We start from the raw sequence: 144,179 nt of genomic DNA, 5'->3' as shown, positions 1-144,179 counted from the left end.
CACTGCTTCCTTCCAAACCACAATTGTTTAATTTGCGATTTCCGACTTGTTGTGTAATGTTTATGTTCAATGGACGATGAGCACCGAGATGTTTTATCTCTAATTTCTCTTCATATGACAAGGTTTGAAAAGGATTTGCCAGTAGATTGTCGACTTGATTCATGATGATGACTGCTAGCTTGCCACCTAATATTTTGAAAGTATTCAGAGCCCTTCACTTTTTCCACATTTTGATAAATTACAGCCTTATTCTAAAATCGATTAAATACCACATAATGACAAAGCAAAAATAGGTTTTTAGACGTTTTTGCAAATGTATTAAAAATAAAAACTGATATCACATTTACTTAAGTATTCAGACCCTTTACTTTGTTGAAGCACCTTTTCTCTTGGTCTGAGAGTTCTTTACGTGCCTTTTGGCAAATTCCAAGCGGGCTGTCATGTGCCTTTTACTGAGGAGTGGCTTCCGTCTGGCCACTCTACAATAAATGCCTGATTGCTGGAGTGCTGCAGAGATGGTTGTCCTTCTGGAAGGTCCTCCCATCTCCACAGAGGAACTCTGGAGCTCTGTCAGAGTGGCCATCGGGTTCTTGATCACCTCCCTGGCCAAGGCCCTTCTCCCCAAATTGCTCAGTTTAGCCGGGCGGCCAGATCTAGGAAGAGTCTTGGTGGTTCCAAACTTCTTCCATATAATAACGATGGGGGCCACTGTGTTCTTGGGGACCTTCAATCATGCAAAAATGTTTTGATACCCTTCCCCAGATCTGTGCCTTGACACAATCCTGTCTCAGAGCTCTACAGACAATTCCTTCGATCTCATAGCTTGGTTTTTGCTCTGACATTCATTGTCAACTGTGGGACCTTATATAGACAGGTGTGTACTTTCCAAATCATGCCCAATCAATTGAATTTACCACAGGTGGACTCCAATCAAGTTGTAGAAACATCTTAAGGATGATCAATGGAAACAAGATGCACCTGAGCTCAATTTAGAGTCTCACAGGAAAAGTCTGAATACTTATGTAAATAAGGCATTTCTGTTTTTTGTTTTTTTATAAATTTGGAAAACTGCCTAAAAACCTTTTTTCGCTTTCTGGTTATGGGGTATTGTGTTCAGATTGATGAAGGATAAAATGTATTCAATACATTTTAGAATAAGGCTGTAACATAAAAGAAATGTGGTCTGAATACTTTCCCGAATCCACTGTAGCTATAACGTGATTTGACGAAATTTTATCAGTGGCCAATGACCTTGAGCCTTCTTGGATGGGCACTTCTAATGTAACTCTATGGCAGCACCCAAGAGGCTTCAATTTTAGAGCTCTCCCCGTAGATTTTGCAGTGACATAGTTGAGTGACAGAACACTGAGCCAATCACGGCCAATCACGGCGCAACTAGAGAACATTATCAACCTCTACGTAGTAAGGATGACCAGGGATGTTCTCTTGACAATTGGAGCATTTTCCTGTCCTGCTAAGCAAGGTAACAAGTACCTTTTGGTGTCAGGGAAAACGTATGGAGTAAAAAGTACATTATTTTCATTAAGAATGTTGTGAAGTAAAAGTAAAAGTTGTGAAGAATATAAATAGTAAAGTAAAGTACAGATACCCCCAAAAAACTACTTAAGTAGTTCTTTAAAGATTTTTTATGACAAAACCATCAGTAGAGTTGAAAATGCGATGGTAACCCATTAAAATTTTATTTTTTATTAGTTACATGGGAATTTAACTGCAAAAGTTTATTTGTATATGCACTACGTCATCACACAAAGCCTTTTATCCGTAAAAGTCAATTTGATGGAAAGATTTCTGGTGGGAAAATGTGCAAATTGTTTTTATGCGGATTTTAGAATATTCGCGTGAACATCTGTCGCCAATTGGATGGAAACCTAGCTATAGACTTTGGATTTAGGAGGGTTGGTTCTGCTCTTTCCTTTCACTGGGATGTGGCAGAATAGGTCACTGGTAACTAATTGGGTAGCCACGCACTGCTGTAGAGGCCATGCATCAGGTCATTGACATGTTTCAGGAACTGTAAAGATAGAGCAAAATCATGATTAAGGTCTTCACTTAATTAGACTTATCCTAGCAAGTACATTGACTATGTTGTCCCTCAGCAATCTGGCAGTCAGGCACACAGACAGAAAGAGATAGAGAGATATACAGCAAAACATAGGCTATTTACATTTCTTAGTCAGCAGGCTGGATAACTTCTGTACTCTTTCCCTTTGTTCCTTTCTCCATCCTTCCATCAAAGCTAGATTATTCCTGCAAAAAAAGGCAATCAAGAATTGAAAAAGGCAGTTGAAAGGTGTAATGTTAGAATGAGTGTTGAATGGGAGCAGGGATAGCAAAATGTATCATGGTGTCAAATACAAACAGTGGCGACGCGTCATTCAGGGCAGGTGGGGCAGAGTTATATTTTTTTGGGGGGGGGGGGCTGTTATGCATGTTATTTTGGCATTAATACGTGTCACATATCAGTTTGCTAACAATGTAAAAAATATATATATATATTGAGTTAATAAAACCTCATACAAACATGGTCTCTTTTTTGCTTTCGTGAGTAAGGGAGCTCCAAAATGCAGGTGTTTCAGCCTAGCTCAGTGCTTTCTATGGTGGTGGGGCAGCCAGCGGAGATATACTACCTCTGATCTGGCAGACTCACTAAACAAAAATGCTTTGTTTGTTAATGATGTCTAAGTGTTGGAGTGTGCTCCTGGCTATCTGTAAATAAAGTAAAATAAAAATAAATCTGGTTTGTTTAATATAAGCAATTTGAAATGATTTATACATAAAAAAAACATTATTTAATTAGGCAAGTCAGTTATTAAGAACAAATTCTTATTTACAATAACGGCCTAGGAACAGTGGGTTAACTGCCTTGTTCAGGGACAGAAAGACAGATTTTTACCTTGTCAGCTTTCATTTTTACTTTTGATACTTACAGTATAATACGTTTCGCAAATTCGTAACATATTTTACATTTGGTAAATTCGCTTCACATAATACGAATTGTAATTCATTACATATCATACTAAATGGAATGTCTCGGATTTAGGTAAAGAATAATACGAAATGCTCTGAGACCAGGTTGGCATGGTGTAACTCTAGCTGGGTTGGGTGTAGGCCACATTGATATTCCTGTGGATAATAGCACGGAGATAGTGTTGGCTAAAGGACTATACTTCTGTATAAATTGTCTAACATCATATGCACCTGTTTCTTACAGTAGTAGAATGCCCAACCAGGATATATACCAATATCCAGATGCAAAACACTAATGACACTGGGGTTGGATCTTGTTATTTTACTGATATTTAGTTTAATTGGGGGATTTGAGGGTAGCTAACTTGTAGTCTCTATCTGACTGTGCAAAAAAGTGTTTATGGGTCAGGCACTGAAAGGACAACTAAAATTGAGCTATCCCTATATTGAAGGACCTTTCGACACCCAACTGCTTTCTCCGACAGCAATCTCGGCAATGGCGGATTACGATAACTACGATGACCGAGATCGGGCTTACGGTAGTTTTGGTGGAGGCAGAGGGTAAGAAAATACCTGGACGAATAGAATGTGTCAGTATTACCGTATGGTGATGCAAGAAAACGCACCAATGCCTCACTTTTATGCAGGGGCTTGTTCGAAATTATTCTGAAAGATAGGCCTGGGCTCAGAACACGGGCCAGACAGTGCCAGTGGCTAGCCTCTCACCGCCGCTTTGATGAATGGGAAGCCGGTATTGAGGGCGGGGAAAACTCGTGGATTGACCATAGTTAGCTACTTCCAGATGTGCGTGTGAGATTTTCCATTACAGAATGTTAGCGACTTATTAATGTCGGTTTGACAATACATATTATGACATGGTTATGAATGCAATACATTTTATAATTCTTAGACTGCCAGCATGGCACTTGGCGCCAGCATCTCGTTAAAAAGCAGCCCACATGGGCTACATGTTGTGCTACTACTAGCAAGGCAGGGACTGCGTTGAATGGCTAAATCGGGTGATAACAGCTCGAGATGTCAACATGCGCCAATCCTCGAAATCATTATCAACACATAGCATGCTTAGCTAGTTGGTTAGTAATCATTATTCAATGCACAAGTCTTTTGATGCATTGTTAGTGGTCACGTTAGCTAGCGCGCTCGCTAGATTAGCTTGTGCTAATTGCATGGCGATTTATGCGGAGAACTAGCTAGCTAACTCTGCTAGCTAGTCTAGTTTGGGCCCATTGCACCCTGCATCCATTCCTATCTAGCTTGATGCGCGCACTCGCCAGCCAGCTAGCTAGGTTTGAACGATTATCAATGCAGTTAACTAACATAACGTGGGCTAACTCGTGCATTGACGCCAGGCATTCAATACAGGAAATTGTAAACTTTACGTGCTGACGATGTTGCGGCGATACTGAAATATATTCTGGAACTCAATCCAGCTAGGTCATTTAGCTAGCCAGAAATTAAAAGTAGCCTAATCAACGAAAACACTAGACATTAGACTAGGTAGCTACCGGCATAAAGTACATCAGGTTAAAATATGATCCCTTGGATAGGATAAACGTACATATGATCATAATGAAGATCTGTGTTTTATGTCTGCCACCCCTTGTCAGTGACTCATAACCTTTAACGTTAGTTGTTGTAAGGAGTTGGAGCCCCTGATCCTGAAATACTTAAACTAGTGTTGTATCTATTGGGCTACTTGGCGTAAATTAATTTGACACCATGGTTCAAATAACTACATATTATCACCTTAACTCTTATCAAATGCTATGTAAGATCACAACAGCCAACATGGTTATTTTACAAAAAATCGCTTGCTCTCCTTGCTTTGGAAGACCCTTTTCAGTTGAATGCATTCAGTTATGCAACTGATATCCCGTTTCCCTTGTTGGGGCCTATAGCTAGGTGGCTGTACATCTTGGTTCAGCCTGGTCGCTCAGTTTGCTTTGACACCCGAGGAATGCTGCAGGCATGCAGTACCCCATCTGCATTTCTCTCAGCCCTGTCAGATTGTTGCCAGCAAGGGAACAGGTTCCTTGAAGGTTTTGCAGTGCCCCACCACTCCTCATGAGGAGCATACATATATATTTTTGTACATTTAAATCATTATAGCAGACGCTCTTATCCAGTGTATTCATAGGGGAAAAAGTTCAGTAGGGAAAAACAATTACATAGAACATTCATTGCAAGTAGACCTTTCTTCAAAATGGCTGTTATCAGTGCACAGGAACTTCTGCTGTTAATTGAGAAAAATGAAAAGCTGGTGCACACCCAGAGATGATAATTTTTTGTAGATGTGCTGACTAACGGTGAATAGGCTATAAAAATAGCTCCATATATGCCTTCTTCAGGGTAAAAAAAATGAAACGAATGAGATCTCTGTATTATTGTTTACCAGTATTTTATCACAATAGGGCCACCATCTTTATCTGTGTGTGGCTAACATGGTTGGCATTGAAATGGAACAGATTATTATTTTTCTTTGTCAATTCTTTCTCCAGTTTGCAGACAGCCTAGTCCTATTTCCTGTATTGTATGTGAAACATTATGTCTTTTCCTATGGGATCTGAGCTGTAGATCTTTGGTATTTTGATTGTTAATGGATCTGTCCAAGTGTACATCATTTATCGAAGGCTCAGAGAAAGTCAGCTGGAAAGTATCACTGCACTACCTCTGTGCCACAATTTTGCCTGTGACTCTGTTAATGTCCCAACTATCAACCATAATCTCCAGCTCAGACTCTCAGCCATTGATGCAGTAGTCCTTAGTAATTCTTGACCAGGAAAAACTCAGGGTCCTGTACGTGGGGCGTGGCTATCTGTTGTAGTCTGTTCTCTCATGGAGGTGTTCGTTTCTGGTAGACCCAGAGGTGGCAGTGGACCTGGTGGACCCCGCAAGCAGAAGGATCTACCCACAGAGCCCCCGTACACAGCCTACGTGGGCAACCTGCCCTTCAACACAGTACAAGGAGACATAGACGCCATTTTCAAAGACCTCAATGTCAGGAGTGTTCGACTAGTCCGAGACAAAGAAACAGACAAGTTTAAAGGTGAGCAAGCACCCGTTTGTATAGCATAACAAACATCACAAGCCACGGCAACAGTTTTCTTTTTTGTAACCAATTTTCTCCTTTCAGGTTTTTGTTATGTAGAGTTTGATGACTTGGAATCCCTTAAAGAAGCTTTGACGTATGATGGTGCTGTGAGTACCCACAATTAGTTTTCTCAGGTCCTCATTTGTATCTGGTTCATAAGTGTAAAAGGGATACTGTGGTTCAGTGTTGTCACAATATTCAGTATCACAGGACTGAATTTCCAGTCCAAATTATGGAAACTTAACAGCCGTGTGTTGTTTTTAAAGCTATAGCACAAACTATTTAACATTTAAACAGGTTCTTAAACTGAGACCTCAGCGTTATGACGTGGCCATGAGCAGCAATGTGAACCAAAGATATTGCAGAGTGGCACTGATGCAAGAGGCTCCGCTTGTGAGCATTCACACAGAGCATCGGCGCATGTGCATAGGAGTTCACTTCACTTTCATACAACGTGATGGCTGTGTGACAACCGCGGAGGAGATTATCCTCTGGTATTGTCCCTTTTGTTGTTTTGGAAATCATCCTGATACTTCTGTTTATTCATGCATTGCTGAGTATACCTCAAAAGGACCATGCAGACTGAACTGTTTCGTATAGAAAATCTGAGTATTGTGTTATGGGTATCGTGACAAAGGAATAATTGATGCAGTTTTTTCATAAAACAAATAAAACTGTCTCCAACACTATGATCAACTTAGTTTGATGTGCACCTTTCATAAAATAGTGCTTTAAAAATTTGTACAGTGACAAATATCATTTTATAAAAGGGACAATTTAAATACAGTGATGCGTCCAACAGTGATATATTTGTAGGACATAAACATTGTTGGAAGCATTATCAGAGAAGTGGACCATGTTGTTTTATTTTCTCCTAATGCTGACTTGTGCCTCCCCAGCTCCTTGGAGACCGGTCACTCAGGGTTGACATAGCAGAGGGCAGAAAGCAGGAGAGGGGCGCCGGAGGATTCGGCTTCCGGGGGAACGACAGAGGAGGTACCTGCTCGCGCTCACTGGAATGCTAACTTGTTTGTTCCTCCTACTGCTTACTATATTTCTTAATTATTAATATGTAGTATATTATTAATATGTAGTATATTATTACAACTACAAAGAAATGTCAATTACTTACCTCAGCTGATTTAGTGTCTCTTACATTCTCTAATGAGTCAAGATGAGTTGATTTGTGGATTGTCTTAACTGTAAATATTAATATGAAGTAGCAATAACTCTTGGCCTAGATTTGAATAATTATACATCTTTAATATTGCCCTGAGACTCATCTTTCACCATCATACTTAAATCCAAGGCTGTCTTAAAATCTGTCAATTATCAGAAGCTTTGCTGTTCTGTTTGAGTTTGCTACCTCCTAAGCATAAGGTGCATTCCACTTATAAGAATAACGGAAGAATCAAACATTTGTGGTCATAAAAACATGACAAGATGCTTGTACATCACATGTATAGATCAATGGATTATGGAATCTGCTATAATCAAATCATCAGTCCTTATAAGTGTGCATTGCACTAGTACTACTACCACTACTGTTGCCTCTGGCCTTATTCTTGTTGTATGTCACTACATACTGGGATTTGAGAATTTCTGGCACTTTTCATAATGTATCCATTCACACTTACTCACCCACCTTTGTCTCCTGCTTCCTTTTCTGTATTAAATAGTGTTTGACCTGTTTAGCTCTACAACCCTACAAATTTGAGCAGCTAAACTAAATCTTTTCTACCTTCTATACTTTCCTAACCAAAGACTTCAACTAGCTGTCTCTAGAAGCAGTACTACTAACCTAGGTCCTTGGCTAACCAGCACTAGGCCCTTGGGTTCCTCACCCCTGCCTCAGCCCTAAGCACCACTCGCCACTATTGTTAAAACTGAGCCCTGTCCCCTGCAGGCCGAGGGGGCTCTCGTGGAGGTGGTCCCAGAGGAGGTTCCAGAGACGACTATGAAGGAGGTGGGATGAGCGTTCCGCTGGTTTAGCCGGTCCCCAACCTGTCATTAGATCGGGCCCAGTTTGAATCCTGCAGTTTAAGATCCAAGCAGTGCAGTTGGTAGAGTGAGCACCAAGCTAAGGAAGCAAACCAATTGCTCCCATTTTTTGATGCTTGAATCTGCAGAGTAGTTTGATATAAGCGGTATGTAATTTCCTCCCCCTTAGGAATTCACAGGTTTTTCTTTTGCGATTTACACAGGTTTTTTGTCCCTTGGTGCATTTTGTTTGTTATCACTCATACAGGAGGTTCCTCATTCTCATTTGTCACCTTACAGGGCTGCTCCAGGTGCTGGGCAAGGACGCAGATTTAATTTAGTCAGATCTGCAATGTTTACAATGTTACTGATAGTAATGTGGTGTTTAGAGCTCACAAGATTCCTTATCTTTATTTTACGAGATAATGTCTGTTCTACACTAAACTTTATCTGAACGTTCTGTGACATTGCACTCCTGCATGAGCCCAAGACTGTCTAAAATGTATTTTTCCTCTGCATCTCCTTGTATAGGCTACAGAGGAGACGATGACTTCGGACGAGGCCGAGGAGGTGGCCGCGGTGGTGACCGAAGGGGAGGCGGTGGAGGAGCAGGCATGGGGGGGCGCTACAGGGACGGCGGACCACCACCGCGCGCTGGAGCGGATGACTTCAGAGAACCCTCTGACGGTGTCACAATCTCTCTTATCTCATATAAAATACTCTAGACCAGAGGTACTCCCAAGTGTGGAGTTTGGAGGGTTTTCTTCTCCACTGTGGTTGGTTAATTGATTGGGCAGACTCCTCAACTGGTGTCCCATGCCTGAATTCGTCCCTGATTTAGAGGAGAATAATGAAAATAAGCAGTACTTCTGGCATCAAGGTTTGAGAAAAAGCACCCTTTAGTCTTGGAAGAATGGATCAGTTTAAATGGATTTTTGATGACTTTGTGTTTTTGTTACCGTACAGCTTTTGTGACGGTGTAAATATTGACCCCCTCATTTACTCTACCGAAAAGCCCTGAACCCAGTTGCCACCTATTTGATGTGATAACATTTGACTTGACCAGTTAATCATGTTAGTCATTTTTTCCCTTTGCTTTCCACAGAGGAGAGGGCACAGAGACCGCGGCTTCAGCTGAAGCCACGTACGGTGGCTGCCCCGCTAAACCAAGTCGCCAACCCCAACTCTGCCATATTTGGCGGAGCCAAGCCGAGAGAGGAGGTAATTCCCAAAGACAAACCTTAAGAAATTGACCAGGCCTCAGAGCCCGGGAGGGAAGGGCAGGGGACGGTGTAGAAAAATGAAACGATGCCAATGGGATACGTTAACGCCTTCCGTTAGCAATCCTCTATCGGAGATGACATACTGAACAAAACTCTCTGAGTGAAATATTTATTCGAGACGGAATAAAAACAAGATGAGAACACACACATACTCTTGGACAAAATAATACAACACGCCAACACCCAGAGAGCAGCTTGTGAATGCATGTCAAACTGTTAACATGTTTCTTACGTACACCTCTGCTTCTCTGTGATTAGTGCCTGCTTTGTCTGTAGTTCTGTTGGGAAGGTCCATTCACATGTTGATTGCAGTAAAGAATGAATACAATTGAGCTGAAAAGTAACCAACTTTTCAGTTTATTTAGTAGTGTATTTCACTCCGCTATTCGACTCTCTGTGTGTTGGAAATGAAGTGTGTCTTGACCCCAACTCTGAAGTGGTTGCTATGCTTCCATGTGGGTAGGCATTGATCCCCCACAAGAATTCTGCCCCTGTTTACAAAATCAATATAACATGAATTGTTAGAATAGAATGGTTTGCGCTGATGGTTTGGTTCATGGCGGTTGTGGCTGAGCTTCTGTAGGGAGTCCAGAAGGTTTTGTTATCACTGTTGGTCTACACAACACCTTCATTGTCTGCTCCCCTCCTATACACACACACACACACACCAACAAGAAAGCTTGGTCAGAAATGTGCTGCTTTTGTTTGTTTTACCCCCTTGACTTCCAAATGTAAATTGGCGTTACGTTAAAACACATTGTTCAGCATTATGTTCAGTTTGGGAACAGTGCTGAAAGTAACACACTTTTTTATTAGTGGAGCTGTTAAGGTCATTGTATCTGCTTAACTATCCAATTGTAGTGTAGAAGTTAAAACTATTTTATTTCTCCTGTTAAATCATTTAAGATTTCCCCCGGAATTGAACCTGTCTAACCATAATGTTTTTTTGTTTGTTTTCTATTCTCAAAGCTTGAAAAAGAGGCAGAAAAGGAATAGATATATCCACGCGGCTGCATTATTCTGGAAGTCTACTCTGGATCTACTGGCTTTGTTTACCAAAAATCTTTCAAAGACTTCTCCCAAAGAGCTCGCTGGGGAGTCAGGCGCTGGGTTCCTCTTTCTGCTCGCTAACACAAAGCAGGCCTTCATCTAATTGGTAAAAAAAAGCAGTTGGACCCAAGGCTGCTGTGAGGGGCAGGGGCCAGGCCTATGTCAACCTGACCCGTACCCCACACACATCAAAAGGAACTCGGGACAGGGGCTTCAGTTTGGTTCTGTTGCCTTTGGGTAAGGACTTTGATGTGTCATTTTCTCTTACCTTTCCCAAGGCATCCTTTGTGTTCACCAAATGATTTGCAGTTTTAGACATACAGCTGTCAAAAGGCTGTTCCTTTGGTGTCTTTTATATCTTTTCCTCCTAAATTTCTGCTCTATTTGTGAAATGATTATCATTTCAGCTTCAAATTGCCACTGTCTTAAATATTAAATGATAACATTGCCAAGAGAACTGAATCCTTATTGTTGTCTCTCAATGTGTATTTCTGGAACCTGATTTTGAAAGATTTTTGATCTTAGTCTGTTAAATCCAGGCAAAATGGCTTCCTGCATAATGGAGCGATGCCGAAGGTGTTTTAGCGGAGCAGCTGAAGTGCACACTAGATTAAATCAGAAACATGGGTTATTGCAACGGTCTCGATGTTTGGCAACTTTTGACTTCCACATCTTAATAGTTATATGCATTGTATCAAAAAAATTGATCACTTAGACACTGCAAAATGTACTACTTTAACAGGAAACGGAACAAAAATCAACTGCTCTCATTTGTCCCATGGAGACCGGCTAAATCTAGTCTGCCTACCAGTAGATTGTGTAGGAGGATGCCTTTGAGAATGTGTTGCAACCATTTTTATTTACATTTTACTGGTTATGAAATTTTAGTAAGTGATACCTTGTTCTTACTGTACTATAGAAAGATCTGGGTTTTTTTTAGTTTTTTTTTTCCTACACTGTTTATGGCAATAAAATGTATCTTACATTAATTCTTAATGTGTTTGAATGGGGTGGGTGAATAAGTAAAGGCAATGAAGTAGTTCTCTGAGAACACAAAGCAATGTGAACATAGAAGAAAAAAAATGTAATTGATGGAGCAGGGCAGGTGTTTTGAAAAAGTTAACTCTGTAAGGAACACGCATACATGTCCATTTAAGTTATTATTGATTATTTCCTACAAATTCTATGTTCGCAAGTGTCTTTCTGCCCACATTAGAAACAATGTATTGCATGCAGAGAACCTAGTTCCTCATCATCAATGCTTTCCCCACAGGATTACAACATAATGCAGAGTGTATGTAGAATACCGTTTGGAGGCCTGTTATGCTTCAAGGTGCAGAGACCGGATCCTTTTCGGTGTGTGTCTGAATGCCAGACAGAATCTTTGTTTTGAATTTATGGTTAGTTGAGCTTTGAGAACAGGGGTGTATTCATTATGAACTGTTTAAGAAGCAAACTGAGTGAAACAATCGTTTCTATTGGACAAATTTCAGGTAGGTCCCGCCCTGTTTTTGTTTGCTTCCGTTTTAAGAAACGTATTGCAACAATCGGTGTAATGAATACGCCCCCGAGCAAGAGTGTTTGCTTTATTTTGAATAACCCAATATTTGTTTTAAATTGGCTGTTTTGTTTTGCAGAGTAGAAAACAGGGTTTGGTATTTTGAACAATCTTTTAATAAAACAATTGAATTGTCTGTCACTGCTTACATGAAAAGGTTGGGTATTTGTTTTATCTGAAGGAAGTACCGGTATCAAATGTTCTAGCATGAAAAACAATTTCACATTTAGTCCTTTTGGGGAACAATCTTGAGACATTTCAAAGTATTAGGCCACTGTGTTGACCACATTTTGTCAATAAATCTTCACTCTAAACACGTTTTGGTGTGTCAAGTACAACACATTTCATTGCCTACTGACTCTTTGTCCAATAACCTACATAGCTTGTCATGCATAATGTCATTGTTTATAATGAATTTATATGTTCTGTCAAACCTTTGACTGAATGGCTAGCCCGAAAGTGGATCCAATGAATATCCGGAAGGATGCAGTAGAGTTGAGGTAGTATGAAATAATAAACTTGTCTTGCTGTATTTTATATTTTTTTTATTCATTCCTATCTACAATGTTCTGAAAGATGAATCCCTAATGCATATTTAGCATCAAATATTTCAGTTTTGCAGATGGAAATTAGACTGAGTGCCAGTATGTGCTGTCATGTTAACTCATTGTCATGACGAAATATACAGCAATGGAGTTGGCATTGGCAAGAGCGCAAACAAATCTGGGACCAGGCTAGATGGAAATATTTGACAGATGTATATTCCGCATGAGAAGTCATTATGTTCTGCTAGTTTCAACCCTTTGAATAAGCCTACGGTGAATATAGGCCTACCCCATGTGAAGCACTCCGAGTACACATTTGTATGCACAATACCAGGGCCACAAATAGGCAAACGTGGAAAGGTGCAGATACAAATGTCATGAATAGGTCTGGCACTTTCTTATTTTACATATCCGAGAAGGATGTTTGTTCTACATGCTGTATTTCCATCTGAATGTGGCACAATGTTGTGTCCTGCTGAATGCAAACCGGTTGTCATCGGCTATGGTGGACAGCCTGGAACTGAAAATGCCATAAAAGGCAGATTCCACACTTCCAATGAGATGTATGGAGATGCATCGCAACCTCTAGGTAAACCCCACAACAGTGTGTTTGAATAAAAGTGCAGGGAGAGTTATATAGCCTACAGGTGCAGTGATCAACTTGCAGGTCCTTTGGTAATCAAACTAGGCAGGTACACATAGTTGATGAAGTATCTGAGAGAGACTGCTCTGTAGTGGACTGCAGATGTAGCGTGGAGTTCAATGTGAAAGAGGAAGTGTGCTCTGCTTCTTTGGCTCAGTCACTTTGGTCAGCCAGGCATGGATACAGAGGTGGACCCAGACCCAGCCAGTGGAAACAGAGGTAAGCAAGACTATCTGACCACATTACTTTATTTTAACCCAAAGGTTTTGGTGCACGGTTTCCTGTACCTAGAGTAAATACTCCTGGATATAGCACTTTCAATAGAAATTATTTATTGAGCAGTCTTTTTTTATGCGTACCAGAAAAGCGACTACATAACATATTAATTGGACTATAACGGTGACAAAAAGTGCGCACAAACTGTTAGGGCCTACATAAAGCTGCCCCCACAGCAGTCCCAACAGCAGTGATGGAGTGCTGCATCAGATGACATGGCCTCCACAGTCACCCGACCTCAACCCAATTTAGATGGTTTGGGATGAGTTGGACCGCAGAGTGAAGGAAAAGCAGCCAACAAGTGCTCAGCAGTCTTGAAGAAACTCCTTCAAGACTGTTGGAATAGCATTCCTAATGAAGCTGGTTGAGAGAATGCCAAGAGTGTGCAAAGGTGTCATCAAGGCAAAGGGCGGCTACTTTGAAGAATCTTAAATATGAAATCTATTTGGATTTGTTTAACACTTTTTTGGTTACTACATGATTCCATATGTGTTATTTCATAGTTTATTAGAAAATAGTAAAAAAATAAAGAAAAACTCCGAAATTAGTAGGTGTGTCCAAACTTTTGGTAGGTTACAGCATTATTCTAAAATTGATCAACTAGTTTTTTCCCCCTCAATCTACACACAATACCCCAGAATGACAAAGCAAATACAGGATTTTAGAAATATTTGCTATATATATACACTGCTCAAAAAAATAAAGGGAACACTTAAACAACACAATGTAACTCCAAGTCAATCACACACTTCTGTGAAATCAAACTGTCCACTTAGGAAGCAACACTGATTGACAATACATTTCACATGCTGTTGTGCAAATGGAATAGACAACAGGTGGAAATTATAGGCAATTAGCAAGACACCCCCAATAAAGGAGTGGTTTTGCAGGTGGTGACCACAGACCACTTCTCAGTTCCTATGCTTCCCGGCTGATGTTTTGGTCACTTTTGAATGCTGGCGGTGCTTTCACTCTAGTGGTAGCATGAGACGGAGTCTACAACCCACCCAAGTGGCTCAGGTAGTGCAGCTCATCCAGGATGGCACATCAATGCGAGCTGTGGCAAGAAGGTTTGCTGTGTCTGTCAGCGTAGTGTCCAGAGCATGGAGGCGCTACCAGGAGACAGGCCAGTACATCAGGAGACGTGGAGGAGGCCGTAGGAGGGCAACAACCCAGCAGCAGGACCGCAACCTCCGCCTTTGTGCAAGGAGGAGCAGAAGGAGCACTGCCAGAGCCCTGCAAAATGACCTCCAGCAGGCCACAAATGTGCATGTGTCTGCTCAAACGGTCAGAAACAGACTCCATGAGGGTGGTATGAGGGCCCGACGTCCACAGGTGGGGGTTGTGCTTACATATGAGACCATATGCTGGTGCGGTTGGCCCTGGGTTCCTCCTAATGCAAGACAATGCTAGACCTCATGTGGCTGGAGTGTGTCAGCAGTTCCTGCAAGAGGAAGGCATTGATGCTATGGACTGGCCCGCCCGTTCCCCAGACCTGAATCCAATTGAGCACATCTGGGACATCATGTCTCACTCCATCCACCAACGCCACGTTGCACCACAGACTGTCCAGAAGTTGGCGGATGCTTTAGTCCAGGTCTGGGAGGAAATCCCCCAGGAGACCATCCGCCACCTCATCAGGAGCATGCCCAGGCGTTGTAGGGAGGTCATACAGGCACGTGGAGGCCACACACACTACTGAGCCTCATTTTGACTTGTTTTAAGGACATTACATCAAAGTTGGATCAGCCTGTAGTGTGGTTTTCCACTTTAATTTTGAGTGTGACTCCAAATCCAGACCTCCATGGGTTGATAAATTGGATTTCCATTGATTATTTTTGTGTGATTTTGTTGTCAGCACATTCAACTATGTAAAGAAAAAGTATTTAATAAGATTATTTCATTCATTCAGATCTAGGATGTGTTATTTTAGTGTTCCCTTTATTTTTTTGAGCAGTATATATATATATATATAGTCTGAATACTATATATATTATTTATGTATATATATATATATATATATATATATATATATATATATATATATATATATAAATAAAAGGAAATATACATTACATAAGTATTCAGACCTTTTACTCAGTACTTTGTTGAAGCGCCTTTGGTAGCGATTACAGCCTTGAGTCTTCTTGGGTAGGACGCTACAAGCTTGGCACACCTGTATTTGGGGAGTTTCTCCCATTCTTCTCTGCAGATCCTCTCAAGCTCTGTCAGGTTGGATGGGGAACATTGCTGCACAGCTATTTTCAGGTCTCTCCAGAGATGTTTGATCGGGTTCAAGTCCGGGCTCTGGCTGGGCCACTCAAGGACATTCAGATACATGTCCCGAAGCCACTCCTGCATTGTCTTGGCTGTGTGCTTAGGGGTATTGTCCTGTTGGAATGTGAACCTTCACCCCAGTCTGAGATCCTGAGCACTCTGGAGCAGGTTTTCATCAAGGATCTCTTTAGGGATCTCTTCAAGGATTTTTAAGGATTCAAGGCTCTCCGATCCTGACTAGTCTCTGCCGCTGACTAGTCCCTGCCGCTGAAAAACATCCCCACAGCATGATGCTGCCACCACTATGCTCCGCCGGTTTCCTCAAGAAGTGACACTTGGCATTCAGGCCAACGAGTTCAATCTTGGTTTCATCAGACCAGAGAATCTTGTTTCTCATGGTCTGAGAGTATTTAGGTGCCTTTTGGCAAACTCCAAGCAGGCTGTCATGTGTCTTTTACTGAGGATTGGCTTCTGTCTTGCCACTCTACCATAAAGGCCTGATTTGGAGGAGTGCTGCAGAGATGGCTGTCCTTCTGGAAGATTCTCCCATCTCTACAGAGGAACTCTGGAGCTCTGTCAAAGGGACCATCGGGTTCTTGGTCACATCCCTGACCAAGGCACCCAATTTTAGAATAATTTAGAATATTTTAGAATATAACTTTCTGAATGCACTGTATGTATATTGACTATGTCCATCGTCGCTCGCCCATTAATGTCATAATCGAAATTATGGATTGGCTCTTATCCGCTCATCGTTCCATTATGCCATAGTTTGTAAATAGTTTGTCAGTAGAAACCACATTTGTTTAAGCAAGACAGCCATGTTTTTTTAAGCAGTAAATGAGGCTGAATGAACTGTTTCGCTGCCAGACGAGGCTCCGCTGATAGCCAGGTGTAGCAGTAGTAAGGATTCACTCCATGGTGCTGAAAAGAAAGCTCTGCTGTTGGGACAGCTTTACAGTATGTGGGCCCTAACAATTTGTGGGCACTGTTTGTCACCGTTATAGTGCAATTCATGTTTAGTGTTGTGTTGTGGCTATGCATCCCCCCAAAATTTGAGGGCTTGTCCCACCAAGATTTACATGCTAAAATTGCCTCTGAATACATGAAGAGAATAAAATATTTGATCCACAAATGTGTTAAGTTTAATAGTGGAAGTAGGTATTCTGTTGCCTTTTTGTCCAGTATGTTTGTGATTTAGCCAACTCCTCTGTGTTCGCATGCCAAATGTATGACAAACATACTGTAGATACAATAGAAAAGTTGGGTCCAGAGAAAATGCACTATGGACCAGGCTAGGTATTCTATTCTGCTCTAAAAGGAGAGCCTAATGAATTTATTTACAATATATATCCTTAAATATGTATTATTGTCATTGAGAGATGCCAATGGCAGTCACGTACGTGTGTTTCCTTGAATACTCATCCTAATGGATTTGGTGTTGTGCTCTTACCATTGGTGGGATTATATGAATGGCATTACATTAACTACAAACAAAACCCGATTTGCTTTAGCGTTTTCAGCAACAATGAAAGAATAGTAGTGCCATTGTTTGTGGGTAAGTTAAATGTTTTTCTACTATTTCTGATGGTGTCATAATACAGGCACCAGTAGGCTGCTAATGCTGTTAGACACTAATCTTTGTAACTGGTGAGCAAGGGCCCTAACCAACACTCTTCTTCTCAGTGTCTGGACTTTGTGGAATCACCGGTGCACTGCCCTCAACTACAGGGTGAACATTCTATAGGCATCAGCTCACCCAAACGAATATTCACTTTATCTGACTGAAAAATCATTCACTTTTCTTACTTAATTCATTCTGTCACCATTTCTTTTACACACCAATATGTCAAATATTTGAGTTACTGATCTGTTCTCTGTTAAATAGCATTGGCTTTCATAATAGGCCTATAAAATGCATGTGTTTGTCTATTCCAGAGGGTTTCCGTCAATGACGGATGATCGTTGACGGAATCCGTAAGACCATACTCAGTCAGCTGTATAAGGAAATAAGCAAACAGGAAACCGCTCACCCAGAGGCGGTGCTCCTAGTGGCCGGGGATTTTAATGCAGGCAAATCAGTTTTATCTCATTTCTATCAGCATGTTTAATGCGCAACCAGGGGGAAAGTTATTTATCACCTTTACTCCACACACAGAGACGAGTACAAAGCTCTCCCTCGCCCTCCATTTGGCAAATCTGACCATAATTCTATCCTCCTGATAGAAGCACCAGTGACTCGGTCTATAAAAAAAGTGGTTAGATGAAGCAGATACTAAACTTACAGGACTGTTTGCTAGCACAGACTGGAATATGTCCTGGGATTCTTCCGATGGCATTGAGGAGTACACCACATCAGTCACTGGCTTTATCAATAAGTGCATTGAGGACGTCGTCCCCACAGTGACTGTACGTACATACCCCAAACAGAAGCCATGGATTACAGGCAACATTCGCACTGAGTTAAGGGTAGAGCTGCCGCTTTCAAGGTGCGGGACTCTAACCCGGAAGCTTATAAGAAATCCTGCTATGCCCTCCGACGAACCATCAAACAGGGAAAGCGCCAATACAGGACTAAGATTGAATCGTACTACACCGGCTCCGACGCCTGTCGAATGTGGCAGGGCCTGCAAACTATTACAGACTACGAAGGGAAGCACAGCCGCGAGCTGCCCAGTGACACGAGCCTACCAGACGAGCTAAATCATTCTACGCTCGCTTCGAGGCAAGCAACACTGAGGCATGCAATGAGAGCATCAGCTGTTCCCGACGACTGTGTGATCACGCTCTCCGTAGCCGACGTCAGTAAGACCTTTAAACACGTCAACATTCACAAGGCTACTGGGCCAGAAGGATTACCAAACTGCCCAGCCCATGGAAAAATATGCAAAAAGGGTTCAAAATACCATCATTGCAAAAGTGTGTCGTTCTGCCCCAGGTACTAGCTCCACTCAGAACAGGCCCATATTTTCCACTCGCTCTCGACATGAACACACAGAAATCCGAACTGTCTCCACCAACCATGTGTCATTCAAGACGTGCACTGTGCAGCTGAGCGAGGTGGGTTTGCCTTTGCTACTGGATACTGGCGCTGCGGTGTCGTTGCTCAACCTTGCCACTTACTACAAGTTGTTCAGTAACCTACCACTCCAACAGCTCTCCACTGCCCTGTGTGGGTACTGTAGCTCCAAGATAGACATTGCAGGCACCCTCCAGGTCCCAGTGCACTACAGCGCCAAGCATCTACTGCTATTCACATTTTACGTTGCAAAGCGCGGTGCCAAACTCCTGGGCCTCGACCGCTTCACAGGCGTGGGGTTTACACTGAGAGATGACAGTGGGTCTGCTATCCACCAGGCTACCTGCACATGGCAACAGAACTGGCCAGCTCTGTTTGAAGGACTGGGCTGCCTCACAACCTTTACTCACAGGCCCCTACTGAACCTGGACGTGACCCCAGTCATGCAGCCCCTGTGGCGTATCGCCTTTGCACTGTGTGATGATGTCACAAAAGATCTCCAGTCACAGTTGGAGGCAGACATCATTGAGCCAGTCAACGCTGCCCCCTGGATTTCAAACTTGGTCATTGCAACCAAAATCAGGTGGAATCCAGACCTGTGTGGATCTCCATGCTCTGAACAAGGCTGTCCCGGATAAGTACCCCTTGCCTACAGCTGAGGAGCTGACCGCACAATTTCACGGCTCCAGGGTCTTAACGAAGCTCAGCCCGTGTCACAGTTATCTTCAGGTACCCCTCCACCCAGCCAGCAGAGACCTTCGTCACACATGCTGGTGTGTTCAGATACACACACATGCCTTTTGGACTTAGCTCCACCCCCAGCTGCTTCCAGAACGTGATGAGTATCATCCTCGCTGGAATACCCGGGGTTGCAGTCTGTCTGGACGACATCGTGTTCCATGTCCCCGACCTCCACATGACCATCAACTCCACAGAGTATTCAGTACTCTACTACAGAACAATCTGACCCTGAATGGTGCAAGTGCACCCTTGCAGCTCCAGCCGTCGAGTTTGTATGGTTCCGCCTGTCGGACAAAGGCATTGCCCCACTTATGCCGAACATTGAAGCAGTTCACCGCATCCCGGAACCTACCTCAGCCTCTCAGGTGGCCTCATTCCTGGGCATGACAGCCTACTACCTCCGGTTTCTGCCCCACTACTCTCAGACCACAGCGCCCCTTCGCCATCTCTTCAAGAAGGACGAGCCATGGGCCTGGACTGCGGCCTGCTCACTGAAGAGCCAGCTCACCACAGCCCCAGTCTTGGCTCACTTTGACCCCGTCTGTCCCACCAATGCCACCTGTGATTCCTCAGCTGGAGCACTAGGAGCTGTCCTCTCACAGCTGCAGAATGTCATTGAGAGGCCCGTCACCTTCGCCTCGAGGCCCTGAGCCCCACTGAGCAACGGTACTCTGTTGGTGAACGAGAAGCACTGGCCTGTGTCTGGGCGTGCAAAAGGTGGTACCTCTACCTGTATAGCTGGCTGTTCACGCTCCGAACCGACCACCTGTCCCTCACGACGCTACTGTCAGCCTCATGAACTGGCCACAAGCGACTTCGGCTGCACAGATGGGACGACCGCCTCAGACAGTATGACTATCAGCTGAAGTTCACTCCGGGGAGGGATCGCACCGCTGCAGACCTTCTCTCACGCGCCATTGACACTCCTACTCCGACCGTCTTGCCAGACGACAACGAAACAGAGCTTGTACAAATGCTCTACGCTCCCCTTCAGCCAACTGTTTCACTGGAAGAGCTGAAGCATTGGAACAGGAACCCACACGGTCTACCCTGTGCCCCTACATATGCACTGGATGGACAGCATGTGTGCAAGGAAGAGCTGGCACCTTTCGCCAGGGTGAAGAACAAACTTTCTTGCTGGAAAGAGTTCTGTGTCTCTCGAGGGTTTTGCACTGTAGTCCCGAGTGGCCAGCGTTCGCATGTTCTATCCATGGTGCACAAAGGCCACTTGGGCATAGTGAAGGTCAAGCAGAAATGTTGAGACCTTGTGTGGTGGCCAGGCATCAATCACGACATTGAAGCCCTGGTCAGGGATCGTGCTGTATGCCTCCTCAGTGGAAATACAGGAAAGTCTCCCCCCCCCATGCAGCCTCTCACAAGGCTGTTCCGCGGCTGTAAACACATCCAGCTGATCCATGGACACGCAGTCCCTCACTATCAGCGCTTCCTGGTGGTGGCGTATGACCTCCACTCTAAGTGGCCAGAAGTTGTGTTGGAACTGTCACAGCACAGGCCATCGTGGACATCCTAGACAGCCTTTTCACAAGGTGGGGCCTACCCCTCACCCTAACCATGAACAATGGGCCCCAACTAACCTCTGTCAAGTTCTCTTCCTATCTCAGCAACAACAGATCTGCACTGCCTACTAGAAGCCACAAGCTAACGGAGGGGTGGAACGCTTCAACCAAACACTGAAGAACGGTATCAAAGCGCACATGGTCCAGGGGTGCACGTTCCAAACTGCCTTGAACCAAACGCTAATGCACTACAGAGCAAGCAAAAACACAACAACACAGGTCTCCCCGGCATCTCTCATGCTAGATCGTGAGATGCAACTGCCACTGGACAGACTCAGAACACAGAGCGTGGCTGCACCGGCGACTAGGTCACCCAAGCAAAGCAGGTAGTAACCAGGCACCAAAGAGCAATGAAACAGCATTTCGACAAGGCACACGGGGTGAAGAATCCGATCATCCGAGTGTCAGACTGGGTTTGGGCCCGACGGCCTCAGCGGTGCAACAAAATGGTCTCATTCTGGTCGGACCCCTTGCAGGTCAGTCGACAACTGGGGTCCGCCACCTTCATGCTGAGCAATGGATCGCGCTGGCACGCCAGCCGCCTCAGAAAAGTCCCTGGCCCTCAAGGAATACAAATTCCCACTCCTCTCTCACAGGCCAGTACAAAACAGACATACAGGCAAGGGACAGCACCTGATGGACCTCCTCCACAACATTTTACATTTACATTTTTGTAATTTAGCAGACGCTCTTATCCAGAGCGACTTACAGTAGTGAGTGCATACATTTTTGTACATACACCCACTACTATCACCCAAGAGCCAAAAGTGGTGGTGGCTGAAGAACGGCCTATGCGGGCACGAACTCGCCCTGCTCATCTGGATGACTACTTAACCTCCTTTCATTCTTAGGCTCCGTTAGGTGTCTTAGCCTGTCTAGTTTGGAGAGTCGCTGTTTACCTCTCCTGTTTAAGGGTTAATGTTTTTCTCACAGGTATCACTCTAGGTTCTTTCCCTATGGACATTTTTATATATGGTATCAGTCCCTGGTTTTGGAAGGGGGGGAAATGTTATGTATGTTGTACGTTGTTATGGTTTACGACAGTGTGCTGCTTTACGTATGAATGGGTTGTCAGAATGAGTGGCACATGTCATTAAATGTCAGAATGATGTACAATGTGAAACCGTGTAGATGTGCGTTCTTCTACAGCTAAGCTAGATATAACACTACTGTGGCAATCTGATCATAATGCAGGCCTACCAGAGTGGCCTACCATTAAAAACAATGGAGAAAATGCATTGCATAACATTTTAATGTGGAAATAGCTGTTCTATCATTCTGCCTACAGTAGCAGCCAATGTTTTTACATTTACATTTACGTTATTTAGCAGACGCTCTTATCCAGAGCGACTTGTGGTGTTCAATGTAGGCCAACATTTCATGACACTTTTGAAAAAAACATGCAGGGCTTAACATTAACCTCTTTATCGACTTGTCCTTTAGACAAGTAAGTGATTAAAAATGTTGTGTTGTGTGGTGCAAGAAATCACTTTACAAAATAAAATGCATTATTATTCCCATAGAATTATTACAGAGAATCGGACAAATTATGCTACCCCCTGCCTATTGGCTTTTTAGCTTATTCAAGAATATTAAAAAAAAAAAAGCTCTTTACCTGACTCACTTTTCAAAGATGTCTAAAAATTTACACGTTTTGTGCTTTTGTATATGAAGCTCAAAACTCAGATGCGTTCTGCCTACAACAAAATCTCTTGCATACTTTGTTTTGTTTCGGTATGTTGCACTGAAAGTGGCTAATATTTCATTGATTGAATCGCAATTACCACAGTAAATGGAAACGTTGATTGTGTTAACAGGGAAAACTCTAAAACAGTGGTAAACAAACTTTTCTTACTCAAGATCACTGAGTCAAATGCATGCCAAGATCTACCGCTCAGATTTTTTAAAACTTGACTTAAAACGTATTCAACATTAACCAATTAAAAACAGTACTGTAGCAATTAGGTTTGTGAAGTAAGCTATAGGCCCAATACATTATCCCCACATATTGGCTTTGCTTAAATTGCCCTGCCAATGCATTGTTGTTCAGGACATGTTTTTAAATTATATTTCAAAATTTGAGGTAGGCTCTATGATCACACTGGTAACATATCTGTTTTTGTATTACTTGTGAAGCACAGCTGAGTGAGTATACATTTAAATATTTGTATTTTACTGGGCTGATGGTGCTTGGTCAGTCTCAGTGGAGGGAGAGAGGTGCTTGGTCAGTCTCAGTGGAGGGAGAGAGCAGCAGACTAAGGGTCTGCCACTCAACATCCCTCCACTCTGCTTTTCCTCCACTGACACTGACCAAAAAGGGACACCGACTTCCAGCTGAGGGCATAACTCGAGTAGCACCACATTATATATGCCTCATGCACAAATTCATGGTGTTACTCCTATGAACAGAGAAAGTGAAATGTTCCTTGATATTAAAAAAGAACCAAGCCGCTAATAATAACAATGCAAGCCTATAGATACACTTTACTACTCATTCATTACTGCTGCAGTGCTTATTGTAGCGCTGAGTGGAAATAGTAAGAATGTACATTTTATGGCTTATAAAAGTGTTGAATACAAAGTGTTGACAGTGCTGAGTAAGAACTTAAACATAAACTAACTTATAAATACAGAATCTCTTTGCTGTAGTCCTTGACAGTCTCCCTCTAGTCATGGTTTTAAACGTTTGGAAATCTCACAGTATCAACTTTGCTGTTGCTTTATTTTATGCCTGCTACGTTACTGCAGACACGGTCATCTGAGCCATCGGTTTGGCCAGCGGTTGCACTGCCAAATGTGTGAATATTTATGTAAATTTGATATTTTTGTAAATGCGAAAATGTCTCTAAACATTTTCAATATGTCATTATGGGGTATTAGGTGTAGATGGGTTAGGGGGAAAAAATCGATTTAATCCATTTTGAATTCAGGCTGTAACAAAAATGTGGAATAAGTCGAGGGGTATGAATACTTTCTGAAGGCACTGTGTGATGGGGATATACCCGTGATAATCATCCTCTGCAGTACTATGTTTTACTGGTACAATCAAATAGTGGCAGAGACATTCTGGATAAACCAGTGGGTTTACAATGTGTGGTATTTATTTGCAATGTAATTGATAGCATGTAATAACTTTAAATTGTTGAGGACTCTATTCATTATCCCCGTCGTTTTATTAGTGTCCACCAGAGGACACTACATCCCTGGAAATAAAATGCATGCAAAACTTATGAAAACTTTCGTACGTGTCTGCATTCAACTAGCGATTCGAAATGTACGCGCACACGCATCAGCAACTCTCTGGGGCGATAGAAACTGGCCGGGGGAGTGTCACTGGCTAGAAGCACTTTCTTCCTGTTTCACTCCGACTAGCTAACTTCGATTTATTCTTTGTCATTTTGTGAGTGTCGGAGAACATTAGCTCCACAAAAGTCATCCATAGCTCGCGAGCTACTTGCCAGCTGCTGCTAGCACGCGTCTCACGACCCCGGGCTTCGTGTCGAGGTAGCTATGTCGATCATTTTCCACTCGATAAAGTTAGCACCAGGAGCTAGCTAGCTACTAACGTTAGTTTACTAGCCAGCTATTATGGGCAGATGGTCTGCGTTCGCTAGTATCTGAACAGCTCAAATGTATTGGTAACGCAACGTAGTGAATTTACTTTTTGTGGTCTGCTAGTAGGCAACCAAGTGACTGACAACAGCAGATTAATGGGGAAACGTATTATGAGAAAAGCAAGCTACATTGATTTCGAGTCTAACGTTACTGCTTTCTTTCCGGTCTTACTAAACATTTATTTGGGAAGATGATGGCGTGTCCATCTGTACGGGGACATCCCCCACAATTGTTTTGGTTCTGAGTGGGGTGGCTAACGTTAACTACATACCCTATATATGGGTGGCTATATTGGTTTTGATTGTGGAACCTGTGTCTTTGTTGTGTTGGACTTTGCGACCCTGTAACTATTGCTGTCACGGTGTAATGTAAGTTACAAAAGTTGAATTAGTGTCCACTAAACCTAACTAACTAGGTATACGTAAAGCCTATTGTAGTGGAAACTGTGACAATTGAGTGTGGGGTTTCGAGTAGTCCACTCTGGCTTCTCAGTTCCATTGCAGTACACAAGTCATAGACATTGGGCGAATGCGTCGTAAGTACATGGAGTTTCGTTATGAGCTCCGACGCTCGGGCTGAACATTAACACGCATCGCTTGCGGTACGGTTTTGGAAGCATAAGGACTTCTTTCATATCAGCGAGATTTTTTATTTATTTTTTTAAACGTTAAATTGATACACACCTTTTTTTATATAGTTATTGTTCCCACACGGACATCTATCCATGTTACATCGTGTGTTTACGGAAGACTGTGTTAATTATTAGAATGCCAGAAACTGTACTTTAGTCACCGGGAAATATTTTCTGTTTTAACTGCCAGTTAAAACAGTGTAAAGCAGGGGAGGACGGCTCATAATAATGTCTGGAATGGAATGGCATCAAACACATGGAAACCATGTTTGACGTATTTGATACCATTCCCCTATTTCTGCTCCAGCCATTACAACGAGCCCGTTCTCCCCAATTAAGGTGCCACCAACCTGACAGAGTGTCAATTTTGCATTTGTGAAATTATTTTGTGATATGAAAGTAAAGGGCTTTATGATAATAGAACCGTATCGCAATTGATAATCGAGTCACGCTTAGATGGAGTACTTGGCTGTTTTGGCTGCCAGAGCCAGTCATGCTCTTAAGGAGCTGTTATTTTCAGAGGTAATCTTGGGCTACCCTGGCCTACGACACTAAAGCCAGTCTACATCCACTAAAGCCAGTCTACATCATATGGACACTGGCTATGAAGTTTATTTTTTTAAATTTGATTTTCCATCCAACTTTTGCTTAACGTTGATAGGGTAAAAGAGCCTATATCAGGGCAGAATGTGCCTACTAGCATGTAGGCTGCTACTTTATAATAAGTTGGGTGGACAGCTGTCTTTCACTTTGTATTATTATCAATCAAAAAATGTAACATTGCATGGACATGGTCAGACTAATGTTAGTTTTACAAGTGATTCCTTCATTGTACAACTAGGCTTCCTTAACTTTGCACTGCATTCAGGTGTGAAACCTTTGCAGTTGGCCCCTGGATGCCTGAGGCACCAAGTCACTTTTCCCTCAGCTGTTCTCCACTTGATGCAGCCTGGTGGCAGACATTTCCTTAGCAGCAGCTGTTGATGTGGATCTGCCTTGCTGTTTGGTAGGCGCTGTTAGGTCTGTCTTGTTTTGGTCTCTATGGCAGTGTGCTTGTGTGTAGCCTAGCTATTATTAAGTTCCACATGGGAACCAGAGCATAAACAAGTGACTGAGAATTGGCCCATGCAGTAGTTGAAAACTGATCAATCCTATTGTCAATTCCTGAGAGAGATTGAGGGTGTAGCCTAAAGCTAGTTAGTAGACCTCACCTTACATGCTGTAAGGCCTGTATGTATTCAAAAAGCGTCTCAGAGTAAGAGTGCTGATCTAGGATCCGTTTGACCTTTTCGATCATAATGAATATTATAAACCGGATGGTTTGTGCCCTGAATGCATATTTGCTGAAAAGCTTTGGTATATGACATGTATTTTTACTGTTCTAATTATGTTACTAACCAGTTTATAAGGCACCTCCTGGGGTTTGTGGTATATGACCAGTATACAACGGCTAATGGCTGTATCCAGGCACGTGTAGCCATATACCACACTGCCTCAGGCCTTATTACTTAAATATTGAATGGACAGGGGGACTTGATCCCAGATCAGCACTCCTACTGAACGCCAAGGTAACCGGTCTAAATGACTATCATCCCGTAGCACCCACATCTGTAGCTGTGAAATGCTTTGAAAGGCAGGTCATGGCTCACATCAATGCCATTATCCCACACCCCCTGGACCCATTCCAATTCACATACCGCCCCACCAGCCTGTGCTCCTGCACCTCTGACTGCGAACAAGCTCTGAATTAATGATGGGAGCCTTACTTCTGGTAGCCAAAAGCCAGCTACCTGCTCTCCTTACTGACAAAAGTTTGAGGCCAACGCCATTCACTTCACATCTCTCATTTCAATTGCAATCCCAGTGTCATTGATTGAGCTCTATACGACATTGCACATCCGAACATAATACCACCAATGCACTGTAACATCAGCACTTCATGTGTTTTTGTTATAGCCTAGCCTACCTCATCAACCTCTCTTACAGCTCTTTCTCCACTGCATCACCCCAGCCCTTGCTCATGCCCTTCAAATTTCTCTAAAGTTTGCCCCACTCATACATACCTAGCCTCTTTAGTCACTCACTACTCACTCTGTTCATGATCTTACCCATTCAACACCTCCACACTCCTTACTCTTTTCCTCCCACAAACTCTTAACTCAGTGGTCTGTCTTCACTAACCCACTCTATCCATCTTCACTAACCCACTCTATCCATATTAACACGTGTGTATGTGTCCAGGTGGTGAGACCATCTAAGAGTTGGTGTGTTTCCAGGTGTGGAGCATGTGGACGTCCTGCTGTAACTGGTTCTGTCTGGACACTGCCACGGTGGAGGAGAGCAACAACAGCACGCGTCACCAGGCCTATACTAACTCAGGTTACAGCAGCTACCCGTCGCCCCCACTCCCGGAACACACGTGCAAAGCCTGCGGAAGCCGCTTCGTCACCCTTGCCAGAAAGGTACCTAAAACACTCTCAGCCCACCCTTTCCCAAATCCGGCCTTTGAGATCTGTAGAACGGCAGGTTTTTCATCCTTCTGCTCTAATCAGTGGTTAATTCAGACTTGGCCAATTAGAAATTGATCAACATTGATAAAATGGATATTGCGATATTCTGGTAATTTCTACTTACCCAGAGTCAGGTGAACTCATGGATACCATTTTTATGTCTGTGTCCAGTATAAATGAAGTTAGAGGTAGTTTCGTGAGCCCATACTAACTAGTGTTAGTGTAATGACTGGAAGTCTACCGGAACGGTTAGCTTGCCAAGAAAAGAGAACCAACAATACTCCAGACCTCAAGGCTTGACTCTTGACTATCCATGCTGCTCTTAGCTTTTTTCCACATCCTTCAATATCTCCATTATCTAGTGGAGGCATGAAAAGGGTAAAACCAATGCAATGGTTATGTACTTTACTGTACCGGAACCAGCCTCAGGGCAAGATTTGAACAAGACAAGCATTTATGCTTCATGGTCTTCAGTATCTAGACATTGCGTTGTCAGTGTCAGGTTGCAGCTAGAGTTGGAGCAAAGTCTGGGACAAGTTTTAAAAGGAATTCTTTTGGTCCCATAATTTACTGAATTATAACAGCCAGGGAGGGAAAATACGCTAACAGACACATGATTGACAGTGATTGTGTGTCGGTCTCCTCTCCCCCGCAGCATGTCTGCATGGACTGCAAGAAGAACTACTGCGGCAGATGTTCAGCCCAGCTTGAGCCCCAGCAACGCCTTTGCCACACTTGCCAGCGGTTTCACGGCACGCTTTTTGAGCGCACCGAGCTGATGAAGCTCAAGGTGAAGGACCTGCGCGACTACCTCCACCTGCACGAGGTCTCAACACAGATGTGCCGTGAGAAAGAGGAACTGGTGGAGCTGGTCCTGGGACAGCAGACACCATCATCCTCTGGCCCAATCATAAACCCTCTGACCCAAACACAGACCCCCACCGCGACCCAGCATGAGACAACTCCTCTTCCAGCCCCCACTACTACCACCACCACACCCTCCACACACCCCGACTCCACCCCCGCAGACCATGTCCCTTCACAGCCGCCACCCACTCAGGAGGGCAGTCAGGTGAGGCCCGAACCCAAGAGAACCTACTATACCACACACGACTAACCCCTTACCCTTGTTTGTCTGTCAACCATTAATTTACAATTTTGTCCATCGCCTCACCTTTTGTGTTATGTAGCATTAACGGTAGCTTGAGAATAGATTACTAACCTTCTGTATGGCCCCTTCAGTTAGAGCATGGCTAACTCTAGCTCGCTAATTAAGGGTTTTTGGTGTGTGGTGGGTTTTTGCTCGTAGACCCCGTCTGTGTTGGTGCCCTTGGGTCCTGAGGAGCCACTGGACACTGAGGGAGATACAGAGCTGCAGGGAGAGCAGGAGCTGCAGGTACTACAGCCTGACCCTGCTATAGTAGTACTCTTGGCCCTAGCCATGGTACTGCTATAGCAGCGATGGGAATCCTCTCCTTAGCCCTGGGCCTGTATTCATAAAGCATGTCAGAGTAGGAGTGCTGATCTAGGATCAGCTCCCCCCTGATTCATTAGTCTAAAAGACAAAACAATTATATGATTTTTAGATCAGTGCCTGATTTGATTTTAAAATACATCAAAATGTTACACCAGGCAACAGATACATATACCAACATTTCAGAGGATTATAAACGCAGTCTAAATACTTGTTTCCATTGTGGTCCTCTATTGGTAGGCAAGGGCTGCAGTTAAAAAACAAGTGACATGGGCACTGCCATAGATTCATTCAATCATAGTGTCCAAATATTTAAATGTATACAAAATATAAAGGCCATCTCAACATTAACCATGCCTTGCAGGAGTGTTTGAACCTATGACTGGGCGAAACAGTTTTTATCTCAGTCGGGAGTTTGTTTCACTCTACCACTGCTGTATATAAAAATGTGTTTTGACCAGTAAAGCTCTTGAATCTATATGGCACGAAGTCTGTGGCACTGCCTCTGGTGGCGTAGGAATTAGAGTCCCTAACCGCATAAAAATAATTTTTCAGATATTGGGGGAACTGTACCCTACATGATTTTATGGGCCAACTTCAACTGAATGACCATTTTATCAACTGATAGCAGCTGTAGTTCACAGAGCTGAGGACGTACAACATGAGCCTGAGGTCTAAGATTCAGAATGATCCTTGCCATTTTCTTCTGACCTGTCGGTAGCTTGTTCTTGATGAACTTGGGGAACTACTCTACTGTACCAGATAGTGGATACAACCAAAAATCAAAGTGAGGCTACACTAATGCTGCTAAAAGGGTTTTCATGATCCCTTTGTCTAGAAAAGTATTTCATAGTTCTTGGCTCATACTCTGAGACACTTCATGAATACAGGCCCTGATCTCAGATGGGTCTCAGAACCTGCTTAGGTTGCTAGATAGATTTTTGTTTTTACTATGTGCGCCCTATACAGAATGAGAACAAACATTCTGTGAAATAGAGGCCTGTGACATTTACCAGATTTGACATCCATTGACGCAAGATGGGCTTCCTCCTCTAAGCTTTTAACTGTGATGGCTAGAACCTGCTTTGGCAGGAAGTTATTAAAGGCTAGCATTCTCAGAAAGGGTAAAGGTTGATATGACGGATTTAATACGACTTACTATGTTAAATATTAACTCAATTAAGGAAGTTGACCGTTGTATTATTTGTTGGCAAATCCGCACAACCTCTCTGGTTAATGGTGGAAACTGGAATTGGAACTGTTTGTTGGATCATCGTAAATATTAGAAAGAGGAGTGTCGTATAGTGCCAGTCAAAAGTTAGAACACACCTACTCATTCCAGGGTTTGTCTTTATTTTTACTATTTTATACATTGTAGAATAATAGTGAAGACATCAAAACTATGAAATAACACAGATGGAATCATGTAGTAACCCCAAAAATTGTTAAACAAATCAAAATATATTTGAGATTCTTCAAAGTAGCCACCCCTTGCCTTTAACAGCTTTGCACACTCTTGGAATTCTCTCAACCAGCTTCATGAGGTATTCACCTGGAACACATTCCAATTAACCGGTGTGCTTTGTTCATTTGTGGAATTTCTTTCCTTCTTAATGTATTTGGGACAATCAGTTGTTGTGACAAGGTAAGGGTGGTATACAGAAGATAGCTCTATTTGGTAAATGACTAAATCCATATTATGGCAAGAACAGCTCAAATAAGCAAAGAGAAACGACAGTCCATCATTACTTTAAGACATGAAGGTCAGTAAATCTGGAACATTTCAAGAACTGAATGTTTCCTCAAGTGCAGTCGCAAAAACAATCAAGTGCTATGATGAAATTGGCTCACATGAGGACCGCCACAGGAATGGAAAACCCAGAGTTACCTCTGCTGCAGAGGATGAGTTCATTAGAATATCTGCACCTCAGATTGCAGCCCAATTAAAAGATTCACAGAGTTGAAGTAATAGACATCTCAACATCAACTGTTCAGAGGAGACTGCGTGAATCAGCCTTCATGGTCGAATTGCTGCAAAGAAACCACTACTAAAGGACATCAATAAGAACAAGAGACTTGCTGGGCCAAGAAACACGAGCAATGGACATGAGACCGGCGGAAATCTGTCCTTTGGTCTGATGAGTCCAAATTTGAGGTTTTTGGTTCCAACCGCTGTGTCTTGTGAGACGCAGAGTAGGTGATCGGATGATCTCTGCAAGTGTGGTAGCCATCGTGAATCATAGAGGAGGATGTGTGGGCGCTTTGCTGGTGACACTGTCAGTGATTTATTTAGAATTCAATGCACACTTAACCAGTATAGCTAACACAGCATTCTGCAGCAAAACACCATCCCATCTAGTTTGCACTTAGTGGGACTATCATTTGTTTTTCAACAGGACAATGACCCAAAACTCACCTCCAGGCTGTGTAAGGGCTATTTGACCAAGAAGAAGAGTGATGGAGTGCTGCATCATTTTTTATTTTACCTTTGTTTACCCAGGCAAGTCGGTTAAGAAAAAATTATTCTTTACAGAAGACCAGGACTCCTGTTATGTGAATTTCGTTATCAATGTTCATAAACTTCAATTAATCTACTCAGTCTGCTACCCAGAATTTGTAAGATTCTGGTTGAATGAAACAGACGAGAGTCCCAGCTTACAATAGTCAAAATGTTTATTCATGAGCGTACTCTGAAGTTCATTATACAAAGACATCCATTTTATAGTTCACTTCCTACCTACGCACATACATCCACACAAACAGTAGATATCCTACGCACATACATGCACACGAACAGTAGGTGAGTTGTGTGCTTCTCCAGAGTTCTCACCACTGTGTATCACTACCCAGCGCTGTCCGTTCCATTCCCCCGAGATTAGAGAAACCTTGAAGTACTCCTTGTCCTATCCTAAGTTTCTCAGAGTTCTAGCAAGGTCGAGCCAAATACAGTTTTAATTGTTCTTGGTATTTTCTTCAGCACACACACATTTATCTCCCTCCCAGACTTATGTTTAATACTTTAATTATTCATTATACATGCTACATAAGCAACTAATTAGTTACGTTTCAGGGTAGAATTATTTAATCATTATCTTTAAACATATAAATTATTTTATCAACTCCACAATCACCTGACCTCAACCCAATTGAGATGGTTTGGGAGGAGTTGGACGACTGCAGAGTGAAGGAAAAGCAGCCAACGAGTGCTCAGCATATGTGGGAACTACTTCAAGACTGTTGGGAAAGTGTTCCAGGTGATGCTGGTTGAGAGAATGCAAAGGTCTCACCGAGGCAAAGGGTGGCTACTTTGAAGAGTCTCAAATATAAAATATATTTTGATTTGTCTAACACTTTTTGGTTACTACATGATTCCATATGTGTTATTTAATAGTTTTGATGTCTTCACTATTATTCTACAATGAGTAGATGTGTCCAAACTAACTGGTATTGTATGTGTTTGTTGTTCTTGGCTTCTGTGCCAGTCTGCCGTCTGTTCGTTGTTAATCTATCATTCTCCCCTGTCATGTTGGTGGTGATGGGGTTAGGGTTTTGAATGGGTGTCAGAAGGTTGGGGGTTGGTTAGGTTTTGGTCAAATACGAGGTGGAGATAGACCAAGGATAATGGTTTCAAAACAATTTTACCTTTTTAATTGATCATTTTAATTTAAAATGTAATTTTAAGAGGTTACCATATCTTAGTAAATTTTTGCCAACATGCATTACAAATGTATTACACCACATGTTTTAATGTATTAAACTTTGGCACATGCCATTAGGCTATAGGAGGATTGAAAGTGTTAAGATACGGCTGTGATAGAGTAAGGGTTCAATATGGGGTCAAGATATGCTCTGCGTTTGCTGAAGGACAAGTGTAATTTCACACTTTTGAGACACCCTTTCAAGTTATTTTTTCATCTTGACATATGGGGAGTTTAGAAAACTCTATCGCTAAGCCTATATATTTAGTTTACTCATACTGTAGGACATAAGGCTAGTGACTGTTTTAGACCCTCCAGTGCCATTGTGCTCAGACAGAGTCCCATTGTAGAGCAGTGTTTTGTTGTTTGATGGTGTGCCCCATTATTCACATGTCTGTCAGAAATGTAGGCCCTTGTAGCCAAGCAGTAATCTATTCTTATCCCCACTGATGGATTTCAGCTTTGGCATGTAATGTGGCGTGTTGCCATTTCCTGCAGTGTGGCTGTGAATGCCCCATGTGACTGACACTGTCCCTTTTAATACAGTTTGGGTTGGGGTAGCTAAACAAGATAGTTGGTGTTGTCACACAATGACTCAAGTTGTCGACCTAGAAAAAGATCTCAAAGAACCAAAATCCATCTTGTGGCGTAGGTTCTAGGCCTGTATTCAGTGTCTCAGAGCAGTAGTACTGATCTAGGATCAGTTCCCCCATCTTGTTGTTGTTATTATTAATGTTCCAAAAAGGCTAAACTGATCCTAGATCAGCACTACTTTGAAAATCTTTATGAATATGGGCCCTGTTCAGTTAGTGTATGGATCCCTTTAATCAATCATTCTGACATTCAAACATGATGGCTGTCAATGTGATGTGATTGTTCACGATTTCCGTCTGACCTTAGAAAATCAGGAATAGCCTACCGTTTGTGTCATTCCATCCTAAAGAACCTGTAACCTTTTTCACTAGATTTTTATTTTATGCCAATCAAGCGCGGGTTAAGGAGGGCGCAACGTACTGAACATGGCTGTTAAAAAATGTCAGGAATCGAGCTGACTTGATATCTGATACTTGATATCTATAAATAGCCCAAACAACTACCTCTTCCTCTACTTTATTTATTTATTTTGCTCCTTTGCACCCCAGTATTTCTACTTTGCACACTCATCTACTGTCAAATCTACCATTCCATTGTTTTAATTGCTATATTGTATTTACTTCACCACCATGGCCTATTTATTGCCTTTACCTCCCTTATCTCACCTCATTTGCTCACATTGTATATAGACTTGTTTTTCTATTGTATTATTGATTGTATGTTTGTTTTACTCCATGTGTAACTCTGTTATATGTGTCGAACTGCTTTGCTTTATCTTGGCCAGGTCGCAGTTGTAAATGAGAACTTGTTCTCGACTTGCCTACCTGGTTAAATAAAGGTGAAATAAATAAATAAACCTGACTCTTAGATGCACGTGTTAGTTATAGATCAATGCATGTCCGTTTCACAGGCCCTTAACACAATGTATCTGAACGTTCCACAACATTGTTCACTATTGAACGCAACTCTGATTTTGCTATGCTGTTGCTCAGTCCTCAGACACAGATGAGGTGCTGGCGCCAGGCCGCAGGGCGTCGCTGTCAGACCTGGCCACGGAAGACGACATCGAGGCCCTCAGCGTTCGGCAGCTCAAGGAGATCCTAGCCCGTAACTTTGTCAACTACAAGGGCTGCTGTGAGAAGTGGGAGCTAATGGAGAGGGTCACCCGCCTCTATCACGACCAGAAGGACCTCCAGAATCTGGGTAAAGGAGGTTTTACCTGCAATGATTGTGATATATGGTTGTTTTCCCTACCGGCATCATAGTTGAACTGGGGTGTATTTACTAGGAATGAAACGGAATCGAACAGGACGTAACTGGGAGGGACCTAGGACAAAGCTGTGCGGGACATACCTGAATTTGTCCAATAAGTACCTTGTTTTTGTTGGGGAAAAAAGCAGTTTACTACAGTGTGCACTAATAAATACAGCCCGGATAGTAAGTTGTTCTGGATAAGAGTGTCTGCTAAATTACTCAAATTTAGAGGACTGTAAGATGAGACATCCTGTTTGGACTTCTATTACAGAAGCTCACTGTTTTCGCTTACTCACTTAGCTAGGTTACTGTAGGGCTAATATACAGTGCACACCCCTTGACTTTTTCCATATTTTGTTACGTTACAGCCTTATTCTAAAAAGTATTTAAAAACAAACAATAATCACTCTGACAGAGCTCCAGAGTTCTTCTGTGGAGATGGTTGTCCTTCTGGAAGGACAACCATCTCTGGAGCACTCCACCAATCAGGCTTTATGTTAGTGGCCTGACAGAAGCCACTCCTCAGTAAAAGGCACATGACAGCCCGCTTGGAGTTTGCCAAAAGGTACCGAAAGGACTTTCCGACCATGAGAAACAAGATTCTCTGGTCTGATGAAACCAAGATTAAACTCTTTGGCCTGAATGCCAAGCGTCACGTCTGGAGGAAACCTGGCACCATCCCTACGGTTAAGTGTGGTGGTGGCAGCATCATGATGTGGGGATGTTTTCTGCAGCATGGACTGGGAGATTAGTCAGGATCGAGGGAAAGATGAATGGATCAAAGTACAGAGATCCTTGATGAAAACCTGCTCCAGAGTGCTCAGGACCTCAGACTGGGGTGAAGGTTCACCTTTCAACAGGACAATGACCCTAAGCACACAGCCAAGACAACACAGGAGTGGCTTCGGGACAAGTCTCTGAATGTCTTTAAGAGGCCCGGACTTGAACCCGATCTAACATCTCTGGAGAGATCTGAAAATAGCTGTGCAGCTACGCTCTCCATCCAACTTGACAGAGCTTGAGAGGATCTGTAGAGAAGAATGGGAGAAACTCCCCAAATACATGTGTGCCAAGCTTGTAGCCTCATAACCAAGAAGACTCATGGCTGTAATCGCTGCCAAAGGTGCTTCAACAAAGTTCTGAGTAGTGTCTGAATACGTGATGTGATATTCCCATGTAAATTTGCAAACATTTCTAAAAACCTGTTTTTGCTTTGTCATTATGGAGCATTGTTTGTATCCACTGTATATAATTATTAGAACCGCCGATTCCCACTTCAACCGCTGGCAGCAACACTGCAGGCTCCATGGCGATGTGCTATCCCAACTCGCACCACAATATGTTTGTAGTTTCACAAATTGTTGTGAAAGTAAACAAATTATGGAAAGGCATCTAATGATATGGCATTTGTTTGTCTGGTTTTTGAGGCTTGACACATGCAACAAATGAAATACCTCTCAAATTAAATGTTTTACTATTACTGAAGTTTATACCTTGTAAAACAACAGGGAATTTCTTGCATCATTCAAGGTAGTGTTTAACATGCTTTTTTTCATTTTATTCTTCCCTTTATCCTCCAGTTTCAAGTACAAATGACGGCACAGGTGAGTCGTTCCCCCCCCCCCCCCCACACTTAAGGCAATGCAAAGCTCCCCAAGATGAAAGTTGAAACTCTTCCGTTTGGCATGGCAATGGTGAAAGTGCATTGAACAATCAATTATGAGCTATAGGTATTATAAATCCGATTAATAACATTTGGTTGAGTGTCAACAAGTTGTCTTTGGTCAACTTAGTACAAGCTAGTATTTAATGAAATGTGTTTGTGTATAAGGGTGTTTTTTCCTTGTTTCTTTCTCCCAGACCCCAGTGGTACCCCTGGCCAGGAGGAGAACCTGTGTAAGATCTGCATGGACTCTCCTATTGACTGTGTCCTGCTGGAGTGCGGCCACATGGTCACCTGCACCAAGTGTGGCAAGCGGATGAACGAGTGCCCCATCTGCAGGCAGTATGTGGTGCGCGCCGTTCACATCTTTAGAGCCTGAGACCCAAGCCTTGGGAATCCCCCCCCCCCTTCCCCCCACCTACCTCCCGTAAATTAACAAGGGACTTGCTACATGTGGCCTTACCACCCATAGACTAGACCAGGGGTATTCAACTCTTACCATATGAGGTCTGGAGCCTGTTGGTTTTCTGTTCTACCTGATACATATTTGCATCTACCTGGTGTCCAAGGTGTAAATCAGTCTGTGATTAGAGGGGAGCAATGGAATGAAAGCAGTGGAACTGGCTTTGAGGTCCAGAGTTGAGTTTGAGGGGACTAGACTAACCTCCTCTCCCTCCAGTTCTCCACTGCTCTGATGGTCCTGGGGACCCAGAGTACTGGTTCCCCCTGCTGGAGGGATGACCAGGGGAGGTTACCGTCAATAAACCACACAAACCCAATGACTGGACATGAGCACTTCCTTCTTTTATTGAATGGACTCCTACAGCTCATATCTCCAAGCCGATAAGGATATTATGTCATATTATTAGAATAAGAGGACCTGATAACATATTTGTATTTTTCCTTTGGAGACCTACTACTAGTAAATACAGTAAGGGATCATATATATTTATACAGTTCCTTCGGAAAGTATTCAGAACCCTGGACTTTTCCCACATTTTGCTACGTTACAGCCTTATTTTAAATGTATTCAATTGTTTTTTTCCCCTCATCAATCTACGCACAATGACCATGCAAAAACGTTTTTTTTTTTAATGTTTGCTAATTTATAAAAAATATAATACTGAAATATCACAAGTATTCAGACCCTTTACTCAGTACTTGGTTGAAGCACCTTTTGGCAGTGAATACAGCCTTGAGTCTTCATGTGTATGACTCTACAAGCAGATCCTCTCAAGCTCTGTCAGGTTGGATGGGGAGCGTTGCAGCACAGCTATTTTCAGGTCTCTCCAGAGATGTTCGATCGGGTCCATGTCTGGGCTCTGGCTGGAGTACTCAAGGACATTCAAAGACTTGTCCCAAAGCCACTCCTGTCTTGTCTTGGCTGTGTGCTTAAGGTTGTTGTCATGTTGAAAGGTGAACCTTCACCCCAGTCTGTGGTCCTGAGCACTCTGGAGCAGGTTTTCATCAAGGATCTCTCTGTATTTTGCACCGTTCATCTTTCCCTCGATCCTGACTAGTCTCCCAGTCCATGCTGCTGAAAAACATCCCCACATCATGATGCTGCCACCATGCTTCACCGTAGAGATGGTGCCAGGTTTCCTCCAGACGTGACGCTTGGCATTCATGCCAAAGAGTTCAATCTTGGTATCATCAGTCCAGAGAATCTTGTTTCTCATGGTCTGAGAGTCCTTTGGTGCCTTTTGGCAAACTCCAAGCAGGCTGTCATGTGCCTTTTACTGAGGAGTGGCTTCCGTCTGGCCACTCTACCATAAAGGTCTGATTGGTGGAGTGCTCCAGAGATGGTTGTCCTTCTGGATGGTTCTCCCATCTCCACAGAGGAACTCTGGAGCTCTGTCAGAGTGACCATCAGGTTCTTGGGCACCTCCCTGACCAAGGCCCTTCTCCACCGATTGCTCAGTTTGGCAGAGCGGCCAGCTCCAGGAAGAGTCTTGGTGTTTCCAATTTTCCATTTAAGAATGATGGAGGCCACTGTGTTCTTGGGGACCTTCAATGCTGAGAAAAAAAAATGTTGTACCCTTCTCAAGATCTGTGACTCGACACAATCTTGTCTCAGAGCTCTACGGACAATTCCTTCGACCTCATTGCTTGTTTTTTGCTCTGACATGTACTGTCAACTGTTGGACCTTATATAGACCGGTGTGTGCCTTTCCAAATCATGTCCAATAAGTTGAATTTACCACAGGTGGACTCCAATCAAGTTTTAGGAATAGGATGATCAATGGAAACCAGATGCACCTGAGCTAAATTTCAAATCTCATAGCAAGGGGTCTGAATACTTATGTAAATAAGGTATTTCTGTTTTTAATAAATTAGCTTTGGCATTATTGGGTATTGTGTATAGATTGATGAGGAAAACATGTCATTTAATCCATTTTAGAATAAGGCTGTAACGTAACAAAATATGGAAAAGGGGACGGGGTCTGAATACTTTCCGAATGCATTGTATAAGCCCCAAGTGCTCTTAATAATGGATTGGATTCATGTAACTGTTAGAGTTGAACCCCGGTAAAAGGGAAAGCAGTTACATTAGTGGTTGAGCTGAGAACACATCCATAGGATTTCTCTGTGTCTGTCGTTACTCTGCATTCAGAAAAGCAGCAACATCCCCCTGTGGTGGTCTAGTTTTAAAAGCCTTGTCTGTAAAGGGTTCAGAGCTTGATAAGTTACAGCGGCCAGTAGATTGGGGCTGGCTGGCTGGCTCACATTCTCCCAGTGTGTCGCTTGAGCCTGGGGCCTCCAACTCAAAAGTGTGTTGCTGTGTGCCAGAAATGAAACGCGTGCTTGTTCTGTAACCCATAGACACTGCATACATTGTTTCTCAATTAAGCCAGTTGACATAAGCAAAGCTGACAGACGTTCACTCAATCCCTCTGCTATGGAATCAGGTGGACACACGGTTTTAGTGCTTACACGTTAGCCTGGTCCCAGATCTGTTTATGCTGAATTGCCAACTCCCATGGTTATTGTCATGTCAAACCGAGAGTACCCTGAAGGAGAGCCCTTTTTTCCTCATGCAAACAGCACTACCCACAATACTTTGTACGTAGACACTACGGGTGCCATGCACCAACGCACCACGAGGAGAGATGACCGTGAAGTTGACAAGGACCAGAGACGTCTTGACCAGCGCAACAAACCAATGAGGCAGAATTACTTAAGAAGCTTCCGACCGAAGGGTTTTGCATGACAACGACCATAGTAGTTGGCTATACAGCACAAACGAATCTGGGGACCAGGCTACTTATGCTGACAGTGGGAGAGAATATGTGGATCAGTGGTCCTTCACTATTCCGACTATATCTAAGTGCTTTATGCTTCCAATACTCAACCGCTCGTTGACTGTATTGATATCTTTCAGCATCAACATTGACCAAAGGCCCTTACCCTTATCCAACCATGTCAGAATAGCCTGGTGTATAGCTAGATCTAGTTGTGTATAATACATATAACGCACTAGTTGTGCATAATATGCGTTTTCATGACACACGTACATGAAAGATGAGTTGTCAAACGCACAAGCAGATATTTGGCATTGCCCAAGATAAAGGTTAACTCTTAATCTGTTTGTCTAGCCAAGTACCTTAACTCCAAGATGATTTAATTCATAGAGTTGAGTGCAGACTAGAGTAATTTAAAAATAATAATAATAATGATGAACCTCTGACTCGGAGTCGCTGTACAGTACATACTTACTTTTTTTAAATTCTTAAACCCTTACCATGTTTGTCCTCTGTTTGCATGGCTTTTTTAGTTTGCTGAAATCCATACTTTTTAATAAAACTTTAGTCAAATACAACCACTGACTGTTTCCTTTTTGAGATTCAATTGACACATGCGCATTCACGCCGAGTTGCAATCTTAGAGCAACAGCAATGAAGAAACAGTCGGTTGTATTTGATTAATGTGTAATTAAAAAGTAGGGATTTTTGCAAACAAAGGCCTGCAACAACAGGCAAAGATAGGTACACGGTAAGGGTTTAAGAATTTAGATTTTTGAAGTATCGACTGCATAGTGAGTTGGGGGTTCAACTAAACTCTAGTCTGCTCAACTTTGTCAATGAAATCATTGGAGTTTGGCTACCGTTTGGAACTTGGCATGAGTCTAAAGGTTCAACAATGGTGAAAGTGTCTTGAACAATGCATTGTCCATTATTAGCTATAGGTATTATAACGCTCTGATTTAATGACCGGTAGTTGAGTGGTTTGCATACTCCAGTGCTAGACCTCCAGTCCTTCCCCATCCCTACTGACCATAATGAAAGATTGACTCTTAAGTGGCTTTCAAAAACCAGCACCTTTATTCATGACAGTGAGCACACTGTACTTTTGAAAATAATGCAACGTTGTGAAATCGTGTGCTTGATCCGTTAGATGGAAAATGTCTATTGTCAAGATGATAGAGCACTAAGCTACATTAAATCAATTAAGCTCTGTATAGCATAAGGAAGGAGTCTGGAATTAAGATGGCTCTCATGTCCCAAATTGCACCCTATCCACTATATTGGTGCAATTTGGGACACCGGCGTTGTTTGATGAAAAGAAGTGTACTTGACCGACAGTACCAGTCAAAAGTTTGGACACACCTACTTATTCAAGGGTTTTTCTTTATTTTTACTATTTTCTACATTGTAGTGAAGATATCAAAACTATGAACTAACACACATGGCATCATGTAATAACCAAAAAAAGTGTTAAACAAAGATTCTTCAAAGTAGCCATCCTTTGCCTTGATGACAGCTTTTCACACTCTTTGCATTCTCTCAACTAGCTTAACCTGGAATGCTTTTCCAACAGTCTAGAAGGAGTTCCCACATGCTGAGCACTTGTTGGCTACTTTTCCTTCACTCTGCAGTCGTCCAACTCATCCCAAACCATCTCAATTGGGTTGAGGTTGGGTGATTGTGGAGGCCAGGTCATCTGAAGCAGCACTCCATCACTCCTTCTTGGTCAAATAGCCCTTACACAGCCTGGAGGTGAGTTTGGGGTCATTGTCCTGTTGAAAAACAAATGATAGTCCCACTAAGTGCAAACCAGATGGGATGGCGCTTTGCTGCAGAATGCTGTGGTAGCCAAACTGGTTAAGTGTGCTTTGAATTCTAAATAAATCCCTGACAGTGTCACCATCACACCTCCTCCTTCATGGTGGGAACTACACATGTGTAGATCATCCATTCACCTACTCTGCGTCACAAAGACATGGCGGTTGGAACCAAAAATGTCACATTTTGACTCATCAGACCAAAGGACAGATTTCCACCGGTTTAATGTCCATTGCTTGTGTTTCTTGGCCCAAGCAAGTCTTCTTATTGGTGTCCTTTAGTCATGGTTTCTTTGCAGCAATTTGACCATGAAGGCCTGATTCACGCAGTCTCTTCCTCCTGAACAGTTGATGAGATGTCTGTTACTTGAACTCTGTGAAGCATTTATTTGGGCTGCAATTTCGGAGGTGCTGTTATCTCTAATGAATGGAGCCAGTTTCATCATAGAGCTTGATAGTTTCATCAAGTGCAGTCGCAAAAACATTCAGTTCTTGAAATGTTCCGGATTTACTGACCTTCATGTCTTAAAGTAATGATGGACTGTCGTTTCTCTTTGCTTATTTGAGCTGTTCTTGCCATAATATGGACTTGGTCATTTACCAAATAGGGCTGTCTTCTGTATACCACCCCTACCATGTCACAACACACCTGATTGGCTCAAATGCATTAAGAAGGAAAGAAATTCCACAAATTAACTTTTAACAAGGTACACCTGTTAATTAATTGGAATGCGTTCCAGATGACTACCTCATGAAGCTGATTGAGGGAATTCCAAGAGTGTACAAAGCTGTCATCAAGGCAAAGGGTGGCTACTTTGAAGAATCTCAAATATATTTTGATTTGTTTAACCCTTTTTTGGTTACTACAAAAACTATTTCATAGTTTTGATGTCTTCACTATTATTGTACAATGTATAAAATAGTAAAAAATAAAAACTTATGAATGAGTAGGTGTCCAAACCTTTGACTGGTACCATATTTTTCTTACTGATAAATGAGGCCTTTGAATTTATATTTACTTGACCATTGTTTTGATTTTTAGGTTGCGATTCGGTTTTTAGCATCTGCGAAATGGAGAGTTTATAAATACCATTTGAATTTACAGGCCTTGAATATACAGATGTTACTTGTCTTTATTTTCCACCAGATCTCTTAACAGCATTTCGAGCCAAACATTCTATTTTCTTAACTGCTTTGATACATCTCTGAAAGACTCTTTAGTATAAAAACTACCAAATAATTTTGGGTGCATTCTTCTGAATTTCTTCTAATAAAAATATTTCTACATTTGCTTTGTCTTAGGCCTATTATTTACCCAGAGAGTGTCACAGTAGACTATGAATGGTGATAACAGGTTTTTCCAGTCTGATGGCTCGGGGTGGGGTGTGTGTGCATGTACGGTAAGATGGAATCCCATGAGTTCACCTCACTTAAAGGGAACTTCTCAGATTCCTATAATGACCTCAACTATAATGTAGTGCTCTTTGAGAGGGTGCGGCAGCTGTATTTTGTTACACGTGGTTGCTGTCTGCTCCATAGTGAAAAGTTTGTCAATCAGTAATTTTAAATCATCAAGTATTTAAAATGGGCTCATGGTATGCCTTCGATAAATGATTTGGTCCTAGTGTTTTACAGTTTGAATTATCCTTTTTTGGGGGGAATGCAATTCAAACTAATTGTAGAGATGTAGTGTTTTTGTATATGAATATGCAATATATTATTACAAATCTAAAGTATGTCATGCACATTATTATAACCCTCAAGCACATGCCAGAGTAGCCGTACATAATTTGATATACTTGTATTTTGTCTGATTTGACAGACAGCAACTGGTTTCATTTTCACTCATTCAAACAGTATCTGCATTTTCAACACAAAATGTAAGACTATCAATTTGGTGTAAAGACTCATCATTTTGTAGACAGACATATATTCAACTTTCAATCTGCAATGAATGCAAGGTTACAGTGAGCAAACCACATCCTGGTACATGGAGGGCATTTTAGCCAATAGACAATAGTGCCACCTTATGGTAACAATGGTTTACATAAACATTTTAGTCATTTGGCAGACACTCTTTTCCAGTGACTAACAGTGCATTCATCTTAAGGTAGAGAGACAACCACATATCACAATCATAGTAAGTAAAACTTTTCCTCAGTGAAGTCAGTGCTAGTAAGACAAGACGAGTGAGTGTTGCAGAAAAGGAAAGGCAAAGGTGCTTTTTGGGAGGGGAGGTGCTGCGATTTGTTTTGAATGATTTTATTAGGATCCACATTAGTCGATGCCAATAGCGACAGCTAGTCTTACTGCGGTCCGACACAACAAAAAATACATTACAGACACAATACAATTCACATATATTTAAAAACATTAACGTGTGTGCACATCTATCAGTTACACATACTTTTGGTGCGTATGTACTGACAAGTAAGTCACTTGGTGGAGAGGCGTTGTGGCGTGAGGTGTTGCTTTATTTGTTTTTTGAAACCAGGTTTGCAGTTGACTTGCACTATATGAGATGGATGGGAGCTCCATGCAATCATGGCTCTGTATAATACTGTACACTTTCTTGAATTTGTTCTGGACCTAGGGACTGTGAAAAGACCCCTGGTGTAATGTCTGGTGAGGTAAATTGACTATGCCAGGTATTCCCAAACTGGGGATACGTGCAATGCCATCGGGGGTTCGTCAAATAAAAATGTGATTCAAATGTAATTTTAAATAAAAAAAATAAAATGAAACCATCTAGTGTTCAGCGAAATAACAACACAATGTAAAATACAGGTGACCTAGTCAAATAATTAACATCCAATCACATTAACCATTACTCTCGCGGGAAACCACTCTTGCGCAGACATTTAGAAACAAAACATGACAATTTGGAAAATAAGCCACAGGAGTTTTTGAGCGAGAATAAAGATGACTTTCGAGTCGTAAGACATGTATAAAAGCAACAGACAACATTAATAAGAAGGGGCTAGAAGCGTCTTATATGGTGAGCTACCAAGTGGCTAGGACAGCAAGCCCAAAAAACTTTTCAGACAATGCCTTCATCAAACAACACTGTTTCATGACGCATCAGTGACATGGCAGGAAATGTTTTGAAACAATTACTGCTTCACATACAAACCAGTGAGTTATTTGCGTTAAAGCTGGATGAGTCAACAGACGTGGCGGGCCTGGCACAGCTCCTGGTATGTCCGGGGGGTCAATTAAGTCATGCAGGCTCTAGTTGATTTGTTAATTTTTTGGCGACAATTGTCAAGTCATATGGTGAAGTGCTGCAAAGAAGGACAGAGTTAAGCTGCAGCTGGCCCAGAACAGAGCGGCACATTTTGCTCTTTATTGTAATCGGAGGGCTAATATCAATACTATGCATGACAGTTTCTCTTGGCTAAGAGTTGATGAAACACTGACTGCATCGCTACTTGTTTTTATAAGAAACAATGTTGGAAATTCCAAATCGTTTGCATAGTCCAGTGGTTCCCAAACTTTTTATAGTCCCGTACCCCTTCAAACATTCAACCTCCAGCTGCGTACCCTCTCTAGCACCAGGGTCAGCGCACTCTCAAGTTTTGTTTTTTGCCGTCATTGTAAGCATGACACACACACTATATGATACATTTATTAAACATAAGAATGACTGTGAGTTTTTCTCTCAACCTGGCTCGTGGGAAGTGACAACAAGCTCTAATAGGACCAGGGCACAAATAATAATATAATAATAATCAATAATTTTGCTCTTTATTTAGCCATCTTACATATAAAACCTTATTTGTTCATCAAAAATTGTGAATAACTCACCACATGTTAATGAGAAGAGTGTGCTTGAAAGGATGCACATAACTCTGCAATGTTGGATTGTATTGGAGAGAGTATGTCTTAAATTATTGCCACACACAATGTGCCTGTATTTAGTGTTCATGCTAGTGAGGGCCGAGAATCCACTCTCACATATTATTGCATAATGTAGAAAATACACACGAGTTCACGGGCCTTGCTTTAACAAAGTTAACCATTTTCACTGTAGTTTCCAAAACGTCTTTCAATCTGTCAGGCATTCCCTTTGCAGCAAGAGCCTCTCGGTGGATGCTGCAGTGTACCCAAGTGGCGTCGGGAGCAACTTCTTACCCACACGTTACCACTCCACTATGTCTTCCTGTCATGGCTTTTGCGGCATCAGTACCGATACCACAAACATCTTGACCAGCAAAGTTAATTTGATCTCACAAAGCTGTCCAGTACTTTAAAAAATATCCTCTCATGTTGTCCTGGTTTCCAGTGGTTTGCAGAAGAGGATGTCTTCCTTAATTGTCCCCCCATAAACGTAAAAGACATATACCAGGAGCTGTGCCAGGCCCGCCACGTCTGTTGACTCATCCAGCTTTAACACATATAATTCACTGGCTTGTATGCGAAGCAGTAAATGTTTCTAAACATCTCCTGCCATGTCACTGATGCGTCGTGAAACAGTGTTGTTTGATGAAGACATTGTCTGTATAGTTTTTTAGGCCTTTCCCCCCAGCATTGTCCCAGCCATATCCGCGGCAGCAGGAAGAATTAAGTCCTTCACAATAGTATGGGGCTTCCCTGTCCTAGCCACTCGATAGCTCACCATATAAGACATTTCTAGCCCCTTCTTATTAATGTTGTCTGTTGCTTTTATACATCTTACTACTTGAAAGTCGTCTTTATTCTGGCTCAAAAAACTATTGTGGCTTATTTTCCAAATTGTCATGTTTTGTTTCTAAATGTCTGCTCGAGAGTGAAGGTTTCCCGCGAGAGAGTAATGGTTAATGTGATTAGATGTTAATTATTTGACTAGGCTACCTGTATTTGACATTGTGTTGTTATGCTGCTGAAGACGAGATGGTTTAATTGTATTTTTGGCAGTGTAACGAGGCTATTCAGGCGAGAAAAAACCTCACCCAAATGTAAATCCCCGTTGTAAAATATAAATGTACTGTTAAAAAATGTGAAGAAACATTTTTTAAATTATATATATATATATTTTTAAATGTGACACATTTTTATTTGGCGTACCCCCAATGGCATTGTGCGTACCCCTGGGGAATACCAGTTCCCCAGTTTGGGAAGACCTGTGCTTTACACAGTAATGTAAATGCTTTATTTTTTAGTGATCCAATACTTAAAATAGTACATTTATCATAATTTGGTTGTAATCCAGAGAGGATAGAAAACTTATCTGGATCCTCTATGAGGCTCTGGAGGGATCCAAATTGTGGATTTAAAAGAAAACATGAATCATCAGTGTACAATGACACCTTTGTTTTTAAGCCCTGGATTTCTAGCCCCTTGATATTATTGTTGGATCTGATTTTAATATCTAACATTTCGATGGCCATGATAAATAGATTTGCCAATAGTGGACAACCTTGTTTTACTCCTCTTGACAGTTTAATACTTTCTGATAAGTAGCCATTATTTACTATTTAACACCTAGGGTTACTATACATAACTTTAACCCATTATACAATGCAAAATATTTTCCACATTTGAAATATTCCAGGCATTTATATATAAATTCTAGTCGTACTTCATCAAAAGCCTTTTCAAAGTCAGCTATGAATACCAGGCCTGGTTTCCCAGATGTTTCATAGTGTTCTATTGTTTCCAGTACTTGTCTCACATTATCTAAAATCTATTGTCCATGTAAAACCTGTCTGATTAGAATGAATAATATCCGACAAACCTTTTTAATTCTATGCACTATGCATTTTGCTACCTCAACTGGTTTGCCATCCAGCCTCTTCGTTTTCCTGGACTTAAAGTCCTTAATTGCATCAAGAAGTTCCTCCTCTGTAATTTGGCCTTCACATGAGCCTTTCTGTACAGCTGTTTATTTTACATTATTAATAGAAAAAAATCCTTACAATGAACTTAGTTTAGTGGATATGGAGAAGACTGAAATGAAAACATATGCTTAAAGTACTTTGCTTCCTCTTTCAAAATATAGTTTGGTGAATCATGGGTGACTCCATCATTTGTAACAAGTTTCAGTAAATTCTTTTTGGTAGCATTTCTATTTTTTATTTTATAATATATTACACTTGATTTTTCTTGAATAAGTTCCTCCATTTATTTTTGTTTTTTATCTAACTTATTATGTGCCTCTATGGTACAGTTTTTATTGCATCTATCTGTTAGTCCCTCTATTTCCTTTGTTAATATGAACTCTTTTGACCTAAGTTGTTTTGGTTTTAAAGGTGAGTATTGAATTGCATGGCCTCTAAAGGCACATTTAAAAGTGTCACATACAATAAGGGAATCTGCTGTACCTATGTTATGTCAGGGAAAAAGTCAGTTATAAATTATTCTGTCTTGGTTAGAAACAAGTTGATTATATTTCCAATATTCTCACCCACGTGGAAATTCTGTAAGAGTATTGTATATGCCAATTATTTGATGGTCCGACCGCTTTCTGTCCCGTATCAACACTTTTTAACTTTTGGTGCCAGCGAGAATGACATAAGAAACTAGTCAGGACGACTAGCTTGATTGAGCCTCTGCCATGTATATCTCACTAGGTCAGGATATTTAAGCCTCCATATATCCACTAATTCCAATATATCCATGACATTCGTGATTTCCTTAACTGTATGAGGTTGATAGTGTGGCAGTGTGATATCCTTTACCACTGAGGTATTTAAAACTGTATTATAATCTCCCTCCATAATAATAGAGTCTTGTATTGCTTGTAGGCTTGATAAATGATGATATATATTTTCAAAGAAGCGTGGATCATCATTATTTGGAACGTATAGATTAATGAGCCAAATGGTCCAATAACATACAGTGTCAACAATAATCCATTTACCTTGCGGATCTGTTTGGACAATTTGCACATTAATATCAAAATTATTGTTAATTAATATCATCACCCCTTTTTAGTTTTTTTGCCCATGGGAGAAGTATATTTGGCCACCCAGTCCCTTCCACAAATCTTTATCTAAAATTGTTGAATGAGTTTCCTGTAAACAATAGATATTATATTCCTTCTCTTTTAGCCAGGTAAATACTGATCTTCTTTTGTTATTATCTGCTAAGCCATTACAATTTTAACTGCCTATACTTATTTCACCATTTACCATAATGAGATACAAGTTTCAATTATAATTGTCATAATAGATTTTTGTAAACTTACCATTAAAAAGTACCATAATGATTCAGTGTCCATATTGCTGTACCATGATATTTGCACTGCTACTAAGTAAGCCTCCAATTGTTCTCCACTATTCCACCCGCTAAAGCCTCCCCCATCTCAAGTTGGCTTGTTGTAGCAGTGACTGGCAGACCACCCTTGTCCACCTGGATCCTAGGCTTTTGAGAGATTGTGACCCATCCTTAAGAAAAAGCACACAGTGCCACCCACAGAACAGAAGCAGATTACCTGCCAAAAGCATTTCCAATGCCCTCACCTCAATTGTATTGCATAGTTATTTTAAAAATATATATTCAAAAACTGCATATCTTAATTTATTTCCACAATTAACAAATAATATGTGTAATAATGTAGGCAGTTCGGATTGCATTACATAAATTACATTTTGGCAAGCAATTATTATTTTGGCAGACAATTATTGTGATTAATCATATATTGTCCCTAACATCTCTGACCGCATTTATCTATCTGTCTTGGCTGCGTATAGGCTACTTGCAGTATAAAACAGATAAGGACTTAGTGTATGCATCACTCAAGTGGGTGTCTGGGGTATAGGGTTGGGTACCGTTCCATCATGATAAGCCAATAAATAATATAATTATAATTTATTTTACAATGTAAACTCAGCAAAAAAAGAAATGTCCTCTTACTGTCAACTGCATTTATTTTCAACAAACTTAACATGTGTAAATATTTGTATGAACATAACAAGATTCAACAATGAGACATAAACTGAACAAGTTCCACAGACATGTGACCAACAGAAATGGAATAATGTGTCCCTGAACAAATGGGGGTCAAAATCAAAAGTAACAGTCAGTATCTGGTGTGGCCACCAGCTGCATTAAGTACTGCAGTGCAACTTCCCTGAGCTGACAAGGTAAAAATCGGTTCTCTGCCCCAGAACAAGGCAGTTAACCCACTGTTCCTAGGCCGTCATTGAAAATAAGAATCTGTTCTTAACTGACAAGTTAAATTAAAGTAAAAAAATTTTTTTCTTACGATAGAGGTAAGTGCAGAATGTTGTTTGAGTTTGGATTACATTTTTTTCGTACTGGTAAGAATAGGAGAGTTAGTTGTGCTCGCTGGGCTATATCGGGCTGTAAGGGATTCAGGTCTGAATAGTTGAATCGGAAACATTTTGTGATAGTTTCTGATTATTGTTGCTTGGTTTTATAGTTTAGGGAACACCTGTGAATTTGAGCAGGAAGTTAATGTATTCTAACATTATAATCTGTTTCCATTACGTGGAACAATGTCCAGTCATTAAAGTGGATTGCAGTTTGAGTTTGAGTTTATTTTTATAGGGACAGTGCACATCAATCACAGTTGTGTGTGTCTAATGGCAGGGTATTCCAGACATGGGAAGCTCTCACAGAGAAAGCAGATTGACTAAAAGTGCCACCACACATCCCAGCTGAAAGACAGCACCCTATAAAGGGCAATGTCCCCCAATCACTGCCCTGGGGAATTGGGATAATTTTTTAAGACCAGAAGAAATAGTGCCTCCTACTGGACCTCCAACACCACTTCCAGCAGCATCTGGTCTCCCATCCATGAATGTCGAGCGTCACGTCTGGAGGAAACCTGGCACCATCCCTAGTCTCGCTAGTCTCCCAGTCCCTGCCGCTGAAAAACATCCCAACAGCATGATGCTGCCACCACCATGCTTCACCGTAGGGATGGTGCCAGATTTCCTCCAGATGTGACGCTTGGCATTCATGCCAGTTCAATATTGGTTTCATCAGACCACAGAATCTTGTTTCTCATGGTCTGAGAGTCCTTTAGGTGCCTTTTGGCAAACTCCAAGCAAGCTGTCATGCCTTTTACTGAGGAGTGGCTTCCATCTGGCCACTCTACCATAAATGCTTGATTGGTGGAGTGCTGCAGAGATGGTTGTCCTTCTGGAAGGTTCTCCCATCTCCACAGAGGAACTCTGGAGCTCTGTCAGATTGACCATTGGGTTCTCCCTGACCAAGGCCCTTGCTCAGTTTGGCCGGGCAGCCAGCTCTAGGAAGAGTCTTGGTGGTTCCAAATTTCTTCCATTTAGGAAGGATGGAGGCCACTGTGTTCTTGGGGACCTTGAATGCTGCATAAATGTTTTGGTATCATTCCCCAGATTTGTGCCTTGACACAATCCTGTCTCGGAACTCAATGGACAATTCCTTCGACCTCATGGCTTGTTTTTTGCTCTGACATGCAATTTCAACTGTGGGACCTTATATAGACATGTGTGTGTGTTTCCAAATCATGTCCAATCAATTGAATTGACCACAGGTGGACTCAAATCAAATTGTGGAAACATCTCAAGGATGATCAATGGAAACAGGAGGCACCTAAGCTCAATTTCAAGTCTCATAGCAAAGGGTCTGAATACTTATGTAAATAAGGTATTTCTAATGATTAAGTGTCCATACAGCTGTACCATCATATTTGCACTTGTTGTATAGCACACTGTATTACTTATACAACTAATATAAGGACAGGACATGAGACTAGAGTAGAAATTAAGGTGGGAATTGTTTAATGCGTTTCACAGGAAGAACATTCCAAGCATTTCAACATAGGTAAGCAAGGGGGGTTACAGGTGCCCTAAAGGGACAAAATTAGAATATCAATACACAACAGCACTGTTAAGCATAGTGTAGCTGCAACTGTGTAAACCTCCAATTGACCTAATATTCCACCCACTAAAATCTCCCCCCAAATCTAGGAGGTCTGTTGTCACTAAGACCATCTCCCTGACTAATGACGCACCTGTGTGTCCTAACATGCTGACCAGACCACATGTACGCGTGTGTCTGTGTGCGCCATCGCGCGCACGTTAATTTTGTTCACCCACACCAGAAGTGATTTGTCTTGGTATATAATTTATTTTTTATTTAATTAAGCTTTATTTAACTAGGCAAGTCAGTTAAGAACAAATTCTTATTTACAATGACGGTCTACCAAAAGGCAAAAGGCCTCCTGCGGGGACGGGGGCTGGGATTAAAAATTAAAAATAAATTAAATATAAATATTGGACAAAACACACATCACGACAAGCGAGACAACACAACACTACATAAAGAGAGACCTAAGACAACAACATAGCAAGGCAGCAACACATGACAACACAGCATGGTAGCAACACAACATAACAACAACATGGTAGCAACACAACATGGTATCAGTACAAAACATGGGCACAAACAACAGCACAAAGGGCAAGAAGGTAGAGACAACAATACATCACACAAAGCAGCCACAACTGTCAGTAAGAGTGTCCATGATTGAGTCTTTGAATGAAGAGATGAAGATAAAACTGTCCAGTTTGACATTGGGTTGTTATTTTACCTGAAATGCACAAGGTCCTCTACTCTGACAATTAATCCACAGATAAAACGGTAAACCGAATTTGTTTCTCATCATCTCTCCTCCTTCCTTCAGGCTTCTTTTTCTTATTTGGACTTTATATGGTGGTTGGCAACCAACTTTACAGCATTACTACAACCTACCGGAGTGTGGACCTCAGTTCATCTTTCAATCACCCACGTGGGTATATGTTCCTAAAAACCAATGAGGAGAGGCCGGACTTGCAGCGTGTTGAGCATCACAAATAGAACCAATTTCTATTTTAGCGCCTGGCCACGCAGACTCGTGCGAGCAGTGTGGGTGCAATGATTTAATAACATGTATGTGCACATTTATTTTGCAACGCTCGCGCATGCGATGCGAGCGGTGTGGTCAGCATGTAAGGCAAACCCTTGGCTGCCGATTGGTGTAGGCCAGAGGGAAATATGGGCAGTCCCATGAAAACATAATTCAATGTTGCCACCTTTCACTCACACATTCAAAGCCCCATGGGTCTATTGCATATCTATGAGAGTGCTTTTTAAGAGAACTAACTAAATTACATGGAAAACAGTCAGAAAAATTAAATAATAACAATAATATTAATAGAAATAATAACAGCACAATATTATAGATTCACGCTCACATTAAGAAAGCAAAGGCTATAAGCATTTCAGCCCAGCCTGCTCAGTTCATTGGATCCAATTGTTCGAAAAATGTGTCTTCCGCATTTAACCCAACCCCTCTGAATCAGAGGTGCGGGGGCTGATTTAATCGACATCCGCGTCATCGGCGTACAGAGGGCAGTGGGTTAACTGTCTTGCTCAGGGTAGAACAACAGATTTTCACCTTGTCAGCTCAGGGATTCAATCCATCAACCTTTCGGTTACTGGCCCAATACTCCTAACTGCCAGGCTACCTGCCGCCATCAAATAAGACATTCAGTGCTGACAATGTAGAGAGAATAAACCTGTAAAACCAATCCTCTCTCCACCAACCCACATTTTGTTTTTATTCCAGTGTTATTGCCTCAGCGGTTTTACACAGGCCTATATCATTAGAATCAAAAATACAAGGGTAGCGTATGTAGCTCATGTAAAATATAATATACTTCTCGCTAAGAGAAGTGCTTCCATAGGCCAGTTATTGTTTTGGCTCTGCTACTAACTGTAATCAGTTTAACCCAGTGTTTACCATCCAGCCACACAGTAATAGACAACCCTGTTGACAATACCCAATCCATTTGCCGGTGTGTATCGGAACAATAATATGTCCTTTACATTTTTAATATTCTGATTTATTTTTGAAATATATAACAATAATGACACCAATTATTTTTTGATCGCATAGGCCTACTCAAGTAGAGAACCTAGACAGGTTTTTAATTATGTAATCCTTTATCCTAGCCCTACATTAGATCTATTCATATTTAATTAGTTTTATTTTACAAATCTGTTCGTTCGGATTCACATCCGCCAAAAGGGCCACACTATATAACAGCTTTTAAGTTGTATTATAAACTGGGTGGTTCGAGCCCTGAATGCTGATTGGCTGACAGTTGTGGTATATCAACCCATATTTGTTTTTACGTGTTTTTACTGCTCTAATTATTCTGAACAAAAATATAAACGCTACATGCAACAATTTCAAAGGTTTTACTGAGTCACGGTTCATATAAGGAAATCAGTCAATTGAAATAAATAAATTTGGCCCTAATCTATGAATTTCCAATGACTGGGTAGGGGTGCATTCATAGTTGGGCCTGGGAGGGCATAGGCCCACCCATTTGGCAGCCAGGCCCACCCACTGGGGAGCCAGGCCCAGCCAATCAGAATTTGTTTTTCCCCACAAAAGGGATTTATTACAGACAGAAATAGTCCTCAGCAACAACCCCCCCTCAGTCGATCCCACAGGTGAAGAAGCCGGATGTGGCGGTCCTGGGCTGACGTGGTTACACGTGGTTTGCGGTTGTGAAGTACTCGAAAACGACGTTGGAGGCAGCTTACGGTAGAGAAATTAACATTTGTATTGTCCCCAGCACAAGGTGCACCTGTGTAATGGTCATGCTATTTAATCAGCTTCTTGACATGACACACCTGCAGGTGGATGGTTTATCTTGGCAAAGTAGAAATGCTCACTAACAGGGATAATAACACATTTGTGCACACAATTTGAGAGGAAAAAGGTTTTTGTGCTGGGACCAATTTCTGGGACCAACACTTTACGTGTAGCGTTTATATATCCTCCAAAATGTTTTAATGGATCAACATTTCAGTTAATATACCTTCATCAGGATTCTTTCCACAGGACCACCATGTGAGGGCAGCATGTCAACACAATACTACAGAGCATTCAGGGTGGCAGGTAGCCTAGTGGTTAGAGTGTTGGGCCAGTAACCAAAAGGTTGCCAGATCAAATCCCCGAGCTAACAAGGTAAAAATCTGTCATTTTGTCCTTGAACAAGGCAGTTAACACACTGTTCCTAGGCTGTCATTGTAAATAAGAATTTGTTCTTAACCGACTTGCCTAGTTAAATAAATTTAACTCCACATTCAAATACTGGGCTTGGATTTAAAGTTGCATTGTTGACAAGAGCTGACGTCTGCAGCGTTTACCGTGTGTGATCTCTGTGGATGTCAGGGAAATTGCCATTAAAAGTTGTCCTTTAATCGAATCAAATCAAATGTTATTTGTCACATGCGCCAAATACAACAGGTGTAGACCTACAGGGAAATGCACACTTACAAGCACTGCAGTTAAGAAAAATGTGTTAAGAAAGTATTTACTAAAATAAAATGACGTACATTTTTTTTTGAAAAATAACAAATAATTAAGTAGCAATAATAAAATAACAGTAGCAAGGCTATGGGGGGTGGGGGGGGGTGGTGGTCAGGAGTCTTATGGCTTGGGGGTAGAAGCTGTTACGAAGCCTTTTGGACCTAGACTTGGCACTCCGGTACCGCTTGCCGGCTGGAGTCTGGCAATTTTTAGGGCCTTCCTCTAACACCGCCTGGTATAGAGGTCCTGGATGGCTGGAAGCTTGGCCCCAGTGATGTATTGGGCCGTACACACTACCCTCTGTAGTGCCAGTTGGAGCAGTTGCCATACCAGGTGGTGATGCAACCAGTCAGCATGCTCTCGATGGTGTAGCTGTAGAACTTTTTGAGGATCTGAGGACCCATGCCAAATCTTTTCAGTCTCCTGATGGGGAAAAGGTGTTGTCGTGCCCTCTTTACAACTGTCTTGGTGTGTTTGGACCATGATAGTTTGTTGGTGATGTGGACACCAAGGAACTTGAAGCTCTCAACCTGCTCCACTACAGCCCCGTCGATGAGAATGGGAGTGAGCTCGGTCCTCCTTTTCCTGTAGTCCACAATCATCTCCTTTGTCTTGATCACATTGAGGGAGAGGTTGTTACCCTGGCACCACACTGCCAGGTCTCTGACCTCCTCCCTATAGGCTGTCTCGTCATTGTCGGTGATCAGGCCTACCACTGTTGTGTCGTCAGCAAACTTAATGATGGTGTTGGAGTCGTGCTTGGCCATGCAGTCATGAGTGAAAAGGGAGTACAGGAGGGGTCTGATCACGTAACCCTGAGGGGCCCCCGTGTTGAGGATCAGCTAGACAGATGTGTTGTTACCTACCCTTACCACCTGGGAGCGGTCCATCAGGAAGACCAGGATCCAGTTGCAGAGGGAGGTGTTTAGTTCCAGGGTCCTTAGCTTAGTGATGAGTTTTGAGGGCACTATGGTGTTGAATGCTGAGCTGTAGTTAATGAAAAGCATTCTCACATACAATGGCAAGACAAAGTATGTGAACCCTTTGGAATTACCTGGATTTCTGCATAAATTAGTTATCAATTTTGATCTGATGTACATGTAAGTCACAACAATAGACAAACGGTGTGTTTAAACTAATAACACACACATTTGAGTCAGGAGTATGCTAACCTGGAGTCCAATCAATGAGACGAGATTGGAGATGCTGGTTAGAGCTGCCTTGCTCTATAAAAAGCACTCACAAAATTTGAGTTTGCTATTCACAAGAAGCATTGTCTGATGTGAACCATGCCTCGAACAAAAGAGATCTCAGAAGACCTAAGATTAAGAATTGTTGACTTGCATAAAGCTGGAAAGGGTTACAAAAGTATCTCTAAAAGCCTTGATAATCATAAATCCATGGTAAGGCAAATTGTCTATAAATGGAGAAAGTTCAGCACTGTTGCTACTCTCCCTAGCAGTGGCCGTCCTGCAAAGATGACTGCAAGAGCGCAGCTCAGAATGCTCAATGAGGTTATGAAGAATCCTAGAATGTCAACTAAAGACTTGCAGAAATCTCTGGAACATGCTAACATCTCTGTTGACGAGTCTACGATACGTAAAACACTAAACAAGAATGGTGTTCATGGGAGGACACCATGGAAGAAGCCACTGCTGTCCAAAAAAAACATTGCTGCACATCTGACGTTTGCAAAAGTGTACCTGGATATTCCAGCGCTACTGGCAAAATATTCCTTGGACAGATAAAACTACAGTTGAGTTGTTTGGAAGGAACACACAACACTATGTGTGGAGAAAAAAGGCACCTCCCAACATCAAAACCTCATCCCAACTGTAAAGTATGGTGGAGGGAAGCATCATGGTTTGGGGCTGCTTTGCTGCCTCAGGGCTTGGAAAGCTTGCAATTATCAACGGAAAAATGAATTCCCAAGTTTATCAAGACATTTTGCAGGAGAATGTTATGCTATCTGTCCGCTAACAGAAGTTGGGTGATGCAACAGGACAACGACCCAAAACAAATAAGTAAATCAACAACAGAATGAAAATACACCTTCTGGAGAGGCTCAGTCAGAGTCCTGACCTCAACCCAATTGAGATGCTGTGGCATAACCTCAAGAGAACAGTTCACACCAGACATCCCAAGAATATTGCTGAACTGAAACAGTTTTGTAAAGAGGAATGGTCCAAAATTCCTCCTGACCGTGTGCAGGTCTGATCCGCAACTACAGAAAACATTTGGTTGATGTTTTTGCTGCCAAAGGAGGGTCAACCAGTTATTAAATCCAAGGGTTCACGTACTTTTTCCACCCCGCACTGTGAATGTTTACACGGTGTGTTCAATAAAGACATGAAAACGTGTAATTGTTTGTGTGTTGTTAGTTTAAGCAGACCATGTTTGTCTATTGTTGTGACCAAGATGAAGATCAGATCACATTTTATGACCAATTTATGCAGAAATCCAGGTATTTCCAAAGGGTTCACATACTTTTTCTTGCCACTGTAGGTGTTCCTTTTGTCCAAGTGGGGGAAAGCGCAGTGTGGAGTACAATAGCGATTGCATCATCTGTGGATCTGTTGGGGCGGTATGCAAATTGGAGTGTGTCTAGGGTTTTTGGGATAATGGTGTCGATGTGAGCCATGACCAGCCTTTCAAAGTTCTTCATGGCTACAGACGTGAGTGCTACGGGTCGGTAGTCATTTAAGCAGGTTTCCTTGGTGTTCTTAGGCACAGCCATGGCACTAAAAGTAAATAGACACAAATAGAGATTTTTTTTTAAATCATCTTTATTTCAAATTTGTTCTCATACAGACCTTCAGGCATCTGTACAAAGCACAGTTCCCATAGGTGTGTAAAAACCTCTTCCCTTAGATGTTGAACAGGTAGGTTGAATTATAAGCAGATATATGTTTGTGCATTTTTCATCCTTAAATGTATTCTTTTATACAATAATCTTAAATTACAGCTATTCATTATTTCTTAGTTTGATTTCTTACAGCGTTCAGACAGTGAGCTAAAGACAGAAACAGTGTTTATAGCCATCAAGTATGTACATACAGAACCAACACATCACACACAGCAGACTGCACAGCACTACGGGATACCACATCAATTCAATGCTCCAAATACAGCTATATACAGGTCCATACTATGGCACGATGTCGCTACATCACCACTGACTTTAATGGAGGTGAGAGGTGTGTGTATGTTTGAGGGGGGATTCAAATTGTTAGTTTATTGTATTTCCCTTTTCATGGTGTGATGAAGGGCCAAAAGGGGAGGAGGTAGGTGGAGGAGTCAGTGACATATGATAGGGGATGGGGATTTAAAAACTAATATAAGGTGCACACCACCAAGCTACCGTAGCTTCCCCTGATCCACCCCTCCAGTAGCCAAGGGGGCAGGGCCTGGTCCTGGCCGGATGGAGGGGGGAAGTGGATTGAGGAGGACGGTTCAGTGGAGGTGGGTGAGGGCATTGATTACACACAAAGACGGCATTGTGCAGCTCTAGTGGTTTTCCTGAACCACTACTCGACCACTTTGACCCTGAATGTGACGCGCCCCAGGAACTTGTCGCGGTCGTCACTATTCCGCAGGTCGGAGCCCTCGATCTTACACTCCATGGTCAGCTCGTTGTTGTAGTCTTCCTTGGCCAGCAGAAGCTTGACCGCAACCAGGGGCTGAACATAGGTTGACTGGCAAACACACAGGGAGAGATGGAGGGAGACCACTGTTATTTCATAGTGCGCACATCCATACACATAAGTGGTTGTCATGACAATACACTGACAATCAATTTGCACTCAGTGCCTCAGGTGAATATAGTCCACCCACATACTGTACATTTCCCAGGATTCTCATCTCCCCAGACTGCCTTGACAATAGTAACATTTATTACTTGTAATTACAATAAAATTATTCTGCATTCAATCTCATGAACAGTTTCCTTCACAATATAAATATGCAGCGTAATGTACTTACATGCAAATTCTTCCCGTAATAAGGGAAGTACATCTTATCGAACCGCCCCTCGGATGGGAAGTACTGCATCTGCAGGGGGCTTTCTCTCTGTGGGTGGAAGGGGATGAGGAGGAAGAGGTGGAAGAAGAGGAAGGAGGGGGGTGAGAAAGAGGTGTGAGATCACAGAACTATACATATGAATGCACTGGGAACGTACGAAGCTGCCTCCACCGACTCTCAGAACAACAACCTGACTAACTCGGTACACAATCACATAAAACAATCCTGGAGTCTACAAACACACACATACTGTAGCTTTACACACGACAGGTGTAAAGCACCACATACTCTCACAGTGCACAATGTAGTTACCACGCACACACTCACAATATAGTTACCACCCACTCACACATACCAGTACACACACGCGCGCGCACACACACACACACAATCTGCCACCAGATGGTTCTCTATGGTTATCAGAATGGTTTAGGGTGGAGAGGAGAAATTCAAATAAATTCAGAGAGAAAGAGAGCAGGACAGATGGAGGGGAGTTAAAAGAGCCAGTCTCTATCTTTTGCTGAAGGGCAGAATACAGCATCAGTGTTTCTCTGTAGACCTTCAAACATTTGCAAACAGGTCACAAAGGTCAGAGTTGACAGTCTCGGTGAGGAAGGGATGGAACCCAGAGCGTGCGCGCTCGAGAGAGACATTGTTAGAATGTCAGAGCCAGAAGAAAACCATGGAAACACCGTTAGTGGGAGCCATGGGCAGCGAAGCAGAGTTCTAAAATCAACGGAAGGAACCTTTTCAGGTTCCAATGAATTACCATACAGATACATACACCAACTGCAGTTATATACAGTCAGTGACAATAATTACCAAAAAGATCAACACTTTAATATTGACTATTCCTCTGTCTATATTGCCTTTGGGGTGATTAGTTATAGGGGTTAGATTAGAAAGCTCTAAAACATGGACGCCATGAATGCTGTTTAAAGCAGCAGATGACAAAAGCGCCACATCACAGAGGTGGACAAAAGCAGCGCAGAAAGGTAATGGAGAAAGGCTAGGGCTAGGACCATGGGGAAACATAGGGGGACTAGGACCCGATTTCTTACCCACCAGTGTACTGCTGGCCCTACAGGCAGCGTGGAGAGAAATCAAATATAGACACTTGTGTGAAAACAGACAGAAACATACATGTGCATTCCTACATAAAGCACACACACAAATACAAAACAAAAGACACATTATGGAGTACAAAACCTGTCTCAAAGTCCTAGCACACAAAAACACAAACTGGAGCACACACACACACACACAATTCATTGTTACACCCAAAAGAAAAACTGTTTGTTTGCTTTACCTTAGCTGTGCAGTTAATGTAGGGGTCCCCGCGCGGTTTCAGTCCAATGATCTACAGGAGTGAGAAGAATATCATAAAGACTATTATAGCAACCTTCAGTGAGTTCAACATTTCGTTCTGGTGTTTCTTACACATTCCTCAAAGTTATTTACATGTAAACATGATCAAGACACACCAGATTCCAGAATGGTCTCAAAAATGGAAGCACTGATTTGAGTTAAAAGATGTTAAGAAGTAGCTCAGTGACGCAAGGAAATGATTTGGTTTGAGCTGGCCGTATAAGGACCAGTCAGTAGATCGGGCACATGTGTGCTGCCTGCTTAATGAAAGGCCAAGAACTTGTACTTTCATAAACATAGCTGCCTAAGAATCTTCTTAATTGCCCCTGATAGGATTCATTAAGTTAGATTGGTATTCAATCAGGCAACACAAGCCAATCAATGCACTCTGACCTCTATCCCTGCAAACAGAGATGCTGACACAGAATGCCCTGTCGGCACAGAGGATATTCCAAATAGTGATTAAGAAACAAGTGCAGTCGAAAGGACAGAATAAGCATTTTTCAATATGAATTTGAACAAACTCTACTTCTGCATGAAGACAGAGAGAGGATACACTGAAAAGCTGTAGTTCAAAGGCAATTGATCTAAGATAAGGAGGTACTCGTGTAGGGGAGGTAGTTCAGTAAACCACGCTTGTGTGATGAGTGACCTTGTCTGAGACCTGATGACTTGTGATAGCTCCCAGAGCTAATGGCTTAGGCTTTAAGCTCCAGTCTTTAGGCTTTAGTTCAGTGGGCTAACGCTGTCCATTTCATTTTGAGAAGAGTCCGACCAACGATCCCCAATCGGGGCACTCACCCTGTTCATCTTGACGAGGACGCAGGGTTTGCCCTCGGCGTAGCCAAATGTGGTGTCAGACAGGCCGGAGCACTGCCGGAGCAGATTGCGCTTGAACTGACACACCTTCTTCTCCTCCTGATCATCCTGCTCATAGTACTCTCCCACCATACACAGCTCGTTCTTCTCCTGCACAGTGTCGTTGTATTCTGAGGGGTCCCAACATAGGGCACAGACTCAAGTTCCACTGTATTTGACAGCCTGCTATTTACCTGGTACAGACAGTATTCACCTAAATATTACATGTCAAAATGATAGCTAATAATTATGTCGCAGTAATGTATTCATTACTTGTTTGTTTCTTTGGGATACCTATTACATAATCAGTTAGCCAGTTTTGTGTTGCATGTAAAAAGTAGTTAGTATGCATTCACATATTCCAGTGCTACTGCCAAGGATTACAGTGCCCTTTCAAGTCAGGTAGAATACTCTCCTTAGTAATGTACTGTATACAAAGTGTAATCAACTGCAACTACTTAAACTAATTTCCCTAACCAATAAAACTGTATTTGTGCATAGATGTCAGATGTGCACATTCTTTAGAAAACTAAATGGGACTGAAAGAGGGGATCTATCACTCACGCTGAAGGAAGTTCTCCAGATGCTGGACATACTGGCCGTACTGCTTAGGGTCGGTGCGGTTGAAGACGATGTCCAAGGACCGGGGCCTGATCACCAAACCTGAGGACAGGTAGGGGGAAACATGTCACGTCAACTGTCTGCACCTACTAATGTTAAGGAGATGGTCCAGACAACCTCGCTCACGTGACGAGAATCCTTGCCTGAGACTAGGGCTGTTACAGTGACCGTATTACCGCCACACCGGTGGTCACGAGTCATGACAGCAGTCAAATTCCACGTGACCGCTTAGTCACAGTAATTAGGCTTCTTCAACCTCTGATTCTGCTGATGGTCATTAGTTAGCCTAACAAACTTGCTAACTGCCTGGTACTCAGCACTCTGACATAAATGCAAATCTAATCGAAAATCTAATCAAACACTTCATGAGAGCTCATGAGCTCATGTCCGCAACATTTCTATAGGCTATGCAATTGCGTGAGAAAACAGAGTGATGGCTTCTATTAAAAAGAAGAGGATCCCATAAAATTTCTACTATATTTATTTCTCAACTTTCCTAATATTAAGCACAATGCTTCTCTTTACAACAGGAGTATAGCCTACCTGGCTGGCATGAAAATAAACCACGGGAAAAACATTTAAGTGCATAGATTATTTATTTTTTCCCCCTGCCCCAGTTTTGAGACAGGTGCATGATAATGGTCCTTTCTAAATCAAAACGACTTTAAACACATATATTATTTAGTACATGTAAAGACAAGATTAAATCAAGAATAGTCTGATGGGTGACAATATTACCCTATCACATGTGAATGATATATTATCACTTGTGAATGAGGCCCAGCTTTTGTGCAGTAAGGCAAGAAACAGAGCATGCCTTTTTTTGCAACTTTTTCAAAATCGTAGTAGCACACCTCATTTAGCCTAGCCCATAGGCCTATATGTTTTGATAAGGTTTGTATCACAACTAAGTGGCCAAATATCCTCTTAAAATTAAGCACATTATGCCGCTTTACAATGGGTGTAAAGTCTAACTGGCGTCCATTTTATAATAAAACCATTACATGCATAATCGCATTTGCGGTCACTTTTGAGAATGGTGTTTTCCCGCTAATTGATTGTATTTTGGAACATTTGCACATATAGCCTACTGCTATGTGCACATTGCTGTGCTTGTAATGTGAAGAAATAGCCTAATAGTTTATCAACATTATAAGTTAGACGTTCTGATCTGTTGCGTCAGCCTCATTGCTTCAAAAAGTTTGTTTGATGCTAGTGGTTCTATTAATTTGGGATCTATCGCATCCCACAACTGTCCCAGACTATGTTTGGAATATTTATTTCTCGCAAAGACTTGAATAGTTCAACCTTTTGTACTATGGGGGATAGTACACTGACATAAGCTAGTGTTTTTGATGTCGTTAGGCCTACTCATCATGTTGGCTGACGAAAAGTATATGTGGACAGTTCTTCCAATATCTTCAATATGCGCCACGGAATTGGATAAGGATGCGCGCAGTTGCCTCCCCGGTGTCTGTCTTCCCTTGTAGCCTGTGATCACGTGACGGGCATTGGCTAATAAGAATTTAGCTATCTGAGAGAGCCATGTGAGTGAGTGCTTCGGAGCACGCAGCTGGGAGTAGGAAATTATAATTATTATATTCAGCTCAAGGGCACAACGGCCACTGGCTGCTAAAGGCATGGATTTTTTAGGGGGCATTAAGGCAACACAAAAGGGATGCTGCCGGGAAATTCAAGACATTATCAAGTGCTTGTCAAATTGGGAATGAGAGACTGATGAAGTGTGTGGAGCCTGCGCAAAAATGTACATGTTCCAAAAATGTGTGGAAGCCAAGAGATGCTAAATGTGTTTATGTTAATTAACGGTCAATTACCGTGAGACCGACAGTTATTTGCTTGACAATCACCGGCTGACACAATTTCATGAACCGTCACAGCTAGGGCTGTGACCTGAAGATTTGTGTTAGCTCCCTGAGCTAAGGCCTCATTTCTTGTGGCATGCAGATGGCCCCAGTTTAAATCCAGGCAGTGACACTAATAATACTATTATTGTTATCAAAATCTTATACTACAATAAGCCACATGTATTGCTTATGCTGCCTGACAGCCATTTATTGTAATACTGTATCTATTGTTCAAATGGGTTGCAGAGAGAGTTGATTAAAGATATATATATACTTTAATAGCTAAGACAAGTTTTCACAACAGCCAATGTTATTAACACTCGCCAGATGAAACCCTGCTGGCAAAGAGGGTCAGCTGTGACCGACCGTCAAAACAGAGGATGCGTCCCAAATGGCACCCTATTCCCTATATAGTGCACTGCTTATGACCAGAGCCCTATAAGCCTTTGTCAAAAGTACTACACTATGTAAGATATAGGGTGCCATTTGGAACGCAGGCAAGCCAACTGCAAACGACAAGGCCGAGGAAGCCTTATTATCAGGACGCTGTGATGGAATTTCACTCGTAGCTGATTCAGATGAGTACGTCTTAGTTTTGACCTCAAGGCGTCAACACCCAGGACCCCCTTAGAAAGTGTGTGGTGTGATAGACGACACAATGGAAGGACTCCAAAAGAGGGGACAATGGGAGAGGATACAGAGTGAGAGAAGATGACAGGAGACTGTGGGTGGAATAAATGAATGTCATTAATGTCTAAACCGCTGGCAAAAAAAGTGAGTACACCCCTAAGTGAAAATGTCCAAATTGGGCCCAATTAGCCATTTTCCCTCCCCGGTGTCATGTGACTCGTTAGTGTTACAAGGTCTCAGGTGTTAATGGGGAGCAGGTGTGTTAAATTTGGTGTCATCGCTCTCACACTCCCTCATACTGACTGGTCACTGGAAGTTCAACATGGCACCTCATGGCAAAGAACTCTCTGAGGACCTGAAAAAAAGAATTGTTGCTCTACATAAAGATAGCCTGGGCTATAAGAAGATTGCCAAGACCCTGAAACTGAGCTGCAACACGGTGGCCAAGACCATACAGCGGTTTAACAGGACAGGTTCCACTCAAAACAGGCCTTGCCATGGTCAACCAAAGAAGTTGAGTGCACGTGCTCAGCGTCATATCCAGAGGTTGTCTTTGGGAAATAGACGTATGAGTGCTGCCAGCATTGCTGCAGAGGTTGAAGGGGTGGCGGGGTCAGCCTGTCAGTGCTCAGACCATACGCCACACACTGCATCAAATTGGTCTGCATGGCTGTCGTCCCAGAAGGAAGCCTCTTCTAAAGATGATGCACAAGAAAGCCCGCAAACAGTTTGCTGAAGACAAGCAGACTAAGGACGTGGATTACTGGAACCATGTCCTGTGGTCTGATGAGACCAAGATAAACTTATTTGGTTCAGATAGTGTCAAGTGTGTGTGGCGGCAACCAGGTGAGGAGTACAAAGACAAGTGTGTCTTGCCTACAGTCAAGCATGGTGGTGGGAGTGTCATGGTCTGGGGCTGCATGAGTGCTGCCGGCACTGGGGAGCTACAGTTCATTGAGGGAACCATGAATGCCAACATGTACTGTGACATACTGAAGCAGAGCATGATCCCCTCTCTTCGGAGACTGGGCCGCAGGGCAGTATTCCAACATGATAACGACCCCAAACACACCTCCAAGACGACCACTGCCTTGCTAAAGAAGCTGAGGGTAAATGTGATGGACTGGCCAAGCATGTCTCCAGACCTAAACCCTATTGAGCATCTGTGGGGCATCCTCAAACAGAAGGTGGAGGAGTGCAAGTTCTCTAACATCCACCAGGTCCGTGATGTCGTCATGGAGGAGTGGAAGAGGACTCCAGTGGCAACCTGTGAAGCTCTGGTGAACTCCATGCCCAAGAGGGTTAAGGCAGTGCTGGAAAATGATGGTGGCCACACAAAATATTGACACTTTGGGCCCAATTTGGATATTTTCACTTAGGGGTGAACTCACTTTTGTTGCCAGTGGTTTAGACATTAATGGCTGTGTGTTGTGTTATTTTGAGGGGACAGCAAATTTACCCTGTTATACAAGCTGTACACTCACTACTTTACATTGTAGCAAAGTGTCATTTCTTCAGTGTTGTCACATGAAAAGATATACTCAAATATTTACAAAAATGTGAGGGGTGTACTCACTTTTGTGAGATACTGTACAGTATTAGGACATAGGCCTAGAGGAGGGGAGTTAGTTTTTATGATGGCCTCACTGTCAGGGCGATGGAGATGGAGAGAGGCTGTGGGGACAGAACAGATGGGTGCTGTACTGGTGGACCAGTGGGAGGATGCATGCAGAGCCTGGGAGACAGACTCTCTCACTCCTACAGACACATACACATAGACACACACCTCTGCATCATAATTCACAGGATTACATTTCTAACTCTTCTCTTTTTTTGTTGTTACACTGACACAGTATTAATTAACGGGTTTTTGAGACTCGGCCGGTAGTTTTTCCATTTCTAAAATTACAATATCGGTCAGTCAGTGTTTGACTGATCTGTTTATTCCCTGAGTGCTTGCGTGTTTTGGCAGTGGCAGCCAGCTCCTCTGTCACGCCAATAAGGCCTTTACTGGGACATGGCAGCAGAGTCTGAGACATTGTGCAAGCCAGGCCAGGCGCTAGCAGAGACAGCTATGACGTCAGTGAGTGAGCTCACCAGCCAACTAGCAGGTGAATTTCAATTTGAGCACTGTTCTGTTTAGGTTGAGTGTCTGTTTTGCTGCAGCGTAATACGTCACCTGGACTGGCCACTCGGTCGCGGTATGTAGGAATGTTGTCGTCTAGCGTCTGCAGCATGACCCACATGGTGAGCGTGAACATCCCCGCCAGGAAGCCATAGAAGACCAGGTAGAAAAGCAAGATCAGGGCTGAGGAGAGAGAGAGAGAGGGAGAGTAATTATTCTCTGTTAATCACACATTCTTGGCTCAACAGATAAAAAGCATTCCTCCCATCAGTGTAAGTCACATGACTTGATTCTTTGTCCCCATAATTAGGCATCCACCATACTTGCTGGAGAGGACAATGTGAAAGAAAATATCAGTGCCAGCACAGGACGGAGAGCGAGCGAGCTGGAGAGAGCTTGACAACTGTGACTGACCCCAAATTAAGAAATCCTTGACTATGTACAGTGAGCATAGCCTTGATATTGAGAAAGGCCGCCATAGCCCACTGCCCATAGAATGAGGTGGAAACTGAGCTACACTTCCTAACCTCCTGCCAAATGTATGACCACATTACAGACAAATATTTCCCACAGATCACACAGACCCACAAATCAAACATTCATAAACTCCCATATCTTATAGGTGAAATGTGTGGCCCATTGCCATGAGAAAAGGGAAACCAGTGGAGCACAAACACCATTGTAAATAAAAACGTATATTTATCTGTTTATATATTTTCCCCTTCATATTTCAACTATTTGCACATTGTTACAACACTGTACATAGCCAATAATATAAAATTTGTAACATATACATTATTTTAAAAGTTAACACGGAGTGTAATGTTTACTGATTTCTTACTTCCCTTGTTTATTTCCCTTTTGTTTATTGTATATTCCATTTGCTTTGGCAATGTAAACATATGTAAAGCCCTTTGAATTTAATTGAAGAGAGAGAGGGAGAAACATCAGCTAAGGACATTTGTGGCATCATGACAGTGACAGAAAAGACGGTTGTCTTTAAAAAATAAACTCCACAATTCAAACCAGTCAACATAGTTGTTTAAAGATTCATTACATTTATTCTCGAGCAGACATACAAGAACATGTATAATTTTTTTCAGATTTTGACCATGACAGTCAGAGGAGCCCGTGCAGATCTGGGAGCAGACTGGGCTATATTGATGACAGGACGATGACATTACATTTTAGTCTGCTCTTATCCAGAGCGACTTACAGTTAGTGCATTCATCTTAGGTGGGACAACCACATATCACAGGCATAGTAAGTACACTTTTCCTCAATAAAGTAGCTAAAAAACACTAGTCTCAACGTCAACTGTGAAGAGGAAACTCCGGGATGCTGGCCTTCTAGGCAGAGTTGCAAAGAAAAACCCATATCTCAGACTGGTCAATAAAAATAAAATATTAAAGATGGGTACAAGAACACAGACACTGGACAGAGGAACTCTGCCTAGAAGGCCAGCATCCCGGACTCGCCTCTTCACTGTTGACGTTGAGACTGGTGTTTTGCGGGTACTATTTAATGAAGCTGCCAGTTGAGGACTTGTGAGGCGTCTGTTTCTCAAACTAGACACTCTAATGTACTTGTCCTCTTACTCGGTTGTGCACCGGGGCCTCCCACTCCTCTTTCTATTCTGGTTAGAGACAGTTTGCGCTGTTCTGTGAAGGGAGTAGTACACAGCATTGTACCAGATCTTCAGTTTCTTGGCAATTTCTCGCATGGAATAGCCTTCATTTCTCAGAACAAGAACAGACTGACGAATTGAGCCTGTAATCGAAACCACAAATGCTCCAGATACTCAACTAGTCTAAAGAAGGCCAGTTGTATTACTTCTTTAAAATCAGGACAACAGTTTTCAGCTGTGCTAACATAATTGCAAAAGGGTTTTCTAACGATCAATTAGCCTTTTCAAATGATAAACTTGGATTAGCTAACACAACGTGCCATTGGAACACAGGAGTGATGGTTGCTGATAATGGGTCTCTATGCAGATATTCAATTTCCAGCTACAATAGTCATTTACAACATTAACAAGGTCTACACTGTATTTCTGATCAATTTGACGTTATTTTAAATGGACAAAAAAAAATTGCTTTTCTTTCAAAAACAAGGACATTTCTAAGTGACCCCAAACTTTTGAACAGTAGTGTATGTTTCAGGTGCTTTCAGAAGATGGGCAGGGACTCTGCTGTCCTAGCTTCAGGGGGATATCCCTGGTGTCTAATGGACGAAGAATAGAGAGCTTAGAGATACGGTAGTATATATAAACACTGCAATCGGAAAGTATTCAGACCCCTTGACTTTTTCCACAGTGTTACATTAAAGCCTTATTCTAAAATGGATTAAAGAAAATGTTTTCCTCATCAATCTACACACAATACCCCATAATGACAAAGCGAAAAAGTTGTGTGTGCAAATGTATTAAAAATAAAAAACAAAAATACCTTATTTACATAAGTATTCACACCCTTTGCTATGAGACTCGAAATTGAACTCAGGTGCATCCTGTTTCCATTGATCAGTCCACCTGTGGTAAATTCAATTGATTGGACATGATTTGGAAAGGCACACACTTGTCTATACGTGAACGACCGGCTCGATTTGGTCTTATGTAGCAAAATTTGAAATTGTGTTTTTTACATTGAATAAAAGTAGAGACTCAGAGCTAGAAAATGGTATATCGTAGACTACAGTTGAGGAACAATGGAAAAAGTAATCCTGCTTTGAAAGTTGATAAACTTCACTTTTGAGAAAATTTGCAAAAAAAAGTTTTTGCTTAATCATTATGGGGTATTGTGTGTAGATTGATGAGGGGGGAAACAATTTAATCCATTTTAGAATAAGGCTGTAAAACATAACAAAATGTGGAAAAAGTCTAGGGGTCTGAATATTTTCCCAATGCACGGTATCCCATATATCTATGGTAGAGTCACTATTACACCACCATGCATGGTATCTCTACAGAAACACTGAAGCTCAGGGAAGAGCCCACTGTCAGCTATTACACAACAATAGTTACAAACAGAGAAAGAGAGGGGAATAAAAAGAAAAAGGATATACAAAATGAAAGAGAAACAGGTGAAAATAGTGGGGGTGAGAAAGGCACAAAACGGTTGAATGAGCTACAGAGAGATCTTCGTAAGGACGTGTAAGGATACAGTTCTATACAGGACAGAGAGAGATGTAGCCTAGATAGACCAAAAAACAAATGTAAATACATTCAAAGATATATCGTATAAAGAGAAGACAGGATGATGGGAAAACAAGATATGGATGGATCGAGATGGTGTGCGAGAGAAAAAGATAGAGAGCTTCAGTTTAATTATAGATGCATTGCTTCTTTCCTGAAGTCTCTGAGGTAAGCTGTGCGTTTATAAATAGGATGTGGGGGAGGATAGATAAGTGATGGCACAGCACTGGCCTGAGGAAGAGAGGAGCTGGGTAGGGAGCGTCAGATGGATTAGAGCCACACACACACACACACACACACACACACACACATACACGAATATGGACACACACACATACACACAAATATGGACGCACACACACACATGCATGCATTATCACATCCATCATATACCACAGCGTTAGTGCAAGACTGACAAACGCACGCATGCATGAACGCACGCACACACACACACACAGCTTTAGATGGCTGGGTCATGTAAAATGTATGTAGAATCCAATCTGATTACATCAGATAGAACTCTATTTTTTTAATGTCTTAACAAAACGCCAGAAATCCATTGGACCACTTTTGATGCTTAACTGTAATTGGGATTGACACTCCAACACATCATCATGGAGCACTGTCATTATGTAGCCAGTCACACCACTCCCCCCCCCCAAAAAAGCCAGCATTAGAAAGCAATTTCCAATGGAAAGCCATTGGTCATTAGGACTGAGACCCAGTACTGGGATGCCAAGTGCTTTTATCTCCTCAGAATAGCAGTGTGACCTTTCAGAAAGCCTGGCCTCCATCCCAAATGGCACCTAATTCCCTATATAGTGTACAATTTTTTGACCAGAGCCTGAACTCCGGACAAAAGTAGAGCACTACATACAGTTGAAGTCGGAAGTTTACATACACCTTAGCCAAGTACATTTAAACTCAGTTTTTCAGAATTCCTGACATTTAATCCTAGTAACAATTCCCTGTCTTAGGTCAGTTAGGATCATCACTTTATTTTAAGAATGTGAAATGTCAGAATAATAGTTGAGAGAATGATTTATTTCAGCTTTTATTTCTTTCATCACATTCCCAGTGGGTCAGAAGTTTACATACACTCAATTAGTATTTGTTAGCATTGCCTTTAAATTGTTTAACTTGGGTCAAATGTTGTTTCGGGTAGCCTTCCACAAGCTTCCCACAATACGTTCGGTGAATTTTGGCCCATTCCTCCTGACAGAGCTGGTGTAACTGAGTCAGGTTTGTAGGCCTCCTTGCTCGCACACGCTTTTTCAGTTCTGCCCACAAATTTTCTATAGGATTGAGGTCAGGGCTTTGTGATGGCCATTCCAATACCTTGACTCCTTGTCCTTATGCCATTTTGCCACAACTTTGGAAGTATGCTTGGGGTCATTGTCCATTTGGAAGACCCATTTGCGACCAAGCTTTAACTTCCGGACTGAAGTCTTGAGATGTTGCTTCAATATATCCACATAATTTTCCTACCACAGGATGCCATCTATTTTGTGAAGTGCACAAGTCCCTCCTGCAGTAAAGCACCCCCACAACATGATGCTGCCACCCCCATGCTTCACGGTTGGGGGGGTGTTCTTTGGCTTGCAAGCCTCATCCTTTTTCCTCCAAACATAACAATGGTCATTATGGCCAAACAGTTCAGACCAAAGGACATTTCTCCACATTTTGTTACGTTACAGCCTTATTCTAAAACTGATTAAATTGTTTTCCCCTCATCAATCTACACACAATACCCCACAACGACAAAGCAAAACCTTTTTTTTTTGCAAATGTATAAAAAAATAAAAATATTACATTTACATAAGTATTCAGACCCTTTACTCAGTACTTTGTTGAAGCACCTTTGGCAGCGATTACAACCTTGAGTCTTCTTGGGTATGACGCTACAAGCTTGGCACACCTGTATTTGGGGAGTTTCTCCTATTCTTCTCTGCAGATCCTCTCAAGCTCTGTCAGGTTGGATGGGAAGTGTTGCTGCACAGCTATTTTCAGGTCTCTCTAGAGATGCTTGATCGTTCCGGGTTCTGGCTATGCCAGTCAAGGTCATTCAGAGACTTGTCTCCCGAAGCCACTCCTGCATTGTCTTGGCTGCGTCCTTTGGGTCATTGTCCTGTTGGAAGGTGAACTTTGGCTCAGTCTGATGTCCTGAGCGCTCTGAAGCAAGTTTTCACCAAGGATCTCTGTGTACTTTGCTCCGTTAATCTTTCCCTCGATCCTGACTAGTCTTCCAGTCCCTGCTGCTGAAAAACATCCCCACAGCATGATGCTGCCACCATGCTTCACCGTATGGATGGTGCCAGGTTTCCTTCAGACGTGAAGCTTGGAATTCAGGCCAACGAGTTCAATCTTGGTTCCATCAGACCAGAGAATCTTGTTTCTCATGGTTTTAGAGTCTTTACGTGCCTTTTGGCAAACTCCAAGCAGGCTGTGATGTGGGTCTCCCGATTGCTCAGTTTGGCCCGGGGGGCCAGCTCTAGGAAGAATCTTGGTGGTTCCAAACATCTTCCATTTAAGAATGATGGAGGCTACTGTGTTCTTGGGGACCTTCAATGCTGCAGACATGTTTTGGTACCCTTCCCCAGATCTGTGCCTCGACACAATCCTGTCTTGGAGCTCTACGGACAATTCCTTCGACCTCATGCCTTGGTTTTTGCTCTGACATGCACTGTAAACCTTATATTGAGAGGTGTGTGCCTTTCCAAATCATGTCCAATCAATTGAATTTACAACAGGTGGACTCCAATCAAGTTGTAGAGACATCTCTTCGAGTCTCATAGCAAAGAGTCTGAATACTTATGTAAGTACGGTATTTCTGTCATTTTAATGCTAACATTTCTAAAAACCTGTTTTCGCTTTGTCATTATGGGGTATTGTGTGTAGATTGATGAGGATCTTATTCTATTTTATCCATTTTAGAATAAGGCTGTGACTTAACAAAATGTGGAAAAAGTCAAGGGGTCTGTATACTTTGCAAATGGACTGTATATATATAAGGAATAGGGTGCCTTCTCGGACGCAGATCTGCTCTCTGGGCTGCTGTTGACTAGCGTCGGCTCTGCAGTTGCTCAAGCATCGATCCTGGGCTTGGATCAATCAACCATCAGTCTGCAGTGGAATGGATGGAGGAGACAAGGATCAGAGGGCGAAGGGAGGTTCATATTCATTAGGGGTTCTGATGGCGGTGCCTCCATTCTCTTCTTACCTGAACCATTATCTAACCAAATCACTAGTATGCCTAAACCTACCCACTTTCTAGCTTTCCTCATGGGAGTATGTTGCTCTCATGGTTAGGGCCAGGAGTTTTTTGTGACCAGCTGTGTTTGTAATTGCCTCATTTTGTAAAGTGTTGAGACTACACTTAAAATCAACTTGATTAGATTTTTTTCCTGGTCAGGCCATGCAATCGGGAAAAACACCCATGCCCTACGTACGGTCCTTTTAAAAGACAAGAAGCTCCTGCGCACTGAGATTGCAAGGTATCCCTTTTAGCTACTCAAATTCCAGCAGTTCAGTCCACAACTCTGACCCACACACTCCTCCTACACTCACTGCCATCCACATTAATTGAACACTGCAACAGCAGCACTTCTGTCTCCTCCATTCCTTCTGGTCAGTACTCCCACTAGCCTTATCGAATCCTACCCGCATACTTCACAGTTCATTCACTGCGTCTAAATAATATGTCCTTTCGCCCCAAGACTGTATTGTGCACACATTGGATTGGTGTAATCATATGATAGACAGAGTTTCCAACACATTTCTTTTACCAGATCCGTTCTTTTTAAGGGAAGTGAACAAGTGCACACTTTGGGAGAAAGGACTCCCTGGATTAAATAAAGGTACAACAAAACCTCCCTTCATTTAATACCATGACCTCAAAGTATGCTCTCCACCTATTCCCTCGGTCCCTGTCTCAAAGTTCTCCCACTCCTCTCCACTACACTCACACTTATACGCCTTGCAGCAAACTGCGCCACTCTCAATCAACTTCCTCCGCTCCCAGTCTCTCCTCCTCACCTCCCTACTCTCTCACACATAATCCTGCTCCCCTCACCCTGACAGACTCTCCTCACCTCCCAACTCTCTTACACAGTCTCCTTTGTCCCGACTCCCCATTAACACCATGACTTTGGGAGCACTACTGCACTCATTCATTAATCCCTGCCTTCTACGGTTGAATGGCGGGAACCCGATTACCGAGATTTACCGGGATTTACCGCCCAAAACCATACCCTTTTCCCGGGATAAATAAGTGCGAGAAACTGAAAATATTTTTTAGGAACAGCACTGCGTGAAATCCAAATGTTAAATGAAATGTTATGTCAAAAATCAGGCTTCTCTACGGCCTCTGCATGATGAATCATCGCTCACGGTGGGGTCAGACAGCCCATCTCAGTATGGAGCTCAGTTCACAATGCATGTAGACCTATCATCTTATCATGGCCTATATTTGCTGCAGCATAGCCTATGCTACAGTAATATAAAACAGAATGCGCGTCTAATTTACCCATTTACATCTGTCTTTTTCGTTGCTTTAAATCAGTGCACGTGTGAGCACTCTCTCACAGTGTTCTCCCTCTCCATCAACTCCATTCAAATTGCATCCAAAATAGATAATCCTGTTCTAGATTGATAAATAGCCCAATATATAGATGTCCTAGCCTACTTCTTTCAGGTAATTAATTCAATGCAGTATTAGGCTTATATTTAGCTAATTAATTATGGGTTATGCATAATAAGTTTCTAACTTATAGCCTCTGTCTCTTGTGCAATATGCAAGCGCCTGTGCTCTGCTGGCCTCTCCTTAGCTCTTGGAGTCCCATGCAGAAAAACTAGACTAGAATAGCTTGACGGACATCTTTTTTTAATTTATTTTTTTACATTTCTTATACCAATAGACTATTTGAAGAGGGTTGCAAGCTCTTTTTCGCTGAATGTTGAATACAGCAGCCAATAGAACTCACAGCTAGATTGAAACGAACGCAAACGTGCGATGGAGGAAGGCTATAGCAGTTATTTATTCAGGCCCATAACCATTCAACCTTTATGAAGAGAAGTGAAAGCCTTCTGCAAATAATTCTAGTCCTATATTATTCAAGGATGTCATTAGGGATGAAGATGGGGACAATGGAACTTATTTCATTTACCTGTTGAAAGCAAGAAAGTAATAAAACAATAGAGAGAGAAAGAGGAGCTAGGTTAATAACATTAGGGGAAATATTATTAAAGGTACTGTATATACAGTATGCATCAGCCTACTAATTATACCAATGGGCCCTATTATATTTTCAAATTAAAATTGCTAGCCTGTACTTGTAGGCCGCATGTGCTGCACCAGAATCACGTTCTCTTCTGGTTTATAATGGTTTGAAAGATGTGCCTAATTCCAGTCCATATAATACAATACAGTAATACAGTTCACACTCAATACGATTAACCTACTGGAGCTAGTTCCATTTATTTACCCAAGAGAGCATATAGCTAGCTACCTCTATGGGCTTTTCTGTTTTTCTGTTGTGCGGAATGTGCAGTAGCCTAAGTCATATATATATATATATATATATATATATATATATATATATATATATATATATATATATATATAGGATAATGGCACAATCATTTGGGCTTTTTGGGGCTTGGGCTCATTAAATGTCATTAATTTAGGGCTCATAAATGTATTTAATACATGGCTCATCAGGCTCAGGTAGCATCAGGTTTTAATTGTCATGCTGATCAAAGCAATAATCAAATCTAGACATATTTATAATGCTTTTGAATGACACCGGTTTCGGCAGGAAATAACGGGTTACCTGGGAGAAGAGTGATTTATTCTCGGGATGGAACAATTGTAAAATACAGGGAAAACATTCAATCCTACTGCCATCCTTAGGCCACATTACTTCAGACAGACTGTTTGCATTTTTGTCAAAAACGGATAGAGCCTTTTACATTGATGGACCACAGAGATGTCAGATGGGCTATCTGTAATTTGTCTGACATTTCATACATGTCAAAAGTTTAAATTAGTGTATTTTTTAAAAATGTCTTTAATTAATCTTTGTCCAGGCCAATGGTTCCAGACCCTTCCACTCATCTTTTCCACTGTTCACGTTTTTTTACTTGGTCGCCTGTAACTGAACCTTGTTAAACCACATACCTTTGCGTGGCTGTGACCCTCTTCAGGGGTGGGTCATGGGGGTTATTAATACCCAAAGGAGCGGGTCAGAGGGGCTGGGGACTAGGGGTGTGGTGGGTGTCCCAGGGAAAGTGAAGACTAGGGGTGGTGTGTGTGTGTGTGTGTGTGTGTGTGTGTGTGTGTGTGTGTGTGTGTGTGTGTGTGTCAGGAAGAGTGAGGATCAGGTGTGTGTGTGGACTAGGGGTGAGTTGTGGGAATGTGTCCCAGAGGAGGTGGGGACCAGGGGTGTGGAGGTGTACATTACAGAGCTCAAGGAATGACAAGAACACGTGGTGGGCAATCAGACAGTTCTTTGGGAAAGTTTTTTAACTTCTGTAAAGTGACAGGCATGAGTGAATGGTTTCACCACAGGCCTTGGTGTTGTCCTTACTTTTCCCACGCACCCATGTCAACATACACGCGCACATAGAGGAACACAAATATGCAATTACACACACACCAAGTCTCTCACACACCAGCCCGGTTCATGCATCATAGGTCATTTATTTCCATGTTCATACCAGGCCTGTGACTCAAACCAGCCCTTCCCCTTCCCCTTTAACCTTAAAACCTAATCCAGTCCAAACTCATTCTCCCTGCCTGTCCCAATACACTGCGATCAGAGCCGGCTGCAGACAATCAGCTAGGGGGAAATCAGATTTTCACATTTTTATTCTAGATTTATAATTAAATTAAATATATGCAACGAATTTCCACGAACAGGTTTCTGTGCCAATGCGCAACACTCAACCAATAAGCAACGCATACCGATTGCCGATTTGAGCGCTTATCATCATGGTTTGCGTTTTCGTCACAACAATCAAGTATGTCAATCTCGACAAAGACAAAATACATCCCTCCCTACTTAGCACCGAAGGCTTGGTTTGACAATCTCCGAATGTCATTAAACCTTTTGGTGTTTTGTAACAGATGTCTATTGCCATTAATCGAATGGCCGTTGCGCAGTTAGGATGCTGAGATTCTATTGGTGGATGAACATGCGCAGGTAGCCTACAGGAGACTTTTGAAGTAGCCTGATCAGATTAAAACATTGTGACTAGTTGTGTCTATGCCACACAAGAAATACATTTTAAAAGTTAAATGACAAATATTTAGGAGCACAGGATGACTTCGGAGAATGATGGGCAACAGACAAGTGCAGCAGCATCAGAAGTAAAAATACAGCCAGACTCTCATGCTACTGTGCCTTTCTAGAATCTTTTGAGAGTCGACCCACAACTGATCCAAAACGTTCAAATGACAGGGTTTTTGCCCCATTATTCAAATGACGTTCACTGCAGTTTACAGCCTAGAGTAGAATTGTACTGAATTGAAAACAACAATACAATTACTCATTGGATCGTGGTGTTATAGGCTAGTCTACGTAGAATAATTGTATTGTCCCTAAACAAGATCAATAGGGTAGCTTCTTGAGCTGTGTGTCTTCACTGCTCTTTCATGTGCAACGATGCACTTGGCCTCTCCACAGCATATCAACTATTCCTCTAGATTGTGGATTATATTGAAAATTGGCGCATTTGAAAATGTTTGAATAACTGTCCACGTGTAGTTTCTCCGCCAACAAGCAAATTATATCAAAAAATGTCTATATCACGTGTCAAACTGATTCCATGGAGGGCCGAATGTCTGTGGGGTTTTTCGCTCCACCCTTGTACTTGATGAATGAATTAAGGTTACTAATTAGTAAGGACCTCCCCTCACCTGGTTGTCTAGGTCTTAACTGAAAGTAAAAACCATAAACCCGCACACACTCGGCCCTCCGTGGAATCAGTTTGACACCCCTGGTCTATATCAATATACTATTCCCCATGGTAGAAACATTGTCCTATTCTATTGGTCAGCTTGCCATTAGGTGCGAGAAAGATAGTCTATTCCAAACAAACTCTGGGACAGTTGTGGGACGATAGATCCCAAATGCATACATTCAGTAGCCATAAACTACATACAAAAAAGTGGTGTGCGTTGTGCTCAAGTATGCCCACCGTTATATGCACTTTAATGGTGAATGGGAAGTGCACTTCAATTACCAGTTGAGAAATAAAAATAGCTATTTTTAATTGTGGCTATCAAAAAAAAAGTTCACGTGATTTCATTTAGATTTGTTGCGCAATGGTTAGGTTGATAAAATCACGTTTCACTCCAACAGCAATGTATAGCAGCAGCTCTTGCTCTGTCTGACAGATTTTCTGGTTAAACTGGGCTCATATCTGTATGCTGTGCATGTGTGATAAAATAAGAATCATAACGACTAACGAAAATACTAGGAGTGTGCCGACATGGCCATACGCGTATTCGTATCTGTACATTGACAGTTGATAGCCGAATCGGATGATACTCGTGATCTGAAAAAAAACGGAAGTGTTTTAATATGCGTGTGTGCAAAATACTTCCCTGCACCTTCTCACTGCAAAAAACGCTGCAGATTTGGAGCAACGTGCAGAGGGGTGTGTGAGTGTCTCTGTGTGTCCTCAATTTGCAGCTGGCAGCCAAGTTTGCTGTCACTCAGTCAGAATGAGCATCAGCGTTTCATCTTTTTCCCCTACCCTTGCTCCGCTTGTTAGATATTGACAGCTTGATAGCAAACGCCCTTGCCGTGTGATTTATCATAGTAGCAGGCAGCAGCAATCTAAATGATCATTCCGAAAACATGCAAGGAAATTATGAAGCAAGTGGATGGAGAAATACAGCTTCACTCTATCCAAATCAGACCAGCAGGATCAATGTGCAGCCCGCCCTTCTCTTTAAAGACAGACAGTTGAGTTATTTAGACCGCGTCGAACCTCTCACATGACTAACTGACATGAGAAAGATGCGTGCTGGCATATAGCATGGTACTCAGTGATGTGTTGTGTTTGCTCCAAAAATAACGCTTTGTATTCAGGACATTCAGTTCTTTGCCAAGTTGTTTTGTGCCTTATTGCAAACAGGATGCATGTTTTGGAATATTTTTTATTCTGTGCAGGGTTTCCTTCTTTTCACTCTTTCATTTAGGTTAGTATTGTGGAGTAACTACAATGTTGTTGATCCATCCTCAGTTTTCTTCTATCACAGCCATTAAACTAACTGTTTTCAAGTCACCATTGACCTCATGGTGAAATCCCCGAGCGGTTTCCGTCAAAATCCGGCAACTGAGTTAGGAAGGACGCCTGTATCTTTGTTGTGACTGGGTGCATTGATACACCATCCAAAGTGTAATTAATAACTTCACCATGCTCAAAAGGATATTCAATGTATGCTTCTTTTTGTTTTACCCATCTAGGCATCTACCAATAGGTGCCCTTATTAGTGAGGCATTGGAAAACCTCCCTGGTCTAAGTGGTTGAATCTGTGTTTGAAATTCACTGCTTGACTGAGGGACCTTCCAGATGATTCTGTGTGGGGTACAAAAATCATGTTAAACACTATTATTGCACACAGAGTGAGTCCATGCAACTTATTAAGCAAATGTTTACTCCTGGACTTATTTAGGCTTGCAAATAGCAAAAGGTTTGAATACTTATTGACTCAGTTTTTCATATATATTTTTTTATTTGTAAACATTTCTAAAAACATAATTCCACTTTGACATGATCTGTATTGTGTGTAAGCCAGTACTATAACACAACATCTCAATGTAATCCATTTTAATTCCAAGCTGTAACACAAGATGTCGAAAAGGTCAAGAGTTATGAATACTTTCTGAAGGCACTGTATGTGATGGTGCGTTACTAACGGCAGCGCCGCTTTATCAAAATGTTCATATTGATATTTCAGGCTACGCCGTGAAAAACTGTATTCATGGGACACAAATCCAAAATGTATGCAATTGCAAAATGTAATGGTTCTAACCGACAGAGTTCCCCTAACTTGCATGGTTCTGCAATGGGATACGCGTAGGCTAATAGATCTACTTCTTCCGTGCGCATTTGGTATCCAGCTGTTTAGTTAGACCTAGTGATGTTGTCAACCATCATCAGTTGATCCAGGAAATATTTTTCTGACAAACAGCTGTTGTGATAGGCCTATAGCACAACATGCAAAAACAGCCAGTGCGGGGAAAAAGATGTTCGGAAGAATGTCCAGGATATTTTGATTTCTCATTCGTTGCACCAGTGAAGACAGTTGTGATCGACGTTAGATCCAATTCAATACCCCTACATTTAAAATGATCTGCCATTGTCTGCTTGATTGACAGCAGGGTCTAGAAGATTTAACAGAGAAAGCATCAAGGTAATCAGATCATGTTTTCATATGTTTCTGTGCGTCGGATTGGAAACTGGGTCTAGGCTACTGTGCGCAATTGTGTAGGATAGCCTACGCTATTGTGCGAACACCCAAAGTATTTTCCTTTTATTATTAAGGACATTTAATGACAACAAATAAGTAGCCTAATGGGCTTACACAAAATGTACGCAGTGTAGTACCTTCGACAGAACGCACGTAAGCGATGATCAGGGTGTTTCTTGGGCTATTTTGATATGTAAAGTGGATAAGATGCGCAATCTGTGTTCGACTTGGTTAAATCGGAGATGTCGGAGTCTAACTTCATGGAGAAACTTGTTGCTCAAACCTATGATAGTGTTGCTGTAATGGAATGTATCGGCGATTTGTATTTACAGTTAAGTCCCCTCCTGTTCCCTGATTATGAGGTGATGACCACCACTCCACTACCAGTGTCAACTCTTCTGTCATGAACTGAAGCCATATCTCATGTGCCCTCGTCCACTGGTACATTGAATGTTTCCTCTCCAAGCACTGTGACTAGCCCTGTCAATGTTCTCTCATTACTGTATGTAGAGTCAATCACATACACAATCATTTGTTTATTTAAACAATACATAGAAACAACATCACACAAACATCAACTACATCACAGATCTGCCCAGACTTAGAGTACCAGTCAAAACTTTCTACATTGTAGAATAATAGTTAAGACATCAAAACTATGAAATAACACCTATGGAATCATGTAGTAACCAAAACAGTGTTAAACAAATTATATTTATATTCTTCAAAGTAGCCACCCTTTGCCTTGATGGCAGCTTTGCACACTTGGCGTTCTCTCAACCAGCTTCATGAGGTAGTCACCTGGAATGCATTTCAATTAACAGGTGTGCCTTGTTAAAAGTTCATTTGTGGAATTTCTGTCCTTCTTTAATGCGTTTGAGCCAATTAGTTGTATTGTGACAAGGTAGGGGTGGTATACAGAAAATAGACCTTTGGTAACAGACCAAGTCCATATTATGGCAAGAACAGCTCAAATAAGCAAAGCGAAATGACAGTCCATCAATACTTTAAGGCATGAAGGTCAGTCAACACGGAACATTAAGAACTTTGAAAGTTTCTTCAAGTGCAATTGCAATATAGGCTCTCTGCCATGTATTGTATAGCTAACCTTTCATATGAATATCCTTTTCTGACTCAAATAGAATTCCCTCAAGATTGCTCTGATGTTCAAAAGATTTACACATCTAAAATTTGTGATATAAAACTGAACACCTCAACCCTTGTCTTGCAATGAAGTCAAGCCTCTGAACACCAAGTCATACCTCATACCCTAATTCAAATCACTGCTGTGATCCCTTCCCAACACTGTAAGTAACCCTCTCATTCCCATTCCCCATAATAATTAGTCTAACTATTTTTTAAAGCACTTTGTCGTCTTTTTGTGGTTCGCGCCTATACTGTGGGTCTCCCATCCTCCAAGAATGTTAAAGTCACCAGCCTCCACTGGTGTAGATATAGGAGAGGAGACAAGGCAAGAAAGTCACTTTACACTATTGAGATGTCCCCATGTCTCCTCTAGCTCCCTCACAAAACCTTAATATAGACATGGAAAGCGCATCTCCCTCTAAAACGCCAATGGACACTGGGACAGAAGATGTTTATTTTTTTAAATCATGGGTGTCAAACTCATAGTTTTGATGCCTGTTACCGACGATCATATCACGCTCGAAGTCGCTTAGGTCACTCGCTTTGCCCACTAACGTTCAATCGAACAGTAGCTGAATGCCTCGATGCCTGTCTGCTTGCTTTATATAGCAAGCCACAGCCACGTGACTCACATGCTGACCAGACCGGACACGTCGCGTGCGACGCAAAATAAACATAGAAATCCATGTTATTCAATTATTGCACCCACACTGCTCACGCGCGCCAACGAGCATCTGCGTTGCCAAGGGCTAAAATAGAACTCCTTTCTATTTCTGACGCCGATCACGCTGAAAGTCCTGCCTCTCCCATCACATTGGTTTATAGAAGCAGGTACCCACGTGCCATCTCCTCATTGGTTATACCCACGTGGGTGATTGAAAGACGAACTGTTTTGCCGGTAGTTGTGGTAATACTATGAAAGTTTAGATGCCAATCACCATATAAGTTCAAAGATGAAAAAGTCTGGAAGGAGGAGAGATGACTAGAAACGATTCGGTTGGCCGTTTTATGTGTGGATTAATTGGTGGAGTAGAGGAGCTTGTGCATTTCAGGTAAAATAACTCAATGTTTATATCCCAGGACAAATTAGCTAGCAACAGCAAGCTAGCTAAATAGGACAAATTAGCTAGCAAGTGCAAGCTAACTAGCTAAATTGCCATACATGTTTAATGCTTTTCGACCTGTCCCCAAATTGATGTAATTGGTTCAGAGTTTGTTTTAACCTGCGTGTCGTGATCGCGTTTGGTGTAGGGGGACAAAATACATTTATGCACATTTTATATTAGACTTGTGCCGGCTAACATGCATATCTGCAATCTCATTGGCTGAAATGTTTCCGCCTGCTCCAGGCTCCTCCCACCTGCCTTCCACCTTTTCTGACATTTCTTTCAGAGGGGTTGGTTTAAAGCAGAAGTCAAAATTTGGTTGGACCTTGTGTACAATTGACAAATAAAGTGATCTTAATCTTAATTTATTCCCATTGTTAGAATGGAGAGTCCTGTATCTTCTCAGTGTATAGACAATATTTGACGCTGCATATGTCGGCTCAATCGGAAATTACCTTTACATTTCAAATCGCACTATAACGTGGATCTTCCGAGGTCTGGATTGAGTGTAGGCCCAAATCCACAGGGACATAAACCAGAGAGTTGTGCAGATGGAGAGGAATGAGAGAGCAAGACAGCCAAAACCTGGATATTAAAGGGATACTTTGGGATTTTGGCAATGATCCCAAAATAACTAGCATTAGCGCAATGACTGGAAGTCTATGGGTATTTTCTAGCATTAGCTCGTAAAACTACCTCGAACTTCCTTCATGGATATCTACTACCATGCTAGCAGATACCCATACACTTCCAGTCCCTGCGCTAATGCTAGTTAGCGTTGGCTCGCAAAACTGTCTAACTTACTTAATACTGGATACAGATACATAAAAATGGTATCCACGAGTTTCTGACTCTGGGGAAGTAGATAAAAAGGCAATGACAAAATACCAAAGTATCCCTTTAACTCGAGTCCAATCCTTTTATCTATTCAAAAACAATCCCTCGCCCCCCTCTCCCTATCAGTGGTGTAAAGTACTTCAGTAAAAATACTTTAAAGTACTACCTAAGTAGTTTTTTGGGGTATCTGTACTTTACAATTTATATTTCACAACTTTTACTTTTACTCCACTACATTTCTAAAGAAAATAATGTACTTTTTTACTCCATACATTTTCCCTGACACCCAAAAGTACTCTTTACATTTCAAATGCTAAGCAGGACAGGAAAATGGTCCAATTCACACACAGCAAGATCTCTGGTCATCTCTACTGCCTCTTATCTGGCAAACTCACTAAACACGAATGCTTTGTTTGTAAATTATGTCTGAGTGTTGGAGTGTGCCCCTGGCTATGCGTACATTTAAAAAGAAGAAAATCGTGCCGTCTGGTTTGCTTAGTATAATGAATGTGAAATTATTTATACTTGTACTTAGTATATTTTAGCAATTACATGTACTTTTGATACTTAGTTGAAGTCAGAAGTTTACATGAACGAGTTTTAATGACTCCAACCTAAGTGTTTCAACCACTCCACAAATTTCTTGTTAACAAACTATAGTTCTGGCAAGTCGGTTAAGACATCTACTTTGTGCATGACACAAGTAATTTTTCCAACAATTGTTTAGACAGATTATTTCACTTATAATTCACTGTATCACATTTTCAGTGGGTCAGGCGTTTACATACACTATACTATGTTGACTGTGCCTTTAAACAGCTCTGAAAATTCCAGAAAATGATGTCTTCTGATAGGCTAATCATTTGAGTCAATTGGAGGTGTACCTGTGGATGCATTTCAAGGCCTACCTTCAAACTCAGTGCCTCTTTGCTTGACATCATGGGAAAATCAAAAGAAATCAGCCAAGACCTCAGAAAAAAATTGTAGACCTCCACAAGTCTGGTTCATCATTGGGAGCAATTTCAAAAATGCCTAAAGGTACCACGTTCATCTGTACAAACAATAGTACGCAAGTATAAACATCATGGTACCACACAGCTATCGTACCGCTCAGGAAGGAGACACGTTCTGTCTCCTAGTGATGAACGTACTTTGGTGCAAAAAGTGCAAATCAATCCCAGAACAACAGCAAATGACCTTGTGAAGATGCTGAAGGAAACAGGTACAAAAGTATCTATATCCACAGTAAAATGAGTACTATATCGACATAACCTGAAAGGCCGCTCAGCAAGGAAAAAGCCACTGCTCCAAAACCACCATAAAAAGCCAGACTATAGTTTGCAACTGCACATGGGGACAAAGATCATACTTTTTGGAGAAATGTCCTCTGGTCTGATGAAACAAAAATAGAACTGTTTGGCCATAATGACCATCGTTATGTTTGGAGGAAAAAGGGGGAGGCTTGCAAGCCGAAGAACACCATCCCAACCGTGAAGCACGGCGGTGGCAGCATCATGTTGTGGGGGTGCTTTGCTGCAGGAGGGAGTGGTGCACTTCACAAAATAGATGGCATGATGAGGAAGGACAATTATGTGGATATATTGAAGCAACATCTCAAGACTTCAGCCAGGAAGTTAAAGCTTGGTCGCAAATGGGTCTTCCAAATGGACAATGACCCCAAGCATACTTCCATAGTTGTGGCAAAATGGCTTAAAGACAACAAGTCAAGGTATTGGAGTGGCCATCACAAAGCCCTGACCTCAATCCTATAGAAAATGTGTGGGCAGAACTGAAAAAGCGTGTGCAATCAAGGAGGCCTACAAACCTGACTCAGTTACACCAGCTCTGTCAGGAGGAATGGGACAAAATTCACCCAACTTATTGTGGGGAGCTTGTGGAAGGCTACCAGAAACGTTTGACCCAAATTAAGCAATTTAAAGGCAATGCTACCAAATAAAACACTTTACTATTATTCTGATATTTCACATTCTTAAAGTAAAGTGGTGATCCTAACTGTCCTAAGACTGGGAATTTTTACTAGGATTAAATGTCGGGAATTGTGAAAACGGAGTTTAAATGCATTTGGCTAAGGTGTATGTAAACTTCCGACTTCAACTGTATGTTCATATAGATAGAGGTAAAGTGACTAGGCAACAGGATCGATAATAGAAATTAGCAACAGCGTGTGTGTGTGTGTCAGTGCAAGAGAGGAAAAAAAAGGATCAATGCAGGCAGTCCAGGTAGCCATTTGATTAGCTATATAGCAGTCTTGTTTAGCAGTGTTATGGCTTGGGGGTAGAAGCTGTTCAGGGTCCTGTTGGTTCCAGACTTGGTGCACTGGTACCGTTTTCAGTGTGGAGGCATAGAGAACAGTCTACGGCTTGGGTGGGTGGAGTAGTTGACAATTCTTTAGGCCTTCCTCTGACACCGCCTTGTATAGAGGTCCTGGATGACAGGTGTTGACTGAAGCCTAGTGTCTTTGCTCCTATTCCTCAATGCCAGACACCTGGTATAAGACCATAGGAGTTGCCTAGCTCTACCTCCCCCACAGCATCAGTAAGCCTACCATTTTCCCATGTTTGTAGCCTACTAGAGTATAAACCATATTCAAGGGCATGTGTTGAGAAGGAATCAAAGGAGCACAATTACAATCACACACAGATGCCCACCAACATATGCACACACGCAATCTTCTTCTTTAAAACCGAGCTAAGGCATGTCTGCATTTATGTGCTCAGTATTTCTCTCATATCTAAAATGGATTTATGCTCCCTGCAACTCATAGGCGATCAACCCCCACTATTTATCATTGACAGTAGGCTACAAATTGTGTGCCTGCTGTGCCCAATGAGAGAGAATTGATTTGACCTTGAGAATTTGAGGAGTATAGGATGTAGAACTCTATGAACGATAAATAAATTATAGCATGACTGACTGCACGGAGTAGTGGCCAAATAGCTTCGCTCTATTACTGTATTGCAGAAACAAAGTGTCACTAACCATAACCTATCGACATTTTTGGCAACATAGTTTCAAATGAACCTGGATCAGATACAACCTGGAACAATTATATCATCCAATGCCTTCAGAAACTCATCGAAGCTTCCAGATTCCGGAGACCCACTACATTTCACAGTTCTGTGTGTCACAATACTTTCCAATAGTTTATTGTAGAATTAAGCCACACAAAATCTGCCTATACCTACTATGAATGAAATAAGAAGGGTGATATGACAGGATGAAACAGTGTATGCATGCCCCATATCCCTTGCCAGCCTCGTGCGAGACTGCTTCTCAAGAGGATACAAGGTGCTTTATAGGTTACTCTAAGAACAGTTTAATTGCACTGATTAGGGGGACGAAATTGGGGAAGTGTTGGTAAGGCTACAGGCCGATTATTATTTGGATATATCTAGAATGCTGTAATCCCAGTTTATTAATTCCATTGCGATTTATTCCGATACATATTAGCCTACTGACCTAGTTAAAGCAGCCTAGATTCGGCTTGTTAGGCTCCGTCATTTAAAAAAATGACAAATCGGTTTAAAAAAGTGTAATCCCCCCACAATAGTTAATGACCTAATAGTTAATAACTCGCAAATAACTGAGCAAAAAAAGCCTATTTCGAGCCATGTGTGGAAACATTGAGAGAGAAAAAATGATGAATGGACACAGTTTAAAATATTTATTCCAATATTTTAAGTCCGGGGACATAAGGACACCATGTATTCGAGGCTATAGCCATTGCAGTTGATGTGTAAAATAAAGTCAGTAGATCAGTGACCGTAAGGAATATTTGGTTATAAGGGGGAAGGTGCCTACAGAGGGGAAAAAAACATTCCGATCCCATTAGATCAACTTTGATTGGCTGTTGCCATTATTGCGGCGAAAATCACAACGAACAAACGTCTCCGTTATGTAGGCCTACTTTAAAAAAAAAACATAGGCTATTTATTGAATGATCAAAATTAATATACACATTTGCATCCAAGGCTGCATTCACATTGATCAACGATTAAATCCGGTCAATGAGCCTTTGTATGGCTATAAAATTGTCACATCAATGGGAAATCTAATTGTTTGAATATGCAAACCCGATCAGATCTCGTCACAACCCGGTTTCTTACCCCAGCTTTTAGCGGTTCGGCCAATAAACTCTCCTGTTCGTGGGTTGTAGATAGAATCTTTCCAGGAGGACGTCTGCGGTTTGTCTCCGTCCGCGGCGGGTGTCTCCTCCTTGGTCGACATGGTTGGCTTTGGGTTGTTCAAAATGAGAAACCGTAGATGGTTAATAATGTTATAATGCCGAAACGGTTAATAAACGATGGATTGCCTCTGTTTTATATAAAGAAAAATCATCGACTGTTATTTCCGACCCAATATAGCCTAGTCCTTTCCGGTTACCCTCTCCACACCGCTACAGTACTGCAGCAACTGAGCTGGAGGAGAATTCGCGTTAGAAGCATCTCAGCGCATGCGCACTTTCGGCATTCAAAACTCAAGAGGGGTGGTTCATTTGATTTGTTATTTATAATCTTAAAAGGTTCTATTGATTTTAAGTAGGCTAGATTGGGATGGCCAACTTTGATGGGATGGGACACACAAAAAAAACGGAACTTGTCATGAGGGGCCACAGTGGCTGTGTGTCTGCCTACCCACATCCATACACCTCAAACCTTGTCAGCAAAACATTTTAGCAGCCCCCCTCATGACAGCTAAGAGAAACAATTTAAGTTTTAAAGTTCATTTCCTACAATTCTGCACATTTTCTCATGGGGCATAGAGAACATTTTGCCGTTTTATTAGCAAGTTTGCTGCAATTCAATACATTTGCCATGGGGCGGAGAGAAGATTTAGCCATTTTTAATATGATAACTGATTATTAATGGGCCCCACCCAGTCGGTAATTCGATCATGCTTACAAGTTTAGATAGCTGGCCACTAGACTAATTTACCAATCATAATTATTTTTGCTGAAATGGGCTAATTGAGTGATTGCAATGCACAACCAAATTTAGAAATTGCACCTTGTGTATTGTATTATTCTAACTCTCAACAGTAAGTTGAGACCCCGACTGTTATTTTGTGAAAATGGCCCCGGCCTATCCCTGGTCTGAGTTGCCCATCCCCGATTTCGATATAGCTTTCTGGTGAGGATCGAGAAGGCTGTAGGCATATGGCCAATGACTAACCTATATTTGTGATCAATAGCCTTTTATTTGATAAATATTCAGTGATGGCAATGCCGCATCCATATCAATCTATGATGCTGGTTCTTCACTTTGTCAGTGTTTATATGTTCTGTTAACGCCGTCATGGAGCCTAGAGTTTAGAGGTCTGAAGGGAAAAAAATCTGATGAAGCCAGCTGCAACTGGAGGGTTGCTGTCATCAGGGGTGTATATATTACGCCGATTCTGTAAAACGTTTCTTAAACGGAACGAAACAGGCAGGGACCTACCTGAACTTGTCTAATAGAAATTAATTTTGGTGGAAAAATTGAACAATTTTGTAACTGTTTGGACTAATGATTACACCCCAGTATCCTAGATTACCTCGATTAACCTTTACCCCCACACAGTACCCCCTGTATATAGCCTCGTTATTATGTAATTTTTGTGTGTTACTGTTTAAAAAAAATAAAATACTTTAGTAAATATTTTCATAACAATTTCTTGAACTGCAGTGTTTGTTAAGGGCTTGTAAGTAAGCAATTTCACTGTAAGTTCTACACCTGTTGTACTCAGCGCATGTGACAAATACAATTTGATGCCACTGCCATCTCCTGACCTTTTGCCCTTGAGCAAGGCACTTAACCCATACACTGCTCCAGGGATGCTGCACTGTGGCTGATCCTGTACTTCCAACCTCTCAGTTTGCATGTGTGTTACTTGGGTGGGTCTCTCCAAGAAAATTGATAATTAGGTTCCTCTTTAGCCAGAGGAAATATCTAGTGGGAGTGAGCTTGCAACTGGAGGGATTCTGGCATCAGAATCTCAGGTGCCTAGTACCATTTGTGACCTTGAAAAAGCCACATCACCACTAACCTGCTCCGGGGCACTGCTCTGGGCTGACCCGAGGGGCTTCCAGCCTCTTATGAAATAACTGGGGTGGCAGGTAACCTACTGGTTAGAGCATTGGGCCAGGAACCTGAAAGGTTGCTGGATCGACTCCCCGAGCTGACAAAGTAAAAATCTGTCGTTCTGCCCCTTAACAAGGCAGTTAACCCACTGTTCCCCAGTAGGCTGTCATTGTAAATAAGAATTTGTTCTTAACTGGCTTGCCTAGTTAAATAAAGGTTAAATAAAAAAACAAAGACATTTCAATGGAAAATAAAGATTGTATAGTTTTGAACAAAATGGTCACTAGCACACTAGCTAGGGTAAAGTAGTGTTTCAGTATTACAAGGCAGTTCAATCAAACTGCTCTGGATTTAGGAACGGATATAAACAATGTGGGTATTCTGGGACTCCGAGAGCGCAGTAGCGGTGCGTGGGTAAAAATCACTGGGGAAGCCAAGCCAGAAAAAAAGCCATATTACAATCTGTGTTGTGATAATTGATTGTTTGCTCTATAACCTGTTAGCTCATATGCCTTGCCGCCATGATACAGTATATAGGCCTAAGGCCGAGACAATAAGAAGACAGTGGCAGAATAAATTCCCAAATCCAATGAGCAACCTCTGTCCGGTGAAGTCTACAAAACATATTGCATATAAAAAAACAGTTACATGACCTACAGCATGGTCAAGCAAGTTAATGTTTCCGACATTTTCGGACTACTAAACAACTGTTGATTTAGAACCACGGAGTTACCGCAAATTGAAAAGGAAACAGGAGCTGCCTCCACAATTCCAGCACCATTTCAACATCATCAAATCACCTATGCTTTGTCTAATACAGTGACAAATGAAAGATACTAGAAACTATTTAGTCCAATCAACGTAAACGAAATATGACGTGGCTGTTCATGGTTCTGATGTGTGTGTGTGTGTGTGTGTCTGTGTGTTCGTGCAAGTACATATTTACTAACCTTTCTAACCTTACAAAACAGTCTATGACTTTCATACAGTACATGCTTTCATTTTTTGTTGTCACAGGCTACCTGGCTAAAATGCTTGCTCACAAACCTAACTTCCTCTCATGGGCAACGTTAGCTTGTTAACATTAGCCTTCTACATCTAGCTACATATTGAACTTGAATCCTCTCAGTCCAGGGGCACAATCCAGGCTGCATCACATCCGGCCGTGATTGGGAGTCCCATAGGGGCGGCGCACAATTTGCCCAGCGTCGTCAGGGTTTGGCCGGAGTAGGTCGTCATTGTAAATAAGAATTTGTTCTTAACTGGCTTGCCTAGTTAAAAAAAAGGTCAAATGAAGAAAAAAAAAGAAAAACAATGTATGAATTTATGGTTGGATCAGATGCCGAGCCCTAGATGTAAGTGTGAAGTTTTACAATGGGCACATTCAAGTAGTCTAAAGTGGTTTCCTCTCCAGTTTCTATGCCTACTCAATTAATCTGCACTAATGCTTTCACCTATCCCATGATTTCAGATCGGTGCAGAGGAAGCTACTTGAGACTATTGAGGTGCACCCATCTAAAACAGAAGGCCTTGGCAAGGCTGAGAGAGGATTTCACTCTGGGGATTTCTACTCTCAAAGGATTACGCTCAAGGATTAAAGAACGGGTCATAACATTTTACCTACCCACACACTTAATAATTTAGTCACCAATCAAACCAACATCTTACCCATTAAACCAAGAGGACATTTTCTAAATCAGTGTTTCTAAATCCTGGTCCTGCGGACCCAAAGGCTGCAAAAAATGTTAAGGCAGCAGCACCACACCCAATTCCACTAATCAACTCAATGATTAGTGGAATCAGGTGTGTAAAACAAAAATGTGCAGCCCTTTGGGACCCCAGGACCAGGACTAAGAAACACAGTCCTAAATAGAAGGCTTACTGACACAAGGAAATGTAGTGTCCAAGAGATAAATACCTAAACTTGGAGAGAATTCTTCTTGAAAATACTGATTTAGCCAAAATTATAATGACCCAGTCATATCTGCAACCACAAAGCAGAACATTCTAAAAGAGAGTACACACATTTCCCCAAGTACAATGTCCACTGAGTGGAGGGTCTAACGTGCTCAAGGGTCCAAAGGTCACAATGACACAGAGGTTGTGTTCAGGAGGGTGCAACGCATTGAACGGAATAGGCCATTACATATCGGCACAATGATTATATTAAAAAAGGTATTGATGATAGACTAATAATGGTTCACACTTAAAATAAAACAACATTTACTCATAATGTACCCTTGGTAGGGCTAATACCTGGGTTAAAGGTTACTGCTGGCATCTTTCCACACAGTTGCATCTAATGGCTGACATTAAACTGCAAAAAATATTAAAGGAGTATCATAAGTAGCGTAAAAAATATATATATTTTACAGAATGTTTTGGGGTGGTTCAAAGAAGCCTAGAAATCCCCTTCTATTAACCTAAACAGACCTTAAATTAAAATGCAAACTTAGAATAGGATCGGACGGGATCCCATTGATTAGACAAACATTGCGTTAAAGGAGGAACAGAAAGTCAAACCACTAGCATACATCACCACACGTACTATTCCTATACGTTTGACATGTTTTATTGTAACAGGGAAATAAATAAGAAGACATTTTCAATAATCCTGAAAAATATTCGATCACGAGTCTGTGGTGTGCCACGGCAGTGTGAGCGTTTTTATGCACAGCTTCACTCCTCTAGCACTTATGTAGAGTAGAAAATGACTACAAAACATTGCACTCCATCTAAAAACAGACCTTTTTTTCCGGGAGATTACGCAGATATCGCCTCTTGGCAGAACAATTTGGAACCTTTTCGCCACTGCAGGAAATACAGGGGCAGCAGCCATGAAGACATTTACAAAAATAACAACAAGAGAGAAATTAAGACAGAAACAGATATATAAATGCTTCTAAAATATCATATCATAGACCTGAATGGCTGGCAACCTATTTCCTGTACATCTGGCCACATCCCCAGAGAACTCCCATTCCCCATGTGAACAGAGTAGGAGATGAGAGTCCTGTCTCAGAGAGAGAGGTATGGTGCATCACTGATGCCTGGCTAGCTGTCTGTCCATCAGTCACTCTGGGGAAGAGGGTTTGTCGTCATCATCGTCCTCCTCTTCCTCGTTGAAGGAGCTGGGCGTCTGGCCTCGAGACTCGGAGAGGGTGGTGCTACTGTGGCTGTAGCTCCTCCTTCCATTCAAAGAGGCAGAGTCCAGGTCATCTGGGAAAGAGCTGAAACACGACAACCCACACCACTGGTCAGTCACTTCAGTTCTCAAATTAAAATCAATCATGCCACCTTAAGTCATTTATATGGCTTGAGCTTTTCTGTTATCAGTAAGGTGTGCAACAAAACATTTTGCCACACAAAAACAGAATAATTTCCTGGCTACATCCCAAATGGCACCTTATTCCCTATATAGTGCACTACTTTTGAACAGAGCCACAGTGTTCCTATTTGGTAGTGGATTGTGTTCAAATCACAGTTTTGATTGAAAAGTTATGAGAGGTAATCTACCTTGTTTGACGGGTGCCTCTGGCCATGCCTGTGGGAGGAGAGACGAGGACAGATTGAAATGACAGAAATGGCCTGTTTCCACACACGTCAAAAATGCTTGTCAATGAATGCCATTTTCCAGCTCTCACCTATGATGTAGATCTCCAGGGACCTGGGAATGAGGGACTTGGCCAGGACGAGATTGTCTGCGGTGCACTTCCCACTCTCCAGGGACAACCCCATGCTCTTCAGAATCTCTGTCGTAGTGGATCTCAAAGGTGTTGTTGAAGTTGAAAAGGTATTCGCATCGACAGTAGGGACGTCAAACGTTCAGCCTGCTGCACAGACCATATGGAAGCTCTAGTCTGGAGTGACTGGTTAAATTGTGTTTTTAAAATGGTTAAAGTAGGATGAAATAGATGTCATTGTAATAATGGGTGAGTGTGCTACATTTACTGTCATCATATATTAAAATATAGAATTACTTTGACCTATTTCATTATGTTATATTACGCTAATTTGTCTATGGTGGACAGAAGGTGTTACTACATTACACAGACTAAAGTTTTCACCACACAATATTACAGGAAATGCACATACTTTTTACCTCAGAATGGTTAATTGTTAGTATTAAAGTTTATAGTCATCACGATCTCACAAAAAGGATTGCTTAAAACAGATTAATATCTGAGTTTTTTTGTCATACATGTCAGTCTGTAGAGGGACGCAACTGTCATTTTCAGACCACGGTGGCAAAAAAATTAATAAATATCCACTCCTCCTATAAATGTCTCTGGCCTGACATGAATTCATGGATTTGAGGGTTATGCTATCAGTAAAATGAAAGCCAAACCCTATCGCTATTTATTAAACCGATGTGAGGTGGTGATCCTTCACATTATCCTGTAAAAAAAGTGTTGTTTCCTTTCTTGGCTATCTACCAAAATAATTGTCTCAAAGATACAGTGCATTCAGTCAGACCCCTTCCTTGACTTTTTCCACATTTTGTTACATAACAGCCTTTTTCTAAAATGTAAAAAACATTTTTTCCCCCTCAATCTACACACAACAGCCCATAATGACAAGGCCAAAACAATTTTTTTGAAATTTGAGCAAATATAAAAAACAGAAATACCTTATTTACATAAGTATTCAGACCCTTTGCTATGAGACTTGACATTTTGCTCAGGTGCATCCTGTTTCCATTGATCACCCTTGAGATGTTTCCACCTGTAGTAAATTCAATTGATTTGGAAAGGCACACACCTGTCCATCATACACAGTTGACAGTGTATGTCAGAGCAAAAACCAAGCCCTGAGGTCGAAAGACTTATCCCCAGAGCTCTGAGACAGGATTGTGTCGAGGCACAGATCTAAGGATGGGTACCAAAAAAATTTATGCAGCATTGAAGGTCCCCAGGAACGCAGTGGCCTCCATCATTCTTAAATGGAAGAAGTTTGGAACCACCAAGACTCTTCCTAGAGCTGGCCATCCGACCAAACTGAGCAATCGGGGGAGAAGGGCCTTGGTCAGCGATGGGATCCCTGGTCTTTCTGACAGAGCTCCAGAGTACCTTTGTGGAGATGGGAGACCTTCCAGAAGGACAACCATCTCTGCAGCACTCCACCAATCAGGCCTTTATGGTAGAGTGGCCAGACGGAAGCCACTCCTCGGTAAAAGGCACATGACAACAAGATTCTTTGGTCTGATGAAACCAAGATTGAAATCTTTGGCCTGAATGCCAAGCCACACGTCTGGAGGAAACCTTGCACCATCCCTATGGTGAAGCATGGTGGTGGCAGCATCATGCTGTGGGAATGTTTTTCAGCGGCAGAGACTGGGAGACTAGTCAGTATCGAGGGAAAGATGGACGGCGCAAAGTACAGAGAGATCCTTGATGAAAACCTGCTCCAGAGTGCTCAGGACCTCAGACTGGGCCAAAGTACACCTTCCAACAGAACAATGACCCTAAGCCAAGACAACGCAGGAGTGGCTTTGGGACATGTCGCTCCCTATCAAACCTGACAGAGCTTGAGAGGATCTGCTGAGAACAATGGGAGAAACTCCCCAAATACAGGTGTGCCAAGCTTGTAGCGTCATACTCAAGGCTGTAATCGCTGCCAAAGTACTGAGTAAATGGTCTAAATACTTATGTAAATGTGATATTTCCATTCTTTATTTTTAATACAAAAGTTTTTGCTTTGTCACTATGGGGCATTGTGTGTAGATTGATGAAGGGAAAAAACGATTTAATCAATTTCAGAATAAGGCTGTTACGTAACAAAATGTGGAAGAAAGTCAAGGGGTCTGAATACTTTCCGAATGCACTGTATACACAGTGTACAAAACATGAATATCTGCTTTTCCCATGACAGACAGACTAGGTAAGAGCTATGATCCCTTATTGATGCTACTTGTTTAATCCACTTCAATCAGTGTAGATGAAGGGGAGGAAACAATTGAGACTTGGATTGTGTATGCGTGCCATTCAGAGGGTGAATGGGCAAGACAAAATAATTAAGTCCCTTTGAACGGGGTATGGTAGTAGGTGCCAGGCGCACCAGTTTGAGTCAAGAACTGCAATGCTGCTGGGTTTTTCACGCTTAAGTTTCCCGTGTTGAGTGTGAAGCTAATCAATTCCAGTCGAGTGACCGCTTGGTAAATATTGGTGCGTGTGCAGTTTATAAGTTACTAATTTAGTAAAATACAAGTAGTGTGAACAAAAGTGTGACACGTGTGTGTAGGGAGTAACTTTCATGAATTGGTCTTCAAAATACTTATTTCAGCATGTTGATTATTTATCTGGACATCTAAAACCAGTGTTTTGACACTTGGCCATGAATCAAAAGCCATTACAACAGGAAGCAGCAAATTTTCAATCTATGTTTCAGGAATATAAATGGTACGTTTTAATATTATTTTTCAACAGGATTCTACTTTATCAGGTAAAAACTACTGAATGAGAACAAAAACGTGCTATGACTTATTGATTTTGATGATATTAGTGAAATCGTGAAAATATATGTTTGTCCTGGCTACCTACAGAGAGTCGGCGATTATTGTGGTAGCCATCCGTATAAATCGCATATATTTTAATCACGGCAAAACCTTGTGATCCTAACTGAATTTACTCTTAGCACTGCAGGAGAAGTGTTGGCATTTTAATGATAAAGGCGCAATGAGCATGTGTGTTATGCTACTGTGGCATTTGGATAAGCGATTCAGTAATAAGTGACCTGGACTTGTCTTTGTAATAGGCATTAGGGTGAAGACATTGCGGTGACACATACTTGTTGCTGGAGATGGAGCAGTCGATGACGGTGTGTACGTCTGTGTTGAGGACGATGAAGGGGAGCTGGATGACAGAGCTGGAAGGGGAGGGGGGGGCTTTGTTTCTCTGCACTAGGTTCTTGAGAGATTTGCTGTTTGAGGAGAGACGAGCAATGTTTAGAAACACATTTTAGGTGCATTTGATTTCGTTCGCCTGGCTACGGTATTCCATCAATCTTCCGTTGGTCCTAAAGTGCAAACTTTCGAACACACCTATCCACACAGACAGTTTTAAATACATTGTTACTACAACTACAGCTAATCTTACCAATACATACTTCAAAAACTTTTATCCCCACATACACATTTTCAATCTCTGAAGGTTGAGCGTGTATTGTTCATGAGTGGAACTACATCATACATGGGCGTGGGGCCACGAGTCTTTCCTGGTCAGGTTATGTGGTCAGGAAAAACACCAAGCCCTAGTATATCGTGGCTAAATCGATTCTGAGGGAAAACCTCAGAGGAATAGGAGCTTAGACTGAAGCTTAAATCTCGCTTTAGAGTGAGTAACCTTCATTAGGGCAGAGCAAAATGTAGCCACAACACACCATCAATCGGAGATGCAATGAATGACAACTATCCGTGGTGCGGTACATTTCAAGAAACAGACTGCGAATACATTTCGGTGATCGCCAAGTCTTTCTCACAGGGAGAAGTAATAAATCAAGAGAACTCCGACCACGCCCACATCCACACCCTCTGGCCCCCTGGGAACTCCAAGGGGTCATACAAAAGTTCCCTTTCATATGCTATTGAGATGCTAACGATAAGCTGTTTTTTTTCAATGGATTTATAGATGGACAGCTTCCTAGCTCATCACTCACGACCAAGGCATCGGACTTTCCCCTCTCTCCCTCGCACACACACAAAGAGATAAGCGTACACACACACACACACACACACACACACACACACACACACACACACACACACACACACACACACACACACACACACACACACACACACACACACGTACCTGCAGTATGAGTTCATCCAGTTGAGTTCTCTTCTACCTGATCCTATTCAGGCGTTTCTGTTTCTCCACCTGATTAGAGAAACAGTTTATTAAGCATTTTAGAAAGAACTGGTATAACAACTGTCTAATAGTAATACATCACATAAAGAATCTCAAAGTGCTGGTAAAGCAAAACAAACAAGCAATTTCAAAAGAAACATACAAAAGTAGCTAGATCAGCATATGGAGCTATTTTGGAGTGCTTCTTGAAGCCTCCAATGGGTGGCCATGGTCATGACAGGGTCTGGAAGTTATTGACTAGATGTAGATGGTCAGCGGTGGTGCTGGTCAGTGTACTGTCTGTGCCCCTCCTCCATCCAACCTCCACCTTAACGCTGTGCTCCAACAGAACCCTACCCATATCCCACCACTCAGACAGTTAGTGTTGTTCTTTAAGTAACTGACCAGACTAAAGCAAGACAATTACTATTTGTATTGTCAGACAGTAGTGATGGATTGCGAAAGTCCTCTGCTGTCAAAACAGGCCAGCTGTAGGAGTACTCTACTCTCCATCTCCCCACTCCCTTATTCCTAGTCCTCCACCAGAATGGGTCACTGTGTGTGTTCGTGTGTTTATCGTGACAGATCTATATTCTGCAGGAAGTTGACACATGATACAGATGAGAACTGAAAGGGTCTTTCGTTTTTCTTCCCATTTCCTTTGTCTGTGCTCCCCTCACCCCTTTCTCTCCGTCCCCCTGTCCCTCTTTTCCTGCGGTGACAGTGACAGATGTCATGGGAGTGGCTGTCAAGGCTCACTTTCAGCTTCCAGAGAGAACTCTGCTGGTTTAAAATGTGTGTGTAAGATCACCTTCAGGTTTTGACAATCCTGGGCTGAGTTGGTGGGCAGGCCAATCCAGTGGATCTCCTTCTTCTCCTTGGAGATGATGTTCATGGCCATCAGCACGTTGAGGGCGTCATACACGCGCCTGCGGATGTTCTTCTGGTCATACACCTGCTGGGGAGGGAGGGGGAGAGAGAGAGAAGAGTGAGGAAAGATCAAATGAAAGAGAAGTGAGTAAAGAAAATAGACCAAAAAAATAAGAGAAGAGCAAGGAAACAGAATAGCAGAGAAGAGGTTATGATTCTAGGCTTGTCTTGGGGGGGGTCAAGGGTCATCTCATTAGTAACTGCTCCATGGTGTGTGTCCCTGGCCAGGACTACCCACTACCCCTCCGGAGGCGCACTGACTGCTAGCCTAGCCCTCATGGTTAATCTGTTTTTAATTAATGATACTTTTTAACATTCCACAGGAAGTAAGCAGATTAGGGCTGGGGCCAAGCAATTTTATGGGGCCATGTCATTATTAATACCGGAAAGTATTCAGAGGTTGGCTCCCTCCCCACTATTAAAAGAGCCTAACTTTCAGTCGGACTCCTCCAACACAATGCTTTGGGACGCAAGGGAACCGTTTGCAACATAATCAACATTCCATAGTCTCTATGACCTCAAAGCTGTCATTCGTTAATTGCTTATCTTGAACAGCTTATGAATGGAAAAACAAACGTATCTAACATTTAGCTGCAAAGAAAAATGCATCGCTGTTTTGCTCTAATGTCAAATTGGACATATTTTGTATTAACTTTTATTAATTCAGGGTAGCCCAATGAGACCAGGGTCTCATTCCCAATGGTGTCCCGAGTACAACAATTTTCTCACAAACAAGAAGAAAAATGTACATTGCAAATAAACAAGAAGAATTAAAAGAACCACGTGTTGAGTGTTATCCACTAGCCTGTTGGCCAGATCGGTTTGTTCTTTATTTATGCATGAAAGGGGACGTTAGAGGCATTGGCTAAAGTATAGTCAGAAATACTTTATCATTCTACTGGCACAATGGGTTAGAGGACCACGGGGCTTGGCAACACCAGGGTTGTGTTCATTAGGGCATGCAATGGAAAATATAACTGAAAGACAAGCACCGTTTTCTCCAGGTAGTCCCTGCCTGTTTCATTCCATTTTCTTCTGTTTGGTGCCTAATGAACACTACCCAGGGTTGTGGTTTTGATTCCTGCATTGGCCACATATACTGACTGTGTCACTGTCAACCGTAAGTGGTTTTGGATGAAAGCGTCTACTCAACTATCATAGTATTTACGGACTCACCGAGTCTGTGGCCATGACGGTGGTGGAGTGGGTGAACTCAGCCACCAGATCGTCGGCCACCTCGTTCAAGGACGTGTTGCCTTTCTTCTGCACCTTTGCACACGCCTTCATGGAGAAATGACTCGGGCCCTTCCCGTTCTTATCGCCCTTCTTCAGCCGATTGCTGTGGTGGAGAGATCACAAAGAAGCAACCGACACATTAATGATTAGACGTCTAGGGCTATCTGTTACACAGATCAAATAATCGTTTATTTGTCACATACACAGGACATAGTAGATGCAAACAGTACAGTGAAATGTTAACCAAGATGACACCGCACACACACACACACACACACAACTCTAAACACACACACACACACACTACACCTCCAACTCTACACTTATTTGTCAAACATCACCACACACAGGCTCATAAAAATCTAAACGATATACCACTCAATGGACTCAGTGGATCAGACAATACAATGTATACAATAATTCCAAACTAATGTGAAATGATGAGTTTCTCTCCAACAATGGCACAAGCAAAAGCACACTTGTGAAAACCATGACACATTAACATAAGCATGATGGAGTTTGGCATGTATGTGAAGACCATAGATCGTGCACCCGCTAACGCTTTGGACACTCGCCTTCAATGTGTGGTCTCAGAATCATGTGACGCGCGCTCATTTAGATGCACCACTCATTGATGCTTCAAATTAGTGTATGGCTTTACACTCAGTGCATATGCAGAGCAAATGTGTCGATGCGTACTCATAATACTTACACTGATATTGGTGAGTTTATTTTAAACTATCCCAAAGGCTGAAGGGTAATAGCACTATTGGGTATAGACTATAGTAATGGGGTGAGTCCCAAATGACACCCTATTCCCTATATAATGCACTATCCCACAAGGTTCTGGTCAAAAGTAGTGCACAATGTAGGGAATAGGGTGCCATTTGAGACGCACCCATGGTTGTGGTTGGAGCAGCATTTTCTACCCCTCTACACTCCTAGAGAATTTATCAGATGAGTGCAGTTTTGAAGGCTGAATCTCAATTATTAGGAGTGTGTGTGTGTGTGTGTGTGTGTGTCTCTCTCTCTGGGAATCACATATCAGACTCCCTGCATTAGCACACACACGCACCTTGCTGCTAGCTAGTTCTTTCCATTGAGGTTATGCAGTGTGTATTTGTGATTATATCACTGGCCATTCAGAACAGTACAAAAAAATCAAAGCATGTCGAATGCTGGAGTCACGGCACGCTGCCACACAAGTCCTCTTCCATTTGCTGTGTTGCAGGCACACATGTCCTCCTTCTCACAATGGCTCCAGTGTAACATGGTTCCTCTAGCTCCCTGTAGGGCTACCCCCCAGGGAGAGGGGAATGGAGGAGAGGGATTCTCGATTTTCATTACGAGTCACCGCCTAAATATGTAACTGAAGCACTGTTCATAATTTCAAGAGGATCAGATGTGTGTGTGTGTACACACACACACACACACACAGTACAAAAATCTCATTCTCAAATCAGCAGAAACAAGAGAACTTTGGGCGAACGTGAATACAAACAAGAGAAAATCATCTGTTATGAACCGTTAGGCTACATGAGATGAGCCGCCCACACAGCAGTGATACAATCACTTGCTCATTCAGGGGCTCATTCTCTGTGATTTACGCACCAAGAGAAACTGAGGGGGGGGGGGGGGGGGGGTAGTGGAGCATGGAGAGGGGGGAAAAAAGAATGCGAATATGCATGAGTGCATTTGTGTGTGAGAGAAAGGGAACAGTGAAAGAAAGGAACAGAGAGAAGGAGAGAGCAGAGAGTGGACAGGGAGAAAAAACGAGGGAGAATTAACAAGTAGACATGCAAAGACAGACGCACACACGCAGCCAAATGAGTGAGCAATCAAGTGTCCACTGACAAACATTCCCCATCCTTGCAGTACACAAACATATGCACCCTCTCCCACACAGCGCAGTTCACTCTAACACCTAGTACAGTAGAGAGGAGGAGACAACTTCAGAGCCGCTCGTTACATAACTGGCTCTCTGTGGAGCACACACACACACGCAGAGGGGACGACTGTGTGTGTGTGTAGTGTATGAGGTAGGAAGTGACGATGGGTAAGGCGCAGCGTGGTGGAAGCTTAGGGTTCCAGTTGTCAGGACATGTTAGTTCCAGAACCCCAGCTAGGGGGGAGAGAGAGAGAGAAAAGGAGAAACAGGCTGGTGGTGAATGTGCCATAACAGATAGAGGGATTGTAATCAGTCGGTGTGAGGAAGAAACAACACACTCGGTTACGCAGAAACGCACAAACAACAGAGGCACTTTTTCTCCTTAGCAACAGAGCTGCCGCTCTGCACCATGGCTGGTGCTGTATTGGGAGTCTGAGGAGTGTTTCTTGGCAGTGTGTCTGCAGAGTGGATCAGTGGGGGAGGAGGGGAGAGGGATGACCTTTCACTGAACAGCACAGCTCAGAGCCAACACATCCGACACAGTGTGCAGGGGGGGAGGGGGGGGAGCTCCTCTCACCTGGTGCTTGTGAGTGGGGAGAGGGAAGAATAAATCATAGACGACAGAAGAGATGGACAGAACAGAGAGAGGAAAAGAGAGCAGAGATCTGAGCTTACGAGGACCAAACATGGAGAGAATACTTAGTTGCGCAGTGTAAGTGAGAAAGAGTTGTGAGTTTTAAAAGGATAGAAGTAGAAGGAGGGAGGGAGAGAGAGGGTTTGGTCTCATAGGTCTTACTATGTGTTGAATTAATTATTCACTGCTGAGAACGTGGCATGCAGAACGCACAGACTCTCACATGCCTTTAAAATTTGAGTGCATCTTGCTCAAGGAACCATTTCCACACACACTCTAGGGCGGCAGGATTTGGACAAAATATCTCATAGCATTTTTTGGCCAGATATTGAAATTTCGATTATGAATTTTTGAACACTAGGGTAAAAAATATGGTAATTCCATCAGACATGGTTAAAACAACTGTAAGGGTAGAGAACATCACTTCTAAAAATAGATCATATGAACGAACACCTACTGTAGCTAGCTAACTGAACACTAAATCAAAAGAAACAAATATTTTCCAACAATGTTACAGGCTACATATTATAATAGATAGGATTATTACTTAAAACCTCTTAGTGATCCCTTAATGCGCCAATCCCGTTAGCGGGATAGATTTGACAACATCCGGTGAAATTGCAGACCGCCTAATTCAAACTACAGAAATATAAATATTCACGAAAATTGATGTAATACATCAAAATAAAGCTTAACTTCTTGTTAATCCAGCCGCTGTGTCAGATTTCAAAAAGGCTTTACGGCGAAAGCACACCATGCGATTATCTGAGGACAGCACCCCGCATACAAACACATGAAGATCATTTTTCAACCAGGCAGGTGCGACACAAAAGTCAGAAATAACGATATAATAAATGCCTTACCTTTGAAGATCTTCTTCTTTTTGCAATCCCAAATCTCTCAGTGACACAATGAATGGTCGTTTTGTTTGGTAAGTTCCTTCTTTATATCCCCAAAATGTCCATTTATTTGGCGCGTTTGATTCAGAAATACACCGGTTCCAACTCGCCCAAAATGACTACAAAGTATCTAATAAGTTACCTGTAAACTTGGTCCAAACATTTCAAACAACGTTCCTAATCCAACCTCAGGTATCCTAAAATGTAAATAATCAACAGACGAGATAATCTGTTTCCAATACCGAAGAAAAATAACACAGAGCGCGCTCCTGTTCACGCGCACCAAAATACTAGAGCTCTTTAGAGTGACACGTACAAAGAACAGCACTACTTCTTCATTTCTCAAAAGAAAAACACGGACCAATTTCTGAAGACTGTTGATATTTAGTGGAAGCCATAGGAACTGCAATCTAGGCCCTAATAAATCAGGTTTCCCATAGAAATCATTGGAAAACACAATGACCTCAAAAACATTTTTCCCTGGATGGATTGTGCTCGGGGTTTCGCCTGCCAAATCAGTTATGTTATACTCAGACATTATTCTAACAGTTTTAGAAACTTCAGAGTGTTTTCTATCCAAATCTATATGCATATCCTAGCTTCTGGGCCTGAGTAACAGGCAGTTTACTTTGGGCACGCTTTTCATACGGAAGTGAAAATACGGAAGTGAAAATACTGCCCCTATCCCTAAGAAGTTTTTAACAAACATACATTTTGAACATGATCATGAAAATATAGTGTGCTATAAGCGCAGCACTTATTAATTAATGAATAACATGAGTTCCTATTTCCTATTTTACAATTATGAGTTCTTAAATAACCTAGGTTAATTATTTAGCTTATGATTGTGTAATTATTTAGAAGTTGGCCCAATCATGCCTTAAAAACATGTAACACATAGCCTGACGATTGCAAGGTGCAGCCTGTGTCCAAAACATTGTCTGGTCCAGTCATTCAACATGACGTTTCAACTTCTCCCTTAATTTGGTTATAAAATCAAATTGTATTGGTCACATGAGCTGAATACAACAGGTTAGATGGTATTCAACGCTGAGCTGTAGTCAATGAATAGCATTCTCACATAGGTGTTCCCATTGTCCAGGTGTTAAAGGGCAGTGTGGAGTGCAGTGTGGAGTGCAATAGAGATTGCATCATCTGTGGATCTGTTAGGTCAGTATGCAAATTGGAGTGGGTCTAGGGTTTCTGGGATAATGGTGTTGATGTGAGCCATGACTAGCCTTTCAAAGCACTTCATGGCTACAGACGTGAGTGCTACGGGTCTGCAGTCATTTAGGCAGGTTATTTTAGTGTTCTTGGGCACAGTGTCTTAACTGACATTTTCAACCTCTCCTTGTCCAAATCTGTAAGACCAACATTTTTTAAGCAGATGGTGGTCTGCTTAAAAAATGTTTGGTCTTACAGACTTGGACAAGGAGAGGTTGAAAATGTCAGTGAAGACACTTGCCAGTTGGTCAGCGCATGCTCGCAGTACACATCCTGGTAATCCGTCTGGCCCTGCAGCCTTGTGAATGTTGTGATCACACAGTCTTCCGGAACAGCTGGTGCTCTCATGCATGTTTCAGTGTTATTTGCCTCAAAGCGAGCATAGAAGTAGTTTAGCTCATCTGGTAGGCTCGTGTCACTGGGCAGCTCTCGGCTGTGCTTCCCCTTGTAGTCTGTAATGGTTTGCAAGCCCTGCCACATCTGACGAGCATCAGAGCCGGTGTAGTACGGTTCGATCTTAGTCCTGTATTGATGCTTTCCCTGTTTGATGGTTTGTCGGAGGGCATGGTGGAATTTCTTATAAGCTTCCGTGTTAGAGTCCCGCTCCTTGAAAGCGGCAGCTCTAGCCTTTAGCTCAGTGCGGATGTTGCCTGTAATCCATGGCTTCTGGTTGGGGTCTGTACGTACGGTCACTGTGGGGACAACGTCATCGATGCACTCATTGATGAAGCAAATGACTGATGTGGTGTACTCTTCAATGCCATCAGAGGAATCCCGAAACACATTCCAGTCTGTGCTAGCAAAACAGTCCTGTAGCTTAGCATCTGCCTCATCTGACCACTTTTTTATTGATCGAGTAAATGGTGCTTACTGCTTTAATTTTTGCTTGTAAGCAGGAATCAGGAGGATAGAATTATGGTCAGATTTGCCAAATGTAGGGCGAGTGAGAGCTTTGTATGCGTCTCTGTGTGTGGAGTAAAGGTGGTCCAGAGTTATTTTTCCTTTGGTTGCACATTTAACATGCTGACAGAAATTTGGTTAGACGGAATTAAGTTTCCCTGCATTAAAGTCCCCGGCTACTAGGAGCGCCGCCTCTGGGTGAGCATTTTCCTGTTTGCTTATGGCGGAATACAGCTCATTGAGTGCGGTCTTAGTGCCAGCATCAGTTTATGGTGGTATGTAGACAGCTACAAAAAATACAGATGAAAACTCTCTAGGTAGATAATGTAGTCTACAGCTTATCGAGCAAAACCTTGAGACTTCCTTAGATATCGTGAAACAGCTGTTATTTACGAAAATACATAGTCCGCCGCCCCTTGTCTTACCAGACGCCGCTGTTCTATCCTGCCGATACAGCGTAACAAGCCAGCTGTATGTTGATAATGTCGTCGTTCAGCCATAACTCTGTGAAGCCTATGATATTACAGTTTTGAATGTCCCGTTGGTAGTTTAATCTTCCGCGTAGGTCATCGATTTTATTTTCCAAAGATTGCACATTTGCTAGCAGAATGGAAGGAAGTGGGGATTTATTCGATCGCCTACGAATTCTCAGAAGGCAGCCCGCCCGCTGGCCCCTTTTTCTCCGCCTTCATACAAATGTCAGGGATCTAGGCCTGTTCCCGGGAAAGAAGTGTATCATTCACGTCGGACTCGTTAAAGGAAAAAGAAAGGATAAAGGATTCTGCCAGTCCGTGGTGAGTAATCGCAGTTCTGATGTCTAGAAGTTATTTTCGGTCATAAGAGACGGTAGCAGAAATATTATGTACAAAATAAGTAAAAAAAGAAGTTACAAACAATGCAAAGAAACAAACAAAAAAACACAATTGGTTAGGAATACGTAAAACGTCAGCCTTGCTATCCGGTGCCGTCTTGTCGACCCAGTGTTGGGGTGTTCGACTTGGGAGAAATATGTGCAAGATGGAATTTGTATCTCCTGTCCAGTTGGCTTATCCTCTTCTTGAAGCCGTCTTTGCCGACTGTAAATAGGAACCATCTCTTTGGCTATGTGAAAGGTGATAGCCTCTGTCATTTCTGTGTCTGCGGCACAGGAGGTTGGTGGCACCTGAATTGGGGAGGACGGGCTCTTGGTAATGGCTGAAGTGGAATGGTATCAAATACATCAAACACATGGTTTCCATGTGTTTAAAGCCATTCCATTCGCACTGTTCCAGCCATTATTACGAGCCGTCCTCCCTTCAGCAGCCTCCACTGGTCTGCGGGATGTTTTTTCGTAGGGCGTTACACTTGATGGCTGGTTGTGGCTGAGGGGCTTTGCTGCTGTCATCGTAAAGTAGGGGGTGGTTATTCTTCAAAGGATTGAATACATTTGTGGTGTTGCCTCTTTTTGTAGCCACAACTCTGAGGCACTTTTTGCACAACACTTGCATTTGGTTGACATTGGTTTTCCTGTAGCTGAAATACTGCCATACCACCGAAGATGTGCCCCTCTTTGCCACCAAATCCAAGTTCTCGTTAGCACTAATGTTTCAAACTCTGAGGCAAAGCCACAGAGTTTCTAAACCTCATACTAAAACTCTAAACCTAAACCGCCCTTTCTCCTCGCCAGCATCTTCTAACTGCATGCTCAACGCAAGGATGCTTGTTATTGACCAGCATGTGCATGTCATGCAGAGTGAGAGAGCCTGATTCAGCATCCTCTGTGCATGTAGAGTGAATGAACAAAGTCTAACACATCTCATTGGAGGAGGTACCGTACTCTAGTTTTTGTTGTATTAACGCAGCGTCAAAGAAAGGAGAACATTGCAGCCTCTTGGGAAATGGATGTTGCACAAGTCAATATCGCAATTTCGATCTGAATTTGATTAACCGTGCAGCCCTAACACATTCTGCCCCTGACGCACACGTACATACTACACATGTGCATGCACGCACACACATACATGTACACACGTACAGTACATGTACACACACACCTTCTGATGGTTATATAATCCGCTCACCTGAACACACACACACACAATAACCTGCAAAGACACTAGTGAAAAGGCAGTCATGGTCACTGCTTCTACAAATCCACTGCAGTTCTTACTAACCAGTACTGTCGTTCACTGTGCCCTCTAAGAAACACAAAAAGAGAGAGAGGATGGGAGAGAGATAGGGGGAAAGAGGGATAGAGAGAGAGGGGGAAAGAGGGATAGAGAGAGAGGGGGAAAGAGGGATAGAGAGAGGGGGAAAGATTTTTTTTTTAAGTTCTGGGCGGGCATGTTACGAGAGAAAGAGACCGCACCTGAGAAGGGGTGGGACACATAAGAAACAAGATGGTATACATAGGAGATGGCAGAGAGAGGCAGGAGAGAGGGGGAGGCATGGTGAGAGAGAGAGAGACAGTGTTCTGCTGTAGTGAGTCAGCAGTGACCTGATCTCTCAGGGGGGAATGTGTGTATGTGTGTGTCAGACTGAGATGCACATTGGACTAACAAAAAAGAAAATGCCACAGACTGCAGCTGAGCTCTTAAGCAGCCCCTGCCCTTCCTACACATGCTCCGCAGGCATGCACATCACCTCCATTTTGCTGAGCCTTGCAGTTACCTGGCTGCAGAGTCTCCTGAGCACAGCCCATCCCTGCAACACAGACACAGAGAAATTGTTAGTTTGAAGCAGTGTGTGTACTGTTTAACATGAATTCAATATTCAAAAACAATGTTAACTACTAAATACTATGTTAAGTGTGTGTCAGTTCTCCTAGATTACAACCCATCCCATTGCCTAATGAACTGGTTTGCTTAGGAAATAATGAGACGCTTCAGCATGCTGAGAGAGAATGACCGAAATAATCTCTTTCGCCAAAGCTCCTTCTCCCTCTATCCCTCTTTCTATCGCCATCTCACTCAGTCTCCATCTGCGACTTGTTTGACTGGATAATCCTCCTGCACGGTTCCTTTCATTTATTTATTTATATTTAAGCAATAAGGCCAGTGGAGGTGTGGTATATGGCCACTATATCACAGCTAAGGGCTATTCTTAGGCGCAACGCAATGAATCGTGCCTAAGAACAGCCCTTAGCCGTGGTATATTAACCATATACCACAAACCCCCAAGGTGCTTTATTGCCATTATAAACTGGTTACCAACGGAATTGTTATTAGCAATAAGAATAAATGTTTTGTCATACCCGTGGTATACGGTCTGATATACCATGGCTGTCAGCCAATCAGCATTCAGGGTTCAAACCACCCAGTTCATAATCTTCTATATACAGTACCAGTCAAACGTTTGGACACACCTACTCATTCAAGGGCCTTTCTTCTTATTTTTTACTATTTTCAACATTACAGAATAATAGTGAAGACATCAAAACTATGAAATAACACATATGGAATGACGACTACGATTCCATATGTGAAAAGCATTCCTCATGAAGCTGTTTGAGAGAATGCCAAGAGTGTGCAAAGCTGTCATCTTGGCAAAGAGTGGCTACTTTGAATAATCTAAAATATATTTTGATTTGTTCAACACTTTTTTGGTTACTACATGATTCCATGTGTTATTTCATAGTTTTGATGTCTTCACTATTATTCTACAATGTAGAAAATAGTATAAAGAAAGAAAAACCCTGGAATGAGTAGGTGTCCCCAAACAATCCCTGCCTGGATTGTGTGTGTGTGTGTGTGTGTGTGTGCGTGCGTGCATTAACAACACTACTTGTCAGAATAGCACAATCAACCCACCCGTCAGAAAAATATGAGTCAGTGAAATCATGTGTTCGTTTCTTCGCCCTGGCAATCAAAAACAAAAAGGGATGTTAGCTAATAAAAAATAAATACAGTGGATCCTCCTTTACTTAAATTCTTTCCATGTTCTGGAAAAAGATCAGCAAAGACAAGACCACTTTACAACAACCACAAAATATAATTATAATGTGGAACAAAGCAGGGCAGTGGTATGTGTGTGTGTGTGTGTGTGTGTGTGTGCGCAAACAAGCAACAAGTGTACTTGAGCAAATTCTTTAAAAAGTGTGTGTGTGTAGCAGCTCAGGGTCCACTTGTTGGCATTCTGCGTGCGTCCCTGGGCAACCATGGTGGGCGTATGTGTAAATGAGCAACCTATTAGAATATTCCCTGTGTGCAAAACTCTCTGTGCCTACACAAACACAAAATAAATAAGAAACATCAGAGGGATGCATCAGATCACAGGGTCGTGTTCATTTGGGCACACCGTAGCAAAATGCAACGGACACGATTGAACGGATGCAAGGATGTCAGGTGATACAAATAATATTGGTAGCAAGGGTCCTGTTCATTAGGCACCAAAATGAAAAATAAAAAGGGAAGGTCAACCTGAACTCATCCAATATGAAGCGCTCATTTTTGTTTTTCAATTTCAAAACATCTTCCAATTGACTCCCTAATGAACACTGCCCAGGTGAGTCATTGAGAACAGATTCTGTGCCAAGTTGTGGGTGATTCTCTGTGTGTGGTGACTGAGCAGGATCACGTTGGGTGTAATATTTGAGAGGCCTACTATGCAGAAGTGTCTCGAAGCTGGAGCCCAACAAAAGAGACAAGATCAGCAGGATGCAGCAGAATGCTAATAATACCCCCAGCTAATTATAGCACGCTACATTCAGTCTGCAGTCTGCCACACGCTATTCCTTCTCCTCCCAGCCAGGCCTTTCTTTTACACTTCACCACACAACACACTGGCTTTCACAGATGCAAGATGATGGGAGATCTGGAGTGTATTCATTAGCACACACCATAGAAAAACACTTTGCATCAGAAAACGTGTTGTAACAAAAACGTGAACTTGATATTGGACAAATTCAGACATTCGGCGTGTATACTTTCGTTTGGTACCTGGTGAATACACCTTTGATCATCGAACTACCGAGAAAATATTGACAGAATTCCAACAGAGGGCTTTCATGAAGAAAAAAACCTGCAGCAGTGGCTGTATTTCTGTGAACATAACATTATAGCCGATCGATTAGAAAAAAGCCAATTTACTAGCCTAATCGCTTAACTCAATCACACACTTGTATGCTAATTGCACACATTGAAATTGTCACACTGTAGTGTTGCCATGCCTCTGCTACCAACCCATCACAGTCCAGGGGACTCCTTGTTTCCTCCAATCAAATCAAATGTTATTTGTCACATGCTTCGTAAACAACAGGCGTAGACTAACAGTGAAATGCTTACTTATGGGCCCTTCCCAAGAATGCAGAGAGAAATAACAGAAAATTAATACCACGTAATAATAAAAGTATTACTAAATATATAATGAGTAACGATAACAGGATAGATAATTAACAGTAGCAGAAGCAGAAGTGATGAGTAAAAAAAAGTTAGTGCAGAAAGGGTCAATACAGATAGTTAAACTATTTAGCAGTCTTATGGCTTGGTGGTAGAAGCTGTTCAAGGTCCTGTTGGTTCCAGTCTTGCCATGCGGTAGCAGATAAAACAGTCTAGATTGGAGTTTTATTTAGTCACATGCACAGGGTCAGAGATGTAATTGCAGCGTACAGTGAAATAGTTAAATTCTAACAGTGTAGGTGTGAATGAAATTATATTAATAATAATAATAATAATAATAAATGCAGTGTCTTCCGAATGTATTCACACCGCTAGACTTTTTCCACATTTTGTGGTGTTACAACCAGAATTTAAAATGGATTATATTGAGATTTTGTGTCACGGGCCAACACACAATACAAAGTGTCAAAGTGGAATAATTTTTTTATTATACATTTTTTACAAATGAATTAAAAATGAAAAGCTTAAATGTCTTGAGTCAATAAGTATTCAACCCCTTTGTTATGGCTAGTGTAAATAAGTTCAGGAGTAAAAATGTGCTTAGCGATCGGTTTCCCGTCAATGGGACAGTTGTAAATCACGCAGCGCCTTGTGTCACGATCGCAGATTTTAGAGAAACAACAAATGTCGGTACATATAAGTGTCTTATATCGGCTGAGAGCTTAAATTCTTGTTAATATAACTGCACTGTCCAATTTACAGTAGTTATTACTGAGAAGAAATGCCATGCTATTGTTTGAGGAGAGCTCCTAACAAAAACCAGACTTTACTATATCATTAAGGGTATAGTATATCCTATAGGACACCAAATTTGGTCAGAGAGCGACGCCTTCATGGCACGCCGATGACGCGGGCGGTCTTCACTTGATCGACTCTAACTTTGTCAAATAAGCACCAATCAGGATCAAACAAAGCTAGCTAGATAGCCAATGAGCTGGGCTTTACGGAAACACTGTATATGTCGCAAAATGTAGCTGCTAAACGTTTTTCGACAGCATGCCTTTTCCTTTTGGACAAAAATTATAAGAATATTCAGAGTTATGAAGTTATGAAAACTGGTTGTTTTGCAAATGTTGAACTTATAATATGGCTACTAAAACTGGAAAAGCTAAATCAAAGTCCAAGTATACAGTTTTGACAATATTCTTGCAGAAAAATGTAATATGAATGCAAATGTCTCCTTCACACTAAATGTATGGAATGGAGCTAAGCACAGGCAAAATCCTATAGGAAAACCTGGTTAAGTCTGCTTTCCACCAGACCCTGGGAGATTAAGTCACCTTTCAGCAGGACAATAACCTAAAAAAAGGCCAAATCTACGCTGGAGTTGCTTACCAAGAAAACAGTGAATGTGGCCGAGTTAGTTTTGACTTAAATCTATGGCAAGATCAGAAAATGGTTGTCTAGCCATGATCAACATCCAATTCGACAGAGCTTGAATAATTTTTTTACGAATAATTGTCAAATGTTGCACAATCCAAGTGTGGAAAGCTCTTAGAGCAGTGGTCAAGATCACTTTCACAGTCAAAAAGCAAGCAGAGATCAACCACTCGGATATATATATATATATATATATATATATATATATATATATATAAAATTATTAATTTTTTATGACTTAAAAAGCCAATTATTTCAATTTTGGCTCAGCTGTGCCTGATCTATTTTAATCAAAGCTCAAGTTTAAATATAATATGATCTGAGAAGAACAATATTGGAAGGCCAAGCATATAGCCAATATGCTGTGATAAACGTATTAGGTGTACTGCGCAAACGTCATTCCTACAGAACTATTTTTAGTAATGTTGCATTGGCTTACATTTTTTTATTTTACTGTACTGATGGTACCTGCATCTGATGGTTAGTCTCAGCGGAGGGAGGGAGACAGAAGCATAGGGCCCGTCCCTGCTCTCTCCTTTCCTCCGGCGAGATTGACCAGAGAGAGGGGACACCGTCCTCCCACTGATGGCAAAACTCGAGTCGCACACCGAATAATTTTTGCCTCATGCACAAATTCATGTTGTTCCTATGACCAGAGAAAGTGAAGTATTCCTCGACATTAAAATAGACATGACGAGCTGCTAATAATAGAAACTCAGGCCTATCAATACACTACTAATTCATTGAAGCTGCAGCACGAGAGGAAGTAGGGAGAAGCACGTTTTAGGTTTTGTAAAAGTGTTTGAATAAAAACAGTGTTGACAGTGCTGAATAAAACATGACTCACTCATAAAAACAGCAGCTCTTTGTGGTATTCTTTGACAGTTTCTCTCTGGTCATGCTATGAAATCTCATGCAGGCTAGTGTCAAACTTTTCTGTGGGGTCGTGAAAGCTGTACTAGGCACAGGGATTTGAGCTATCCGATTGGCCAGCGCAGGAGGTGCACTTGATTTTGTCCCTTCAGACAAATAAAATGGTTCAAAATGGGAACACATTGCATACCCGGTGTGCAGGGCTATTGAATCAAGTGCGCCTTCTGCCAAAAGCACAAGTCGAAAAAAGAATGTAGTGCAAGCCTTTATCGTTGTCTTTTCTATAGAAATATTTGCTGATCAACTAGGAACGCCCCCCAAAAAATGCATAATTTTTTTTTTTATCAATTTTTTTTTATTTATTTAAAAAGGGGGGGAAAAAATATATAAAATTAGAAAAAAATACCAAAAAATGAATTTAAAAAAAAGTACTAAAAAATATTTACAGAAATATTAAAAAAATAAATAAAATAAATAATATTAAAAAAAAGATATAAAAAAATAAAAAAACGAAAAAAATAATAATATTTAAAACATAAAATAAAAAAAATATCGACCAGTTGGTGACCACCATCTTAGAGGCTTACCCAGAAAGACTCACAGCTGTAATCGTTCCCAAAGGTGCTTATAAAAGTATTGACTGAGGGGTGTGAATACTTAAGTAAATGAGATATCTGTAATGAATTTTAAGTAAATTTGCAAAAACTTCTAAAAACATGTTTTTATTTTGTCATTATGGGGTATTGTGTGCAGACGGGTGAGAAACATTTTTATTCCATTTTTTATTCAGGCTGTAACAACAACATGTGGAACAAGTCAAGGGGCATGAATACATTCTGAAGGCACTGTACATATTTACAACTGTGATGATATATATACAGTAAATGTCCATTGGGATATATGTGTGTGTGTGGGGGGGGGGTAGAAGCTAATGGCCAGTCTGTTAATTTTAGCCATGATGCTCCAGTACTGCCCGCATCGGAGTGATGGAAGAGGGAAGAGGCGTTGTCATGCTATCTTCACAGCCATGTTGGTGTGTGTAGACCAAATCAAATCTATTTATAAAGCCCTTCTTACATCAGCTGATATCTCAAAGTGCTGTACAGAAACACAGCCTAAAACCCCAAACAGCAAGCAATGCAGGTGTAGAAGCACGGTGGCTTACACCCCCGCCCTTCCTCTTCCCAGAGAGGTGTTTATCTCTGTTGGTGCGATGCATGGAGAAGCCCGGTGGCTTAACCGATTCCGACAACATATCCCAATACATATCTTATGTTGCCTTGTGGATTTATTTTAGAGTCATGGAGATTGAAACCAGGCAAACACCCCACATATTCATCTTTGTGGATGAGGCTGGTTTCAACTTGGCCAAAACATGGCAGCGAGTAAGGAATGTGATTGGGAAAAGTGCCACAGTGGATGTCCCGGGCCAGAGGGGTGCCAACATCACAATGTGTGCAGCAATATCCTCTGATGGATTACTGTTACACAAACCGCTAATTGAGCCATACAAAACCGATTGTCTCATTTCATTCCTGGATGACCTCTATGGAAGGGTTGTGCCAGGTGAGGAAAGGGTTGCAGTGAGGCGAAATCAGCCAACGTTTGTAATTGTATGGGACAATGTGGCATTTCACCACTCCCGTGCAGTGTCACATTTTCTCCCACCTTACTCTCCATTCCTCAACCCCATAGAGGAATTATTGTCCTCATGGAGGTGGAAGGTTTATGACCACCATTCACATGACTAAATGTCCCTCCTGGACGCAATGAATGCTGAATTCCTGGACATATCTGCAGAAGATTGCCAGGGATGGACCAGGCATGGCAAAAGATTCTTCCTAGGTGTATTGCCCAAGATGACATAAGATGTGATGTGGATGAGAACCTGTGGCCAAATGCAGAAGACAGGGTTGACTAGCATTGCTACTGTATCTGTATCGGTTGTGGAGAAGATTGCATAGTGGAGAAGGTACGGTGAGAATCGAAATGGTCAGTAATCTGTTTGTTAACTTGGCTTTCAAAGACCTTAGAAAGGCAGGGTAGAATAGATATAGGTCTGTAGCAGTTTGGGTCTAGTGTCTCCCCCTTTGAAGAGGGGGATGACCGCAGCAGCTTTCCAATCTCAGACGATACGAAAGAGAGGTTGAACAGGCTAGTAATAGGGGTTGCAATCATTTCGGCAGGTAATTTTAGAAAGAGAGGGTCCAGATTGTCTAGCCAAGCTGATTTGTAGGGGTCCAGATTTTGCAGCTCTTTCAGAACATCAGCTATCTGGATTTGGGTGAAGGAGAAGTGGGGGACGTTTGGGCGAGTTGCTATGGAGAGCGCAGGGCTGTTGACTGGGGTAGGGGTTGCCAGGTGGAAAGCATGGCCAGCCGTAGAAAAAAATGCTTATTGAATTTCTCAATTTTTGTGGATTTATCGGTAGAGACAGTGTTTCCTAGCCTCAGTGCAGTGGGCAGCTGGGAGGAGGTGCTCTTATTCTCCATTGACTTTACAGTGTCCCAGAACATTTTTGAGTTTGTATTACAGGATGCAAATTTCTGTTTGAAAAAGCTAGCCTTAGGACCAACAGGCAGTTAGGAAAGCTAACTTCCCTGAAAAGTTGCATATCAAGGGGGCTATTCGATGCTAATGCAGAACACCACAGGATGTTTTTGTGATGGTCAAGGGCAGACAGGTCTGGAGTGAACCAAGGGCTATATCTATTCCTGGTTCTACATTTTTGAACGGAGCATGCTTATTTAAGATGGTGAGGAAGGCATTTAAAAAAAATAACCAGGCATCCTCTACTGACGGGATGAGGTCAATATCCTTCCAGGATACCCGGGCTAGGTCGATTAGAAAGGCCTGCTCGCTGAAGTGTTTTAGGAAGCGTTTGACGTGATGAGGGGTGGTCGTTTGACCGCAGACCCATAACGGATGCAGGCAATCAGGCAGTGATCACTGAGATCTTGGTTGAAAACAGCAGAGGTGTATTTGGAGGGCGAGTTAGTTAGGATGATATCTATGAGGGTGCCCATGTTTACGGATTTGGGGTTGTACCTGGAAGGTTCATTGATAATTTGTGTGAGATTGAGGGCATCAAGCTTAGATTGTAGGATGGCCGGGGTGTTAAGCATGACCCAGTTTAGGTCACTTAGCAGCACGAGCTCAGAAGATAGATGGGGGCAATCAATTCACATATAGTGTGAAGGGCACAGTTGGGGGCAGAGGGTGGTATATAGCAAGCGGCAACGGTGAGAGACTTGTTTCTGGATAGGTGCATTTTTAGAAGTAGAAGCTCGAATTGTTTTGGTACAGACTTGCATAGTAAGATAGAGTTCTGCAGTAGATTGCAACACCACCTCCTTTGGCAGTTCTATCTTGGCGGAAAATGTTATAGTTAGGGATGGAAATTTCTGGGTTTTTGGTGGTTTTCCTAAGCCAGGATTCAGAAACGGCTAAGACATCCGGGTTGGCAGAATGTGCTAAAGCAGTGAATAAAGAAAACTTAGGGAGTAGGCTTCTAATGTTAACATGCATGAAACCAAGGCTTTTACGGTTACAGAAGTCAACAAATGAGCACCTTGGGAGTAGGAGTGGAGCAGGGCACTGCAGGTCCTGGATTAACCTCAGGAACAGAGGAGAAGTAGGATAAGGGAACGGCTAAAGGCTATAAGAACTGGCTGTCTAGTACGTTCAGAACAGAGAGTAAAGGGAGCAGGTTTCTGGGCACGATAGCATAGATTCAAGGCATAATGTACAGACAAAGGTATGGTAGGAAAAGAGTACATTGGAGGTAAACCTAGGCATTGAGTCATGAAGAGAGAGATATAGTCTCTAGAGACGTTTAAACCAGGTGATGTTTAAACCAGGTAAGGCATATTGAGCAGGCTTAGAGGCTCTACAGTGAAATAAGACAGTAATCACTAACCAGGACAGTAATGGACAAGGCATATTGATATTAGGGAGAGGCATGCGTAGCCCAGTGATCGTATGGGTCCAGTGAGTGGTTGGGCTGGCTGGGGACACAGTGATTCAGACAGTTAGCAGGCCGGGGCAAGCAAGCTAGCAGTTAGCAGGCCGGGGCTAGCAAGCTAGCAGAAGGGCCTTAGAGGGACGTTGCGATGGGGGAAAAGTCTGTTTTTGCCTCCTTGTGCGGTGACGTCGATAGACCAGTCGTGGAATTAGTAGGGTTCCAAGTAGCAGAGGGGTCCAAGTCCAATTGGCAAAATGGGTATAGTGGTCCAAGAAACTGGCCAGTGGATCAGCTAACAGTCCAATATGCTATAGATAGCTAGCAGGCCGCGGTTAGCAGAATGGGCCTTCAGGGGAGATAGCGCCTGAGGGGCCTGTTGGGATCCTCGGGCAGATTATGCTGGTATTCCAGTCGTGAAGGATCGGTGGGGTCCCGTGCCCCGTACCGGCAGTAGAAGGGGTCCGGATATTGTAGCCGAGGAGTGGGCTTCAGGAGTAGCCCAGGAGCCCTAGCCGGGAGATGGGTCTAGCATGGGCTAGCCCCAGTCTAGTTGGTGCTTTCTCCGGGACGGAAACGTTAGCCGGGAGTAGTCAACCCGGGTTGCGGTTAGCTAGCTGCTATGATCCAGATGAAAGGGTTCAGAGTTTGCGGTAGGAATCCGGGGATATGGAGAGAAAAATAGGTCCGGTATGCTCTGGCTTGAAACGCGTTGTACGAACTGGCGAGAGCTTTCTGAGCTAAAGGTTAGCTGATGACCGCTAGCAGTGATTAGCTGACTGATAGCTGGTAGCTAGTTAGCAAGCTAGCTTCAGTTGAGGTATTCCAGTTTGGAGGTGAATAGAAATACTTTAGAAAAAAAACAGATCCACACCACATTGGGTGAGGAGGGTTGCAGGAGAGTATTTTGAAGTTGAGGTTTAGGAAAAATATTCAAAAAAATGCGAAGAAAAATATATATACATAGGATGAGACAAGACAAAGACGTCTGACTGCTATGCCATCTTGGATTCATATAAGAGTGACAATGTGTGCTTGTTGGGTGACTTCCTTTGCTTGTGTTATGGAAGAATGAGTTGATTTGAGACATGTATGAAGTGTTTTGTTAGTTTTAGTGCATTTTGGATGTGAAATGAACTGCTGTGCCAAGCTGAAAGTTGGTTAGGAGAACTGTGTGAAGAGTTTTGAAAAAGTGACCTAAGTATTGAGAAATGGGTCCTAGCGATTGTAAAAAAAACTAGGAAAACCAGACGGCACAATTTTCTTGATTTTTTTATTTACGGATAGCCAGGGGCCCACTTCAACACTCATACATACTTCAACACACATACATAATTTACAAACAAAGCATTTGTGTTTAGTGAGTCTGCCAGATCAGAGGTAGTAGGGATGACCGGGGATGTACCCTTCATAAGTATGTAAATTATACAATTTTCCTGTCCTGCTAAGCATTCAAAATGTAACTAGTACTTTTGGGTGTCAGGGAAAATGTAAGGAGTAAAAAGTACATTATTTTATTTAGGAATGTAGTGGAGTAAAACTACAAGTTGTCAAAAAATATCATACCCCCAAAAAACGACTTAAGTAGTACATTAAAGTATTTTTACTTAAGTACTTTACACCACTGCCTGTCAATCACAAACGATGGCAGGGGAACGCAGTACGCGGTCTGTTCCCGCCTCCCGGTGAAATTTGTGTGCGCTGTGGTTGATTGCAGTCTAATTTCTTTACGCAGAGGAGGGAGAGAGAATGATGCTTGTGATTCGCACGTCCCATGTAAAGTAAGTTGTAACAATAAGTTGAAATCCTCTTAGCTAACCTAATTATGGTTCTGGCACATTTATTTATTTTCTTTCAAATTTCATATAGCCAGCCAGACAGGGCTCCCAAGTGGCACAGCGGCCTAAGGCACTGCATATCAGTGCTAGAAAAGTCACTACAGACCCTGGTTCGATTCCAGGCTGTATCACAACCGGCCGTGATTGGGAGTCCCATAGGGCGGCGCACAATTGGCCCAGCGTCGTCCGGGTTTGGCCAAGGTAGGCCATCATTGTAAAAAATTATTTGTTCTTAACTGACTTTCCTAGTTAAATAAAGGTTAAAAAAATAAATAAAAAAAGAGTCGTAGTGCGTAGGCTATTTATTGTGCTTTGATTGACAACTGTACAGCAAGTGTCAACTAGTTTATAAAAGGTGTCGGACTGAAAAAAGTCAATCTCCTATATCCCTTTGCCATTCATAAATCACGCAACGTGGTTATATGTCCATGGTACCGCGTCGGGACAATTATACCAACTAGGATTTCCTAGGTTTCCTTTCCTAGGGCTTGCCAGACAGTGATGCTAAAGTGAGTGACTGGTCTTGTCAGTCAGTCAGTGTAGCCTACCGAATATCATCGGTGAGAGAGACATTCATTTGGCTTTCTAATTTGCATAGGCTACTGGTAGGCTTAGGCCTTTTGCCGATTATCTGCAGATAAATTCTGAGAACAGATGAAGACGGTGAAACAATAGATAGTGGGGAGCCTCATTCTGGTCCAAATATGATAATTTAGGCCCTCGCGGAATCCAGGCATTAAAACGGAAATCAACAATATAAAAACAATGTATCGACCTTAGTAGGGAATCTACTAAATGTATTAAATAAATCTATTTGTTTATAAGATATGAACAGAATGCGTCTGTGATTAATATTTCCTGCAACTTTCTGAAGAGGCAACGAGAATGTGTGAGTGTGGTGCACGCATCTACCACTTTGTGTAGCCATTAGCGATGATGCTAATGAAAACAGTCTTCTGGTAGATGGAAAGGCTTCCCCAAAAACCTTCTCAATTAATAAATGTTAACTACAAAGTAGACTATGCATACCTGGCAGAATGATATCATGATTACTTTCATCAATTTAGAGGGTATTTGTTTTGCAAACTCTAACATCACATGTGCACTCCAAGAACATAGCTTAACAACAGCCTCTTATTTTTGGGATGTTACTACTGTACATCACAACAATATATTTCTCTGGTTTTTCCCATACTCAAAAGTGGTATCCTGATGTGGTTTAGTATTGTTGTGGACTTAAACAAGAACATTTGAGTTCTCTCTTTACATTTTTTCGTGTGATTTTGAGTGTAAAAATCAAAAAAAAAAAAAATGCTAACGGAATTTAGGAAAGAACAAAACGGAATCAGGCAACAATAAAAAAATGGATTTTATTAGGGCCTTACCTAATTATATATTTTTGTATTCATTTATATATAATACTTATAAGACTGATAACCCTTTTATTTTTTTGAAAATTGTGATTTATTTTTCAAGTTAATGTGAGCTATTTACTGAATTTCTATTTGAATAAAATACATAATTTGAAGAACAAACATCATTGTGACAATTAATATCTTGCAGTAAAACCATGAACAAGACTTTAATCTTAAGAGACACTGAATTCATAAATGTTCAGTCATGTCTTTCTTGCTACAGATTACCACAACACATTTTTCCAATCTGTGAAATAACCTGGATAAAGTATTCAATAATTTCGCTGTGTATTTTGGATGGCATTAGAATGTACCAGAGGCCACCAAAATAGAGATCCTTTGGCAAAAATGGGGAGGCGCCTGGCTGGCTACTCTATGTACTTGTGGAAAACACAGTATGAGGCAAAGGAAGGATTGTGGATATGGATAGGCAGCGGCTTAGTCCGCTAGACAACCCTAGGCGATGCCATGTTGAAGACACCAGACATGAGGGCTCAGGGAACAAGTAGGCCCTGTTCTGAAATAGATTTTTCCCTCCTCTCCTCCTTTAGGTAGGCTATTCTGACATGGCTGGATAGGGTACATCAATGTAACAGGATCCTTGCTGTCACGTATGTAGCCATGTCAAACCAACCTTACACCAGCCTTACATCAAGGAAAGGAAGGAAGGATGCATTTTGCAGCCATCCGAACATGACCTTGACCTGCTTGGAGAGAGACTGGAGGAGAATTCCCACCCCACCCCCAGTCACCTCTCTGACGGCAGTCTCCCGACCATCCCCCCCCAGTAGAGGAGCGTGTTAAACTCATCCTGCTCATCCTCACTTAGCACAGGTCAGCCCAGTCCACTCTCTGTCATACACACACACACACACACACACACACACACACACACACACACACACACACACACACACACACGGCATGATGGAAAGCTGACAACACTTATTTCTTGGCATTCACAACAAAAGCATTGTCAAATAGACTCGGCTACATCAGACTCGCAAGACTCACTTCCCTAACGTGTGGTTTCTGCGGCTGATGTAGTTCGCTTTATTGATCGTTCACTAGCTTCCTGTGTCACCGTCACCACTAATGGAGACGCACCTACCACTACAACTAGCCTAGATGGCCTGGCGCATCTCGATCCCACTGCACTTGTGGGGCACACCTCTCTCTTGGTTCCGTGTGGCTCAGTTGGTAGAGCATGGTGTTTGCAACGCCAGGGTTGTGGGTTCGATTCTCACGGGGGACCAGTACTGGAAGAGCATTTTTTTAATGAAATGTATGCATTCACTACTGTAAGTCGCTCTGGATAAGAGTGTCTACTAAATGACTAAAATGTAAAATGTTAACTTTCTTGTCTGTACACTCCCCAAAAAAACACAAACTCGGCTATTACCCTGAAAAAAATCTGTCAGTCGCAGTTGAAACGATCAATAAAGCGTACTACATCAGCCACAGAAACCGCACGTCAGGGAAATGAGTCTTGCGTTACTAAATCTTTATGTCTAGCCTATTTCTGGTGTACAAGCATAGCTAATCTAAACAACTGACAAAGTAGTTTAGAGGCATGGGAAGTATACTGTAATAGAGCGTATTTTGAAATACCCACGGTATGATTTAATACCCCAAAAATATTTGAAATATTTGTTAATTTTAATAAATATCTGCAGTCAACTTGTGCACTAGGTTAAGAGATAAAGCAGATTGTGGTCTTAATTTTGCCTGTTGCGTATTTTCATTATGAAGCCATTCCCCCAAGCAGCTGATTGAGCCAGGCACATGGTATGTTTGTTTTAGGCTTGGGCGGTAACCAGATTGTCATACCGATCTTATGCATTCCCAGGATATTCAGTAACTGAACACCAGGGGTGCTATTTTCATTCCGAAGGTCAGCAATGCTAACAAGTACATGCAAAATCCCATAGTGAATGTTAGCTAAATGCTAATGAACGCATGCAAATGTTATTCAGTCTCTGACAAACTATTTGCAGGACAGACATCCCAGCCCATAAAAGTTAGATATACAAGTAACTCAAAAATGCTACTCAGTTTGCTGTACGCACAAAACAAATATTAGACAGCAAGGCTCTTGATCCAGGAGGAGATTCTCTGCTGTTACCAAGAGGAGTTTGAATGCAAGATGGTAACCACGCAACACAGGGTTCCCACAAGGGTTCACGATTAGCCCATCCTGTACTCCCTGTGGCCACGCACATCTTCAACTCAACCATCACGTTTGCAGACGACAACAGCCTGAATACCAACAACGACGAAACAGCCTACAGGGAGGAGGTAAGGGCCCTGGCCCTCAACAAAATGAAGGAACTTCACACCTCCATCCACATTGACGGGGCTGCAGTGGAGAGCGTGAAAAGGTTCAAGTTCCTCGGCGTGCACATCACTGACAAGCAGAAATGGTCCATCTACATAGACAGTGTGGGTAAGAAGGCACAACAGCGCCTCAGAAGGCTGAAGAAATTTGGCTTGGCCTAGGGTGGTCATTTAAATTATTTTTAATTAACTAGGCAAGTCAGTTAAGAACAAATGCTTATTTACAATGACAGCCTACCCTGGCCAAACCCAGTCAACACTGACCCAATTGTGCAATGCCCTATGGGACTCCCAATCACAGCCAGATGTGATACAGCCTGGATTTGAACCAGGGACTATAGTGACACCTCTTGCACTGAGATGCAGTGCCTTAAACCACTGCGCCACTCGGGAGCCCCATGACTTTTTGTCAGACGGTTGTCATGCATAAGACTGCCGGTCTCACGGTAATTCACTTTTAATTAACACACATTTAGCATCTCCAGGCCTCCACACATACAAACCGCTTATGCGCTTTGAAGCATCTACATTTAAAAAAGTCTAATAAATCAATTTAATATACACAATTACAGTAAATCCATTATTTATTTTAGGTAGGTCTAAAGTAGGGATGCAAATTTCGTTATATTTTGCTGCCGACTAACCGGTTACATTTTTTCCAAACAGTAAAATGACCTGACCAACAGAAAATACTATCAGAAATCTGTATATAATGATAAGATGCTTATTTCTCCGCCCTAACAATGGTAGTCGTCCCAAGGCTGGAAGGCAGGAGACGTAGAAACGCATTGGGCTTGTTTTGGACAGATTTTTGCGAGAGTGAAAGCTCTCACTTCTTCCTCTCTGATACAATGCATGCATACAAGGACCGGACATTTTTCATTAAGAACTTAATGGAAACGTACAACAATAGCCAGCCTATTGTCTTACAGTCAAAATGCTATAGCATATTATTGAACAACTCCTATAATGAAGCAGCTAATAAAAAGTATTTTTCAAACATTTGCCAAAATGCAATTAGCTGGAAAACACTGTTCTAAACCTAATGCGAGCAGTTGTGACAGATGAAAATCTCTGTTAGAAACGTGATGTTCCATGCCTCAGGCTGCACACGCTGTTCTCTCATCAAGTGATCATATTTTCACACATCAGACTATTTTCAATTGAATCTTGTCTTTACTAATATGCTAAATTAGTTTACATTTAGAATGTCCCATTATCAATCGGCAGGAACAGGGGCAGGGGAAAAAGACACGTCATCCATATGCACTCGAATAGCGAATGGAGGCCACATTCCCGCCGGTTTCATGCCGGGTGGTGACCTGTCATTCAGGGCAGGTGGGGCCCTGAATGAAAAATATTTGAGTTAATAAAGCCGCATAAAAACATGGTCTCTTTTTTGCTTTCTTAAGTAAGGCAGCTCCAAAATTCAGGTGTTTCAGCCTAGCTCAGTGCTTTCTGTGGTAGTGGGGCAGCAAGCGGAAAATACAAAGCGTAAGGGTTGGTAATGTTCTCTAGTTGCACTGCGATTGGCTCAGTGTTCTGTCACTCATGGGGACACTACATCAACGCTAAATCTACGGGGAGAGCTCGAAAATTCAAGCCCCTTGGGTGCTGCCATAGATTAACATTAGAAGTGCCCTCAAGGTCATTGGCCACAGATAAAATAATGTCAAATTACATTATATCTACCGTAGCATTGATTGAACTGATCATGTCAACATCATACTTTCAAAATCTCAGCTAGAAAGCTAGACAAGTTGGAAATCCCAAATTAAACAATGAGTACTTTGAAAGGAATCACTTGCTAACTGCAAGCGTTGCAAAGCAATCACTAGCCTGTTATTCAATGGAGAGGGTATGTGGTCCGAGTCTGGGTTCAAGGGTCTCGTTTCCAAGTTTAAATGGATAAACATTCACATGCAACACCATGGGCCAGAAAAGGTTGAATACATTGGACATGCTATCAATCCAGCATGACTTCTGCCACGTTCAAAACAACTGGAAACTCGGAAATCTCAGACTTCAGTGAGTTCAAGACAACTCAGAACTTAGAAAAAGTCAATCTCCGACTGGGAAAAATACGTTTTGAACAGTCATCCAACTTGGAATTTCAAGTAGGGAACTCGAGCATCTTTCTAGAGCGCCGACCTGAAGATCACTGACGTCATGATTCGACCTCGTTTTTTTGGGGGGAGTTCCCAGTTGTCTTGAAAGCACCATAAATCCAGAGAATGCCAGACTTTGATGACAAAGTACAAGAAAAGACTGCTGTGCCACCTTCCTGTTCAAGTGAACACAGCACAACAAGGGGAGACCAAAAATGTATTGTATGCTGCTGCATAAATTATGTAATATGCAGGGGAGACATGTATAGGCCTACTGTAGCTAAGAAAGTAATACTAAGTGTATGTTGTGTAGTAAGCTGTTAGTAGCCCATGTGTCTCACCCTAATAATTTGGTCCCTTTCCCCCTCATAACTTAGCCTACTGTTCTGACTTCATGGTGCACATGTAGCCTATAGCCTGTTTTAGAGAAATGTCATCATCAAATATTTTAAGAGCTTTCATTGTCTGCTTATATGCTCCCTTTATTTATCCTACGGTTCTGACTTGGTGTTCTGAATTCTGTCGCTGTACATTTCAAAAGTGATGAACAAATAGTTATTACCTACGTCCGTCTTTGCTCGCTCATTAATGTCTTAATCGAAATTACGGATTGCCTCTTATCCCTCATCGTTCCCTTATGCCATAGTTTGTGCATCTCAATTGTCAGTAGAAACCACATTTGCAAGTCAGCCATATCAGCTATGTTTTTTAAAAAGGCAGTAAATGAGGATGAATTAACTGTTTTCTCTGGCAGATAAGGCTCCACTGATAGCCAGGTGTAGCGGTGGTAAGGATTCACTCCATGGTGCTGAAAAGGAAGCTCTGCTGTTGGGACAGCTTTACAGTATGTGGGCCCTAACAGTTTGTGGTCACCATTTGTCACCGTTATAGTGCAATTCATGTATTGTTTATCGTTGTGTAGTGGCTTGGCTTTGCTTTCATGCACCCCCAATTTTTTTTTGTCCCACCAACATTTACATGCTAAAATAACCACCGCCGGGTAGGCTACTCTGCTTTTATAGAGGATTATGTGCTTAATATGAGCAGCTGAGAAATACATTTTGTAGCAGCTGAGATCCTCCTATTTCCAGTAGCAACAATTAGAACTCCGCTTTCACACGGGATTGCGAATAGAAAATGTCTGGGCTTATAAGAACAGTTATTTCACTCCATCAATCACTGTTTGAGGAGCATGCAGCCTCTCGCTGCCTGACAGGAGATGTTACACCCAAACGCTGTATGCCATGGCCTCTCCAACCCTGTTTTTGCAGCTATCCTGTTCTTAATTTGGGAAACAGTGAAATCTGTTTGGGAACATCGATCGTAACATGTTTTCACAACTAAACATATTTCATTAAACTGTTGACAACCCCTATGTCTGTGCGCTTGAGAAAAGAATGGAGGGAAAAGGAGATGGAAACACATGGTGGGTGAGATATTCTGAAGCTGAAGGTAATGTGTCAGCCTATTAATTGTGAAAATATTTTAAAAAATCCCTATTACAAGGCTATTCAAAATGAATTACAAATTGCACAATCAATGAACCAACAGCATCGCCTAGGCCTATGCGTTCTCCTCCAGACTCATGGATAGAAAGTTTGGAGCTTAGCGTAAGATAACCTGACAATCCAGAATGCGTAATAATACAGCACACCCAAAAGCAATTACTAGAACTTCTTTAATTTTGGGGAATAACCTATACTAATTATATACCCAAGTTGTCTTTTTTTAATGTTTTTCTCCTTTGCGTAATATGCAGTAGGCTATGTACACAAGGCACAATCATATATATATATATTTTTTTCTAAATGGGGGAGCTTCGGCTCTTATATACAGTGCATTCGGAAAGTATTCAGAACGTTTTCCACATCTTGTTACATTACAGCTTTATTCTAAAATAGATTCCAAAAAATGTTTTCCTCAATCTACACACAATACACCATAATGACAAAGAGAAAACAGGTTTTTATAAAGTTTAGCAAATGTGTTAAAAATAAAAAACAGATACCTTATAAGTATTCAGACCCTTTGCTATGAGACTCAAAATTGAGCTCAGGTGCATCCTGTTTCAATTGATCGTGATTGAGATGTTTCTACAACTTGATTGGAGTTCACCTGTGGTATATTTAATTGATTGGACATGATTTGGAAAGACACACACCTGTCTATATAAAGGTCCCACAGTTGACAGTTCATGTCATAGCAAAAACCAAGCAATGAGGTCAAAATAATTGTCCGTAGAGCTCCGAGACAGGATTGTGTCGAGGCACAGATCTAGGGAAGAGTACCAAAACATTTCTGCAGCATTGAAGGTCCCCAAGAACACAGTGGTCTCCACCCTTATTAAATGGAAGAAGTTTGGAACCACCAAGACTTTTCCTAAAGCTGACCGCCCAACCAAACTGTGCAATTGAGGGAGAAGGGCTTTCGTCAGGGAGGTGACTGATGGTCACTCTGACAGAGCTCGAGTTTCTCTGTGGAGATGCGAGAACCTTCCAGAAGGACAACCATCTTTGCAGCACACCACCAATCAGGCCTTTTTGGTAGAGTTGCCAGACAGAAGCCACTCCTCTGTAAAAGGCACATGACAGCCCGCTTGCAGTTTGCCAAGAGGCACCTAAAGGACTCTCAGACCATGAGAAACAAGATTATCTGGTCTGATGAAACCAATATTGAACTCTTTGGCCTGAATGCCAAGCGTCACGTCTGGAGGGAACCTGGCACCATTCCTACGGTGAAGCATAGTGGTGGCAATATCATGCTGTGGGGTTGTTTTCAGCGACAGGTACTGGGAGACTAGTCAGGACCGAGGGAAAGATGAACGGAGCAAAGAAAGATCTTTGATGATAACCTGCTCCAGACCGCTCAGGACCTCAGACTGGGGTGAAGGTTCACCTTCCAAATGGACAATGATCCTAAGCACGCATCCAAGACAACGCAGGAGTGGCTTCGGGACAAGTCTCTGAATGTCCTTGAGTGGCTCAGCCAGAGCCCGGACGTCAACCCGATTGAAAATCTCCGGAGAGACCTGAAAATAGCTGTGCAGCGACGCTCCCCATCCAACCTGACAGACCTTGAGAGGATCTGCAGAGATCTGCAAACTGCCCAAATACAAGGTTTGCCAAGCTTGTACCATCATACCCAAGAAGACTCAAGGATGTAATCGCTGCCAAAGGTGCTTCAACAAAGTATTGATAAAGGGTCTGAATACTTATGTAAATGTAATATTTCCATTTTGTATTTTTACACATTTGCAAAAAATTCAAAAAAACTGTTTTTGCTTTGTCATTATGGGGTATTTTGTGTAGATTGATGAGAAAAAAACGAATTAATCAATTTTTGAATAAGGCTGTAATGTATCAAAATGTGGAAAAAGTCAAGCGGTCTGAATACTTTCCGAATGCACTGTACACATACATTTATATTCCACACTCTGACATTGCTCGTTGTAATAGTTCTTAATTCCTTTCTTTTCGTTTTGGGGATTTGCGTGTATTGTTAGGTATTACTCCACTTTTGGAACTAGCAACATAAGCACATCGGTACCCCGCTATAACATCTGCAAAATACTGTATGTGTATGCGACCAATAAAAATGTATTTGATTTAGTAGCTACAAAGTTAACAAACCAAATGCACAACTGCAGAGCATTTACTGCATTTTAGACTGTTAACCTCTTAAATGTAATGGCAAAATCTAGTTAAGTTTTCTGCCCAAAAGTAACAGCTATTCATTTGTAATTACATGATTCTGACAAGCAAAAACATGACCTAAAAACTTGTTTTAGTAAGTGGTGTTAGGTGTAGTCACGGGACGTTTCCAATCTCTAAGCCAGGTAGCAATAGTTTGTATTACGCATAAAAGGTTATAGGCCTTGCTTTGTCCCACCCAGGTCAGCTGCATATCCCTGGAAAGCTTATCTCATTGGCTACAAGACTGTCAAGGTGCCATAGTAGCCAATCCCCTGTGTAATGGATGCCTACAGCGCGTAAGCAGGCAACATCATATTTGTGACCCACATTAAGTCATACATCAATTTGATAACCCCCCCATGTAGCTATTGCTCAAACACATAACAAGTTGAAGCTTACCTTGTAAGATATTTGGTGAAAACAGGCAGACAAATAAGATATCCTCGTGATCTGTGGAGTCCCGGCTTTCGGTGTGTATCAACGTATGCCATGTTTATTTCGTTTATGCTTCACAACGATAGTCTGAATGTAGATAGCAGCCATCTTGAAATGAGTTTATTGGCTCGGCCTGCCCTTAAACATTCGTATGCCCATATTTGGTATTAAGTCACACGAACGATTTGAAGGCAGAAATCAATAGCCAAGATTCTCAGCTTTCCGCAGACACCCTGCTTTTGCAGCAGATATTGGATACCGTTCTCATACCAGACTGAATTGAATAAAAAAAATCTAATAGGATCCCCAAATATGGGGACTTTACATTTTAGAGGAAGTTAAGATATCTAGCTGGCAAACATTTAGTTCTAAATTCAATACTGTAACTATATTGAACAAAAATATAAAGACAACAGGAAAAAAATGTCAAAGATTTTACAGTTCATTTAAAGGAAATCAGTCAATTTAAATTGCCAATCATTCTCTGGCAACAGCTCTGGTGGACATTCCTGCAGTCAGCATGCCAATTGCACGCTCTCTGAAATATTAGTTCACTACTGTTTGCCAGCGAAATATCTTATAACTGACTATAAGTTTAACTATTTAAATGTGCCAAACGCATTCTCTCCATTTCAGGGCTCCAGCTACGCATTTGGGTTGCTAACATTTGGAAAGCAGTAGCACCCCCTTGTGTGCACTGCCAGTAATACCGTATACCGTATGGTACAAGAACAGTAGGAAGGTATGAACATCTTGATACCGCCCAACCATAGTAGCTTATGCTTTGTATTTCTGCATCCATGTCGCGTAGAGGGAGCGAGTGATGGAGACCTGCCTGAGTCAGCATTGTTATCTACTTTCATAGAGCTTTGGTCAAAAATAGTGCTCTAGCCTAGATGGAATGGTTCCATTTTGGATGCATCCTACCTAGCTAGGTGTCATTAACACAGACGTTACAGTATCATTTCCAGTCGGGATGCGCGCGGTAGGCATCGTTCTTAAAACAGGCGTCGTTCCCTACAGGCGTCGTTCTCCGAGTGTGGTGAGAGTGCTTCAGCATTTGTGGTCAGAGCCTGTTGAGGACACCGGGAGGCCTGTAAAGAAGCAGACAGCTGGTGAACCTAGAAGGACAGGAGAGGCAGGCTCCATTCAAAGGATCAATAGTAGAGAGAAGGGTGGTGCCGCCCACATCCCGGCCCCACAATAGCTCCCCTGTGGGCCCCAGGCTGCACTCCACATAATGGGCTTTTGTCAAACATGGAGAGAGCCTATTCAGGAACCAGAGAAGCTTTAAAGTGGCTGGAGATGTCTCTCTCTCTCTCTCTCTCTCTCTCTCTCTCTCTCTCTCTCTCTCTCTCTGTATTCCTCAACTCTCAATCTCTCTCTCCCATCTCTCCCTCCCTCTGATGAGATGATGGAAACGTAACACGTTAACGCCCAATGTTAAACATCTGGTAAACGTGTCTGTACGTGATCAAAAAATAAAATAACACCAGCACATGGCTGAGCTCTTTAATCACCACTTCATTAAGTCAGGGTTCCTATTTGACTCAGCCATTCCTCCTTGTCCGTCCAACATTTCCTCATCTCCCACCCCTTCTAATGCAACTATCCCCGATGCTCCTCCCTCATTTTCTCCTGCCCCGCTACAAATCTTCTTCCTGCAGGCAGTCACCGAGTCCAAGATGCTGAAGGAGCTACTTAAACTGGCCCCCCAAAAAACATCTGGGTCATATGGTTTAGACCATTTCTTCTTTAAGGTTGCTGCCCCTATCATCGCCAAGCCTGTATTTGACCTTTTTAACCTGTCTCTCCTGACTGGGGAGGTTCCCATTGATTGGAAGGCAGCCACGGTGCGTCCTATATTTTAAGGGGGAGATCAAGCTGATCCTAACTGTTATAAGCCAATTTCTATTTTGCCCTGTTTAACAAAAGTGTTTGAAAAACTTGTCAATAATCAACTGACTGGCTTTCTTGATCTCAATAGAATTCTCTATAGTATGCATCTGGTTTCCGCTCAGGTTATGGATGTGTCACTGCAACCTTAAAGGTCCTAAATTATGTCACCATTGCCCTTGATTCTAAGCAATGTTGGGCTGCAATTTTTATTGACTTGGCCAAAGCTTTTAAATTGGTAGACCATTCCATTTTTGTGGGCCTGCTAAGGAGAATCTCAAAGAGTGCAGTGTATAAAGTCAGAACATCTGTTGCTAGTCATAGACTGTTCTCTCTGCTACCGCACGACATGTGGTACCTGAGCGCCAAGTCTAGGTCCAAGAAGCTTCTAAACAGCTTCTACCCCCAAGCTATAAGACTACAAGACTACCGAACATCTAATCAAATGGCTTCCCAGACTACTTGCATTGCCCCCCCCCCCCATTTACGCTGCTGCTACTCTCTGTTATTATCTATGCATAAGTCACTTTAATACCCACATGTATTTATTACCTCGACTAACCGTTGCCCCCGCACATGGACTCTATACCGGTACCCCTTGTATATAGCCTCGCTATTGTTATTTTACTGCTGCTCTGTTTCTTAAAACTGCATTGTTGGTTAAAAAGGGCTTGTGAGTAAGCATTTCACTGTAAGGTCTGCACCTGTTGTATTCGGCGCATGTGACAGCCACTGCCTGTCACCAAGGGAGTACCCCAAGGCTCGATGCTAGGCCCCACACTCTCCTCAATTTACTTTAACAACATAGCTCAAGCAGCAGGAAGCTCTCTCATCCATTTATATGCAGACTATATAGTCTTATACTCACCTGGCCCCTCTCCGGATTCTGTGTTAAACGCTCTACAACAAAACTGTCTTAGTGTCCAACAAGCTTTCTCTGCCCTTAACCTTATTCTGAACACCTCCAAAACAAAGGTCATGTGGTTTGGTAAGAAGAATGCCCCTCTCCCTACCGGTGTGATTACTACCTCTGAGGGTTTAGAGCTTGATGTAGTCACCTCATACAAGTACTTGGAAGTATGGCTAGACGGTACAATGTCCTTCTCTCAGCACATATCAAAGCTGCAGGCTAAGGTTAACTCTAGACTTGGTTTCCTGTATCGTAATCGCTCCTCTTTCACCCCAGCTGCTATTTTTTGTAATTAAAAAATAAATAAAAAAAATCTACTTTTATTTAACTAGGCAAGTCAGTTAAGAACAAATTCTTATTTTCAATGACAGCCTAGGAACAGTGGGTTTACTGCCTCGCTAACCCTGATTCAGATGACCATCCTACCCATGCTAGATTACGGAGATGTAATTTATAGATTGGCAGGTAAGGATTCTAGATGTTCTTTACCATTCGGCCATCAGATTTGCCACCAATGCTCCTTAAAGGACACATCACTGCACTCTATACAACTTTATAAACTGGTCATCTCTGTATACCTGCCGCAAGACCCACTGGTTGATGCTTATAAAACCCTCTTAGGCCTCACTCCCCCCTATCTGAGATACCTACTGCAGCCCTCATCCTCCACATACAACACCCGTTCTGCCAGTCACATTCTGTTAAAGGTCCACAAAGCACACACATCTCTGGGTCGCTCCTCTTTTCAGTTTGCTGCAGCTAGCGACTGGAACGAGCTGCAAAAAAACACTGAAACTGGACAGTTTTATCTCCATCTCTTCATTCAAAGACTCAATCATGGACACTCTTACTGACAGTTGTGGCTGCTTCACGTGAAGTATTGTTGTCTCTACCTTCTTGCGCTTTGCAGTGTTGTCTGTGCCCAATAATGTTTTGTGCTGCTACCATGTTGTGCTGCTGCCATGTTGTGTTGCTACTATGTTGTTGTCATGTTGTGTTGCTACCATGCTCTGTTTTCATGTGTTGTTGCCATGCTATGTTGTTGTCTTAGGTCTCTCTTTATGTAGTGTTGTGGTGTCTCTGTTGTCGTGATGTGTGCTTTGTCCTATATTTTTTAATCCCAGCCCCTGTCCCCGCAGGAGGCCTTTTGTCTTTTGGTAGTCCGTCATTGTAAATAATAATTTTTTCTTAATAACTGACTTGCCCAGAAAAGTAAAGGTTAAATAAAAAAAGTAAAAGATTCTAGATGAGATCCTAATAAACACTTTTGATACTTTTACCGCCATCTTGTGGCTGATCTTTGTAATTACCAAACCGGAAATAGTTACTCAATGGCACGCATCAGCAGCTTATCACCACAGAACATTTGCCACTCCGAACCAGTCTCCTACTTTAAAAAAGGTGCATTTCTGAAATGTATTGCATGCAAAATGCTCATTAGATGTCCAGAGATGCCTGAATAAATGATAAAAAAAAAAAATATGATATGCACTTGAAAAATTCAGGTTGCATTTATTTACTTTCGGGTGTTAAGTGAGGTAAACCACACATTTTATGATGCTTTATATACAATGACAATGTTTATATATCACGTCAAATAATGAAAACGTACAGAGTCTGGATCTCTTTATTAAACATACAGTATACACTGAACAAAAATAGAAATGCAACATTCAACAATTTCAAAGAGTTTACTGAGTTACAGTTTATATAAGGAAATCTGTCAATAGAAATAAATTCATTAGGCCCTAATCTATGGATTTCACATGACTGTTGGTCACAGATACCTTAAAAAAAAGGTAGGGGCGTGGATCAGAAAAAAGTCAGGGGGCCGTGCATTATCATGCTGAAACATGAGGTGATGGCGGCGTATGTATGGCACAACAATGGGCCTCAGGATCTCGTCAAGGAATCACTGTGCATTCAAATTGCCATCGATAAAATGCAATTGTCTTGGTTGTCCGTAACTTATGCCTGCCCATACCATAACCCCACCGCCACCATGGGGCATTCCGTTCACAACATTGATATCAGCAAACCATGTGCTCACACAACGCCATACATGCTGTCTGCCATCTGCCCGGCACAGTTGAAACTGGGATTAATCTGTGAAAAGCACACTTCTCCAGCGTACACGTGGCCATTAAAGGTGAGCCTTTGCACACTGAAGTTGGTTGCGACGCCAAACTGCAGTCAGGTCAAGACCATGGTGAGGACAACGATCACGCAGATGAGTTTCTGACAGTTTGTGCAGAAATTCTTTGGTTGTGCAAACCCACAGTTTCATCAGCTGTCTGGGTGGCTGGTCTCAGATGATCGCGCAGGTGAAGAAGCTGGATGTGGAGGTCCTGGGCTACGTGGTCCTGGGCTACGTTACATTGTAACATTGCATAGCTAATTCCCCCGATTACAACAGCGTGAAAGTGGCTTTGCAGAGGCATTTTGAACCACCGGAACATGCTGACTGGAATCGTGCTTTTTTTCAGGACAAGTGCATTCATGGCTTTGTGCATGATTTAAGCAGGATAGCTTCAAGGTCTTATCAATATTATAGCACGAGCTGTCACGTCCTGACCAGTAAAGGGGTTATTTGTTCTTATAGTTTGGTCAGGACGTGGCAGGGGGTATTTGTTTTATGTGGTTCTGGGTGTGTATGTGTTCATGTAGAGGGGGTATTTGGTTTATATGGTTCGGGGTGGTTGTGTATGTGGAGGGGTATTTGATTTATTAGTCCAGGGTTTTGGTTATTGTTCTATGTTCGTTTATTTCTATGTTCAGTCTAGTCGTTTGTATTTCTATGTTTAGCTAATTGGTGTTGGGGCCTTCAGTTGGAGGCAGCTGTCTGTCGTTGCCTCTGATTGAAGGTCCTATAAATAGGAATGTGTTTGTCATGGTATTTTGTGGGAGATTGTTTGTTGTTTAGCTGTGTGCCTGACGAGACTGTCCAGTTCGTTTTTTTTGTATTTGTGTTTTCCTTCTTCACTAAATAAAAAGATGAGTATACATTTTCCCGCTTTGTTTTGGTCTACACCCTGTGACACGAGCACATGTGATTCACTGGCACGAGACCATTTCATTAGACACATTGGGTGCAGTGATCTTCGTATGCACCTGCGCAAGGCAGTACCAAAATACGTTGGAAGAGGCAATCAGCATTGCTTCAGCGCTTGATCAGATAAGGCAGCTAGACTTGCTGGAACGCAAAGACACTGCACAATACAAAGTGAACATGTGTGGGACAAGCAAGGTTACTTTGCCTCCAGTTGGAGACAATGTCAGAGTTCCAAAAGAGATCATTGTGTGAGAGCATTGCACAGTTGCGGACCAAGATGCAGTATCTGGCAGCGAGGAAGCCACATTAGAGGGAGACCAAAGCAGCAAAGCATTTCCAGGGTATTCTACAGTAGCAATGGTGACGCGACGGAGGAGACTGACTGCTCCCGTATGTCTTAATTGGTAGAGCATGGCACTTGCAATGCTAGGGTTGTGGGATTGATTCCCACAGGGGACCAGTACAGAGTTGTATGCACTCACTACTGTAAGTTGCTCTGGATAAGAGTATCTGCTAAATTACTCAAATGTAAACGTACATTTGGTTCCCCATGAGCGACAGAGGATGACCTATGCCGACCAATATCAAGGCCTGCTGGCACTGTGGTTGCACATTGCACATAAACATTTTTTTTTCGGCTTTTAATGTTTTTATTAATTTGTAAAAGAAAATCAAAAACACAATTCCACTTTGACATTATAGGGTATTGTGTGTAGGCCAGTGACAAAACATTTACATTTAATCCATTTTAAATTCAGGCTGTAACACAACAAAATGTGGAAAAGTTGAAGGGTTTGAATACTTTCTGAAGGCAAGTTTTTCTGAGCAAAATAATTGTGGTGGCTTCAAAACAGCACCCCCTGTCAGTCATCTAGTGTATATATAAATAATTGGTTTCCAGTGATCCACTTATATTCTAATAGGCCTACTAAAAAACATCTAAAGCTGTGTCAGTGAGCTGAAAGACACACTTAAAATGCAAATGGCACAAACTGACATTTGGATTTGTTCCTTCACTCAAAGTCTGCTATACTATAATGATATGAGAATATCAACATATTGTTCATCTCAGAGCTCGTTCTGGGCAGACGATGCGCTCTGATAAGTAAGCAGAGAGGAAAGACGGTTCACAGAACATACAGGCAGCTGTAGTCGAACACATACCTGCAATCCTGACCCCTGGGAAGGTGTTCACAGACACACATGAGAATTCAAAGCAGCATCAAATGTAGGCTAACTGTAGCATCTTATTAAGTAACATTTGTTTCAAGATGTCATAAATATCAATTTTACACTTGTGCTTTCATGTTTGAGTTTTTTTAGAAAACAATCATACCACTTTTCCAAGTCAGCCTCCATTCAATAATAGACTCGAACTCTTGACCGAAAATAGACATAAAATAAAGGTCATATTCACTATCCTGAGCAAAGTAACTGATGGTGTTTCACTTTAGCCACTATGCATAATACTAATTGTAAAAACAAAAACAAAACAAAATGTCTTCCGTGAAAGTAAAGTTTTAAAATACTTTTGATAGTTTCAAAACAACATCAAGAATAGTATGGTTTGAATACTTTTCAAAGTTAAAACAAATCTATACAGTACCAGTCAAAAGTTTGGACACACCTACTCATTCCAGGGTTTTTCTTTAGTTTTACTAGTTTCTACATTGTAGAATAATAGTGAAGACATCACAATTATGAAATAACAGACATGGAATCCTGTAGTAACCAAAAAAGTGTTAAAAAAATCAAACTACATTTTATATTTAAGATTCTTCAAAGTAGCCACCCTTTGCCTTGATGACAGCTTTGCACACTCTTTGCATTCTCTCAACCAGCTTCATGAGGTAGTCACCTGGAATGCATTTCAATTAACAAGTGTGCCTTGTTAAAAGTTAATTTGTGGAATTTATTTCCTTATTAATGCGTTTGAGCCAATCAGTTGTGTTGTTACAAGGCAGGGGTGGTATACAGAAGATAGCCCTATTTGGTAAAAGTCCAAATTATGGCATGAACAGCTCAAATAAGCAAAGAGAAAGGACCATCCATCATTACTTTAAGACACGAAGGTCAGTCAATCTGGAACATTTTAAGAACTTTGAAAGTTTCTTCAAGTGCAGTCGCAAAAACCATCAAGTGCTATGGTGAAACTGGCTCTCATGAGGACCGCCACAGGAAAGGAAGACCCAGGGTTACCTCTACTACAGAGGATAAGTTCATTAGAGTTACCAGCCTCAGAAATTGCAGCCCAAATAAATGCTTCACCGAGTTCAAGTAATAAACACATCTCAACATCAACTGTACAGAGGAGACTGTGTGAATCAGGCCTTCATGGACGAATTGTTTCAAAGAAACCCCTACTAAAGGACACCAATAATAAGAAGATACTTGATTGGGTCAAAAAACACGCGCAATGGACATTAGATCTGTGGACATCTGTCCTTTGGTCTGATGAGTCCAAATTTGAGATATTTGGTTCCAACTGCCGTGTCCTTGTGAGACGCAGAGTAGGTGAACGGATGATCTCCGCATATGTGGTTCCCGCCGTGTAGCATGGAGGAGGAGCTGTGATGGTGTGGTGGTGCTTTGCTGGTGACACTGTCTGTGATTTATTTAGAATTCAAGGCACACTTAACCAGCATGGCTACCACAGCATTCTGCAGTGATACGCCATCCCATCTGGTTTGCACTTAGTGGGACTATCAATTATTTTTCTCTTCAGGACAATGACTGAAAACATACCTCCAGGCTATGTAAGCGCTATTTTACCAAGGAGAGTGATGGAGTGCTGCATCAGATGACCTGGCCTCCACAATCACCCTACCTCACCCCAAGTGAGATGGTTTGGGATGAGTTGGACTGCAGAGGTGAAGGAAAAGCAGCCAACAAGTGCTCAGCATATGTGGGAATTCCTTCAACCATGAAGCTGGTTGAGAGAATGCCAAGAGTGTGAAAAGCTGTCATCAAGGGTTGAGGTTGAGGTAGGGTGATTATAAATAAATTTGATTTGATTTGATCAAGGCAAAGGGTGGCTACTATGAAGATTCTAAAATATAAAATATATTTTGATTTGTTTAACACTTTTTTAATTACTACAAGATTCCATATGTGTTATTTGTCATTTATGATGTCTTCACTATTATTCTACAATGTAGAAATAGTAAAAAAAAAAAAAAAAATCCTTGATTGAGTAGATGTGTAAACATTTTGGGCTGGTACAGTATATATATATTTACAGGAAGAGAAGCTTAGGCCTTGCCCTAGATAAAAAATGATAAGATGCAACACTCCGAGACCTAATCTTTCCACAGAGCCATCTCAGGAATCATCAAGTAAAGGATTTCCTGTCAGGTCCAGCCAGCAGGATGTTGGGTGGTCAGCCTCAGGGAATGCACACAGGCTTGGGCTGAGAGTGGCTCCATTCTATACAATAGACCAAAGAGGCCAGCAATATTCACAAACTCAGGAGTTGCAGCATGACAACTTATTATCAATTTGAACCAGAGTGGGCTAGTGGCAGGAACTATAGGAGGACGGGCTCATTGTAATTGCTGGAATGGAATGAATGGAATGGCTGGAATGGAATCATTATAATGGTAAACAAAAATACATCAAACACATGGAAACAACATGTTTGACTCTGTTCTACTGATTCCATTCCAGACATTACAACGAGCCTGTCCTCCTATAGTTCCTCCCACCAGCCTCCTCTGAATTAAACTAATAGTCTCCCTACGCAGACAGGTTGCCTCAAACAATGTCCCAACATACACGGCTGTCCAAGTACAAGCGTTGGGCTAGGCAGAAATGGACATTCAGGAATTACGGCTTTCTTACATCACTGTCTTTACCTGACCGTACCAGGCAATTGCCAAATTCGTTTTTCACTGGACAAGTTAATGGTCCCCCCCCTGCATGAATGCCCCCCCCCCCCCCAATAAAAAGTAAAAGAATTGTCTGTGTTTTTCCACACCTGCCTACCGAATTCCTGCTAGCTAACAGGAGCGACACCTGCTGTATTCTGCACATGTGACAAATAACATTTGATTTGATTTGATTGGATTTTGTTTCATCGGCGTCGTGATCAGGCCTACCACCATCGTGTCGTTGGCAAACTCAATGAAGGTGTTGGAGTCGTGCATGGCCACGCAGTCATGGGTGAACAGGGAGTAGAGGAGGGGACTGAACATGCACCCCTGAGGGGCCCATGTTGAAGGTCAGCGTGGCAGATGTGTTGTGGTAGACCCTTACCACCTGGGGGCGGCCAGTCAGGAAGTCCAGGATCCAGTTGCAGAGGGAAATCAAAAGCTGCTTGTCAGTGTTCTAAAAACTAAATTAAGTAAGGGAACTTTTTTGTAAAACAACAATGTCTGTCTTTACTTCCTGTAAGAGAGATAGCAGTGTTTTCAGTGATCCTTTGTACTATTAATCCTTAATCAGAGCTTTTGATCATGGCATCGACAGCAAAACTGAAAGCGACCAAGACAAGCTGTACTTCTTAGGACAGTATACCAGCAGGCAATGGAGAGACCTTGTTCACAGCTGTTTACATACGGATGCTGCAAGAGGGTATATGGAAGCCAAGAGGCTCCTAAAGGAAAACTTTGGTAATGGTATGAGAATCACTGCTGCCTATATGAAGAAGGCTCTGGGCTGGTCACCCATTAGAGTTGAAAATGGTAAGGCTCTAAATGCTTCTGCGTTATTCCTGAGTGGTTGTTGCAATGCTATGCAAAGATTTCCAGTACATTATAGAGATGAATACACCATCAAACATAGTAATCATCATCTCCAAGCTACCATTCAAACTTAGAGACAAGTGGAGATCAGCTGCATGTGGCATTCAGGAGGAAACTGAACAAAGAGCATGTTTCAAAGACATGTTTCAAAGACATTCAAGACTCTGTTACTGTTAACAAAGCTATTCCAAATACCACCTTTTCAGAGGAAGCAGCTTTGCCACTGCAATCCCTACTGTAGCCGGTGACACTGTAAAGGAGAAGAATACTTACCTGCATGAAAAGACCCAGGAGAACAGCCACAAAACTGCTCTTCTAAAGCCATGTGTATTCTGCTCAGTAGATCCCACAATGGAGACCTGCGGTAAGATGAGATGAAGACCACAAGTTTATGTTTTGGATGTTTGACAAGAGGACACATGAGCAGCGACTACAATAAGATGAATGACATGAGATATGTCAGAAACAGATACCCCGTTTGCTGCACATAAAGATGGAGGATTTGAGTTCTCCCAAAAAGGTGAAATCTGCTGTTTTGTGTGTTTTCACACTCTTATGTAGGTGTCATAACCAGCCATAAAATGACGCAATACGTCACAACAGGTCTAAATGTGTGTCATGACAGTGTTATGATCCTATTATAAGATATTTATGACTGTGTCATAACATGTTATGATGCTGGGTGTCAAGTAAAGTGTTACACTGTCACTATGATATACCAAAGTTGTATGCCCATTACTCTATTTGTTTGGTTTGTTGTCATTTGAGTCTTTGTAAACAAATCATGAATAGCTTCAAAACATGTTTAAAACTATCCTATTGATGTCAAGGAATATTGGTCCTTACATCTATAGCTCTGTTAATGATTTTCAGAGTGGTAGGCTAATATTTCCTGATGATGTGGTGGGGATGCTATTTAAACACAGATCTGTATTGCAGTTTTAACATGACCACAGAGTCTTCATCCAAATAATAGAGTCCACTTCATAGCCTTTGTCTCCATTTCTACCGAATAACCAAACCATGTATCAGGATTATAGAGAATAAGAAACTAAAAAACATGCTTGAACCAAAAGCTATTCTACTTGACATCAGCCGCCTACTTGCATGCTTATTTTGGCTTTGATTCCTAGATCCTGGATCCGACCTCCAAGTAGGTCCAAGTACCATACAGTCTAATTCTAGTCTAGAATTATTTTGGACCATGATTCCTTATGATTTGTGTTACGCGTAGGTCAGGTGAACAAACATTACAGACGGCAGCACGGCATGGGAAAACGCCTTAAATGGCTGGAGACAGTTGCTATGGCAATACTATGACAACGCCTTAACTCGTCTCTATGGTGATGTTATGATGACAACTGCAGCTCAAGGCTAAGCATTGTGTGCTCTCCATCTGGTATGGGTCTGATTAGAAGTGCCAGCTTTGGCCTTTTATCTAGTTTTAAGACACACACCGACGCATATGGTGCACAGACTGCAAATTGTGGGCCCGTCTGCCGCAGTGAATAGCAGCTTGGAAAACACCGCTCAGATTTGTTTTGATTATGCATATTGATGTTATTGGTTTGATCATTTGGCCTACTTCACTCAAGAGGATGGGGTCAATGGTGGATGGAGCCACACTTCCATCCAGACACACACAGATTGATATGATTCTAAATATTACTATGACATTTGGTACATTCACTATGGTCCTCTTTTGTTTCAAAGCCTATGTCAGATACTCCAGTGAGCGTAATTGGCTGCAATGAGTGTTGACATCATTAGAAAGAAGATATTCTCCTCTTTTCTGCTGTAGGTATGTAATTCAAAATGTGTTTATTCTGTTGTTGCTACCAATATTTATAAAAACATTTGGGGGAAAATGCATCAGGGATTTGCTTGCATAGGACTAGGCTTCCACTGTATGATATCTTCACAATTTCTCAACTTCATATTCATCCTCTCCAGCACCACCCCAACATCAACATATGTGAAAATGGTGTGTTTCTATGTTTTGTAGTAAAAGAGATAGAGGAAGATAAGTGTTTCAAATGACATCATCGTTGTGCATCGAGATCAGTTGTGATTGTATTATCTAACCACAATATATCTTTTATATGTTTTTTGCATATATTATTTTCTATTTTTCTTAACCTCAACTTCAACATACTCTCCTGCAATCCGCCTCACCGAATGTGGTATGGATCTGCTGTTATGTTTACTTTTGAACCGGAACCCCCAAAAGAAGCTAGCCAGCGAACTAGCTACTAGCTAGTAGTCAGCTAGCCACTGCTAGCAGGTCATCAGCTAACCTTTAGCCCAGACAACTCTTGCCAGTCTGCACAGCGCGATTCAAGAGCAAATTGGACTTATTTTTCTCCATATCTCTAGATTCCTACCGCAAGCTCTGAACCTTTTCACCTGGATCATCGAAGCTAGCTAGTTGTTATCCGAGTGGCCACTCCTGGCTAACGTCTTTGTCCCGAAGCAAGAACCAATTAGCCTGGAGCTAGCCATTGCTAGGCCCATCTCCCGGCTAGCCGAAGAGGTCCATCAGCCACTCCTTGAGCTACAATACATATTTTGCCTATTAGCCTGGATCCCTTTTACTGCCGACACGGAGCCCCGCCGATCCATCACGACTGGAGTACCGACGTAATCTGCCCGAGGGGTTTTTTCAACTGGCTCCTCCGTCACAACGTCCCCTGAATGCCCATCTGCTAGCCTGCTAGCCACGGCCCACTAGCTGTCTAGAGCATATGGGACTGTGAGCTGAAGAGGCCCATCGGACAAATTCTTTGGCCACTATACCTATTTTGTAAATTGGCCTGGACCTTTTTACCACACGTAGCCCTGCTGATCCATCACGACTGGTCTGCTGATGTAACAACATGAGGGGGCTACAACAGACTTCTTCCGTCGCGACGTCCCTCTAAGGCCCTTCTGCTAGCTTGCTAGCCCCGGCCCGCTAGCTGTCTGAATTGCCGTGTCTCCAGCCCGCTGAGCTACTCACTGGACCCCTATGATAACTCGGCTATGCATGCCTCTCCCTAATGTCAATATGCCTTGTCCATTACTGTTTTGGTTAGTGATTATTGCCTAATTTCACTGTAGAGCCTCTAGCCCTGCTCAATACGCCTTAACTAACCCTTTAGTTCTACCTCCCATACATGCGGTGACCTCACCTGGTTTAAATTATGTTTCTAGAGACAATACCTCTCTCATCGTCACTCAGTGCATAGGTTTATGTCAGAGGTGACTTGGACTGGTGTAAGGCGGAATCAGATGCAGGAGACAGGTGCTGGAGTTGAGTGTCCTTTTAATAATTTGACACACAAAACAAAAACGCGAGGCACAGGGTGCTACAGACAGACTGCCTGGGAAAAACACACTCCCAATATTGCGAACAAACAATATATATAAGCGGCACAAAAAGGCACGGGGCGCAGCCCGGTAAATCCTCTCTTCAATAGACTGTCAGGAAAAAACCGTAATAAAACACGGACCACCGTCCTGAATGGACAATCAACAATCCCGCACAAAATCCCCAACTGAAAACACACATTAAATAAGTCCCCACTAATGACATACATAAAACAGGTGCAGAACAGACAGACAAAACTAAACGAAACTGAAACAACGATCGGTGGCAGCTAATAGGCCGGCGACGACGACCGCCGAGCGCCGCCCGACCGAGGAGGGGCGCCACTTTCGTTGGATCCTGTGACAGTACCCCTCCCCTGACGCGCGGCTCCAGCCGCGCGCCGACGCCGGCCTCGGGGATGGCCCGGAGGGCGAGGCGCCGGCCGATCCGGTCGGCGACGGTGGAAGTCCAACAGCATAGGGGGGTCCAGAACGTCCGCCGCCGGAACCCAGCACCTCTCCTCCGGACCGTACCCCTCCCAGTCCACGAGGTACTGCAGGCCCCCTACCCGACGTCGGGAGTCCAGGATGGCTCGGACTGTGTACGCCGGGCTCCCCCCGATGTCCAGGGGGGGCGGGGGGGCCTCCAGCACCTCACTGTCCTGCAGCGGACCAGCTACCACCGGCCTGAGGAGAGACACATGAAACGAGGGGTTAATACGGTAATACGAAGGAAGTTGTAACCTGTAACACACCTCGTTTATCCTCCTCAGGACTTTAAACGGCCCCACAAACCGCGGACCCAGCTTCCGGCAGGGCAGGTGGAGAGGCAGGTTCCGGGTCGAGAGCCAGACTCTATCCCCCGGGTTAAACACGGGGGCGTCACTGCGGTGGCGGTCAGCGCTCTCCTTGTGTCGTTCGCTCGCCCTCCTTAAACATTCCTGGACCGCGTTCCAGGTCTCCTGAGAGCGCTTGACCCATGCCTCCACCGCAGGAGCCTCCGTCTGGCTCTGTTGCCATGGCACCAGGACCGGCTGATACCCCAGCACCATCTGGAAGGGTGACAGATTAGTGGAGGAGTGGCGCTGAGAGTTCTGGGCCATCTCGGCCCATGGCACGAACTGCGCCCACTCCCCTGGCCGGTCCTGGCAATATGACCGCAGGAACCTGCCCACATCCTGGTTGATGCGCTCTACCTGCCCATTACTCTCGGGGTGGAACCCCGAGGTCAGGCTGACCGAGACCCCCAGCCTCTCCATAAACGATTTCCATACCCTGGACGTAAACTGGGGACCTCGATCAGATACGATGTCCTCGGGCACCCCATAGTGCCGGAAGACGTGAGTGAACAGGGCCTCCGCGGTCTGCAGGGCCGTAGGAAGACCGGGCAAAGGGAGCAGACGGCAGGACTTAGAGAACCTGTCCACAACGACCAGGATCGCCGTGTTCCCCTGAGACGGCGGGAGATCCGTAAGGAAATCCACCGAGAGGTGAGTCCAGGGCCGCTGTGGGACAGGGAGGGGCTGTAATTTCCCTCGAGGTAGGTGCCTAGGAGCCTTACACTGAGCGCATACTGAACAGGACGAGACATAACGCCGGACATCCTCAGCCAAGGTGGGCCACCAGTACCTCCCCTTCAGGCCCCGCACTGTCCGTTCCACCCCAGGATGACCCGAGGAGGGTAGAGTATGGGACCATCGGATCAGGCGATCGCGAACACCAAGCGGAACGTATTTCAGGCCCACGGGACACTGCGACGGAGTAGGTTCTGACCGAACCGCCCGCTCGATGTCCGCATCCACCTCCCATACCACCGGTGCCACCAGACAGGAGGCGGGAAGTATGGGAGTAGGATCGATGGTCCGCTCCTCGGTGTCGTAGAGACGCGACAGTGCGTCAGCCTTCCGGTTCCGGGAACCTGGAATGTACGAGAGAGTGAAGTTAAACCTCGTGAAAAACTTGGCCCACCTCGCCTGACGGAGATTAAGCCTCCTCGCTGCCCGAATATACTCCAGGTTACGGTGGTCGGTCCAGATGAGAAAAGGGTGACGTGCCCCCTCAAGCCAATGTCTCCACACCG

At 42.3% G+C, this 144,179-nt stretch overlaps 5 protein-coding genes across 9 annotated transcripts; 2 read left to right on the top strand and 3 right to left on the bottom strand.

Moving 5' to 3' along the window:
• Positions 1–3,438: 3,438 nt before the first annotated feature.
• eif4h (eukaryotic translation initiation factor 4h) lies at positions 3,439–12,313 on the top strand. 3 transcript variants are annotated; one of them, XM_029714399.1, is made up of 8 exons: positions 3,439–3,549; positions 5,874–6,055; positions 6,143–6,207; positions 7,000–7,096; positions 8,007–8,066; positions 8,612–8,767; positions 9,186–9,301; positions 10,333–12,313. In XM_029714399.1, the coding sequence occupies exons 1-8, from the start codon at positions 3,485–3,487 to the stop codon at positions 10,357–10,359; spliced, it is 768 nt and encodes a 255-aa protein (XP_029570259.1). In that variant the 5' UTR covers positions 3,439–3,484; the 3' UTR covers positions 10,360–12,313. The 3 variants fall into 3 exon arrangements, with proteins under 3 accessions (XP_029570259.1, XP_029570258.1, XP_029570260.1); XM_029714398.1 differs by having other exon boundaries at positions 3,442–3,549; positions 5,868–6,055; XM_029714400.1 differs by lacking the exon at positions 8,007–8,066 and having other exon boundaries at positions 3,442–3,549; positions 5,868–6,055.
• Positions 12,314–24,320: 12,007 nt separating this feature from the next.
• rffl (ring finger and FYVE-like domain containing E3 ubiquitin protein ligase) lies at positions 24,321–37,270 on the top strand. Of its 3 annotated transcripts, none has more exons than XM_029714396.1 (7): positions 24,323–24,553; positions 27,572–27,757; positions 28,461–28,877; positions 29,115–29,201; positions 34,564–34,774; positions 36,406–36,429; positions 36,686–37,270. In XM_029714396.1, exons 2-7 carry the CDS (start codon positions 27,581–27,583, stop codon positions 36,865–36,867), a joined length of 1,098 nt encoding a protein of 365 aa, XP_029570256.1. In that variant the 5' UTR covers positions 24,323–24,553; positions 27,572–27,580; the 3' UTR covers positions 36,868–37,270. The 3 variants fall into 3 exon arrangements, with proteins under 3 accessions (XP_029570257.1, XP_029570256.1, XP_029570255.1); XM_029714395.1 differs by having other exon boundaries at positions 27,537–27,757; XM_029714397.1 differs by lacking the exon at positions 29,115–29,201 and having other exon boundaries at positions 24,321–24,553; positions 27,537–27,757.
• A 20,345-nt stretch (positions 37,271–57,615) lies between these two features.
• Positions 57,616–87,554, bottom strand: atp1b3b (ATPase Na+/K+ transporting subunit beta 3b). The gene is made up of 7 exons (XM_029714394.1): positions 87,227–87,554; positions 66,389–66,517; positions 61,658–61,756; positions 61,037–61,224; positions 60,177–60,227; positions 58,829–58,915; positions 57,616–58,542 (listed from the first exon to the last, which is right to left on the bottom strand). The coding sequence occupies exons 1-7, from the start codon at positions 87,345–87,347 to the stop codon at positions 58,375–58,377; spliced, it is 843 nt and encodes a 280-aa protein (XP_029570254.1). The 5' UTR covers positions 87,348–87,554; the 3' UTR covers positions 57,616–58,374.
• A 3,824-nt stretch (positions 87,555–91,378) lies between these two features.
• Positions 91,379–93,689, bottom strand: LOC115162893 (transcription factor Dp-2-like). Its single transcript, XM_029714393.1, has 3 exons — positions 92,824–93,689; positions 92,696–92,723; positions 91,379–92,409 (listed from the first exon to the last, which is right to left on the bottom strand). Exons 1-3 carry the CDS (start codon positions 92,915–92,917, stop codon positions 92,253–92,255), a joined length of 279 nt encoding a protein of 92 aa, XP_029570253.1. The 5' UTR covers positions 92,918–93,689; the 3' UTR covers positions 91,379–92,252.
• A 1,763-nt stretch (positions 93,690–95,452) lies between these two features.
• LOC115162891 (transcription factor Dp-2-like) lies at positions 95,453–128,270 on the bottom strand. Its single transcript, XM_029714392.1, has 7 exons — positions 128,116–128,270; positions 108,526–108,573; positions 107,387–107,419; positions 99,133–99,295; positions 97,838–97,984; positions 96,988–97,056; positions 95,453–96,097 (listed from the first exon to the last, which is right to left on the bottom strand). The coding sequence occupies exons 1-6, from the start codon at positions 128,205–128,207 to the stop codon at positions 97,021–97,023; spliced, it is 519 nt and encodes a 172-aa protein (XP_029570252.1). The 5' UTR covers positions 128,208–128,270; the 3' UTR covers positions 95,453–96,097; positions 96,988–97,020.
• Between the last annotated feature and the right edge of the window lie 15,909 nt (positions 128,271–144,179).

Source organism: Salmo trutta, chromosome 26, assembly GCF_901001165.1.
Source record: "Salmo trutta chromosome 26, fSalTru1.1, whole genome shotgun sequence".
NCBI lineage: Eukaryota > Metazoa > Chordata > Actinopteri > Salmoniformes > Salmonidae > Salmo > Salmo trutta.
Note: the sequence above shows the minus strand (reverse complement) of the source record. Positions and strands in the feature narration are given on the sequence as shown.

Coding starts and splice junctions, on each gene's coding strand:
- LOC115162893 (XM_029714393.1), bottom strand. CDS start 92,917: ATGGGGTTGTCCCTGGAGAGTGGGAAGTGCACCGCAGACAATCTCGTC. Junction 92,724..92,823: donor CCTGGAGATCTACATCATAG/GTGAGAGCTGGA, acceptor CTCCTCCCACAG/GCATGGCCAGAGGCACCCGT. Junction 92,410..92,695: donor AGAGGCACCCGTCAAACAAG/GTAGATTACCTC, acceptor GTCGTGTTTCAG/CTCTTTCCCAGATGACCTGG.
- LOC115162891 (XM_029714392.1), bottom strand. CDS start 128,207: ATGGCATACGTTGATACACACCGAAAGCCGGGACTCCACAGATCACGA. Junction 108,574..128,115: donor TTCACCAAATATCTTACAAG/GTAAGCTTCAAC, acceptor TTTGATTGCCAG/GGCGAAGAAACGAACACATG. Junction 97,057..97,837: donor AGGATTGTCAAAACCTGAAG/GTGATCTTACAC, acceptor TTCTCTAATCAG/GTGGAGAAACAGAAACGCCT.
- rffl (XM_029714396.1), top strand. CDS start 27,581: ATGTGGACGTCCTGCTGTAACTGGTTCTGTCTGGACACTGCCACGGTG. Junction 27,758..28,460: donor TCGTCACCCTTGCCAGAAAG/GTACCTAAAACA, acceptor TCTCCCCCGCAG/CATGTCTGCATGGACTGCAA. Junction 29,202..34,563: donor AGGGAGAGCAGGAGCTGCAG/GTACTACAGCCT, acceptor GCTGTTGCTCAG/TCCTCAGACACAGATGAGGT.
- atp1b3b (XM_029714394.1), bottom strand. CDS start 87,347: ATGTCGACCAAGGAGGAGACACCCGCCGCGGACGGAGACAAACCGCAG. Junction 66,518..87,226: donor CCGAACCGCTAAAAGCTGGG/GTAAGAAACCGG, acceptor CTCTCTCCTCAG/CCCTGATCTTGCTTTTCTAC. Junction 58,543..58,828: donor ATTACGGGAAGAATTTGCAT/GTAAGTACATTA, acceptor TGTGTTTGCCAG/TCAACCTATGTTCAGCCCCT.
- eif4h (XM_029714398.1), top strand. CDS start 3,485: ATGGCGGATTACGATAACTACGATGACCGAGATCGGGCTTACGGTAGT. Junction 8,067..8,611: donor CAGAGACGACTATGAAGGAG/GTGGGATGAGCG, acceptor CTCCTTGTATAG/GCTACAGAGGAGACGATGAC. Junction 9,302..10,332: donor GAGCCAAGCCGAGAGAGGAG/GTAATTCCCAAA, acceptor CTATTCTCAAAG/CTTGAAAAAGAGGCAGAAAA.